The sequence below is a fragment of the Rousettus aegyptiacus genome, unplaced genomic scaffold (genome assembly GCF_014176215.1).
Source record: "Rousettus aegyptiacus isolate mRouAeg1 unplaced genomic scaffold, mRouAeg1.p scaffold_m13_p_10, whole genome shotgun sequence".
NCBI lineage: Eukaryota > Metazoa > Chordata > Mammalia > Chiroptera > Pteropodidae > Rousettus > Rousettus aegyptiacus.
Window position 1 is genome coordinate 80,500,800 of NW_023416285.1, and position 144,179 is coordinate 80,644,978.

Here is a 144,179-nt window from a genome sequence, read left to right on the forward strand (position 1 = left end):
ACACAGAGGGCTTTTGGACAGGCCTTAAATCGTAGGACTCATTCCTTTTAGGATCACAAGAATCTCTTCTATTCAATGGATTAAACTAAGCTCTGAGCTACAGAGTTGCCTTTATTAAAGGAGTTTTGTATCTTCTTCACTGCTCTCTCAGATGCTTTAAGTAAATGAGTAGCACTGACAACTTTTCTATTTCCCCTTGATTTTTTTTTCTAAGCAAATGCTACTATTTTAGGAACATAACGTGACAGATTTAAAGGCATATACTCATGCTTATAAGCCAGTGTTTTAAAGTATGAACATTGGCTTTAGAAATTATGACACCATGTTTTTGCAGTTTGACTTTGTATATTTCATACTAAGTTCTCTTTCTTTTGGGGGAAGGGAGGCTAGAGTTTCCAGAATTGGTCCAGGGACCTATTCTTGCATTAGAAGCATTTAGTGAACTGACTAAAAAATGCAGAGTTTTGAGTTGTACCCCCCAGACTTATTTAACGAGACTGTTGAGGGATGGGATTCGGGTATCTGCATTTTTTACGAGCTGTTCGGTATACTAACCCTTGAGAACCATTGCTGGAGACCATCATATGTGTGTGTACTCCCATGGAATTCCAGAAAAATGTTGTCCTACTGCAGGAAGAATACCTCACCTAACCTAGTTAATTCAAGAGTTAAGCCCCTTTCTCCATAGAGAACAAGTCAATTCTTTTTTTCGCTATATTTGTTATAATAATATTTGCTTTGTTTGCTAAATTTGTTTATACTAAATTTTACTTAGATTACAAAAGCTTTATTTATTCACTTACATGTGATTTTTAATTGTTCTGTGCTGCTCTAATGAGTTCTGTGAGCTTAGACCCCAACAAGCCTAGGAACTCAGACACATAGTCACCAGCACAGAAATACTCATTTCTATGCTTGCTACATTCAATACTAACTCATATCTTATTTTCTTTTAAAAAGGAAGGAAAAAAAAAAAGAAGGAAGAAAAGATCTTTTGAAGAGGCAAGAGGGAAATGAGACAGCTTTACTATGCTTCTTTCCTGTGCAGGCTGTTGTCCCATCTCAGAGCCATCTGTCACTGGCTCCTTTGCCCACCCCTCTGGAAATACTGCTGCAGCCAAGCTATAGTGCCACTGTCCTCTTGTGGGCAGAAATGCCTGCTAGGGGCTGCAAGAGGAAACCAGCCTCTAGTTGGATGGGAACCAGAAGCCTCTGAGAACGTATGATCTCATTCCTTGGGATGGAGCCCACATTTTCTCACCGGGTCAAACCACTTCTGCTTGGTCTGTGGCAACCCAGCTGGATTAGAAAAAGAAAAGCCTGCCTGAGGGGCCTCATAGCCAAAGTCCTAAAGGCATTAAAAATTACGCTTATTCCTGTCTGTTCCAGTGTTCTAAAAAATGAGCACTCCATGCAGGTCCCTATGACATGAAAATAGGCCTTTAAATTGACCTTTCTAGAGAAATGTTTGGATCTCCCTAAAACTTCGGCAAACTCTGCAGAACATTCAACAATTCCTTAGTTGGGTATTTCCTTTAAAATATCCTGTTTCTTATCAATTTCAGATATTTTTCCAAGAACCCCAGGGAGATTTGCAGTGGAATAATTCAGTTCACATGGTAAAAATGAAACCACCACCACACAGCTTATGATGCAATAAATAAAGTGTAATAAAAGGGCCACTAAAGAAAACCCGAAAATTTGGTATCTTAAGAAGAAAAACCACAGCAATGTGGCTTTGACCCGCTTACTTTGGTACCTGAGTTTCTCCACGCAGAGACCCAGGGTTTCTGTTACTAACTAGAGTTCTAGTCAGTTGCATAAAAAAACCCAGCCAACAACTGACTCTAGTTCCCCTGCATTGAAGTCATTAAGTTTTATCACTCTACATATGCTATTTTTTTTTCTATAAATTCGCACTATTTTCTCCATTTAAATATTGGAATAATAATCATCTTTACTAAGCATCCTGGTTTCATAAATAAGGAAACTAAAGCTCAGAGGGCTGAAGTAGTTTTTCAAGATCACACAGCTAGCTAAAGACAGAAATTTTTTTTAAAAAATTAAAAGATAAAAAGGCATCTGGATTTTAGGTCACACTTTAAATCCCATGTTCTTTCTTTCACCCCAGACTTTCAGGGAAAAAAGATACAAATACTATGTAATTGATTATATTGGATTACAGTTTATTAATGGGAACTATACTGAGCAACATTTCTAATATTAACCTTCTCTAAAAGGAGCTGCATGTTACAGGAATGACAGATGAGATTTGTGGGTCGAAAAGCTAGCCTCTGGCCATTGTTCTGTTTATGTGATAGTAAGGTGACTCTGGCTGTTTTCCCGTTGACCACATTTTCATCATTTATAAAGGGAAAGTGTCAAATTAAATCACTTCTAAGATCTTTGCTTACTTCGAGAATCAACCCATGTTAACTAAGTAACAAAATCGAAGCATGGATTTGAGTGACAAACAGCTACTGCTACACAGTGACTTTGTCCTATACCAGGTTGCTGCAATCTGCATCATCTTTATGTGATGAGCACATTCTCAGAAAGGTCCTCTCTGACCTAAGGAAGGTCCAGCCCATAACATCTCTCACATTCCTTTACCTTTTTCACCTTGTTCATTTCCTTCATGACATGTGTCACAAGTTGTGTTCCTATATGTATTTGCTTGTCCATTGTCTCTCTCCCCATGCTGCAGGTTCCCTGAAAGTCATTGAGCTTGTCCCCTACAGTTTTCCAGCACTTAGAACTGTGACTGGCATATAATACATACTCAAATATCTGTTGAATGAACAAATGAGTGAGAAAATTGCCTTTAAACTGCTATCATGGATATTCTTTGCTTCTCACTTATAAAGTTAATTTTAGAAGCAGTTACTAGAGATAAAGGCAACAAAATCTTAATTTCCATGCATTACAAAAAAAATCAGAATGATGTGCACTAAAATGTTGGCAGTAGTTTTCTCTGATCTGAGTGTTAAGACTGGGGGTAAATTTCATTATCTATTTTCCAGAATGTCTTTATTGAACATGAATTGTTTTGCAATCAGACTTACATTTTTAAAAAGTACAGAGTCTTGATGTGCTCTCTAACTTGTTCTTCTGCGGTTAAAGCTATAACCCGTGCATTCGAGATGGGGGGCTTATGGGAACCTTGCAGTGCATCTAGAGTTCCTCATCTTTAATTAACTGGAGATAAGATACACCTCTTTAATCCAGCTCCCCCCGCCCCCCGCCCGGAGGTCTGGGCCCCAGACCATGCTCGTGAATCTAGGATCTAACACGTACAGCCTGCAGGGCTGACTAGGCTGCAGTTCACTTAGGTAGAACCACCCACGGTAGCAGGTTTTGAGCAAGCAGGGAGGTGTAGACTCTGAGAACAGGGCTGCAGGTGGAAGTGGGGGGCAGGAGGCTGGTCAATGGCTTCACAGACAGTAAATAGCAGCAGATGGACAATTTGGCTTGAGTCCCTGGAGCCTATTGACTCCAATCAGTGTCTCTTGAATGAGAGACTTAGCACCTGATAAGTCCAAGAATATAATCCAGTGGTTACATCATTTTGAAAGCAACAAATGAGGGTTAGGATTTCGGCTCTGTATATTATCTAAGTGATCTAAGACAAATTACTTGTCTCTAAATTTCAGATTCCTCAAAAGTAAAATAGAGCTCATTTTAGCAACTTTCAGGGTTATTGTGTTAGTTATAATAACTAACAAGAAAATGGAAGTATTGTTTTTCAAAAGTATTTTATTGTAGCGTAAACACATGTAATAATCGATTTCCCTTTTCTCCTAACGTCAAAGGTTAACAGCTTTTGATATTATGAAAAGTAAAATAAAAATAAAATAGCTTTAATTTTTCCCCTTCTAAAAGTAAAAAACCAAAGGCTCTATAAGTGATTCGTCCAAGGTCACATGAACAGAAAGTATCAAAGCAGAGGTTTGAATCTCAAAAGTGCTGTTAATTTGTACAGTATTTCCCAGAAACATTCCCCTCAAGCTTTCTGATATTCAGGTTTTGGGGGCCCCAGGCCTGTCAATGGAATGAGAATTCTCCAGGTGATTCCTATGGGGCAAACAGGAAACACTAACCCTACACCCAGCTAGCATCGGCTTGGGTGGTCAGATACTCAGTGACAGTGCCCCCCGCCACCCCCAGCCTGGCTCTCAGGAGGGGCTGCTGACAACTTCCCCCTCTCCATGGCTCTGCTGTTAGAATAGGGCTGAAGCTACAGGAAGGCCTCAACTCACAGAGGTGGAAGACCATGGTCACTCTTCGTCCGCAGAGATTTTCCTACTTGGGTAGAAATAAGAGATACAGAGATGTATTATTGAGTACTAAAAAAGGTAGGGTAGACAGCAAACAGAAAATAAATAACCTGAAATGTGTCACAAGTACTTGAAAACATAAATTTTACCTGTATGCAGTAGTGTGCTAATAAATATTTAGCAGCTAGCTCTCTGAAAATTCTGTGCTAACTTGTGGCATTTGCTGATTTCTGTGGTGTAAATAGTCCCATCATGGCCCACATTGGGCTACCAATGGAGGGCCCCAAATGCAGAGTTGGGAAGCATAGGAGCATGTTATAGTAGTATTTCCAACATCCAGATATAAAAAACACAAGTAACCCCAAGAGCTTGAGAAACGATAAAATGTGATAAAATAATCAGAAAGTGGTAAGTAGTTAGCATTTATTACCTTTATCTTTAGTATGTATTTTATTTACTTATAATTTTATATCATTTCATTTTTAACAATGCAAATGTTTAACAAACGGCTCTCACAGATCCTGAATGTTGAACACTGGCTCTGTGAGCAGGTAACGATGCCCCAGCCTATGGGTGTCTGGACAGACGACTTCTGTTGTGGGGAGAGCATTGGCCTGAACAGCCCACCTGTGCTACATGAGTAGGAAAAAATGCCCACCCACCCTTGGCATTCTTAAGAACATCTTAGGAACAGGCCTTAAGCCCCAGCAGTGCCTCCACACACCCATCATCCCACCCAGTGTCAGGGCGAGAGGAAGCAGGAGGTCGCTCTGGGTGTCTGCAGACCCCAAGAGGAATTAAACTTGTTTACTTTAAGGATAAGCAAAATTAGTGGTCCATTTCTGAGGCTTCCTGGGCTCAGCCCTCCCTATATCTTTACCCCTGGGAGATAGCTAAAATTCCTTCGGAGCCTCTCTTCTCTTGAGTTAGAAATAAAATATTAAAACTATAAAGACCATAATACACTTGAGGTCCATTAATGTTATTGAAAATGGCAAGATTTCATTTTTTATGGTTGAGTAATATTCCTTTGTATATATGTACCACAGCTTCTTTATCCAATTGTCTATTGATGGGCACTTAAGTTGCTTTCATGTTTTGGCTATTATAAATAACACTGCAGTGAACATAGGGGTGTGTATATCTTTTCAAATTAGTGTTTCAGTTTTCTCCGGGTAAATACCTGGGACCTAGAGTGTGTTATGCTAAATGAAATAAGTCAGACAGAGAAAGAGAAAAACCATATGATTTCACTTATAGGTGAAATATAAAGAACAAAATAAATAAACAAACAAAACAGGAACAGACTCATGGAGACAGAGAACAAACTGGTGATTGCCAGATAGGAAGGGAATTGGGGAGCTAGGTGAAAAAGGTGATAAGATTAAGAAGTAAAAATTGGTAGTTACAAAATAGTCATGGGGGTGTGAAGTATAGCATAGGGAACATAGTCAATAACGTAATAACTATGTATGGTGCCAGGTGGGTACTAGACTAATTGGGGGGACCGCTTCGTAAATTATATCAGTGTCTAACCACTATGCCGTACACCTGAAACTAATATAAAATAATATTAAATGTCAACTTTAATTGAAAAATAAAAATTTTAAAATATATGTGCAAAGACTAGATTGAGGGATATCTGAAATTTATTCATGTTCTGAAGAAGCGGGGCAGAGGCTAGAGCCTGACAAGGAAAGTCAGCCTCCTCCCTGGCTGGGCTGGGATGGGAAAGTTATCCAAGGCGTTTCACAAGTGGCCTATGGTCAGTCCTGTTTTCCTCCAACTGGGCACAGAAGTGCACAGGAAGTTGTTAATTTGGGTTTGGGGTCAGACAGACCTGGATTAGAATCCAGTGTTCTTGGACACATTACAGTAGTTCCTCCCAGGGGAGAAACATTCCAAGATCCCCAGTGGATGCCTGAAACTGTGGATAGTACTGAACCCTAGACATATGATGTGTTTTCCTATACTTGCATACCTGTGATAAAGCGCGATTTAGAAATTTGGCACAATAAGAGATTAACAACAATAACTAATAATAAAATAGTTATAACAATTTACTGCAACAAAAGTTATGTGGACATGGTCTCTCTCAAAACATCATATTGTATGGTACCACCCTTCTTATGATGATGATGCGAGATGATACAACACCTACGTGATGAGATGGAGTGAGGCGTAGATGTAGGCAAGTGAAATACTATTAGACTACTATAAGGGTTCCTTGAACACAAGCACAGCAGTACCGCAACAGTCGATCTGACAGCGGAGAGGCTACTAAGTGACTAACAGGTGGGGATACTGGACAAAGGGAGGATTCAGGTCCTGGCAAAGATGGAGCGGAACGGAGGAGAGATTTTACATAGCTACTGAGAACGGTGTGCAATTTAAAACATGGATTTTTTATTTCTAGAATTTTCCATTTAATATTTTTGGACCACAATTGACTGTGGGTAACTGAAACCATGGGTAACGGAAACCTCAGAAAGCAAAAACCCACGGGCAGGGGCCGGAGGGGGGCTTACCCTTTTTAAACTTGAGCAAATCCCACATGCAAATGTAGAGGTGAGTGCCCACCTCAGGACTGTTGCAAGATGATCCAGCTCAAGGATTTAGCAGAGTGCCTGGGGTGGTAGTAGTAAGTGCTCAATACAATAGCTATTATTGTTATTCTTAATACAGTCAGCATGTATATTGATGATGCGTTATTATGAAATCCATCAACTGAAGCATCTTGATACTAAGAAGTTATGATGAACATGAATCCATGGCTTTAATAAAGAGAGGAAAGAGATCTCCATCCACACAAAAAAGTGTGCATCTGTTGGCAATTGTGTTTTGTTCTGTAATGTAACTGCAAGGGCAGAAAACAAAACGCTTAAAACAAATCACACGAAGATCAGCATGCCATACCTTTTTTAGGCCGTTGGGAAAAAAAAAAAATCTGGCCAATTTCTTCATGTGTTGTACGTGAAGAATACTATTTCAAAGGAGGTTAGTAAATCATTGCTCCTGGAAGGTAGGCTATTCTAGCATTTTTTTCTCTATGTATTTACATTTGTAGTTACCAAGTGGGGAAGAGACATTTACTTTTTAAAACCAAACCCCTCTCCCACTCAAATGATATGTTGCCAACACTTCCCTCAGATCATGGGCAGAGCCTTTTCTATGTATGCAGCATTTATAAGTGGTGCGGAGTGTTGGAGCAGGGACCACCGGCGGGGGAGGGGGGCGAGGGGACGAGGGGGGGCAGGTTTATAACGAGTGACAGGAGATACCTAAGGTAGCACATGGATCCCTTCATCCACCTGGGACTGCTCCAGGACCAGGACCCTTGGGCCCTAGGCAGTTTAAGGGATTGTCATTGCTCACTCTCTCCCACCTCCCCCCACACACATTTTCAAATGCGAAAAATGAAAGCTCTTGCATAGGCCTGAGCACAGAGCCTTGCACAGTTCCTGAGCCATGTGGTCATTTCGGAAGTCCAAAATTAAGAAATGCTGTACCAGGAGTTTCCATTTGAGAGGTGGAAGAGAGAAGCACAGAGCAGTGGTTTCTGTTTTTAAAGTGTGGTTCAGGGACCTCAAATTTGGGGAAGCATAGCACAGAGCAATTAATAAAAACATACTACGTATCATATAGAATAGTGCAGCTGAGACACTTTGAGAGACCTAAGTTGTAGCTTTCTGCACATGAGAAAAAAAGTTTTCTGATTCACAAACAGGCCCAACTTACACGCAGCCTGCAGAGATGAACAAAGGCCACAGCTGAAAGTATTAAGGAACTTCCCTTCCCCTCCCACAGCTACTAGGGGATTTCTTTCCCTTCCCCATGTGAGAACTCCATCTCTGCCCTGGCCTCATTTCCCTCATTCAGTTGCTGTTCCCACTTTGCACAGTGATCGCAAAAGTTGTTGAGTGCAGTAATGTCCTTGTCTGCACTCCTGCTCAAAGGGGTGAAGGCTGAGGCAGCTGAGAGCACTGCCTTGCACACTGATGTGCCACTGGTGCATCATAGATGCTCATTCTTTTATTCCTTAAGGCAGCCAGGTAGGGCTGAAGGCTACAGGGCCTGTTGCCTCTGCAATCTCATCTGGGACGCCAAGGGCGCTGCTGGGGCAGAGCAGAATTTAATGATGAACCATGTGGTCTGCACAGGTCTAAGAGCCTCCACCTCGAGATGCTGAGTGGGGTGAGCATGTGCATCGGCCAGCAGCTGAAGGGAACCCAGGCGCGTCTGGAGGAAGGGCTTTCTGTTTCAGGTGCCAGAGGAGCACGGCCAAAGCCCAGGGAACGGTCAGCGGTGGTGCGGCATGAAGTGGGGCTGGTATTTCCCCAGCTGGAGGAGGCAGCCCTGAGTCTCCTCTTCTACTGGGCATTTCATCTTTGGACTGACTTACTGTCTTTTTAGAGATGTCCAAGCTAACTGCTCAAAACAGACTAAATCTCTGTCATTTTGAAAGATTTAATATGAAAAAGATCAATTATAATTATAATCTCATATACCATAAAAAAGCCAAAGAAAAAGAAGAGCTACTGGATTTTTAAAATGCAATTTCAACTGTTTAAAAAATTTAAAGATCATAATAATGACCTTTATTTTCCACCTGTCTATACAGTTTTTCATCTGAAAGTTATTGGAAGTTCGAAGAGATTGTTATTCAAATATTTGAATTGATAAATATGTGTAGTAGTTGGGACAATAAAACCATATGGAAAAAAGTTATGCTTATGAAATCAGTCTCAAGTTCCTCTTAAAAATATCTTATTTGAAGCTTTATTCAAATTCAGTATTTCATTACCTTCGTCAAATATTTTACATTTTACTGTTATTGATTAATAAAACATATTTTTCACCAAGCCACATATAGCTATCCCCCAATTTATTCCAGTTTATCCCAGTATCCTCTAAAAACATTGTATTTTACAAATAAGAAAAAGACTAGAAAGCGTGTCCTATGTTATATTAGTATAGAGCACCATTTGGTGTCCCATTGGCCAATGCACTACCCATCATTAATTATTTTCTTTCCATGGGTAAATGAGTTCTGATTTCCAAACTATAGATTACAAACCCATTCATTATTTTCCTAGCCTGTGACTGGACAAAGCCTCTTTAAACTGTATCTGTTTGCAACTCATTTTTAAAGTGCATTTTGTTGGCTGCAAACAGCTTCGAAAGAGAGCTGTTTTGTGATGTACTTTACAATGACTTCTTGATAACTCCACTATACCTGTGCGCACTCTATCTAGCTCAGGTGACTTCTCATTGGCCAATTTAACACTCACTTTGTTAGCAATTCCTAAAAGGGCAGGGCTGCTTTTGTAAGCAAGCCCATGTAACACAGTCCTGGCCAAGAAAAATGCAAGGAGTCTGCAAACTTTTTCTTCTTAGCTGTTCTCTCGCTTCAGTTTCTTCCAGGTCAACCAGATCCAGTTAGAGTTTAAAAATGTTTTGAGTAACATCTCCTCTTAATTCACTCTGCCAGTTCAAATCTGCTAATGCATAAGTCTTTACCAGCCAGCGAGAACCCTTCTGGAGCAACCGTTTGAGCAGCCCACTAACATGCAGCTATGTTTGGGAGACCTCTATGTAGGAAGTTAGGGTAATATTTTGTTCCCAGAAGATTAGGTGTGGTTTTAATGAGCTCATTCAAAGGGGTGGGGGTGGGAGTAGTTCCGTGTTTCTATTTTTAAAATGTTTACAGAGATCATCCTTTGTTGCTCAGACACCAGAGATGGAGAGATGGCTCTCACGGTAGGTACTATTAGAGGTAACAAACTGGCCAAACTGGTTTCCAGGGAAAAAGCTAAAGGAGTTTAAACTCCATATTCAGCTGAGACTGGGCTAATCTGCTCTTGCACCAGGGCCAAATTCCACAGAGCCAGTCAGTGTCCAGGCCTGCTGGGCATCTCCTCCCGCCCTGGGGCTCGCTGCCCCTGCCCAGTCAGAGCTGAGGGTTGGTTCAAGAAGCACTGCCTTCCTCCAAAACTAGAAAGACCCATTCCCCAGGAAGGGCTTCTCCAGGCACCTGGAACCTGTTCACCGCCTGGGACCACCTGGAGGGTGCAAGGGGATGGTACACATTGTGTCATTCATGTCACAGCACTCTAGTATGTAAAATAATTGAGTGTGTGTGTGTGGGGGGGGGGGCCGATTTAGTACCCATTCAGTCCTTGTCCTTTTATTAGCTAACTGGGTTCACTTTTACTGAAGAGCTTAGGTGACTGTCAATCACTCATCCTCATCCGTGCCTAAAGGAAGCATAAGGAATCCATGGGAGTTAAAGACCTATAAGAAGAGCCTTGCTTCTCACCTCTGCTAGCTAGCTCGGGTCAGAATAACACTTCACTTTCCACGGGAGAAATGTGGAGAGCCCTAGAGCCGTTGCGATGCAGTTTTGAAGAGCTTGGGTTCTGGAAAGGGCAGGGTGTAGGATCAGAGTGGTGGGGAGTTGGAATCTGGGCTCTGCCTGGCACGCCCAGCGACCGAGTGGGAAAGAGAGAACGTCTGCCTAACATTATCCCTCCTCCTCTGGGCAGTCTTGCAAAATGTCTGATGCACAGTAGGTGCTTGATACTAAGGCAGTACTGAGCATAGAGGTTGAAGGGAAGAGGAGCCTGCATCTTAGTAGGTACTGGGAAAATCCTGCCAAGTGGATTTCGGGGAGAGAGGCACTATTTCCGGCTTCACCTGGAGTAGAGGCTTTCCACTCAAGAAGGAAGAACACGATAAACGAACTTTGATCTTTTCAAGCAGGACAGAGAAACTCCGCAGCTGGGGTTAGGCGATCAGTTGACACACTTCAAAATGGGACAATGTCACAAAATAACCAGGTCAAATAAAGAACAAAACCAGGTTTTGCTGGCGGAGTATACCATCGCTCCCGCCCTTCAGGTGATCGTTCCCCAGGTTCCCGCCCAGCCTGTGGCAGCCTCTCCCAAACCTTTAACCTGTGTGCGTGCTTGCAGACCACAGGTAGTGGCACTCAGTGTGTGTTGACCTAAACCGGAATCTGGACCCGATTCCGGAAAGCCAGCCCCTCATTGCGCGTCCTGCAGAGCGCAGGAAAGGGCCTGGGCGGCTCAGCCGGGCCTGGGACACGGGAGCAGCACCTAGGGCAGAAGCTCAATAGGAAATACGATCTTCCTCCGGTACAGGGAAAGGGGTGCGTTGGCTCTGATCACCTCTCCAACTCCGCCATTGGGGCGCCCTCTACCACCAGGTCTTCCAGTCCCCAGGTCCAAGGGAAAACTCATGGGTGACCCGGGACCTCAACTACTGTCCAGGGCCCGCAGGTGGCGTGGCAACCCGACTTCGGAGCTCTGTCCGCGCCCCTCCCGGAGCCGCGCTCGCTCCTCCCTCATCTCGCCTTCGACTCCGCCCGAGCGCCCTGAGGGCAAACGGGGGGAGGACGGAATTTCCCAGTGCGGGGGCTCCGGCTTCCCCGCAATTCTTTCTGTTTACGGAGAGAAAGGGGAAATGGAAAAGGCGGGGAGGCGACGGCTGGCGTCCGCTGCGCCGCCCCTGGGCTGGCTCAGACGCTGTGAGTCAGGGGCCGACGAAGGTGGCCTGGGCTCGCTCGTCCGCTCCAGTCCGGAAGAAGCGCCACGCTCTGGGACCAGTCGCCCTGGCTCCAGCCTCTACCACCTCCGGACCTCGGGGCCCAGGCGCGCCCGGCTCGGGAAGGCGGGCCACTCGTTGCGCACCGGACCGTCGGAGCACTGAAGCTGGAGCGCTTGGCCTGCAGGGGCGCGCGGAGGGCGCAGGTAACCCAGAGTTTGGTGGCTCAGGGGTGTCTTTCTGGTCTCAGCCCTCCTGGTTGCTCCAACATTTTCCACCTTAAAAGAGAGGGTGCCCCGGGCAAGGGGCAGATTCCAAGACTCGGGAAGGTCGGGGCGTGCCAGGGGTCCGCGCAGCTGCGATTCGGTCCTTCGCACGGGTCCTGGCTGCAGCCCGCGCTGCTGGAAAGCACCTTGCGCAAGGCACTCACGCGGTGTGGACTCGCGACTCCGCCCCCTTCCTCCTCCTTCCCGGATCCCTAACGTACGCGCAGTGCCGGGCTGGCCAGTGCTGGGGGAAGCGGGGTCCCGGCTCACCGCGCTGTCCGTCGCGTACGCCGCCGAGACGGCCGCATTCCCTCTGCCGAGACCCGGTGAGTGCGCCTCGTGGACTGTGGGCCCCCGCTGCCGCCCGCCCAAATGATGGGCGCTTTTATAATTTACAAACCCTTTAAAAACTTTCTTGGCCCTGAGGAACAGGAGAGAAGGAATGGGGGATGAGGGGTGGCGGAGCGGAGAGCCTTTTGAATAGCTGAAGCTTAATTTCATGCTTATAAACCCGGACGCTGGTCTGTGACTTAAGGGTGATTACCGCAGAACACGAATGCTGGGCTTTTGACCTAAGCATGTTAGAAGGGAAAAAAAGTTATTTCACAGATGTTTCCCGGTGGTCACGCGATATCAAGACTCTGAAATTATTCTAGTTCTAGGCAGAGTATAATGGTTAGAAGGCAGCACTGCATGCACAAAGCTTATCCCAAAAGTATACAGAGAAGGCCACGAGCTGTCTTTCAGTGAAACATCGCAATGTCTATTTCACTTTTGGAAAGACATATTTTGGTCCAGAATAAATGATTATTCCTGATAAGAACAGGGAAAGAAACAATAATACAGCTGCATTAAATATCTGTGGTCTGAGTCTCTTGTATTTGCGAAGTAGAATATAATCTGATTCCAGCAGACACCCCCGACTCTCACTGAGTGTGTGCGGTACTTCCGGCAGATGGCCCTTAAGGACCTTGTTTTACAAGGAAAATTGGATGGTCTTAGCATCTAGAGGTTTTGGAGCAGCGTGCTTCTCTACAACTGGACTGCATCATTCTGGGGCTTTTCGAAAACAATACAATGTAATAAGAGATGTTCCTTGAGGGGCAATGTACTTACTATTCTGGCAGACAAGTCATTTAAGTGGGAGGTAACACAGGTATGATCATCCTTTGTTTGGCAGAAACTGATTCCTGTAATCTTGGCCATTTTCATTCACACTTACCAGGAAACTCTCAAGTTTCATTTATGTATGAGGTGGAACTAGCTGAGAGTATGGCATTAATGTTTAGGGATAGTATTTCCTTTTGGTTTTATTTTGGTTTCTGAAATGATTTGAAGCAAATAATTTTGACTGTTTTTGCTCATCTCTCCATTTCTAAAACACGAGCAGAGTCATCTACTTTGTTAAGTAGGAATTTTATGATGATTTTTACTGTAACCATGTGAGGGAGGGTCTTTTTTGCTGAAGTAGGATACCTTCACGATCCACACTTTTTCTTCGTGTGCACCAATGGTGAATAACTCAGAAATCATTAGCATATTGTCTGCTTAATTTACCCTTGAAAGTGCTGAGGCTCTTTGTAGGAGTGTTTTGTGGGTGGACTGGTCATCACGGTTGCTTGGGGAGCACTGCCTTGCTTGAGGGTGTTACCTGCTTGCAGGTGTTACCTGCTCTTTGTCTCAGTCATAAGCATCTCCACCTCCCCTCCTCCCCTCCTGCCCCGCCCCACCACAGAGCTGAGTGGGTATTTAACCTCTTACTTAGGTTTTACAGATAAACACCTGAGACCTTCTGCACCTGTCTTTCCTCTGTAGATCAGCTGACTGACTAGTAAACTGTGTGGGCTTTTCCCTCTCTTGAGTCACGTTACTACTGGGAACTATTTTCTCTCAAGTCAGCTATTTGATAAGTAAATCCAACAACCTTGGAACTTTCCAGCCAGTGGAGCCCTAAATCAGGCTATTTTTGTTTTAACTTCTGTTTTTCAGTAAATTCTGTAAGTAGAAACTGCAATGAAATGGCTCAATGAAAGCCATCAGTGTACCTCCTTTACCCCCGAGGAATCCCTTTTAAAACTCAGTAGACTCCAAGAGCCTGAATCTCAGTCTCTCTTAAAAGTGCACAAGATCTCTCAGAGGGAGCTGCCTTCCCTAACTGGTGATAACAGCCAGCAAAGCATTTCATAGGTTTCAGCCTTTTTTTCTTTGTTTCTTGTTTTAGATACAGTCTTTAAAGCCCTACTGTGAAGAAGCGGAGGGAATAGATAGCCACATCCCATTTGCAGATAAGGAGGCCTAATGCAGTATCTGCAAAGCCAGGCATCTGACTCAGTCTTTGTCTCTTATGCACGTACTACAAATGACACAGCTTATTTACCATGCACCAGACATTGCATTGAGCACCTTCATATACATGACCTCCTTTAATCCTCACAACCGTCCTATGAGGTAGGTGCTGTTATGATTCCATTTAACGATGGGGGAAGTTGAGGTGCAGAGAGGCTAAGGTACTTGTCCAATGTCATGCAGACAATAAAAGGGGTCAAGATTTGATCCCAAGCAGTGCGAGTTTAGATAGAATATCAGACTGCAGGATGCCAGTTGGCTTTTCTAAGACACAGTTTATACATCAGTAAATAAATGTCAAGTAAGTTAATGATGACATTAAATCGTGTGGTTCTTTTCTCAAATGAAATTCACTCAGAAGCCAGTGGCTATGTGATGAGTTGCTGGTGGAACATTTTCTGGAACCTCCTGCTGGATCTCCAGGTTGATCAAAGCCTATGGCTTTTAGCACAGAGTGTTGAATAGGTTAAAGGTTTGTGCTTTTAAGGACCTGACACATCTTTCAAAGAGAATCTGTGCTTTCAGGAGCACAATCGTTTAAATAGACATACATGCCTCCAAATGCCCTTATGTCTCAAATGTTTTTTTTACCTTTAATTCTTTGCAATAGAGTTGTTCTAAAACCCTAAGCATCATATTTTACCACTGGTTTGCTTTCTTTTTCTCATTTACAAGTCTTCAGGCATAACACTTGATTTATATACAAGAACTGGTTAATATAGCAAGTTGATCTTGTTTATGATAAATTTGGCTTTCTTGGCCTCTTTGTAAGACCACAGCTTCTAGAGGGTTTTTGACCTAGATGTTAAATTAACCTTCTTGGAACCTTGAGATGTATGCTTTGTATTATATATATATATAAAATTCTGGTCTTAAGAGAGGGCAGCTGATTCACAGGTTAAATGAATCTTCCCCATTCTCATACTCATCACTGCCAAGAGGAGGATTTACGACTTCTCCCTTGTCTAAATGAGCTATTTAACTCATTTACATCAGAATTATCCCTGAAACTTAATCAGTTTGCTTAAATTCAAATCTAGTTTACATGCTTCTGGCTTCAGAGCCTGAATTTTAGTTGCCAAGTTAGCTTATGAAGTTGGTAAAGTAGTTCTTTTGTTTTAAAGTCACCCATGCCACAGAGACTCATGCAAAGATGATTGACCCCTTGAGGTAGCAGCAAAATTGGAAGCTGTTAAGGACCAAAAGCTGCTCTTATTTGTGTTTACGTTTAGTGAAAGTTTGTTTTCAATGGCTATGGCTGATGCCACCAACTCAGGGAGTGAGTAAGGAGTAAGCTGTCTGGATCTCAGGTTTCCCCTCTGCAAAGTGACCGGGATGGACTAAAGGTTATCTAAGGTCTCTTTCTTCATTGTCTGTCAACGCGAATTCACACACACTATAGACACATAGCTCTTATGTTGTAAACAAAGACATTTAGAAGCTCAGTTGCGAATTCACACACACTATAGACATATAGCTCTTATGTTGTAAACAAAGACATTTAGAAGCTCAGTCGTTTTATGCCATTCCTTTCTAATACAAATATAGTAGACATGGTATTTGTGTTTTCTTTTGCAGACTCTCTAGAAAGCACAACAGTAATGGAGTACATGAGCACTGGAAGTGACAATAAAGAAGAAATCGATTTATTAATTAAACATTTGAACATGTCTGATGTAATAGACATTATGGAAAACCTTTATGTAAGTGAAGAGCCAGTGGTTTACGAACCCAGTCTAATGACCATGTGTCAGGACAGTAATCAAAACGAGGAGCATTCGGAGTCTCTGCTGCTCAGTGGCCAAGAAGATCCTCGGTTGTCAACAGTCAGATACGGGACCGTGGAGGATTTGCTTGCTTTTGCAAACCATATATCCAATACCGCAAAGCATTTTTATGGACACCGACGACAAGAATCTGGAATTTTATTAAATATGGTATGTTTTTTTCCTGATCAGTTCAGTGCTGTGTGTTCAACTTTACCCCTGCAGCTTCATTTAATGCAGAGTGGCATTTGAACTTGGTTTAGACAGGCTGCCAGGTATAATTTTTTTAAACGTAGTATTTGTAAGAATCACCTCCATGTTAAAGATGTAAATAGAGTCTTCATTCAAAGTTAGATTCAAAGAATTTTTGTAGTACTGTGAATAGAGAATGACTAAGAATATTTTAATTTAACGATTCATTAAAAAAACTAATTCATCAATTAGACAGAAAAGTAAGGCTTAATGACAGTACTTCATCTGAGAAAGGAAGACTTTGTCTTTAATATTTTTGAAGGCTGAATTCTTTGTTTCTTTCTTGTCACGTCTGGAAATGTCACAATATCAATACCAGCTAAATTCAGTTTTTGCAGAAATGTAGTCTGTAGACAGTAAATAGCTATCTTCAGATTCACTCTCTTTAATTGGCAAAGTATGAATGACAAATGATATATTTGCTTAGTCATCCCAAGTATGCAAATAATCCACAGTATTGTGACAATACTTTGTTGCCACAATAGTAGATCAGGTGATGTGTGTGGGTGTGCTTGGGATTCTCAGTCTCTTAGTATGTCAAAGGTGAATGTAGGTGCTGGCTAAAGACCTAATTTTTTTTTTAAAAAAGAACAATTTATAAAGGAGTAGGTGGTAACTTGCAAAACATGCTTATCGATGAAAGTGACTCCTTTTGTGCATCTAATTGGCAAAATGGCTCATGTGGGGAGAAGGTCAGTGCTGAACAGCAAGAAGTCTAGACATACTACTTAATTATTTTGTTTTTTTGCATACCACATTCATTCAGCAATTTAGGTCAGCTATGTAGTGAATTGTTTTGGTAGAAGCCAGTTGTGTTCAGCTATAGCTCAGTTTGGGGCTGGATTGCATTTTGCATGGTTGCATGACTTGATTTGGTCTCGATGTACAAATCTGTATTTAATAGTTGACAAAGTACTTTACCTTAAGACTATTCTGCTTATACATGAGAAGTAATCATTTGAACTAAAAATGATACCTGATTTCCTTAGCTAAAAATACAGCCAAAGACTCTGGTTCGAAACAATGTATGTGTCTGTAATGACAAACATAATTGTTAATTTCTCTCTCCTTTTTTTTTTTTAACATATTTGTTAAAATGGGCATTTTAAAGAAAAACATGCAGAATAAACGAATTACTCTTGCTTACAAATATGTAGACTTATGTATTTTTCCCCTGGTCCATCAGACAGATGAGAGATGGGAATGTACAGAAGGGAATTCAGGAAAATTATAAGGAGTGCAAAGAAAAACTTTCTGAAGGTTTTGAAGTTAAAAAAAAAAAAAGAAAGAAAAGCTAATGCAGAGAAGGAGAGAAACTAAGACATTAAACGGAAGTGAAAATTTTATATCAGCAAAGAGTAAAAGTAAAATGTCATCAGTTCCTGCCATGGAGCCTGCGCTCTATAAATGAGCAAATGCACAGTTAAGAGAAAATTTAAGACTAGGACATATCATAAGGTAGGGATTTTGAAAACTTCAAAAAAATTTTTTATTTTATAAATGATCAAGAATATAAAACATAAGGTAAGACTTAAAAACAGAACAGAATAAAAGGAGAACCCTAAAACCCACAGGAATGTAGAGAGTGCCTCGGCAGCGACTGATGGCTGATTTTCCTGTCACTGACTTTAAGGATCAGATACATCCCTGTGACTGCTAGTAACCTATTCCAGCTCTGTGTTCTGTGAATAATGGCATAATAATCATGCCTTTTTATCCCTGATCACAGCTAGTCTGAGACAGTGTGATACAGGAGGCAAGGTTTGCTTTTACCTCCCTTTCATCCTCACAGCATGGTCTCCATGGAACCATCCTGCAGTCAAGACCTTCCTCTTCCCATGGTCCTCATCCTAGTGCCCTATCGAAACTTTTTTCTCCTGGGCTTTATTTGCTGCTTTCTGTCTCTCTGCATTATAAAACAATGTCTAGTTATCTACCAAATAGATTGGTTCCATGATAAAATCTATCTGTAAAATGTATGTCCGTATATGGACCAAATGCTTTCATTCAAGTATTCAAGTATTCATCTGTTCATTTGATGAACATAGATACATAGCTTGAACATCCACAGTGTATCAGGTGATTTTCCAGGTGCTGGAGAATTTTTCTGCCTAGTGAATGCAAGAGGCAAGTAAACAGGCAATTACAATGCAGTGTGGTAATTCTCAATACAACTAAGCTGTGGTCACTGTGGTAACAGTCACATAGGGTAGCTTTCGCAGCCATGAGGGTGGTAGTGGGTCAGGAAATGATCAGAAAGGCTTCCACTGGGGGTTGGTGCCTAAGTGATTGAGTTAGAGTCAGCCAGATGAAGTGGGTGGGGAGCAGAGGGTGTTTCGGATGAAGCGAGTGGCATATGCAAAGGCCTAGAGGCATAGAGACATGGCGTATCCTAGGCAACCAACCACCACACACCTATGGAGTTAATTAATTAATTAATTACAAAAATGTCCTGAAGCACGGGCTTGTTAAATAGTGGTCTACATGTGCGTGCAAGCGTATGCTATAGTAATGTTTCATGAAGATTCCACCAAAGTGGGGCAGGACCAGTGGAAGAAACAAGGAGACTAAGGTAGGAGTTGCTTTGTGTAAGAGTCCCAGCAGTTGTTTATAATCTAGACCAGTTCATAACCTGATCTGGGGATGGATAACCTTAATTGAGTTCAAACACTCAACTTTTTGGTGATTACATGAGGAGCTGAAGAGCCAGAGGGCTCCGTCACAGATGTGGGCATGAGATGCCGAATGTTGTTTCTCAGGGATTATTCATGGAGTCCCAGCCTCTCAGGGTTGAAAAATCCTTAAAGATACCGAGTTAAGCCCTCTGGTGCTTGAATCACGCTATTCAACATCTCCAATAATTGGTGGAGCATTTTGGTCTATGCCTGAAAATCTCCTGTGATGAAGAATTCATCACATGGTGGGGCATTTAATTTCATATTTGGCCACTTCTGATTGTAAGACAGTCCTCCTTTATATAAAACTAAAAACCATTTCCAACTCTTCTTAGTCCTATTTCTACTCTTTTGCCATCGAAAGGTGTACACAGTGAGTCGTGGTGAAGGCTGCAGGCCCGTGTCTTAAAATGCCTGGGTGTGTATCTCAGCTCTGAAATGGATTAGCTGTGTGACTTTGTGCTAGTTATCACACCCCCTGTAAGCCTCAGTATACTTATCTGGAAAATGGGTAACATGATAGTGCTCCATAGGGTTGTTGTTTAGAGCAAATAATGAATGCATGTGACCTGTTTACACATAGTGAGTGTCGAAAGAATCAAGCCATTTCAGTAGTTGTTGTTTTGTATAATTGTTACTCTCCTTCCTTATGACAGTCCTGCCAAGGTTTTTAAAATTGCATGTTCCCCACATCTTCTCTTTCCAAAACACTTTTATGTCTGCTACTTCTCATGTATTGTAGTGTTGACTTTTGTCCTCTCTGGGTGGCGCCTTCTGAACTCAAGCCTGCCTTATAGCCAGACTGTAAACTTGGTGGTCTGTCTGTTGTGTGGCCAGCAGAGTAAGACAGGGCCAGCTTTGCCTCTCATCTAGGTAATAGTCTCTTTTAATGTAGCTCAAGGTCACACATCCATTTTATAGCAGCCACATCACGCAGGTCCCTGACGGAATTTATTTTTACTAAAATACATAAGGATTTTACTGAAGTGCTGTTCCGAGGCCCAATATTGTTCAGTATCTATGACAGTGATGTGGATGAGGAAATCGAAAGCATGCTTATAATGTCTGCACTTGAAGATGGCCTTGATAAGTGGAAGAACCGGCAGAGATAAGCAGCACGGAGATCCGCGAGATTATTTGGTAGGGCCCCAAGGAAGAAGCAGCAGCAGCAGAGCAGAAAAACATCTCAAACCCAATCAGGGATAGTCTGGGGTGAGGAGGAGAACATGGAGCTGCGTGAACTGCAGTCTGGCCCGCGGTTGCATATACACTGCATGCTCAGGGCCTGTCATGGAAGGTAGCCGTGGAGAACTTGTGGGGTATTCCAAGGGGGATCCCCTGAATGTGGGAAGTTGAAAAAGGGGGATGAAGGCACTTGCAGGATTTTATCCAAAGAGGAGCAGGCTAAGGTATGCTCGGTGACATGTAAATGTAGTCTTTTAATAACTGGGTTTTGACCGTGGCTCACTTTAATTATAGCCTTCTGGAAGTTAAAAGGCTCTTATCCAGAGAATAGGGGTGGTGGCTTTGGGGTTAGACACCCAGGAGTTTGAATCCTGACTCTGTCACAAACTAATGAGTTGCTTAACTTCTCAAAGCCAATTTCCACATCTGTAAAATGGAGATAAAAATAGCACTTACCGCGTGGGATTGTTGTGAGACTTTGATAAAATAATGCATTAAAAAGTACTGAGCACAGTGCCTGGCCCATAATTAGCATTCAGTATATGGCTGCTATTTTCATTTTTGGTCCCTTTAGATAAAATAAGAGGACACTGGGTCAAACTGCATTGTAACAAATTTTGGTTAAACAAAAGTAAAACTTCCACCAAGGTGTGAGCGAGCTAAACATGGAAGTGGATAACTGAGAGGCTGTGGTGAACTTGGGTCTGTAAATACTTAATAACAAGAAAGAGGCAATATTTAGGAATAGTTGAATGCAGTGAGCATGGTTCCGACTCCATGTGGAAAGGGACAAAGTTCATCACATTCTTAGCATGCTGTAAAAAGAGCCATCCAGTAACTTGAGGTGACATACTTCTTGAAAGGAGGTCACATTTCAAACTAGGCAAGCCTGTGGTCTGGACTTACTCATTTTCCCTCTAGAGCTTTGTCTGCACAGGATCCCACTCAGAGGGAGCGCTCAGTAAATAATTTTTAAATGTAGTGACTTCACATTTCCAAGTATTAGAGTCGTTCTCTATTTCGTTCCCTGACTAACAGCACATCTGTTTGCGGGGTGTGTAGCTAAGATTAGCAGTAATGGAGACTGAATGAATAATGCTTACGGTTACCAGAACCTTTCCCGGTTATCAGAACCTTTCCCATCGCAGCCGCCTGCGAGGGGCCCCCTTTGTCTGCAGATGAATCGGGTGTCCATTCTTTTCCCATGTGGTCCACAGTCCCCTTCTGCTTGGTCTGTGCTTGAAATAACTTGATGTCTCTTCAATAGTTTCATAATTCCCGAATTCATAATCTGAAGTCATATTATTACTAATTACATTTAGAAAAAACTTGCATTTTTGAGACTCTTTATCCCTTGAAATAGCACTTTAAACATTTTTTTTTGGGGGGGGGCATATGCACCAAGTCATATCTCCTGTGGATTGCCATATTAATTTGTTTAAATTTTAATCGTTTTCTTTTTTTAATGTTTTATTCTTTAAAAATGGAAGTAGAACTTACATACAGTAAAATACATAGATCTTAAATGTGCAGTTTGATGAGTTTTACAAATGCACACACCCTTGTAACTCACATTGCTATCAAGATACATCTCTCAAGTTTTGAGTCCACTGGTTTTGAAATCTCTTGTTCTGATTGCTTGCTCATAAACCCTTGGAGGTCAGGGGTCATCTACCTCTTGTTTATAAATGTCTGCCCAGCACCAGACACAGTGCCCAGCGCATATGCACTCAATAAATATTAAATGAGTAAGTAGATGAGAAATAATTCTGCCCTTACTTTATTTAGGTAGCACTGTCAACTCATAGCTCTGGCATAACACATTGTTTGCCAGAATCCCTCATGATCATCAGTTTATTTCCACACTCTCCCTGTATGTATCATGCGTGAGTAATAGCTATGTGGACTAACAGGTTAGCACATTTCAATTGGAAACGAGTCAACTTGCAGGCACAGTTTATACTTATGCAATCTTTATTTTCAGCCTCTTGATCACAGTAGTCATGCTCCCTTAGATAAATCATTTTTAAAGTTCTATTTGGCAATTAATGACTCCGGAGTAGATGGAAATCTGATCAGGTCTGACCAGGGACGGATGTGTTTCTGTTACATGCTTTCCCTGCCTTGCTGTAACTCTAAATATAGTCTCTACACACTGTTAGGATTACACAGAGTGCCACTAATTTCAAACACTGAGTGTAGGAACGCAATCTAAAGTAACCAGTTTTGAAAGGGTGGGTCCTAGAAAAGGATTTTGCTGGAATTCTAACACTCCCAAATTTTTATTGTTTTAGGTAATCACTCCCCAAAACGGACGCTATCAAATAGACTCTGATGTTCTCCTCATCCCGTGGAAGCTTACTTACAGGAATATTGGCTCCGATTTCATTCCTCGGGGGGCCTTTGGAAAAGTGTACTTAGCACAAGATATAAAGACTAAGAAAAGAATGGCATGTAAACTGGTATGTACTTTGTAACCAGACAACATTCACTGCGTGTTTGCCATCATGTTGTGCATTTGTTTATTTACATTACTCAAAGCATATTAGCCTTCCACTGGATCTTGTCTAAAGGTGCTCTGTCCAAAAGCGTCTGTGTTTTATGGATTTGCTTGCTACCTGGGGCCCTTCAGCTCCTGAATCTCCTTAAATTCATAGTTTATTTTAATCTAGTTTGCCTTGATAAAAAAGAAGGAAAAAGGTTCCGGCTTGGATATCATCCCTCTTATGGGGGATGGGGGAGGGGGTGCTGGTTCTGCACCTTTAATCCCACCCACTGGGAAGGAGGCCAGGCAGAGAAGCAGAAGCTGGGAAAGCTGCAAGTCTTCCCAGGACTGCACATTAAAAGACTGGATTTGAATAGATCCATGATTGAGAAGACCCCATCTCTTCTTATTAAAGTCATTGTCAAGGTGCCCCCACTCTAGGAAACTGTTTGGTATTATCTACCTAAGCTGAACATGGATGTGCCCGGTGACCCAGCAATTCCACTCCTGTAGGTGCATACCCAGCAGGTGTGTGCACATGGTCACCAAAAGCTGCGTACTAGAATATTCATAGCAGCACTGTTTGTAATAGTCCCAAACTGGAAAGTTTCCAGATGCTGAAATGTGATATATTGACACATAGAATACTGAACAGCCAAGAAAATAAATGGTTTACAATGATAGTAGTTCAGATGAATCTCATAATCATTAAGTTGAGCCAAAACAGCCAGATACAAAATAAAATCTATAGTAAGAGATTCTACTTGTATAAATGCTCCAAACAGGTTTAAGGCAGCGTGACTGGAAGGTGCCTTTAGGCGGTTTCTGGGTCCTGGTGGAGTTCTGTTTCTTGATCTAGATGGTGGTTATGTGGGTGTGTGCAGCTGATAATTCATTGAGTTTGATGCTTAACCAGTTTTATACGTTTATGTCTGTCCTACTTTAAAGATTTTTTTTAAGTACAGTAAAATAAACTCACTTTTGATTTAACAAAAATAAAAAATAATTGCTGAATATTACCTCAATCTCTGTTATAATTAAAGATCAACAACATATTGGCTTGTTTGTTCTTTTATGAAGATTTGCCAGAGTCTCTGATATTAAAAGGAAAAAAATGTGTCTAATCAGCCACTTGAAGCTTGCATTTAGAGGCGACATGTTCAAGTTTTTAAAAAAAATTCTGTTGACATTTTATAAAGATCTTAGAACCAAAATGTCCTATGTTTCTGTTTCCTCAAAAAAGACATGGGAAGAAAGCTTTGTGGGTTTGTTTTTCTTGTCGTATTTTATTTTCAAGCTATATTTTTTTCTTTAAAATAAAATGATTAACAACCCCCAACAGATTCAAAAGAGTATAGGCTGAAGAACGAGATCCCTTTACTTGAATGAACTACTGTTAATAGGTTCCTTTGCATCCCTCCAGAAAACCTCTATGGGCATATGCATATATTGTTTAAAATTCTTTTCCAAGTGGAAACATAATACATGTACTTCTGCATCTCGCTTTTTTTTTGAATCGAACACTGTATTTTAGAGACATTCCATATCCATCTGCACCAAAAGATTTACTTTCTTTATTAATGACTTGGTTTTCCATAGAATGGATGGCTGGTGCTTATTTAAAATGCGTTCTTAGAGCATGGGCTATGAGTCCAAAAATGTTATATTATTTCATGACAAGAAATATTGAAAATGTAACCTAATATCTAGATGCCATAGAAATTACATGTATAATAGATAAGAAATTATCTCTTTTAATCCAATCACAAATAATTCTTTGGTTGAATTTCTATACTCTAAATGAAAATAATAATTTCTACATTACTTTTTTTCTTTTATTTTCTTATATTGAATTGTTTACTGAAGCTGACATAATATTAAGGCAGATCTGATGTCGACATTATTTTAACTCGGCAGTACAATTTCATACAGACCAGACTATCCCTGAGAACATTTATTTGCCTTATGTTTGTGATTTGACCTAAATTGCAGTCATCTCTTGATATCTGACTGGAATTGGTTCCAGGAACCCCTGAAGATACCCACATCCTCGATGCGCAAGTCCTTCAGTTGGTCCCTGTATCTGGTTGCAGAACCTGCAGATATGGAGGGCTGACTGTAAATGTTTTCTTCATTATCCTGGGATTGTTTTTAATCTTACTGGTATTTTTTTGTTCTAGATCCCAGTAGACCAGTTTAAGCCATCCGATGTGGAAATCCAGGCTTGCTTCCGGCATGAGAACATCGCTGAGTTATATGGCGCGGTCCTGTGGGGTGAAACTGTCCATCTCTTTATGGAAGCAGGCGAGGGAGGATCTGTTCTGGAGAAACTGGAGAGCTGTGGACCAATGAGAGAATTTGAAATTATTTGGGTGACAAAGCATGTTCTTAAGGGACTTGATTTTCTACACTCAAAGAAAGTGATTCACCATGATATTAAACGTAAGTTATCTTTGGATATGTACCTTTTGGGCTTAAAGATCTTGTTTAGGAAGGAGGCAGATGGGCTCTTCCACTCGGTCTGAAGGTCCTCAGTGGCATGGAGCTTAGCTCCCTTGGAGCACTTTATACCTTCCTCCACCATGCTCCTGATACACCTTTTAAAATCAGGTGGAGTCACTAGAGCTCTCAAACTCATAAGGAAGGGTGATTGTCCAATTGTGGAGAAGATTAGAGCTATGCATCTATTAAGTACTGCCTATGCCCTTTTAAATAAGACTTTTAAAATGCTAATTTACTTAAACTAATTTACACATACATACAGCCACATATTTCTGAGAAGTATAGCTTTTAAATTGTGAATATCAATTTGGACTAGTTCATTCAACAAGCCTTCACTGACTGCTTTCTAGGAGTAAGAGACAATAAGGAAATATGCAAGAGAGACTCATTATGAACCCTTAATATCTAATGATAAATTGGATTAGCAAATACTTAATGATAAAGTGGACTAGCAAAACCTTACAAAAAACATGGAGATTTTTGTTTGTTTGTTTTAGAAAGTGGCTTGATAATACTATGCTTATAACTTAGAATTTGAAACCCAAGCTTTTGAGCATTATTATATTTTTTCTAGCTTTATTGAGCTATAATTGACATATAGCATCATATAAGTGTAAGATGTACAATATAATGCTTTGACATATGTATATATAACAAAATGATTACCACAATAAGGTTAGTTAACACATCTATCACCCCTCACATAGTTATGATTTTTTTAGTGGTATGGACTTTTAAAATCTACTCTTTTGGCAACTTTTCAATGTATGATATAACCGTTAACTATAGTCACCATGCTGTGTGTTACAGTCTCAGGATTTATTCACCTCACAGCTGAAGTTTTTACTCTTTGACCACTTCCTCCCCACCCCCACTGGCTCTGGTGACCTGCCAGTCTATACTTTTTTCTGTGAGTTTGTTTTTTTAAACTTCACATGTAAGTGAGATCATGCTGTGTTCGTCTTTCTCTGTAAGACTTATTTCACTTAGCATAATGCCCTCAAGGTCCATCTGAGTTGGCAGAATTTTCTTTTTTATACTGAATAATATTCCATTGTACACACACACATTCACATATACGTATATCACATTTTCTTTATCCATCAATGGGTTCTTAGGTTATTTCCATATCTTGGCTATTTTATCTTAAGTATCATTAGCAGCTATAATCATTTATATCCACATTGGTTGAGTTCTTAACAAATCCTAAGTGATTTTCACCTAAACCCCCACCCAGATTCATCTTCCTCTTTTAAATATATTTTACCTATCTCAGTAGGGAAAGCATTCCAATCTATTCTGATTTGGGATTCATTGTTTGAGATAATGTTTTCATTTTATTTATAGGTATATAGATAATTTTATACTGAAAATTTTCTTCTCTTTGTAGCTAGCAACATTGTTTTCATGTCCACAAAAGCCGTTTTGGTGGATTTTGGCCTAAGTGTCCAAATGACTGAAGATATCTATTTTCCTAAGGACCTCCGTGGAACAGAGGTAATCCTATTCCTACATGAATGGTCAATATCTTATTAACAGTAAAAATAAAAAATGTTGTAGCATTGCTGCAAAAAGGGTGAAGAAGGGAAGAAAAGCTGTCGCATTAAGTTATCATCACTGGAATGTGTGCAGCAAGCACTGGCTCTGTGCCAAGAGCTCATTTTAGTGCCTTAAATGAATTATTTTATTTAATCCTCACAACAACCCTATTATTGGTAAAGACCGTTATTATAGGCAAATACTATTATGATTCCCATTTTACGATAAGGAAATAAGCTCAAAGAGATTAAAATAAAGTGCCCAAAGCTGGCTATAATTTGGGACTTGAATCCAGTTTTTCTGAGTCTAAGGTCTAGACACTGTGTAATATATAGCTATATGTAAACATGTATTTATTTATGTATTTATGTATAAATACATGTTTATGTATAAATTCTTAGTATAACTAAATATTAATGTTTTGGTTTAATTACAGACATAATTTTCATGGTCAATAATATTTATTCAGTACTGACAACATTTTAGGCCTATCTTTAATCCTAGAGATCTTATAATAAACCTTAAGTTTGTTATAACATAAATAAATCTTGCTGAAGATATAAACTATAATATTTATAATATTTAACTCATTTGTGAAGCAAAAAAAAAGCAAAACCAAAACAAAACTTTTGTGAAACTAAATGTAATTCAGAGACATGCAATCATGGGTTTCAAAGAATATATTTAATTTAATAGTCACGTTATTAGGCTAACTAGTTTATTCATGTCATGAATATATTGAGCATCTGCTATGTGGCAGGCTGTTGTGGGTACCAGGGACGGAAGACAAGACCAACAAGGATCATGCCCTCAGTGGTACTTCAGCAGTCCTCATTCTTTGGGAAGAGACCTGTGTTAAATTCACCTGAATTATTAAAATACCAACAGTTTAGTTCATAGTTGGTTATGATGGACAACGGGATTTGATGCAACTGGGAAAATAAATGGGTGTAGAAGCTACCTCCCATGGTGGGTGCTTAACTATCAGCCTCCCAGCCCTATGCCTATGTCTCTACTGGAAGTGCCCTTAGAAAATGGAGAGAGGACAGTTGGCCACAAGATTTCCACATCAGTCTTGGTGTTCAACCAAATAACAGCCCTTACACTTGCTAGTAGATGTGTTCCACTGAACTCAATTGCAGTGCCAAAAACAAATATCTTCATTTCAAACCAAGATTCTGTAAGCCTTCTCTTAATTTTTTCAAAGCAAAGACTCTCCTGGGCAGCAGAATAAATCCTTGCTTTTGCTGAGATTATTGAAGTTATTCTGGGAAATACTTGAGAGAGGATTCTTGATAGTCATCTTCGAGCAGAATAATATTCAGAAGAGAATGCTTTAGTCCTCGGATCTTAAGAATACTTTACCAAAGCATAAAATCTAATAAGACTTAATGCTTATGACATGTGTTTTTTGGAAAATGTTCAACATATTTTGGCCTTAGTCAGATATGTGACACTCAACCCTTTTTCCTGGAGCCAGTTTGAGAAACAGACTATTTATGGTATTAAAGATGGAAAATACCTTTTTCTTCCTGGCAGTGTGATAAAATTGAACATTTTGCAATGGGTAGAGAAAGACATGCCATTTCTGGGATTCTCTAGCAGAAAAAGAATGTATGCTTGAGTAATGGATAGTAACCAAGAGTTTATTCCTGAATGGTATTTTGATTGAGTTATTTTGCCAAATGTAAATTGCTTTTTATGAAGTGCTACACTGGCTTTGGTGTTTATAGTTATAAACTCTCTTTTAATAGATACACAGGGTTAATCTGACATATAGTCGATCTATTGTTTTTGACTTACATTGTATGATGAATGTAAATAGCTAATCAGAATCACTTATAGCATGGTCCTTTTTTAAAACGTTTTAATTTTAGTTTGTTTGGTCTTTGTACAAGTTAACATGTAATCATCGTGTGTGCACGCACGCGCGTGCGCGCGCACACACACACACACACACAGTTTCTTTCTCGTTCTAATAAATGTGTTGAGAGGTGAGAGTCTTGACTCCTGACATGACACCTGGGTTCCCTTGCTCCAGGGCCATGCCCGAGGGCGTGCACCTCTCAGAGAGCCTGCTGAGGTCCCACCGGGCCTGTTTCATGCCTGCTGCCAGCCAGCCTGCAGAGTCCTCGAACACCACACCCTGCTTCCCTGGCTCTCATAGAGCTTGAGGAAGCAGGAGCTCTGAGCCATGCAGCTCTGGGCGATTTGCCTGAGGAGCAGCAGCAGGTCATCCGGGACAGGATGCTGTTGTCCCAAAGTGTGCAGTCACATAGAGCCTGCAGAGCAGTAAACACTTTGCCTAATCCTTGTACTGGGGAAGGAGGTGGGCACCCTCTACTGACAGTTAATCCCGCCCATTGCATTAATTTTGTAACTCTGTGATGCTATTTAGTAAGAAAGTCCTTCAGGATTTATCTTGGCTTCAAGGGAAGTGTGAGAATAAGGAGCATGGTTTAGCCCATTTGCAGAGAGACAGAGACAAATAGCCCGGAAATGTGTTGTAGGAAGAAGTTGAGTGGCATGTGGATGGGGAAACTGGGTAATTTCCCCAGTTTTTGTAAGCCAGTTCTTATTTACTCTGAAATGTATTCTGGGAACACTTACCTCCTTCTCCATATTCAAATAACAGGCAATGTTGAAAATTTTAAGCGAAATATTGCTAGTTAGGATATTAACTACCATATGTGTGGACCGGCCATAAATACAGATCACTGGATACCAGCATTTTCTTTTTTGCTCTTTCTTTTTTAAATTTAGAAACAAACTTTAGAGAAACTGTTTCTAAAACTGGCCCTACTTTTCCAGCATTGACTCATGAAACCAAATAGAACTTAACACAATGTTAACATGGCCTTGAATATTTTGTCACTGGGCTACATGGGAGGTAGAAATAAGAAGCAGTTCATAGAAATGCTTCATTTACACCATTGCACTTTTTAATCTTCTCATCCAAGTAATGGGTATTAATACCCACTTCTGCCGCCTTTTATTACTGCAGATAATTAGAGATTTGGCAATTTAATAACAAACATGAGGTGAAGAAGTATATTTGTAGTGTCCATTTAAATATGGAAGGAACTGGTGTATCAGAAGAAACATTAAATACCGAGTAGTGCTTTGCAGAACTTCGGGTGGGAGTCCTGCTGGAGTCTTGGATGCGGGCCCTTTCCTGCTAGGCCACGTATTCATTCGGTAGAAAAAGTGATCTTTGTCAGGCTGCAGGGACACCTGGGGCCAGAGCTGCCAGGCTCCCTGAGGCTGTCTGTGTTAGTCTCCTTTGCTAAAGGGGATACAGCAATGACATGATCTTCTGAAGAGATGAAGTATGCAATAAATATGGGACTGGCGGATGAGCCAGCTTCCAGAACAGGATTAGGGAAATGGAAACCCAGACAATGGCAGGGCGTCAAACTGATGTTTCCTGTTTCTTTTTCAGATTTACATGAGCCCAGAGGTGATCCTGTGCAGAGGCCATTCAACCAAAGCAGATATCTACAGCCTGGGGGCCACGCTCATCCACATGCAGACAGGCACCCCGCCCTGGGTGAAGCGCTACCCTCGCTCAGCCTACCCTTCCTACCTGTACATAGTAAGTGGGGGTCAGCCAAGCCTGTGGGGAGAGGGGACTACCTGCTCAGGAAAACCACTCTCCTTCCGATACCGCTCACACCTGAGTTGGACGATGGTGAACTAGTGACCCATGAGAGGCAGCTGAAAGTTCTTCCCACCTGGAGAAAGCTCCATTCTTGCAAAGAAGGTGTTGCTTTTTCAAAGGGAATTTACTTAAATACGCATTGGGCATAAATTATATGCTATTCCATTAGACGCATAATAATAAAATACCACTTAGTAGCATCAAAGTAGCATAACTCTTTGAGCCAAGGAAGTTGTATATTTCTTTGAACATTTTAAAGAAAAGATATTGGGTTATAGATCCCCATGCCAGCCTGGTGTATAGTGAAAAATGCCACTCCTATTTTACTGCTGAGCGATTTAGAAGCAGATACTTCCCCATTATAGCACAGTGACCCATGGGCCATTGTTCACATATAAAGCTGTCACCATTTCTTCAAACCTAGCATGTACCTTTGCACTGAACCAAAACATTGGTTTAACTCAGTGTCCTTAGGAAACTAAAGGGAAGCTTGATTCAGGGTCTGATTGTATGAACTGTATTTGCTGCAGGCACAGGGTGGGAAGCGATTGACTTTGCAGGTCTCCTTACTGGAATACTTTTCCTGTTGAGGGGATATTTTTATCTCACTGTTGCTAAGAGAGCTGGTTTGTTGCTAGATCCACAAACAGGCACCTCCATTGGAAGATATCGCTGACGACTGCAGTCCCGGCATGAGAGAGGTGATAGAGGCTGCTTTGGAGAGGAACCCCAATCACCGCCCCAGGGCAGCAGACCTACTAAAGCACGAGGCCCTGAACCCCCCCAGAGAGGACCAACCACGCTGTCAGAGTCTGGACTCTGCCCTCTTTGAGCGGAAGAGGCTGCTGAGTAGGAAGGAGTTGGAACTTCCTGAGAACATTGCAGGTATGGACACCTGCCGCGTGCACTGCAGCTGGCTGCTGGCTTCTCTTCTTTTTCTGTCTTCATCACACCTCTGATGGAGTTCACAGAAGCACTCGAGGAAAAAACATGAAGTGACTTCTCGAGTGCCATAAATTGAGAAATTTCAGCAGGTGTTAGCAAAAGAATTACAAAAGAAAAAAAAAAGTCGTATCTACCAGCAAATCATAATAGGTTTTCAGTGCAAATGTAGGTAAAATGGTCATTGAAAGTTGCCTTGGACTTGCTTTTTTTGCAATGGAGAATATCATTTGCATTTAAAAACAAATCAAGTATGACAGTTTTGCTGTTGGTGATAAGTGAGGTTCTGTTTAATTCAGTTATGGTAAGCCACACCAGTCTTTGGTCAAAAACCCCATAGCTCTACTCTGCCCAGATAAAATTTTGAGTTCGAAGGCAATTTGCATTTCCGTTTTTCTCTTCTTAAAATCTCTTTGCCAGCTGTGAATCTTTCCCATTTCAGAGAGTCAGTACGTGTTCCAGGAGTATGCATGGAGAGGGGTTTCTATTTTTATAATTAAAATCCGTGGCATTCTTAATCCACTTAGGTCCAAATCTAGATGTCAAGCCCAAAGTGCTTGTTTGCATATTTCTCCGCTTCTTGTCTGACTTTTCCGTTTTTAAATCAAACCATCTGGAATGTCGGAAAATATGCCAGGATTTCTATCCAACTTCTTGCTGTCATGGATTCTCTTTTGAACTCTGTCATGCATGTCATAACTAGCCCATAGTCTCAACTCTATAATTTTAATAAAACCAGAGCTTGCATGCTGTTTCATTAGGCCCAATGTATTATTATTATTATATATATTTTTTGCAGGAAAAATAGGTATTTATTATTGAACCTGTTCTCTGATCATTTATTTTATTTTTTTCAATGTTTCCCTCTTCAGATTCTTCATGCACCGGAAGTACGGAGGAATCTGAGATGCTAAAGAGACAACGTTCTCTCTACATAGACCTTGGCGCCCTGGCCGGCTATTTCAACCTTGTTCGGGGTCCACCAACACTAGAATATGGCTGATCGATGATATCGTTGGCTCTAAATTAAGACTCAGCATGTATCTCCTGGAAGCTGATTCTGCTGACTCCACCCAGGGGCTCCGTCTAGTGAATTGTGCCATTTTTTACCTGGCAGTGTGGGCTTCCGTGACTCACAAATGTAACTTCATATAGCTCCTTTGTGTTTGATTTGTGGAGTTGCCTGGGTACCCACCAGGCCTAAAGGTTCTCATTTCTCAGGTATAGTGATTCAAAGGAAGGAGGTTGAATGTTCTTTGAAGGATCATTGCTGGTGACTTATTTCATTCACTGTGCACTTTGCTCAAAATTTTAAAAATATCAATCATAGGGATAATATATTAGCCTAAAATTACTATTCTTTGTTCTAATTTAAGTATGGGAACTTCATTTAACTCAGAATAGTTGTTTTGTGTATATTGATGTATATTTTATGATAACTCTTTGAGCCTTTGTCAGTAGATTGTAGTATAAATTAAAAGTCATTATATTTTGGTGAATAGAACAACTTGAATATTGTAGCAATAAGCTGGAACTAGTGTCTTAAAAATGGCTAACTGATGAGTTAGGAGCCATGTGACAGCAGGCCACTAGTGACGGGTTCTGTTATGTTCCTATGGAAACATGTTGTACTGTACATGCTATGCTGAAAACATTTAAAACATGATGTTTTGAATGTAGATAAAACTGTGTAAACCACATAATTTCTGTACATCCCAAAGGATGAGAATGTGACCTTTATGAAAAATGGAAACTTTTGTCAATTCTTAATGATCCTACTTTTGTAATTCCTATCACTCTATTTTCTTTTAAAGCGTTTGTATAATAAAATAGCATACTATGTATGTTTTATATCAAATGCCTTCATGAATCTTTCTTCTATACATATTTTTAACATTGTAAGGTATGTGAATATTCCTACTTAAAGTATGTTTTTACATCATAAATGAAACCAACACTTTTATCCAATGTGACTGGTCAAATCAACTAAATAAGTAAATTTAGTACTTTGCCTTAATTATCGTGAAGAGTACGGTTCTCGACCAGGACTGGGGACGGGCTCTAGGGGTTGGGGTGTCGATTGGAGCGGAACATGTATTGTGAGAGGCAAAAGATACCTGAGAGCTTTGTAGATTGAGCGTGCACTCCTAGCACTGCTGTGTCAAGCCATTGTTGTCATCTGGATTGGGTTGCGTCCCTTTGGTACATTGCAGTAGAAAAATCGTTGCGAGCCACTGGTTCAGGCTAAATGTGGTTCTATTTTTTATCTTGTTTTTCTGCATGTATACAGCCTTGGAATCTATGCTTGCATGCTCTGCGGGTATCAGTATTTGGTAAGTTAGTAACTAATTTGCTTTTGTATACGGTAGATTTCAATCACGCCAAATGCTAAAGAAAACTGTCGAATGGGAGTTTGATCTGTCATTCACTGAAAGAATACTATTACACACATTCACATGTGTTACGTAAAACACACCAGCCCTGTAATCCTCACAACAGGCACCAGAAAGATGCAGTTACCTCTGGGGCTTTTTTTCAGAGAGGGGAACGGAAACATGGTAACTTTATGCTCAAGATCACAAAGCAAGAGACAGCAGATATTTGAAACCAGGTTGTTCTGACGCCATTGCTCCTGTTCTTTCTCATACTCTGCTGACGTAAGTGATAGACCATCGTAAATGATAGATCATCTCTGCACAGCACTCCCCCTGGGATTCAGGTCTTTAGATAAGGGTAGAGGGGTTCCTCACTTGCATGGGCCCCTCTGAGGCCCAGTCCCCACTTTCATACCTCTAGCCAGATCCAACAAAACCAGGACCTGGATCAAGATATCCAACTTTTGATGATTTTCATGAAAAGCATAAACAGTCAATATGAATTGAGCTCTAGTTAACAAATTCCACTTGGAGAAAGAACATTCCTTTTAAATAAACTGGAGCTCTCGCAGAGAGAATGGGGGATGTTTATTTTCCAAGCAGTGATCTACGGTGGGGTGGTGGCTGAGAAAGTGGCCAGGGTCAGGGCTGGACCTGTGCACTGAGCACTTGCAGGGCTGTTGACCTGGGAAGCCAAGAGTTGCAGCCTGGAAGGGGTCACCAGATAGAGAACCAGCTAGAGAGAAGCAGTGAGTCCCTGAGTGGGTTCTGAGGAAACCCATTACTTGCCTTCTTCTCAGAAGGTAAGCAGTGGGGCTACCAGGCTTCAGTGTATCTAGGATAGAACAATTGTATCCTGAACCTTCTACCCACCTTGATAATTCCTGCTTTAGGCAACAAGGCTACTGATTGTTTGGTGGCACTGGGCTACATTATGGAAGATGGATGGGACCTTTCCAAATTGGGCCTCAGAGATCATCTTGTCTCAGCCTCTTGTCAGTTAGATGGCTATGGAGAAATGCTTGCTGGAAGTCACAAGGCCAATGCTAGAGTGTCTTCTGATCCCCGAACCCCCTTACGTTTGCCTAGAGATGTGCAAAACAGATAATGAAGACCGCCTACCAGAAATTTGCTAGACCCAGTGGGGATTTGCACCGCCTTGGAGAGATGGTTCCCATCTGGGCATCAGCGGGTGCATCTACACCCCTCGCGCCAAGTTTACACGCTGCCTGCCATGTCACTAAGCACTGCCGCGGGGCCCGAAATCAGTGGGCCTGCTTCCTGTCAGCCCCCTGTGTTCCTCTCTAGTGCATGCCCAGTGTCTGAAGCCAACTGATCTATCGATAGCACGTTTCTGCGATGCAACTCAATTTGAAAGCCAGTGTTTTCTAGAGTAACTGGGGATTTTTTTTTTTTTTTCCGTGGTTTGCAATGTGATTGGGAGTAAGGTTTAGCAAGCCCTGTGGGCAGTGAGGAGGGAAAACACCCAGTGGGAGAGCAGGCTATTTAGGGAAAGGTTGAAACATTTTGGGGACCTACTCTGGGCAAAGAGCTGTGCTGGCCCCTGTAGGGGACACTAGTAAGAGTGAGTCCTAGTCCCTCTTTCTTATCCACTCTCTGCTGAAAGGAAGCACATTCCATTTCGAAATTATTAGAAGGTTATTTGTCCCTGTTTGCTTCTAAAAAGACATTTTCAGCAGAGCATTTACTTGCAGTTTTACCTTTTGCCTGTGAGTTAGATTTTTAAATGTTAATTTAATCTCAAATGCATGAGAAAATGATTACAATAGCATGGTTTGGGCATCCACATCGGGTTTCAAAAGTTTACTTTGGGCCAGAGAGAGGAGAGATACAAAGTAGCTATATACAAAGCACTTTTTGTACTATTCCGTGTGCACCATGGCAGGATTTCTGCCGGCTCTCCCTGGGGGAGGGTGTGAGCGTGCACTCAAGCGCCGACCCCCCCCCCCGCCCCCTCGCTCAGCCCCAGGAGCTGCAGCTACCTCTCAACAGCTGCAGCTTGACTCGTCCCTCCGTAGGAGCTATAATTTCTTCCCATGTCATCTATATTTAATCCAGATATGAGAACTCTCTTTTGTCTTACTGCAAAATCAGAGCGAGCTACACAACTCAGAACTATCACACGTAAAAATGAAACGTGTGCTTTATTTATTTTTAGTAATGGGATAAGTTCCGGGTATTTAACCAATTAAGAGACAACTGATTCATCAGAAATTATAGAGATAAAGGTGATAAAAAAAAATTAAAAATACTGGCTATCTGGCTGCTCAGAGCTGATTTAATGAGGTCCTGCTAATTCTGGTGACCATACAAGGGAAGCCAACCGGAAACAGAAACACCAGAACGAGCTAGAGAGCAAGTCGTCCTCTCGCTCAGCTCTAAGTCTGTGGAAGTGCCTTGAGTTGGTCTGGTAATTGTGTCATACAAATAACACTAAAGATTAGAAAAGATATGGAATCGCTCTACAAATGTTGGCTGTTTTTATTTTCTTTAATTTGTGCTAAATTTTATCTCTCTGAAACTTAATGACTTCAGCTCAAACTCACATGAATGCAGAATTTCAGAAAGTAGAGATCATCTTGTGTTTCATTGGTCTATTATAGTGATTCATTTATAAATTCTAACAGACTTGATTCTTCTGAGCCTGATTAACATTCTTCCAAGGCATCAAGGAGATGAAACAGAAGAAAAATGTGTTCAAGAAAAAAAGCGTTGATGGCACTACCGAAGTCTTGGAGCTTAGGAGTGGAGTTGACTTCTGGTTTATCTTAAAAGCACCTGTATGGGGACTTCGAGCCCCCAGGCACGGATGATAATGCAGGCTACAGGATGACAAGGTTTGGTGCTGACAAGGTCTTCTGCCATCTTTTGGGCTTATGTTAAAAGAAAATGGTGTAACCCCACAGGTACATACCTCCCCCATGCCCCTTTTTACCTAGGTGTTTCCCCTGCTTAGAAATTCAGGCCTTGCCAATGATTTGCTCCCAAATAGGACAGAGGGCTGGGTCGTGACTCACGCTTAGGAGACTTCCTGTACCTGTCATGACTTCCCCATGTGGATTTATTTGGGAGTCCTTGCTGGGCCAGTAAGCAAGAAAGCCTCAATTGTTTCTATCTTAATTAAGTTACATAGGAAAGTAAGAGAAAGAACAAGGTAATTCAGATTTTCTCACCAAAACTTAAGTTCCTTTTTTCATCTGGCCATAAGATAAGAGCAAGCAGAAAGATTTAGCAAGTGCCTTCCTCATTCTCCTCTTCTGCCTCTCATTCCTGAGCACTCCCCAAACCCCCAAATTTCCCAGTTCTGCTCTCCAAAAGCAATTGCTGCTAGCAAAGGTATCCCATGCATATGCAAGCATATGTGATTATATAATACCCTTTTTGTAAAACAACAAAAAAATGCACACGTGGTAGCATAATCTATACAGTTTTACATCTTGTTACTTTGACAGAATATTTCCCAGTGATTAAGGACATGTTTTAATAAGAGCAATCTTATTTAACCTGAGTTTTGCGTCAGTCTTAGACAAAGCCCTTCCCCACCACCATTTCTGCCTGGGCAGGGGACTGGGAACTCTCCTTCTGCTTCTCTTTCCTCCTCTGGAAATTGGGGCGGGGGAGGGGAGTGGAACCAGATGAACTCTCAGTTTGCTTCCAGCCACTGAAATGTTTAAGAGTCACTTTATAGAAAAGGAAATTAAATGACAATGGTCCAAATTTAATTGTGTGCAGAGCAGGGATGGGAACCAAAGCCCGTGGCTCGTAACATCAGGATCTTGCCACCATACCACACTCCTCTTTGCTGCTTAGTGTTTTCTTTTTGGCTGTCCAAGGACTGGGAAGTTCCAGAGTAGAAGCGAGACGTCCTTTTACACTCATGTTAGCTGTGGGGTGTAGGGATTTGATAGGAACTACCCAGCTAGACTGATCAAGTTTCTCTTCCATTGATACTGAGAGGCTGGAGCCTGTCTCCTACTGATGTCATGAGATGTGATCTTTGTGGATGAGACTAGGCACTGCGGTAAAGGATGGAAGGAGAAGAGATTCTCTCCATGGAGGCAAAATCAAGGTGGCATTAAAAGAGAAGAATGGATGGTGTCTGGCACGTTAACAATGACAGAGACCGTTGCTAGGTGCCAACCATGGGCTTAAGAGCCGTGGAGAGCAGCGGGGGGTAGATAATCTTATTCCTATCCCCATGAGCTAACTCTGTGGGCGTTAAACTCCTTTTCACTAAACTGCATTGTAGTTTTGGCATTACTAGTTCTGTTTACGATGAATCGAATCACAGTCAAATGTGAACTCAGCAAAGTGATGCCAAATGTTCTAGAAGTAAATCTCTTCCCAATTAACTTTAACTTTACAGTTGGCAGGTGTGTTGGGGGCGGATGGTGCCAATTTTCGTTGTTAACTCTTTGATGGCTGAGGCTCAGAAAGCAAAGGCCAGGATGGACCAGACCTGTCTTCTGCGGCCAGAGCCTGGACCTGGGCAGGGAAAGGCTGTGCTCGGGATTTACAAAGGCTGTTTACTTAGAAGTGGCCAAAGTGTCACTGAACCAGTGTCACATGAGGTGTCATATTGTCGAGCAATGGAATAACCTCGGAAGAAACAGAGACTAACATTTACTGAGTGACGATGTTGTGACTGACATAGTGGTCACAACAACTAGGGAACTGAGACTGAGAGGTTCAGTAAGTAATGTAAGGGCGCATTCCTGGTGCATGACAGACTATAGATTCGACCCAGGTCCGTCTGACTCCGAAGCTCATGCTCTTCTACTGCTTCCCTATGTCGCTAAAGGGAAGAGAGGAAACTTCCTACCAGAGCTTGTTACTTTAAAAATCCAAATCCTATGACTCCTACCTATGATTTCTGCCTTTAGAAATGAAGTTACTTGAATTATTAAAACGTTTGTCATGGGGACATATCCTCCTCTTTAATAGAAACAGAACTGAATAGAACGTGGTCTTAGTTCATAAAGAGTTTACAGTCTGGTTGTACAATAAGATCAGGACCCATAAAAATAGCGCCCGGGTCATGTAACTGAGGACATACCCGTGTGGCATAGAGTGCCGCACGAGCACACAGAGTGTAGGAAGCTGAAGGACCGGAGCTGGAATGAAAGCTGGAAGGGATCTGCATAGCTTAGGACTTCCTAGGGCACAGAGCAGCAGGCAAAGCTACAGTGCTAATGTTTTATGGGAGGGATACCCTAGGGCAGCGAAAGTGGGGAAAGAGGGAAGAGAGGGAAGAAGGATGTGACACAGGAAAGAATGGGAAACAAACAAAAAGTGACGTGTTCCTGACGTGGCCACAGCCTCAGGAAAAGACTAGCTGCTGAGAGACATCTTCCAAGAGGCCGTACAGAACACAGCGTCCCAGAACAGCCCGCCGAAGGGAGGGAGGGAGAAGGATTCGTTTTCTTTCTCCCTCCTGTCTCCTGCCATATTGGTCAAGGGTGTCGCTGCGTGTTGGCTTGCCTGCACTTCTGGGCTGTGTCTCCAGACACCTTTGGGCGGTTGTGGAGGAAGCCAGTTTAGCATTTTGTCCAGTCCTCCAAGTGAGGAGCGGGATAGAGCCGCTGGGGGCCTCTGGGGCCTGGGCATCACAGTTGCTGTGGCTCCAGGGTGGGGGCGATGGAGGCCATGTCGGAGCTTGCACACTCCTTGGTGGGGACTTGGAGGTGGTCAGTGCTGGCGGATGTGGTGGTGGCAGCTGTGGCAACGGGCAGTGTTTAGGGGTGGTCTCCATGAGTACTCAATCAAGGGCACAGGAGACAGGTGGGATCAAGTGAATCTGGGGAGGTGTGTAAATTGTATCTGATATCGAGTTCCAAGAGAAAAGAGATGGGGCATTCAAGAGAGAGGGTATTCTAGAGTATCCGATTCAAGAGATAGGTAATCTGAGAAAACTGTATTCACAATGGCATTCTTTCCAGAGACAGCAGTAAAGAGGAACCATGAGGGATAATTTGATAGCTCTGAGCTAGTAGCTGCAGAGCCATTACCAACTCCAGGCTGGAGGGATTTAATGGAGAGAGCAATTACTGAGCTGGGAAGGACCACTTCATGTGGCAATGGTCACCTGAAAAGGAGCAATGACCATAAAGAACCAGAGGGTGAGAGCCCTGATCAGAAGGCAGAGAGTAAAAGTCTACTGAGGCAGTTCCTGCAGGTCAGCGCCACGGGCTGAGAGCTTCATGGAGAAGTGAGAAGGGCAGATCTCGAAGGACATTTGGAAGATCTCTGACCTGGGGTCTCAGAGAACTCCTGGTTTCCATCTTTGCCTTGCCAGTTTTTAAAATTATATGGAGCACTGAGGAGGTTGTCCTGACCCAACAGAAGTTGAAGGACTGTGAGAAACTCTGGTAAATGGGTGGGATCCTACTTTGAAGGGCCTTGAAAGCAGACAGGTCAGTTTCCCCTTGGCGTGGCAGGAAAGAGACGCGATTGAAGGTTTTGAGATGAAAGCAGCACTCAGTAAGATTGGCCGAGGCAGAACAATAAATCCTTTTGAGAAAAAAGAGAGATTGGATTTAGGGAGTCTAGAAGGGAAACCATTAAATAAATACAGAAAGGAATGATGCAAGCCTAGATTTGAATATGGTAGAGGGTAGGGTCATAGGATGTGTGTCAAAGGGAAAATTGGTAGAAGTTGCATATTGAGGGTTGTGGGAGTGAAAGGGAGGAACAAGTTAGTGATAAATGTCAGTTTTTAAGTCCGGTGATTGAAGGAATGGTAATAAGTTTGACAGAGAGGGGAAGGCAAGATGGATTGGGTGGTCATCCAGGGCAAGGGCGGGGACCTAAGGGATGACAGGCTTCAGCTGGCACAGGCTGAGATTAGGAAAACCCGCTACTTAATCATCGCCTCTAGTCTTGTCATGCGTGACCACGGTTATTACTCGTCTAGGAAGGGGCAGTGGTGGCGAACCAAGGGTGGGGCAGCGGGCGCGGCCTTCAGGACTGCATGTGGGGCGGGGGCGGGGAGGATAAGGGGATGCGTTGGCTGCAGGGAACTCACAAACTGATAAAATCAACCAAAAGGCAATGTGCTTTTGATTATTACTATGCTCTGGTCAGTGAAAAAAGTTTTCCTCCTTTCTGATAAAAATCTTTCATTGGTCTAAATTCTAAAGAACTGCTGTGGTTACTGTTGACCTTTCATAACATATATAAGCTTAAAGTTAGAACATTTTAATTATCTTTTTTTAATTTACAGATTTTTTAATTATGGTAAAGTATACCACATAAAATATAAAATCTACCATTTCAGCCATTTTCAAGTGCAGAGAGCAGTGGCATTAAGTCCTTTTGCATTGTTCTGCCACCATCAACACAGAACATCCTTCATCCAGCAAAACCGAAACCCTGTACCCGTTAAACATTAACTTTCCATTCCTCCTCGCCCCAGCCTCTGGTGATTATCATCTACTTTCTGTCCCTATGAATTCAATTACTCTAAGTCCCTCACGAAAGTGGAATCATTACTTATTCTTTAATAAGCACTGTATGGTAGCTGATTTGAGGAAGTAATTATAAAGATATCCACACAGAGAACTCAGACACATGTATTTGTTTCAAGAGTTTTGTAAAGTTAAATTTATTAAGATAACATCGACTAATAACATTATATAAATTTCAGATGCACGACATTATCGTTCGACATCCGTGTACTCTACTGTGTGCTCACCATCCAGTCTGTCTCCTACTACCGTGTATTTGCCCCTTTACTCGCTTCTTCCTCTCCCCACCCTCTTTAACCTCTGGTACGCAACACTCTGTTGTCTGTAGTTCTGAGTTTGTTTTTGCTTGTTTTGTTAGTTCGTTTGTTACTTTTTGTTTTATATTCCACACATGGGTGAAATCATGCCCCTTTTTTTGGTCCTTTTTCATTTGACTTATTTCATTTAGCATATTTACAGTAGTCAAGACATGGAAATAGCACAAGTATTTATTGGCAGATAATTGGATAATGTGGTATGTGTACACACACACACACACACACACACACACACACACATACTGGAATACCACTCAGCCATAAAAAAAGATGAATTGTTGCAACAACATGGATGGATCTTGAGAGTATGATGCAAAGGGTATATTTTTAATGGCATGCTGGTGTCTATAGCTCCTATGGTCTTACACATCCCTTATCTTCAAACAGGAGTTCAAAACAAACCGTAATTGGTAACCCAGAGGTTTTAGAGAAGAAACAATTTGAGTTTCTTTAATTCTGTCATTCTATGTGATCACTTGGAGTTCTTATTTGCATTTAAAATTTAAAACAGTAAGATAGAGTGCAGACTGTGAGGTAAAATATTTTTGTTTGGTAAGTGTAAAGTTGGGTTCATACATGAATAATTTAAATTGGAATAATATCTTTAAAATTAATGTTAATTTTTCTATTTTAATTACTAATTGTTGGTGTGAAAATTCTTTAAAAAATGATCAAGAAAATAAAAGTTGAAGGGACAATACGAGTTGCAAATGACTTGAGGAGTAACCTGGTTAAGAGAGAAAATGAGCCTCTCACAATAAAGATGGTCCTTTCTCTACTGTTCAACAGAAAGAAAAGAATGAAACAGGAAGTTGACATTCGACAATGTCATGGTTTCATAAATGTCTACCAAGTCCCAAAAGTACAGAGAACATAAGTAGTTTATTTAAAAAAAATTTAAATTTACTTGTTTTGTTTTTTGTTGGAGACTGCTTGCAGAAGAAATTTTAAAAAATAGAACATCCAGCTTCATATCTGGCTTTAAGACCCAAAGAAATTGAATCTTAAAGTCCTTGTACGTGAGCTAATCGAATCACATTTCTCTGGCTTTAGATAAACAGAAAAATCTGCCAATGGGAGGGAAACGCCTAAAATCCATCAAGTAAAACTAGATTGAGAAAGAAAAAACAGTGAGAAATTTTGTATCATCATTTGGACCTAATTATGTTTTTAGCCGAACAAAATCTTTCTGTGGTTAAAGAACAGATATATCACCAGGAATCAAACAAAATTTGTTGGCATTGGTAGAACACAATTGCAACTTAGTTTGGAAGGAATATTTTTGTAAAAGTTAAACATACTATTCTTTTAGAAGAGAGTTTTATTTCCCCCAAATTCAAAATCACACTTGATCTTCGCCAAAAGGCCAAGAAGTAATGCATCAAATTCAAAATTAATTAATTCATCTTCTGGGATATGATGTCAAATTGAAAATAGTGGCAGACATTTTAAAAAGCTAACTACATTTGCATTCTTTTTATAGTATTCCTGACATGTCTCACGCTCATTAAATATTTGAAGTATCAGATGTATTTATGTTTGAAGATCAGATGTATTTATATTGAAGATGGTCAAGTTAAGATAATTAGTCTGGGCCTTGCTTTCTATTTCTCGGCAGAAATTTTAGAATAATTAGATATGGATGAACCGAATGTAAACAGCTGCCCTGGTCAAAGAAATGGCAACACCCACCTCTGACCACTGTTCACGGCGGAGCCTAGCGGAGGTCTAAGAAGTCAATCAAATCCTTCTTTATGCCTTATGCAAATTATTCTCTGCACCTTTGCTGAATTTACTCTTTTGGATGTTTTTCTTCATGAGTGTCATTTTTGGAGTTATGGACAAATTTTATTCATTCTTAATAAGAGCATCTCATCAATGAAAAATGCTGCAGACTGTAGGTAACCAACCCAAATTCTTTCCCAGAGAAAATGGAGTGCTTGGTATGAAACTATGCATACCACAAAGACCAATTTTAAAAAATTAATACCAACTTTGAAATTGGGAGGCTCAGCTTAGATTTTTATGAAGAAGGACTTTAACTCTGCAATGATAAAATTTGAACAAATGATGTTGACATAGAAAATAGAATTAAATGTTGGAGAAGAATGCATAAAAATGACAAAAGATGCTGGCCTTGCATCGCCAGGAAAAAAACCCAAAGGACGATGTTTGAATGCCTCAATTATTTTCTGCAAGAGCCAGACTTCTGTGCTAAAGGAATAGATCGAATAATGACATTGTTTACTTGCTGATTTTTGTAGAAAAAAAAAATGTTAGAAGTTTTTAGCAAACATAGAAGAAATTTATGGTGAATTTTCTGGAGAAGAGGCTTGGAAGATAACGCAAATTTTTTGAATATGAAAACCTTGAAAGCCGCTGTAATCAATCCCCAAGAAACAAAAGCACTGATAGTTTTGTAATTCCTGAAATTTATTGTGAGATTTATGTGAATCTCTGCTAAACTATATTCTTTTCTTAATTATTTGTACATCTGTTCTCTTATGTGTAAGAATTTTTTGAAAATTAAATTAATAAAAATTGTTCTTCAGTCAACTGTGGATGAATATAAAGTGTATTGCACATGAATATGCAAAGATCAGTCTGGTATTGACAGATTTGCAGGAGTTACAACAGCTAAACAGACTCTAATTTATATTTTTTACTACAACAGAAAAAATACATAATTTTTTCCTTTCAAAAAATACATTACTGCTGTTAAAATATTAATCTTTTATATATATTTTTTGAACTGTAATATTTATTTTAAATTTTTTACTGGCATGATTATATAGGTGAATTTCAATAAAAGAGCATTTTTATTGTCTGGGCTTCTTTCCTGGTTGTAAGTATAATTTATTTCATTTCACGACTATAGCTGAAAATAATTATGTCATATAGAGGGAGACAGTGTTAAAAAACGCTCTGCTCTTGGGGTTGTGTTTGGTGTGCCATGCGACAGAGGCATCTGAGTAAGCTCTGCAAAGAGGTCTTTTTTGGTTAAGGTATTCAGAATATTAAATAACTTCTTATGTCTTGATCAAAATTTGGGACTAGGGCTGGAACTCAGGTCTTGCTTCCTGTTAGCAAGATTCTGGTAGATTAGCGTGTGTATCAGTCTTTACGTCGGCAGCACATATACTAAAATTAGAGTGTGTATCATAAAAGCTCATGTAAACATTTCTTGAACAAATGAGCAAATGAGTAAGTGAAGGACTCTTCTGACAATCCCCTTTTTGCACAAAGGAATGTGTGGAATCTTAATAAGACTTAGAAAGGATTTAAAAATACACTAAAAATGTACCAAGAATGAGATAGTTTATTATTCTAAGGTTTCCAGAGGATTTATAAACTTTGGTGTGGCTTTTAGTATCTTAGTTGTACACAGAAATTATGAGAAATTATGAATCACGAAAACAGGGTGTTTCCTTAATGAATAAAATTTAATTTGAGAGGAAACTAAGTGGTCTAGATGACAAAATAACAAGGGGAGATGCACTAAGTAGAAAATGACACAGTACAGCAGGGATCCCACCTCACCTAAAAAGTTACAGCCAAAGCATTTTGGCTCTTTGACATCCAAACTGGAGAAATGAGGTTTAGTCATCTCTGACACTGGTATGAAGCTTGATAAAACTTTTAATTCAAACTTCAATTGTGAGTCCATCATATCTGACCTAAAATAACCCAACTACTCAAGAAGAGTGTTATTTGCTTCCTTCCTCTATCTACACTCACTTATGGTTACTAAGACCTAAGCTGGGATAACTAAAAAAAAAGTTCTGAAAAAAAGAGGAAGTGTGTGAAAATGGTTAGTTTAAGTTTCCATGTTCAGTCAGTGTGCAAACTGTCAATTTATCACTGTTTTCTCCCCACTAAGACTTTTAACTTAGCTTTTTTCAGAAACACTTGCCATTCAGTTCATAGGGCTTTCTTTTTGACGTGGAATGTGCTTTCTGAGTGTGTCTGCTGTGATATTGAATGCCCCAGTGGAAGTTTGGCAGTGGATGTGGATAGGTAGACATAGCCATGCCCAAGTGGGACCTTGTGTATAGCTCCCCTTCCTAACAGCAAACCAGTTTGGGGCTTGGAGTGGAAGCATAAAATATAAACTAGAATTGGAATAAAGAAGGGATAGGGTTAATTACATAGAAGAGGCTATTTGATTAGCATCCAAAAAGCCTTTTAGTTTGCGTAGAGGAGAGCTAAAGAGAAATATGTTTACTGAAACATTATTTGATTGTGATATATCAGTGATAGCAATACAAATATATATTATGAAGAGTGAATAATTATACAAGGAAGTTGATCTATACTCCATAACTGTACCTAGAGCTGTCTGATCGGTGAATCTGATTATACTCAAAAGGAAGTTTCTGTTGCTCTTATGATAAAATGCAAACTCAGTTACCTAGCTTACATGATCCATCATCTCTGGAATCAACCTTCAAAACTTTGCCTGTCCCCTCCCCCTCTACGCTACACACACGCTGTTCCTTTTGCCTAGCACAGTCCTTGCTTTTTGCCCAGGCGACTCCTCCTAAGTCTTCACATCTTGTCTTGCACCTCACTTCACTAGAAGAGGCCTTCCCTGACCACCTCCTCCGAGACCAGATGGAGGGGCATGGAACTTTGTGCTTTCTGCGCGGTATCATAACTGGCCCATTACTTCATGCGCTACACCGTAACCTCAGTGAGTGTGGGGAACATTGTATCTCAGGACCCGATGCAATCTTTCACACATAAGAACATTCAGTGAAGATCTGATGAGCGAGTTTTAATAGTAAGTGAAAGTGGAAGGATCGACACCAATATGTGAAATCAGATTCCATACATATATTATTTATTTATTTTTGTTTTATATATATATATTTATATATTTAAAATGTACCTTTTAAACAACAGAAAGAGAATACCATACAAGGAAAGGTCAATATTTTAGTTGCCAAGTTTCTACTGCAACCATGTATGGCTTTTACAATAACAAAGAATCGCTTTGTTACTTTAAAGATGCAACAAGAAAAGAGGAAACTGTCTGAATTTGACTGTGCAGCTGAGAATAGTACTCAAGCATAGCGCCTATAGCTGTGATTTGAGTTAAAGAAAAAGAAAGTCTGGGGTAACCTTTGGGTGGAGGGAAGTTACATTTATAAAAACTACCTATATACAGGCCACAGCAGAGGCGGGCCCAGAATGAGAAGGAAATGAAACACAGGCCTGGTAGCACCTGCCCAGAGAGCCGACAGGGGACCAGCTCATGGACGAAAGAGGGCAAAGCCTGTAAGAGAGGTTTTCGGCAAGGACAGGGGTGGGAGAGAGAAGGTGGATCAGTGGTTGCTGAAGAAATGAGAAGGGATGCTGAGGACGTAGCTGCAGACACCGCGGGGAGCAGGCGAGGACAGCCAGGAGCACGTAGTTCCCGCTGGGGTAAAGATGAGCCGGCTCGGTTTGCGTCCATAAAGTAAAAGAAGGAGAGGGGCAGAGGGGATGCTGAGGACGTCAGATGGTGGTGATGGTGGCGGTGTGTGTGTAAATGCGTGCGTGTGTGGGGGGTGTGGGCCGAAGGGTACATAGGTAACAAAGTCCTTGAAAAAGACCCCAAGAGAAATTCAAAGAAGAGTACATGCAGCCTGACAAAAGGCTGCATCAGGTGTTATCTGAAAAACGAAGTTCAAGGTGCCAGGAAGAAAGGTGTCAAAGGTGAAGGAAACTTGGGAGTTCAACTAAGACGGACAAATCAGCGCACGTGGTGAAACTCCACTGAAAGTTGACACGCATGTGACTAATCCATCAAGCGAGGGACACAACCTGGCGGAGGGAGGAACTGGGGAAACAGCGAGGGGGAGGAAATGAGTTGTTTGTTGTGTAGAAGAAACTGGGTGGAGGTGAGTGTCAGGGATGGTTTCTAACTTGTTTGCTGGTAGGCAGGGGCAATTATGTAATGACAGCGTCTAAGGACCTTCCTAAAATAACACCACCTCACCAGTATCTGATAATAACAAATAAAATAAAATAAAACAACAACAAGAAAGGAAGCTCCAGTGAGTTGTGCTGATAGAGTGTTGCTTGCTCGGCAGGAAATAGTGCATTCCCCAGGGGGCAGGCGGATGAAAGGGGGTGCTCTGGATGGGCCCCCTAACTCTGGTGAGCAGTTCTGGAGGTCTGGGCGATCAGTGTCGAGGAACCTCTGAAACTCTCGGCGCAACAAAGCCATCCTTCTGGAAACTACCCATGCCCTTTTGCTCCAGCTCTGGCTGATTCTCTTAGGTGTGGGGGTTCAGATCCAAGCTAGCATCTGCCAGGATTTTGGAGCTGGAGATCCAATGCCACGAAGTTACTTATCTCTGTGTCAAAAGCACAAAGGTGCATCTGACATCCACCAAGCACAGCAGTTAAACAAAATAAGTTCTTCCTTACCTGGTCAGTCATCAACAAAACCTGGCAGAGAATCTGAGCTGGGAATGCAACAGAAACCACCAATGTATGCAGACCACCAGGAAACCTATATCCTGCAGAAGGCTCAATAACCACACAGTTAAGAGATCTCTCTCCCCGTATCCATCAATACTCCAAACAGAGAATAATACGATTAGACCTGCTGAACCCTCTCAGCCTGCTGTGATCTTTCCTGGTTGTCATGTCCCCAGTTCACACAACGAATCAATGGAAATATACCTGTGTTGATGCGCGCGTGCATGTGTGCACGCACACACACACGTGCAAAACTTGGGAGCTCAGAAACCACATTTCCTCACATACAGTAATGCTAGTCATCAAGAAGAGAGACTCAAGCTGATGCCCCCAAATAGGACAAGAGATACAGAGTCTGGGTGGCACTCATATCTCTGGTCCCAGTCTTTCCTCTGCATCCCTGTCCCCAGCACTGTCGAAAATTTTTCTAGGTCCTCCAATCAGGGAATCCCCTTTTTGGCTAAACTAGCTTGAGCTGCGTTTCTTTGTCTTACCAGCAAAACAATACGCTGAGCCTAGTGAAATCATCATGGGTACTTGCCCCAAAGGATCTAGCTGCTGAGTGAGAGGAGTGTGAACCTCACAACAGAAGCAGGCTTGCAAAGGTCTGCGGATTCACCACCCAGGCTCTGGCTCCTGGCTTTGGAAATGCCCTGGGGAATGCTGCCGTGCGTGCGTGCCGTGAGAGCACCAACGGACAGACAATCAGATTAAGCTGGAACATTGGGGCGGGGTGGATGAGGGAGGTAAGAAAGAAACCTGGGGAAGGGAAAGATGAAAAGCAAGGATGCGACTGGTGTTGCTGTCTGAACTGCAGCTTCGGTGACAATGATCATGAACGTGACAGCAGGTTTAACCACCCATTTATGGAACTTATTTTTTGGAGGAGGAATTTGACTGAGTTAGGACACAGTCAGAGATGTGCAATACATGTGACTCAAGAAACCGTGCAGTCGGAAACAGTGCTTCAGATAAAGACATACGCGCATCTCATAACAGAAAATGATATGAAATTTCAGCAGTATAGTAGGTCAGATGTTTGCAAACAACGTGGCGACCATAAAACTCTGTTTGGGACAATCTTCGTTTATACCTATTGTTTTGGCACACTGGTTAACCACACCCTCTTTAACACTCAGAAGTGTCTCAGTTTGAATGATAAATTCTGTGGCAGCTCTAGCCAAATTGCTACTATGTCTCCACTGAAAGGAGGAATGGGTTTCAAAGTCCCAACACAGAAGGGTAATGGTAACTTCTGCTCAGAGGAATATGGGGAAGCTACAGGGAGCCCTAAAGGAAAGGGAAGGAAGTGGCAGCTTTGGGAAGAAAGAGACAAAATGAAACAGCTGTCTAGTGTAGGAAAAATGAAGAAGATATAAGACATAAAAAAAAATGATAAAAAAAAAAATCAGCAGCCAGAAGAAAACTGCTGAGGATGGGATGGGCGGAGCTGCTGGTGAAGTCTGTGAGCTCAGAATCACGAGGACATGTGATCCCGGGCACAGCAGGATGACCTTGGAGAATACTGAAGTGTCACGGATGGAGAGGACTGATTCACAGGGTGGTAGAACCAGCCTGGGCAGAATCCGGACTGAGTAATTTGCCGCGGGCAGTCAGGTAAGCCTGTGTCACTGCCAGGGACCAGAGCTGCGCAGAGCTGATAGCAAACAAGTTCAGAACGAAGGTCAGAGTCAGGAGGGGCCTATGACCCCAGCGAGCACTCAGAGGAAGCTGTTGCTCTGAGATCCTCTGATGGATTCAGGTTTTTTTACCCTGAAAAATTCAAAGTCATTGGCCAACCTTGACTCTGAGACAGATATTGAATTCTAAAAATATGAACGTTTAGGATCAACTCCTTAACTCGGGCAAATAAGGAAAATGAGAGCCAAACGAGTTAAGTGACTTGCAATGGCCACACAACTAGGCAGTAGCAAAACTGAATTCTAGAGCCAGAAATGCAGTAGGCCTGTTATCAGGGCAGCACGCGGGTGTATTGTAAACAACGCACCGGTCTATGAGATGCTACCAAGAAGCCCCTTCTTTTGTAAATTAACCACATACACTAGAACAGGAAAGGGCTTGAGAAAACTTGAGGCCCAAAATCAGTTGAACCCAAGCTTTTCTAGACTTATTTGACTCTGGTGCCCATTTATTTCATGGAACACAAAATTTCTTTTTGAGAAACACATTTAAGAAAGTACTTTGGACACGCGTCCCATCTGGTCCTTGGCTGCTTAGATCAGACAGTTTCCCTGGGGCTGAGGATACTTTCTTGTCTACCAGGAGCCTTTGCCACACGGTCTGAACATGTGGCCACGCCCTCTTGGTTGTTAACAGTCTCAACTACAAGATTCCAGGGTTTTTTTTGAGGGTTTTATTAAGTCCTACAGTCCTTGAGATATGTATTCTTCGTTCACCACTCCACCTTCCCCATTGGCTCTCTACCAAGAGGGCTGACGTGTACGAACCACGTTAATAGGCTCTGGCTTTCCTGTCACCCCCTCCCTGGCTTCTAGTTGTATTCGGGCAAAGGTGACCAATAGGAGATGAGGGAGAGAAGCATGCTGTCAGGCACTTAATTCCTTGGTTCCCTCCCCAAGCCAAGATCTCGAGTGCTCCCACATGGCCCTGTACTCCTAGCTTGCTCTCCTGCCAGGCTCTGGCCATCTCTCTCTCCAGGTCCCTTGGGCCTTGGGGTGGTAATGGAGCACCCACTGTTTCCAGCCTGAGCTATTGCACTGTGCCTTGTGGTTTCTCTACCCTCTTCCACACCTCGGTGAGCAGCCCCTTTATTAAACTCCTCTCTATTGAAATTTGCCATGGTTTCCTGCTGGGGCCTTCCTTGTACAGCCCTCTTCTGTGGAGAATGCTGATTGAGTGCCTGCTGTGTGCCAGGCACAGTGCTAGGCTCAGGGATATGATGGTGAACAAGACAGACCAGATCCCTGCTACCATGAAGTTTAGCGAGGGAGAGAGAAAATGAAGAACTAAGTAAGCTACTAAACCACAGATTGCCCTGAGTATTAGAAAGAAAATAAACAGTGCCGTTACTGAGAATAATGGATCTACCTATCTAGGCAGGGAGGTCAGCGCAGGCCTCTCTGAAGAGGTCTAAAGGATGAGAAGGCGGAAATGGAAGGAGAAATTTTAGAGCAGGAGACATATCAAGTCCCAGGTCTTCCAGTGGGACAGAGCTTGGCGTATTAGCATGTTGTTTTGCTCTGTTTTGTGGTTTTCACCTTGGAAATGCTTTCATGGGGTCTGTATAGCTTGTGATGTCAAGATAGGAAGAAGGGCAAGTGTGCACATGCTGGCACGTGGCCGTCGAGAGAGTAGGTTGTGAGTGAAGGAAGAGTCCACGTGCTTTACCGGCACCACAGCTCCAGCCCACCTCTTCCTCCCTGCCTCCTCCTCCAGTCGCCTGCTCCTGGCCTGTGCCGGTCCTGCTGGTCCTCAGGCACCAGGCCGTCCACGTTGCTCTCAGCCTCGGCGAGCTCTATCCCATCCACACCGCGTCTGCGCACCAGTGCGGGAAGGCCTTGCTGAACATGGCCCTGAACTGCTCGGATGTGAGCTGAAACAGTTCCTGGGTGCCCGTGGTTGCCGACGAAGGGGGCGGTCATTTTTCACCCCTGGGGCAGGATGTCACAGACAGCTGTCTTCACGTTGTTGGCCATCCATTCGACAAAACAGCTGCTGCTCTTGTTGTGGACGATAAGCATCGGCTTGTCCGCCTGCTACATGCAGCCCCTGAACACGGGGGAGGCCATGGTCAGGGAGCTGCGGGGGCGAAGGTCACAAGCCACCATCCCGCTCCTGGCATTGAATGACTCCTGAGTGGTCTTGGGCATCATCAATGCCCGGTGCTGCTGGCTGCCCTGGCTGGCGAGGAACGACAGCGGCCGCTGTGCTGGTCGTGTCAGGAGCAGTTCGCGGTGGGTAGGAGCCAGGTCACACAGGGCTGCCAGCTCCGGGGAGAAGAGCCCTCGGCTCACTCCATCTGCACCCACCTGCCACCACTCACCTCGGAGACCCCTGAATCGGTCCCTCCTGACCCCGACCTGGATTCACCACATGTGAGTCAGGGGCAGATTAAAAGGAAACTTTTCTTCTTTTTTTCTCACAAGCCTGCTCCTCCTCCCATATCTTAGGGAAACTCATCACTGTGAATCCTCCTGCCGAAATTCTGAGAACCATTCCCAACTCGCTCTTCTTCTGCACCTTCCACTTGCCCACCAAGTCCTGTGTGTTCTGCGTCTGAAAAGCGTCACCGCATTCACACATTGCAGCCTTTCTAACTGGCGTCATGTCCACATGGCTCTCCTGCCTCCTTTTCCCACTTGGTTATTCTATTTTTCTAAAAAATAAATATTTCAAAATTTTCAATTATACTTGACAAATAATATTATACTGGTTTCAGGAGTACGACACAGTGATTTGACATTTGTATAACTTATGAAGTGATCACTCCGATAAATCTAGGACCCATCTGACAACATATGTAGTTATTACAATATTATCGACTGTATTCCTTATGCTATACTTTACATACCCAGGAATATTTTGCAACTACCAATTTGTACTTCTTAATCCCTCCTTCTTTCCACCCACCCGCAAGACTCCTCTCATGTGGTAATAATCAAAATGTTCTCTATATCTATGAGTTTGTTTCTGCTTTGTTTATTTTGTTCTTTAGTTTCCACATGTAAGTGAAATCAGATGACATTTGTCTTTCTCTGACTTACTCCACTCAGCACAATACCTTCTAGGTCTATCCATGTTATTACAGATAGCAAGATTTCATTCTTTTTTTATTGCTGAGGAATATTTTTTTATTCCTCTCACTGGAACCCTGGGCTGGGGAGCCTGATGTGGGGCCGAGACCCCTTGTTTCTTTAGGGGAACCTCCACAGCTAAGATATTCCTCCCGATTTTTAACCGCCACACGTAGGTGTGGGACCAGCTCACTCTGCATCTCTGCCCCTCCTACCAGTTTCAACATGGCCTCTTTGGTATGTCCTTAGTTGTACGACTTCTATTCAGCTAGACTTCAGGCAATTCTCAACGATGGTTGTTCTGTAGCTTAGTTGTAATTTTGATGTGGTTGTGAGAGGAGGCAAGCATAGCATTCACCTACCCCACCATCTTGACTGGAAGTCCTGGTGATTCCTGGCATGCTTTGCCAGCATGGTCTTTCTCAGGGTGTCACTCTACTAAAGTGTGATGGCTCTACATCCTTTTAACATGAAATTAATCTTCCTTAACCCTGCACACAGTACACAGTGATCTTACCTCGGCACTTTTTCAGGTCCATTTTCTAATATCCTCCCCTTGTTTGCTATTCAATTCCAGCAATACTTGGGGCGTCCAGCCCATCACATGCTTTCTCTTGCCTCCCACCTTGACAAAGACTACTTTCTCCCCTTAGAGTATTCTCCCCACCTTCAAGCTCTCTTCTCTGCCTGGTTAACCACTGTGAATTTTGGTCCTTTAGGAATTAGCTCAAGTGTCAACTTCCCTAGGAAGCGTCCCAGCCACCTTCCATCTCTTCTCTGCGGCATGTGTTCTATTGCTGTGTGACAAAGATTGGTCAACTTATCTGTCACCCCGAATTGATAAAGAAATGAATATCTCAAAGTTAGGGAGAAAATCAACATTAAGAAGTAGAAATACAGAGAGTAGCACTGAAGCAGAAAGACGAAGTGAAAGCCTAAGAACAAAACAAAAGAAAAGAAAACAGAATACCCCGGTGAAGTGGTAAAAGAAGAAGGAAACTGAAAACAGGAGCATGAAAGCTGGAGGCACAGGCTGCAGGGATGGAGAGCCTGAGACACAGTGTGGGAGTAGAATGAAAGCTGTAGTTCCATTTGAATGAACCAGTTGGTGAGAACGTTTTTGTTTCATGGGATCGCTGAAGACGGTATTTTCATTTCACATGTATAAAAAAAATTTTTAAGAATCTGTTTTTGAAAAAAGTGCCATGTACCACGTATAATCAAGGAGCTCTTACTATACCGTATTATGTAATCAGCTTTGTGCGGTTAGAGCACTTATAAGTAAAATGACCCAGAAATATTTGCAATAAAAAATAACATATAGGGAAGTGAGCTTTATTCTAGTGCATGCTTTATAATGCGGGTACAGTTGAATAATGTGGCTTCGAATTACAGGGGTCCATTTATATGCTGAGATTTTTCAATAAACACCCATATTGTTTTCTATCTGCGGTCAGGAACCTTCAGATGCAGAGGGACAATTTATGCATTGATCTTTTAGATAAGAGTCTAGAGCATCCACGCATTTGGTGTGGGGTAGGGATTTCCTGAAACCAATATCCCATGGATACCCAGAGAGAAATGGTGTTGTTAAGTTTTGGGAAGTCAAAAATTATTTGAGGAGTTTTGACTTAGGGGGAGGCATAGGGCAAGTTGGTGCCTCTACCTTGCCGTGTTGTTGAATGGTCAACTATATATTTTTAACCACTTTGTTTACTGGCTTTCCTAACTTCCACCTCCAAATAAACTATCAGTTGAAATCAGCCAAGGCTATGTAGAGCAGGTGTGGGAACTTATTAATATCTATGGCACTGGTTCCTTCTCAAAGATCAATTTCCTATGAACTTTGTTTGAAATTCTTGTCATTTCAGATGTGAAAACTATACTTCTAAGGCATGTAATTCCACCTGGAAGAATTACTCCAATAGAGACACTGCAGCACTAGGAAAGGGAATATTTGTGTGTGTGCTTGTATAGGTTTTTTTATTCATTCATTCAGTCAGTCAGTCAGTCAATCATTTATTTATTTACTTACTTACTTACTTATCAGAAGGGGAATATTTATGTATTGCACACTTATAAAGTGACAGGTGCCATGGAAGGTGCCCTACACTGTTTTTCTCATTCGGTTTCTTTCCTTTGCCATACCATTTTCAAATCTAGGCCATCTAGGGAAGATGCTTTAATGATTCAGGAAAACACACAGTGATCTCAGATTTTTCCGTGTGGCGGGAGTAAAGTGCATGTCATAGGGATGGGGCCAGTCCCAGGCAAATCTGTGATGTGGGAGGTTTTTCCCCAACTGAGACTCCATCTCCCCCTCCTCCCTGATCTTCGTCTTCACTGGCTTGTCCTGCTTCTTGGCACCACTTAATAGACTTATTTGTAGCAAAGGGCCAGGAAGTGAGTGAGCTATATTCCCCAGGAGTACTTATAATTTGAATAAAAACCCAAGGGCAATACTTGACTAAAGAGAGCAGATGATAGATGGCTAACTTTCAGGCCACTGTAGGGAAGTTTGTTCTGTAAAAAGAATGGAGAAATGGTTATCCTTTCCAAATCCCTCAAAGCACACTGTGTAGGCAATGAGATCTCCACTCATATATGAGGTTGGTGCAGGGTGAAGGAGATGTTGCTGTGCTCTTTTTGAATCTCAGACCTTCACCAGGCCTAATACATGTCAGCTAAAAGAAGCTGCCAGGTGCCTATAGGGCGTCTAGACACTGATAGGCTCCTGTTGGTATCTTGTACTTGGCTGGCTTGGTACCACTGTCCAGAGTACCACAGATTTTCTTTCTCTTTGTCTTCCTCTGTGGTCTAGGTCCTCAAATATTCCTAAAGTATAAAATATTGAACTTGAGTACACTTGGGAATAGTTTTGCTTGCTTAGCCAAAGTACAAGAAAGGGTTCCTGAAACACTTGAGCTCTGAGCCGTCTTGCTGTGCCAAGAAACACAAGCACGTCCATGCACTTGTTGCTCTGACTATCTGATTTGTCTGCATTTTCTAAAAGTTGAAAGTTTATATGTAGACAAGCTTTGGGATTTGCACAAAAGTTTTTTTCAAAGTCTTACTGCTTGAAAAACTGAAATGCCATTTTGAAAGGAAAGGGGAAGAGAGAGAGTGAGAGCAGCCAAACCAGTTGGTCGGTCAGGGCCCATGACTGGCCGGCAGAGAGCACCTCAGGGCATTCCAGAACAGTTTTCTGAGAAATCACTCTAGTATGCAGTCATGTTGGCAGGGCCAGAGAGAAAAATTTCCCCGGACCTGCACTGACCACTGCTCATTTCTTTGCGTGTGCTCCACCTCTTCCTTCCTGCGCCTTCTCTTGCCTTCCTTGCCCATCTAGAAACATTACAGTATTAACACCCAAGTTTTGGAGAAATGACTTATTTTATTCTAAAACGTAGCATTAATTCTAAATGGCTGCATTTAGAATGAGCTATTGAGAACTAATAGCTGTTTAGAACTAAATATAACAGTTTAGCACCATTTTTTAAAGTCTTGTGACTACAAAATCCTGAACAATGCATTGAGAATATAGTATAAGGTGAAAACATCACTTGAATTTCAAAGGAGAAAGAGACCTTAGAAAAGGTTTAGTAGAATTCTGTTAATTCGAAGTTGTAGGGACAATCTTCCAAGAAGGTAAGTAGATAGTCTCAAAGACCCAAAGCTACCAAGAGTCACAACCAACAAGAGCCTAAGTTTTTCTGACTGCAAGCCCCATTCTATTCCTACAACAATGTGGCTCAAAAGACACTGAATGAAATCCTATGATATAGGTTGGAATGAGAGAATGAAGACAGATGAATTCAAAGTACAGATATTTTTGAAAGTAAGATATACGAAGTTTACTGTGGTAAGTAATAGGGAAACCATGAAGCTTTCAACTTGGTGAATTTTTCTTTAAAATTTGACAGAACGTTTCAGTGGAAGCCCATTTAGGCAGAAAATATAAATTCTTATGAGACAAACACTGTTGTCCAGGGGGCTTGCATGTGATGCACACCAATGGAACTTGGACTTGTGGGTGCTTTAAGAGCAGTAGGCCACAGTAGGCCCCTTTGCCTGAGGTATCTCAATGTCCAAATACAGAAATTTTGAAAGAGTGTGCTCTGGTTGTACTTAAATAAAATGATGGGATTAGAAGGCAATATTGTAGAGAACAAAGAATGACAAACTTTGAAAATGAACAAAACTTATACCAGTGTGATCTTAAACTGTCTGAACCTCTAAGACCTTACCTGAAAAGTAAGATTCAGAGGATTTACCCCATGAGTACGAGGACAAGATGAGATGATATGTACAAACTAATTGAACATAGTAAAAGGAACAGGGTATAGGGGCGATAACACAGTTTTTAAGGTAATTTTCCTTAACTTATTCCCCTTGATAGAGGACTAGTCTTGGCTATGTCCTAATCTAGACCACATTAGAGTGGAGGTCATATAGTGGGTGAGGATAGGCTGGTTTTCACAGTAAAAAAAAAAATTAGCCTTTCTATTTCTTTACTTATAAAAGCTATAGTTTTGTTCATAATGTGAAGAGAATAAGGCTTAACAGAGTGGATAAAGGTAGATACTCAATGTTGACCCTTATGCACTTGAAGTCCATTTTGAGTTCATGGAAATACTTTCAACAGATATCGAAGCTTGAGGAAATGTTGGGATCTGAAATAATTCATTTATTAAAGGAAATAAAGAAGGAAGAAGGAGCTAAATAAAGGAGGAAGAGAAAAAGCAAGCTGCAAGGAAGGAGGGAAAGAAGGAAGACAATCTATTTAATTCCCCATGTAAAGTTAAAGAAGAGGTCAAATGGGAAACAAACAAGAGCCAAAGCTCCAGCGGGAGAAATGGGATGATCAGGAAAGCTCTGAAGCTAGACATGGACTTCTAAAGGGGTCTACAGTGTAGCGTTTTTCAGATTATGGGGTTGAAACCAATTAGTGGGTTTTCTTGGTCTGCCAGTGTGGTCATAACAAAATACCATAGACTCGATAGCTTGAACAGCAGAAATTTATTTTCTCAGAGTTGGGGAGGCTGGAAGTTTGAGACCAGGGGCCCAACTTGGTTGGGTTCTGATGAGAGCTCTCTCCCTGGCTTGCAGAGGGCTGACTTCTCACCTTCCAGTTGCCTGGTGACATTCTTTTATCCAGGTGTGTGCACCTGGGGCGAGCGGGGTGGCGTAGGGAGGAGGAGCTCTCCTCTTCTTATAAGGCCACCAGTCCTATCGAATTAGAGCTCCACCCTTATGACCTCGTTTAACCTAAATTACCTTCTAAACACCCTATCTCTAAATAGCCATTGAGGGGTAGGGCTTTAGCATCTGAATTTTGGTTGTGGGGGGACACAATTCAGTCCATTGCAAGGATCATGAAGTCAATTTATTGGTTTGCAAAGAATATTTACCGAAAATTAAATAGGATAAAATAGAACAAAGTGCATCACACACATGGCTACTAAATATGGTTGTACACTGGACACTCTAGAAATGTCGCTTGCATTGTAGTCTATGTGGATGTCACCTTTAGTGTTTTTCATGTACCACCCATAGTGCAGTGGTTAGTGTATCTGATTAGTAATGATAAATATTATTATCATGTGAAATTTTCATTCATATGCATATTCATGAGTGTATATGTATGTGTTGGTGTGTGCTGTCAAACGTGTTTCTTATTAGGAATCAGAGTCAAAAAAGTTTGAAACTTTTGGTATCATGGTGGTCATATGTTATTTTTGGTTGCCCAACGTTGGAACACACTTTCTGGTTTTGGGGAACACTCAATCACATGAATCCTGTTGGGAGTGGAGTCCTGTCTTCCTCTACAGAACCCAAAGTGAGAAAAATATTGTCTTTCTTCTCCCTGGGGTCAAGTATGAGCTCATTAGCAAGGCTGAACCAATCGTATGTTCTCACCTAAAACTCCAAACCTCGAGAGGGTGAAGCAGAGGCTCCGTTCGAGATCAGTCATGGCGGCAGGATGGGGTTGAGTTGCAGAAGGATGACCAGAAGTAGACAGTGGCTGGTATTTGGTAGTGAAGGGCAGTGGCAGCATTCTACTAGCACGACCCCATGATGTGGTCATCTGCCTGGCTTCTTGGTCTGCTACTTGATTTCTGATAATGCAAGCCATTCCATTGGTGTCCAATAAATTGCTTAATTACATACCTGGTTGGAGTCAATTTTTATTGTTAGCCACTTACAATTCTGACCAAAATATATGGATTTTTCTAGAGAGCTGAACTTTAAATGTGATTTGTCTATCCCCTCAGTCTAAATTTTCAAGCAACCAAAATATATGGATGCAAATGAAAAATTAAATAAACAGATGAAAAGAGAAAAATACATATTCCTTTAAGTTATTTATTTTTTTCTGAAGCACTGCTTCACAAGAATTGTTTTGGGACAGAAAAAAAATAAGAGAAGTGAGCATTTCCTTTTATTGCAGCAGGTGACCATATTAACTGTGGCATATGTGGTCAAAACCACTGTTCTGTGATTTTTCTGATGCCCTATTTTGAGTTGCCATTTGTTAGCATTAAACAGTCTTCTTCTGAGGCATTTACTTATTCATTTACTTAGTATACACAGAAATCAAAGCAACACGAGATACCCACGGGCCCTTCCAAAGACCGGAAGAAACTTGCGCACATTTATCTTCAGCGATTATTTTTTTAGCTAAAGTAAAAAATTATAATGCCTTACCATTAGGTTTTCTGATGTTACTTTTTAAAAAGACAGTGTGTAGAGAAAAATATCAATTGATTAAGACCATTTCAACAAAGGGGTGATTATTTTCAGACTTCTCAAGTGGGTATTCCAATTTGGCATGATTTTATTCTGTTACCCTTATAAGAGGACTCATGTTTATATCTTGCATTTTACCTGAGTAGAAAAACAACTCATTTCTGGTACTTAGGAAGTGGTTTTAACAGTTGGAAAGACCTCAGTCACAGAGTGTGATAAGCAGACATGGCAGAACCAGAGATTCTAACAATACCAGGCCCAGGCCTCCTACTGATATGATAGGAGGCACCATCCTCAAGTGACACATGTCAGTAGCTAAGGTTAAGCCATGTGAGAATTTGCATTGGTCTGCTCAAATGAATGATGAAAAGCCAAGGAAATCACACATTCTAGTCTTTTAAATGTGTTGACTGCAACAGTTTTTCACCTATTAAGGCAGACCTCCAAATTCACAGAAGATTAGCTAATTTCTTGTCACAATGGCATTTTGTTGTTGTTGTTCTGAATCATTTGAGCCTCCTTTTGTGTCACGGCCTTTATAACCAACATCATGCTTTTTGGATAACATGCCTGGTGGGAGACTCTTTTTCTTCTGCTTCTACCTTTAGTAGCCCTGGTGCTCAGCAGGGAGCCCTCTGGTCATTTTTGTTTGTTTGTTTGTTTGTTTGTTTTGTTTGCCTAGTCTTGAGGCTCTTCTCTCTATGTGGTTAAACTCCAGTCATGAGAGAGTTCCCTTTGAATATCTTAATTATGAATCAAGGTACAGCCCAGCATATCTTCAGTGCCTTCCAGCACACACTCTGCTGGTTCCCTTCCCACTTCTCTCTCCATTCCTTCTCTGTCTAAACAAGACAAAGAGGCTGCTCCTCCAATCCCCAGCCTTTAAACTGTGGAGTTCTCTAAGTCTGCTCAAGGTTTCTTCAGTCTCAGCTCTCCTCCTAAACCATCTCACCTGCTCCCAGGGATTTTAATTACCATCGGTCTACATGTTAACGACTCTTAAATTTGCATGTCCAGGCAGAACTTTCTGTTAAGTCCATGACCCGTGATTTTAATTGCTTACTTGTCATCTTGAAAGAGATAACTTTCAGACATAAGAACTTCATGTTAAACTAAAACCATAGTCATGTCTTTTATTCCTAAACCTGCTCCTCCTCAGTATATACTTCGTCAGTAGTCCACAGCTCTCCCTGTAGGGCCTATCATCTGAACACCCTCTTTCTTATCCTGCGGCTCTCCTATTCTCTTCCAACATATTCTCAGCACCCTAGACAGTGATTTTAAACACTAATCTGAGAAATCCTCCTCCTGAACACCCTTCAGGTTTTCCCATGGCTCCTAAGTTAAGGTCTCAAGGTAATGTGGCCGACAAGGCTCTACCTGTCCCCATCTGTCTGTCTAGACTCTTTCCTATGCCTTTCTCCTCACTGACCACCACACTCCAGCCACACTTACATTTTACCAGTTGTATTTCATACACAACACAGCTGTTTGTTCTAGCTAACAGGTCTCTCCCCCCATCCCCCACCTTGTCACTCACCTGTCTTCCTTCTCTTTCACTGTTTACTTTCACTCTTTCCTGTTTCTCCATACTTAGCTCCTCTGTAATATATTCTTTCATTTTGCAGTATATATATATATTTTATAATAGTTATAGTTGTGCGTAGTTATTGGAATACTAGGTCTCTTAAGTTGGAGACTCATTTTCAGATCTGGAAAATTTATATGCATAATATCTTTAATGGTGTTCTCCTAGTCATTTTCTCAGTTAGCTTTTTCTGACTCTTAATTGAATCCTATAATTTTCTTTTTTTCCCCCTCTACTTTTTCCTTTTTAATTTCTGGATTATTTTTTCAATTTTAACTTCAAAAACTTTTAACTTCCAGAGACTGAAAAAAGTCTCATTATATTTTAATTTTAAAGTGCATTATTCTAAGAAAGGCCTTCTAAAAAATGTTCTTATTTCATGGATAGAATATTTTCTTTTTTTTTTTCTGAAGAAATTAATGATAGTGTTTTTAGTTTCCTTTTCTTTTTCGTTCACAGTTTTATTCTTTGTTAGTTTGCTTTGGCCTCTGTTTTTCCTATTAAAAATCTTCTAATGTCTATCAATCCTTGGCTGTTCATTCATGTTTAGCAGTCGGTTGATCAAAGCTGATTGACTGTGCTGGGCATGTGGGCGTGGTTTTTAATGGTGAGATACACTTTATCATGATTTGGATATGCTATTTCATTGAAAATTCAATATTTGTATCAATATTTTTATCTTTAGGTCTTCCCTTTTGGAGTGGAATTTAGATTTTTTGGTCTCCTGTCTGGATGATATAATAAGCCTGGCTATCAGCCCTCTGGGAGCCAAGCGTGGAAGATGGTTGGTGTCTCAAGATGGTTGGTGTCTTCACTTAATCCTTCTTTTCTTGGAATCGAAGCATCATCCTTCGATATGCTTGATTTCCCCCAATCCGGAGGCCATCTGTTCTACTATTTCCAGAGAGTAAACCTCCAGTTTTGCCCCAGGACAGAGAGGAACAGTCTTAGGAATAAAGGAGTAAATGTGGAGGTCTACTTAAACAGACTTTTAATCAAATATGAAGTTTTTGGTTCTCTCAGAAGTATCAGATGATGCCATTTTTTCAGCCTGTTGGAGGTCTGCAGTTTATTTCAGGTTCTTTTCTGATTTTCCCCAATACTGGGTTGCATTTCCTTGATTCTGCTAAGTCAATTACCATATATATCTCTGCTTTCCAATCTCCCCGACCACCTTTTTTTTTTTTTTGGTCTTTATGGTTTATGCCTTTCAAAATTCTTTGCTGTCATATTAGTGGTCCTTCAGGAGAATGTGGAGGCTAAAATATATGCTCAGCTCGCCGTGCTTAAACGGAAGTCGGCTGTAAAGTACTCTTGTAGCAAAATGAATTTTTCCCTTGTAATAATAACATAACTATAATTTCTCTGGAATCTAAAAGAAATCCTTACATATTCAAATTATTTTGTTATGTATATAGGTTTTATTTTCAATTAATTTAATTTCATGATAGTAAAGGAGGCATTTAGTATAAGGTTGAAAACCACTGAGTTATAGTATATAGAATATAGTGTATTTATTATCTATGCACTGCCATTAAATGGTTATTCCTCATGCTAAGCATTGCTGGACACATTGATGACTCAGCAAATAGTTATTCATAATAATTTAATATTCGGCCTGGAATCCTTAATGGTTATGAAAAAGTAAAAGTTCCACATTCCTAAGCTTCCTCATATGTTGTCTGTTCTGGTTTTTAAACTACCAGTTCCAACAAAGAGGATAAAACATGGTTTTTCTTGTGTGAAGGGTCTAAGTTAAGGAATGTATCTTCCATTCCAGTGGCTCAGGAAGAAAGGCATTGCGGGAAAGTCTAAAAATCATAATGAACTTTGCTTATGGGTGACATGTCACTACAAGAGTGTATGTGCACACACAGTGTTAGGTTACCTGAATGCATAAAGTGCATAAAACCTAGTACGTAGCAATGCACGCTTTGGTTAAGAGCCAGGTTTGACAATAGGATACATGTGGCTTCAAAACTGACTTAGCTCTCTAAGTGAACTTGGAGCATCAGAATCTCACATGCGAAATGAGGATAACGATGGTGCTAATTCATAAGGCTGCTGAGATACTGCACGTCAAGGGCTCAGCATGACGCCGGCACAGGGAAAGCACCGAAAAATGCTAGCCCTCACAGAAGAGCGGTTAACAGGGACTCTGGGAAGGAGAGCCTGGCTTTCATCCTGGCTATGCCACTCAGAGCTCTGTCACTTGGGAAGTTACATAGCCTCTCTATGCCTTGGTTTTACTCAAATGTAAACTGAGGATTATAATTTTACTGCCTCAGAGTTGTGAGGATTAAATGAGAGTATACACGTAAAATGTTGGGAATATGGCCTGACTGAGAGTAGCTATTTGTATTACACTGGATGCACCCTCACTAGATTATTCACTCATTTCCTTGTTTACGGGTTTAAAAAGATGTTGAAAAATTATTCTTGGTTCCCTCAGAGCAAAGGTGCATCTGATGTATACACTTCTGTTTAGTTGTTGGAGCTCTGCTCTTCAAAACAAACAAAATCTAAACTGTTGCTTAAGGGTGTATTTTAAAAATAAATTTGTGGTCAGCATCATTTAAACTTCAGGATAGAATCTAAACTCCTGATCCTCATTTAAATGCTTGTTGGCCCTTAATATATCCACCAGACAAGAGGTCCCCAGCTGGTCCCCAGCTCAGAAAACTAGAGCACAGCAGTGAGTAAGTGTTCATTAAGCTCAGGGGAGAAGAAATGTCTGGTTAGATCTTTTGGAACAACATAATTAAATTTAGACTAATAGTTTTCTGCAGGGAAAGGGAGTGAGGTTAGAATAGCTTTGACATTCCATTTTAAGAAAATCAGCAGGAAATGACCCTCTAAGGACTGGAAGCAAAGATCAGTGATGCAAACAAGGTCATGTCACCCATAAATGAGGTTCATCATAATTCTTAGACTTTCTCACAATGCCTTCCTTCCTGCTTAGATCCCTCTCTGTTGAACTCAGTCTCTTCCTGAGCAACTGGAATGGAAGATACCCAGCCCTTCACACAGGAGAAAGAAACCATGTTTTATCTGCCTTGTTGGAATTGGTCATTTTACTGTAGCTTAAAAATATCTCCGAGTAAGCAGATTTTTAAAGATTATATCCATGAAAAAGCTAAGCCAAAAACAAAAACAAAAAAATTAGAAATCATGACTTGGCAAAGATACTGAGAAAGCTGATGATATTTAGCTCAATTTTAATAAGTAACCATGATTTTTTTAAAGGACTCTTTTTGGTTAAATCTACATTATAGGAAACCAGTCATTCATTAGAATGTACTAAACCCTAAATTGCCTTAAAATGTTCTTGTTCTCAATGTTTAATTTTTTACAAATATATTTTAAATACCTCATGCAAAAGTAATTCAAGGAAAGATGTCTGAATTAGCATAACTAAACATTTTTTTCATTTTGGTACACTGAAAAAATTAATGCACATATCCTTTTTCAGATTTTTTTTTTATTTTTTACATGCAGAAAGAGTACTTTATTGAGAGAACAACAAATATTTTAGTTGAAAGGCCTCAGAACAAAAGACTCAGAGGGTAGTTTTGTAAGAGTCTCGGGAAGGAGTGAGGATGGCAAGAAACACCATGAGCTGTCTCTCATTCCCCGCATGCAAGCATAATTGCAGAGACTCGGAGAATGAGGACAGTGAAGATTTTCCCTGAGACTACAGGAAATATAATTTCAGAGGCCACATTCTTTTCTGTGGCCTCTTGAGATTCCTTTTCACTTGCATTTTTTTTTCTTCTCTCTTTAGGCTGCTCCTCAGATGGACTTTCTCTGTGTGGCTTTGTGTACTGTCTAAGATTCAAACAAACTCTTTACTCCTGGTGAGTAAGGCGAAGCCGGCGATGAATGGTTTTAGAGTAATCCAGAATTTCCTACAGGAGCTTTCATGTTCTCTGGAGCACATTTTATCTTCTCAGACTTCAGTGGATTGCCACAGCATAAATGGCTGGTACAGTCATCCACAGGATGATTCCTTTAGATGCCACAAATAAATGTAGTGAGTTCAGGAGTTGATACTCTATTTACTCTCATTCAGGAAAAATTGCTCACTGTTGTTTGTAGAGAGGGAGATACATCTCTTACACCTGTCAATGCTTTTGACTTTTTCAAGCACTTTTGCTGACAGGAACACATAGCCTAGATTAGAAGGAGAGTTGTTGCTGAAATAAGAGTTTGAGAGCTCTTACCAGCAAATGTAAGAACTTTTTTCAGAACTTTAGCTTATTCCTTCATAAAGTATATACAATAACTCTTAGAGGCCTATCAGGAAGTTGAAAGGGTTTTGTACATCACAAAAACACTATGTTTAAGTGGTTATGTTGAACATAGCAGGTGCTTGAAAAAACATTGGTTGAGCATATCATGCAAGCCAGCAGCTACCTTCCTCTTTCAGCATTTTTTATTAGAGAGTCACTCACAATATGATCAGGGCTCCAACTTTAAATGGTTTATCTTTTGGCTTGAGCTAGACTGCCTCGGTTTATACCCTAGATCTGTCACTTACTACTCACGTGACCTGGGACAAGTTGCCATCTGTAAGAAGGAAATGGGAACAGATGGGTTACTGATGTTGGCAGCTGACTCGCTCAGCCGTAGCTTATTTAGTTTGGGAAACACAAGTTCAAAACCCCCATTGAATTTACTGATGAAATGATATAATATGTGGGATTTACTACAAAATAACCCAGGGGAGAGGTGGGGGAAGAAGGTAGGGATGGAGCTAAAACATAATTGTCCATAAAGTCTTAACTGGTGAAGCTGAATGATCCATGGCAGTTCACTCTATTATTCTCTCTGTAACCTTTCGAAATGTCCCATAATATAAAGTTCAAACCAACAGACAAAAGATTCTATCAAATGAATTCAAGATATAACAATTTGGAAATTAACTTCTGAAATTCCATTTGGTGTGTTGGTACTTTTCATTTTTCTTTTTCTTTTCTTTTCTTTCTTTTTTTTTTAACAATAGAAAAAGCCCCTCGGTTACTTGAAATAAGTGGGGGAAATATCAGCGCGATGATTCTCAAGAGGAGCTGTTGTTTGACTCACCCCATCACCCTTGCCACAGTGAGGTTTTTTCTAGTGGACAGGGTATTCCCCTGTCCCATGCCGGCCTACGGTGACTCATATATCAAATCAAAGTTTCACATCTAACTGTTATGGGCATTGATTATCAAAGTTGGAACCCAAAGGCCAGGTTGAAATGAGGAGAGGCTATTTAACCCCATTTTTTAAAGGTCAAAACTTTCCTCCAGAAAAGATTCTTTTCCATCTGGAAGCCTCTGGGTGATGTCACCTTAAATATGAACTTAAAAGGGGACATTTCCTAAAAGTACACTCAGCTCTTTTGCGGCATGCATTTTAGGGATGAAATCAACAACTTAAGCCATAAAAGGACCTATTTAAATTAGGGTAAAGGAGTGCCAGATGAGCAGGGAGTTTATCATAACCTTGATTATTTAGACTGGACATTTGACTAGCTGTTTCACGTTGCCTTTGCCTTCACAGGGATTTCGAAGAGGACAAAAACTGCTGCCTTTACCCATTAATCAGATACAAACTGGTCAGATTGTCTCTCCCACAGAGGCTAAAAGCAGATTCAGAAATCTTCCTCGCTAGGTTGTGCTGGGCAGCCACTGACTGTCGATGGCAAGTAAGCTGAAATCTACTTACCTACCCGACTCAATCTTCCTTCTGCTTTTAATATGAACCAGCTAAGGCTCAGGGAGGTCAAACAACTTTCCCCACGTCATATATGTCCTGGCTGGGTTGGCTTTGAGGCTAGCCACCTTCCCTCTGAGCTTAAGGAAGCAATATCTGCTCTACATAGAATTTAAAGATAAAAATCAAGGCAAAGATAAAAATTGAGCTGTTGACAAAAATGAGTCCTGAGACTAAGGGAGCTAACATTTGCACCCATTTTTCATACCTCAACACAACTCTGTGATAGCCATGGTATCTCTGTTTTACGTAGGAGGATGAGATACGAAGATCATTGAGTTGATGAATGGCGGAGCCGCAATTCAAACCACCTTTCTTTACGCTGCTAAGCTGAGTTCTTTCTCTTTCGCTGGAGACTGTGAGTAGATCCTGGACACGGCAGAGGTTTTTCTACAGGAGTGGGGGCGGTGGGAAGACCTGAGACATGGAATCATGTACCATCTCCCTCGTTTTCCCAGCATCCTCTGCAGGTTCTTCTAATATGCTGTCACCTAAGATTGTAATTTTTTTTTCTCTCTCTCTCTACTCCTTAAAAATCTACTCAGGGTTCATCTCAAATGTCACTGACCTCCCTGATCTCCCCAGTTATAATTCATTGCTTTTTTCCTGAGGCAATTTTCTTATACTTTTTGTATTAGAGCTTGTTTTTATAAGTCTGACTTCCCTCACTAGAATGTGAGAAGCTCGAGATAAAGAATTGTGTCTAATATGTTTTATTTTTTATATAAAATTTACAAACTGTTAGATTTGTAGAAAAGAACTGGACGCACGCGTTGTTAATGAAGTCGATGTTATTAAACACGCTGTGTTCTCTTTCCTGATCTCATGTCCTTCTTTCGACCCAGAGCTAACTGCCATTCTGAATTCTACAGTGATCACTTTCTTGCTTCCTGTCTAGCTTTTGCCACATTCGCATGACTACCTAAGTATTTTTTTTTGCTTGACTTTAAACTTTATAAAAACAATGTCATATTGTGCATATTTTTCAGCAACGTGCTCTTAAGTTTTTAAGGATTCATTCATGTGGATGTATGCAGCTGTAGTTCATTCATTTTCATTATTAGTCTGGCAATATGTAGTATTATATTATAAGAAAATCCATGATTTATTTTTATATCCTCCCATCAAGGGACAATGTGGCCTTTTGCTTTTTTGACAGTGCTGCTGTTAACATTCTTTTCACTTCCCTTGATGTACACATGCAAGAGATTCTCTGGTCTCCAGCTGTGCACGTGTGTGCATGTATGTGTATGTGTATCTGGTTTAAGGAATCCTTTCTTACTCTGAGATCATCAGAATATTTTTGTAAAAACTTATTGTTTTGCCTTTGACATTTAGGTTTATAATCTACCTGTAATTGATTTTGTGCATTAGGTATAATGTAGGAATTCATTTTCTCCTTTTTTTCCCCCATAATGCATCATTATTAGCCTTTTTAATTAATAATCCACTGCTTCCACATTCATCTGCAGTGTCACTGGTGGAAGGTGTGGTATTGCTGGACCCTGCTGTGTAGTATCAGTGGGATTGCAAAGACTTCTACCTGTATCACACTGGGCTGAAATATAGGTGGAAATAGATGCATGGATTATACAATATCTCATATGTTTGAAAGGTATATCATAGTAATGAAAGAACTGTAAAACCAAGGAGCTTGGATTGATGCTTTAGAGGAAGAAATTGTCAGGCTCAGGGCTGTTAGTTATCAATTCAAAGAAAAGTTTGGAGCCACAGGGTTTCCTTGGCAACAAGAGAGAATTGGAATTTCTCTTCAAGTTAGAGAGCAGATCAAGCCGAGGTATGGGCTCAGGAACTGATTGGTTAAAGCAACAGAACTTTCCAGAAGATATGAAGGTCAAATTGTCAGCCCTGACAATTATCTCTTGCCAAAGGCAGGGCTCTGGTAAAGAAGGAGTAGAACCTTGAAGCTTGGGATGGAAATATCTGAGTATTTGTGTTTATAAACCATGAATATGCAAATTCCCCTAGAACTTCTGCATCTGGAGTAGTGGCCCACTTTCTTTCACGGGGACGGAACCCCCTCTCCTCCTGAGGACTATGCAGAAGTTTTAAGTGAGTCCAGCACTGCTCAAGATAATGCTTGTCCTCCTTAGCATCTGTCCTTCTCTTCCCTCTAGACCACCAGACTAGTCCCAAGGTTAAGTCCCAGCCTGATTTCACTGGGAGAGTGCCACACATGCTAAGGGAGCAGAAGGACATACATGAAAATAGCTGCCTGCCCTGGCCACTAAGTCCTGGCAGGAGCAGGAAGTCTGTTTCTGGGAGCTCAGGATCAACATGTAAATCCAGATAAGGAAGTGTTTGTTAATATGGAGATACTCTTCTGTTATAAAGGTATAAACACCCTGGCAGTGGCCCAAGGGACAAGGACCAGGCTGCATAGACTTTGCTCAGAAAATGTAATGCTCATGCTCTCTGAAGCAGAGATGCTGAGACTGCCATGGCAGACTGGGAAGGAAGGAATCAGAAAGCCCAGAGAGGTGGGCCTGTGGAAACGGATTTGCTATTTAAGACCAGGAAACCACCAGCTGATATTGTCCCTTGGGAGACCCTGGAGGAGACCTCCTTTACTACGATAATCAGGAAGGTGCTGGTTAGGGGAGCATTGGCATTACTGAGAAGCCCAGGGAAGGTTGTTTTTTGTAGGCCAGTGCTGATGGAAGGAGTTATTGTTTCAGACTTGGTATTGCTAGTAGCCAAGGTATTGCCAAGCAGCAGTATTTAACCCACAGAAACCAGGTGGATGTAATGACCAGAAGGGGCCCCAGAGTTGGAATAGCTGTCATTTATCTGCAGAAGTCTACAGAGGTGGCTAACACAATATATTGGTCCTAGGGCAAGAGAGATGGTCAGTCTTTGAGGGGATTATTCAATATATAAACTCAAGAGACCTCGATAATAGGTGAGCAGAAGGCTGAGATCTAGACCTATTACCACAGTGGAAAGTCGGGGGCCCTTGCTCTGTTTCTACCTCAAATAGCTCTTAGACCTAAGAAGAAAGGATATACTTGGACTACTGAGTGGTGATGAATGGCTTTGCTGATTGCTCAGGGTCTTTGAAAAAGTATGTTTGAAAGATTGGAGATAAGCAGGTCTGGAGAGGAGAGAGATAGATGGATGTGTGGTAGGGGCATCAAGTGTGAGACTCTTTATATCACCTGTTACTGCTCACGAAAGAGCATCTACCACAGAAGAGGCACTAAGAAACCAAGCTGACAGGATGAACTGACCAGTAGATGCCAGCCAGTTCCTGTCTTCAACCCTCCTAGTGCTGCACAGCAGGCTTTCAGAGCAGAGAAGGTGGAGAGATGCAGGCTATGTCTGGTCCAACAGCATGGGCTCCCTCTCGCCAAGGCCGATCCAGCCACCACCGCTGTCGGATGTCTGACCTGACCGCCACAGAGACCAGTGCTGAGCTGCAGACATACCACCATCCTTTGAAGACACCAGAAAGTCACCTGGTGGCAAGTCGATTCCTCCTACCCCTTTAATTCTAGAAAGGACAGTAATTCACCCTGACTGGGACTGACGTTTGGTTTGGGCATGTGGTTGCCTTTCTTGCCATTTTACAGAATATATGATCTATGAATATGGGATTCTGCTTAACATTGCCTATCCTAAGGGAAACATTTTACAGCAAAGTAGGTGTGATGGTGGGCACGTGACCACAGGAACTACATTCTGTGCCATTCAGAGGCTACCAGCCTGAAAGGATGGTGGAATGGCCTCTTAAAGGGGCAGCACAGAGCCAGCTTGAAGTGGGTGCTCTACAGGATGGTCCACTATGCTTCAGGATGCATTACATGTGATGCTGTCCTCAACAGGTAGAATTACTTTTGGCCTAAGAAAAACTGCTTTGCCAGGGATGTCATTAACTCTCAACTCCCCCTCCCCCAACCAGGGTAGCCCATAGCCAATGATCCAGTAAAACAGAAGCATAGAAGCTGGCCCCCTGGCTGTCTGAAGATGGGGCCAATGCTCCTGCAGAACCTCCTATGGGGTCAGGCCGAAAAGCTAAACTCCAGGTAGATCATAATCTCGCTAGTTGCTTTCCCTGCCCCTGCTTCCCGCTTTTCCACCTGCTTTCTCCTGAGAACACTCAGTAAAATAAACACCTGTACCCGGAATTCCTGCCTCAGGCTTTGCTTTTAGGGGAACTTAACCTAAGATACTACTATCTGAGCTGATTACTCAACATTATGACCTTGCTATTGCAAATCATTAAACTGTTCTCAAATTATCCCATTTGAGTGTGCTGCGATACTCAGAAACTCGCTCAGAAGTTTTTTTTTTTTTTTTTTTTTAATGACTTGCTGGTGAATTTTATCAAATGCTTTTCTGAGAGCAAATGTTTTTTTATACAATAAACATAATTTTTTTCCTTTAGTCTATTTTGTGGCGAAATATATTAATAGATTCTGAAGTTAAGCCATTCTTGCATTCCTGAAATCAATTCAGTGGCCATGATGTTTTTAAAAATGTGTCCTTGGATTCATTTTGCACATATTTTGCCTAAAGCTTTTGCATCTGTGTTTATGAATGGTATTTTCTTTCTCATGCTCTCTTTGTGTGGTTTGATGAATCTTGAGGACATTATGTTAAGTGAAATGAGCCAGTCGCAAAAAGACAAATACTGTGTAATTCCACTTAAGCGAGGTACCTGGAATAGTCATATTCATAGAGGCAGAAAGCAGAATGGTGGCCTCCAGGGGCTAGAGGGATGGAGGAATGAGAAATTCTTGTTTAATGGGTAAAGTTTCAGTTTTTCAAGATGAAAAGAGTCCTGGAAATGGACAGTGGTGATGGTCGTACAACAGTGCAGGTGTACTCAATAACGCTGAACTCCACACTGAAAATGGTTAAGACGGTACATTTTGTTATGTGTATTTTACCACAATTAAAAAAGAAACAAATGTGTTCTTAAGAAACTAATTTTTAAGATCTGTGATATGCTGCATTAGCGACCTCAAGTTCTCACTTCTCTCTTTATTCATAACTTTGCCCTATGATCTGATAGTTCCTCTCAAGCAACAGAGCACACATTTCTCGGTCCCTTGTCAAACCCAGCCTAGATTAGCTGAGCCCCAGAGGACCTACAGATGCATGAGTGGTTATATATGATTCTTTTTAAAGCTGCTGCATTTTGGTGTGGTGTGTTTTTCAACAATAGCAAGCTAATTTAAATGTCCACACACTTCAAATATTAGAACTATCTCTATAATGCCTTCGTAATTTTAAAGAATAGTAACACACTAAAACTCATAAAGGAGCATATATGTATAGCCTCAAGTTAAGAAATAAACATTACCAAATATCTTTCACATTCATTTCCCAGAGCCAATTATATCCTGAGTTTGCTAATGACTTCTTTGTCTTTCTTTATAGTTTTGCCAACTTTTTATGTATCCCTAAACGCTAAGCAAATTGCTAACTTTTGCTTATTTTTTTATCTTTATATAAATTAACTTTTATGGTGTGAACTTAGTTTGGCATAAAATTATGTTTTTGAGGTTTAACCATGTGGACTAAGGCATTTTTTTCATCCGCATGTTTTCCTGCCTGCATTGGTAAGTCATCTCTGTTCTTTTGTTGGTTGATCTTGATGATTTAACATGAATCATTTATAATATCCAAAGTTAATTAACAAATTTTATTCTCTATTCTCTTTTAAAATAATAATTTAAAAAGTCTTAGAACATTTTAGCACTCATCTCTGCTCTCAGTTCACATGCTATATCGTTCAGTCATTTTTACATCACATGCTGAATATTACGTTGGTTCACAGAGTCTGTTTCTTTAGATGCCTCCACATGACTCCCCTACACTTTATTCACTCACCAAACCTTCTTATATTTCAGACATCTGTATGATCATATTCTTTTTCTTAAAGTCTATTTTTTATTTTATTTTTTTAACATTTTATTTTTTTATTTTCCCCCTCTCCCCTCCCCTCTCCCTTCTGAGTCTTAAAGTCTATTTTTTAAAAGTTTCCTTTTTGGGGATCTGTTAATGGTAATCATTTTCCGTATTTTCTCCTTCTGAAAATGTCTCAATTCTACTCTTTTTTTTTTTTTTTTTTTTTGAAAAGTAGTTTCACTGGGCAGACAATGCTAGGTTAGTATTCACTCTCTCACTGATATTGAAGATATAAATCTATAATTTCTGGCATCCACTTTTACTGTTGAGAAATAGATATTTATTTTATTTTCATTCCTTTGAAGATAATCTGTCTTTTCTCACTAGCTGCTTTTAAGATCTCTCAGTTTTTGTTATTTTGACGTTTATGATAAAATTTCTACGCGTATATATTTACAAAATTATTCTGCTTGGGATTTGCTATACTTATTGAATATGTTATACCAATTCTGGAAATTCTCAGACTTACTTTTTCCAATATGGCCTCTCTCTTACTGTATTTTTGCTTTCTAACCTCTTATTCAAATGTATGTTGGGCCCTCTCACTCTGCTATGTCTCTTAGCTTTTCTTTAATACTTTCCTTTTTTCATTTTTTGTCCATCTAGAGTAAGTTTTGGATAATTTATTTAAAGCAATCTTTCAGTTCACTAATTCGCTCTTTGTGTCTAATTCAATATTTATCTTCAATTTTTGATTATCATAATTATACTTTTATTTAATTGCAACATTAAAGTGCTTTGGGGAAGTTCTTATTGTTTTTCTTCTTATTCTTGTTCATGGTATCCTGTTTTCTTATATGTTTTATAATTTTTGAATGTGAGCCCATGCTATTTGTCATTCTATTGTGGGAATTATTTAGGGACTGATTGTTTTGAGTGTACTTATTTTCAGAAAGAATTTGCACTTGCTTCTTCCTGGCACTGAAGTCACTGTCGAACCACATCCACTTTAAAACAAAAGTCTCCACTGGCCGCATTAACCCCACTGACATGAGGGCAGTAGTGGCCATGAATGCTCGGAGGATTATAAAAACTTATCCCATAACCAAGAAATAGGCCTATCCTTTGTTCTATGCTTTTGTGAGGTAGATTTTTTTTTTCACACTTCACCTTTTTCCGAGGATCTAGCTTTTTCCTGGATTTCTCTCCCACGCTGTGTGTGTGTGTGTGTGTGTGTGTGTGTGTGTGTGTGTGTGTGTTTGGCATGTGAGGGCTGTTCATTATTTGACTCCTTTGCAATGGTTCCCAAGGTTCCTGTGTCCCTAAACGAGGATGTCCAAACAGAGAGCGAGCCTCCTGGGGTTGGTAGATATTTCTGGGTCAACCACAACGTCATTTTTGGCTTGCTTCCTCGACCTTGTATTTCTACTTTGTTCTTGTTAGAGTTTCCTTAATTTCTCATAAGCTCACTGATTCATTTAAAATATCGAATTTTATATTTTATCTAAAGTCATTAGGTTTTGTAACCAGAGAGTTTCAGGATTTCCAGCCCACCGTATTCCTGGAAGCAGAACTTTTATTCAATTATTATAAAACTGTTCTAGAGTCTCTCGTGGTGTGGTTCACATGGCAGGCACTTACGTGTATGTTGAATGAGTATGTGATTACTGCTTTGCATGGTTGCATGTGAATTCCATTTTTCTTATTAGGCCCTATTTTGCCTTTTTTTTATGTCTGTCCTATCACCTAGCTTGGTGCTACGTACTTTTTAGGGGCTTATTACAATGCTTGTTGAATGGCTCTACAAATACCTTATCTTGTCTCTCTGGTGAAGTTTTCATATGTTAGTCATTCTTACATTAAAAAGTTCCTGCTTGGTCTACTCAAAGTCTCCTTTCAAAATGTTGATCTATTTCCTTCTGTTTTGCCCTTTGTGAGTATGAAGAATAGTTGACCGGCAATTTTCTCGTCTTAAAAACAGTTAATATTTTAGATATCAAAAAAATGACAGTAAAATGGCTCTTTAACCTCTCTCTTTCAGAATTGACCTCATTTCCCTAGCAGTGAAGAAATATATTTCTGCATGAAGCTTGGTGTGGCATAAGTAAGGCTTTCTTCTGACAGTTCTATGTAACTGAATGTATTCCGATAGAAATCAAATACTTAATGAAGAGTGGGACAAGTGGCTTGCCTGCCAGGCATTCTTGTTGAAATTTTCTTTGTGCGTCACTGACTCCTGGGCACGCTGTTTCAGGTAACCTGGGCAAGGAAAGCAGGTCTCCGTGGCTCTGTGGTCAGCCCTTGCGAGAGCGGCATCCACATTCTGTGAAGTCTGAGAAATGGTACAGACTGGAACAACCGTGGCTCACCACTGCAACTTCCTGCCTTCCTGCCCCGTGCAATTCTCCGAGGCCTTACGTAGCTGGGTGTGCCTGGCCCCAGTCCTCCACCCAAGGAAAGTAGGAACTTGGCCAGACAGAGGCTGAGGGAAGGGCCAGATCCTCATGCCCCTCTCCGAGGAGGTTTCACCCTGGCCATTTCTGTTGTGGTCATCGGTCAGTATGCATTTGCTTAGTGCTTGTGGCATTATCTGGGCCCTTGGGAGCTATCAGGTATGCAGAAACTTATGTGAAGATAAAGCGAGCGAGACTCCGCTGGATAAATAAAAGATTATCTGTTGACTTTTTTGCCTGTTTGATCAGATAAACAAACTGAGAATGAATGTGGTCCCTCCTGAGTGCTCAGCTTTGTGCCTAGTTGTGAGAGGAATAGGAAAAAAAAAGGCCCAGACCCTGCCCTATGGAGAACGCCTCTCGATGGATGGATTTCTGAACAGTAATTCATTCCTTGATTCGACAAGTATTTTTTGAGCGCCCCCTGTGTGCCAGGCACTGTTGTAGGCATTTGGAATACAGCAGTGGCCAAAACAAAGATCCCTGCCCAGGAGAAGATTTCTTCTCAGTGTGCACAAATACACTTTTATTCTCAGAATCTTGTTTTTAAATGACCCCAAGGAGTCTGTTACATAAGGAAGCCTGACTGAATTCTTGTAAAATGGTGGCTCTTTCCTAGCCCGATGCAATGAAAGGGGTAGCAAGCCAGCAGTCTCGGGCCCATCACCCCTCTGCATGCTTTTGGAACATTGAGCAACTCACAGAACCAGGGCTGGTTCCTAATTTGCAAGGCCCAGTGCAAAATGAAAACAGGAGGCCTTTTGTTCTAAAAGCAAGAAAAAAGCTTTTTCTTTTTTTTTTTTTGCAGTCCCTCTCTCTATCTGTCATGGTGCTTTTTATTTTCTCTTTAGCACCTCACTCCTTCAGGCACAGACGACATGCAGGATGAGTACAGACTCTCACAGATGCAGTGGGCCCCACCATGGAATTTGGTACATGAAGCATATGCACCCACACCCTCGCCCACGCCCAGGCCTCCACTGGCAATGGAAGGCAACAGTGGCTGTGGGCAGTAGTGAGGTAGGAGAAGGTGGCCAAGAACTTAGAGGCTTGAACAAGGTGGCCATGTTGGTTGCACACCGATGAAGCCAACCTGAGCTATTAACTTGTATACCATATAAGGATAACTCTCTTTTTCTACCTCACCACTGTGTTGTGAGAACCAAATGAGAAATGCAGAAGTCTTTCGAAAAGTATAAAATGTGCTATATACAATATGTAATATATAATATGTAATAATGCATAATACATAATACATAATATATAACATGTAGACAGAAGACACTTCATTACTTAAGTCTTGTTTCTTATACCTGATATCATGTTGCCTTAACGTGAATCAAATGCATGTGTAAGGGGCTCCATGCCCAACCGTAAATATTACATTTCCCAACTTGATGAAAATAGCTTATCTAAGGTGACTCATAATCTCTTCACTAAGGAGCCTTTGGAGGTCACATAGCAGGTAGCCTGTGGGAAAGTTACAAGATCCATGTTGCCCACTAGCCTGTCAATATCCTTGCTGTGTTATAGGAAAATTCCACAAGGAGTTTTAAAATTTTTGCTTGGAAGTTTATTGGTCTTGGGAGGCGGTAGCATGATGTAGTGATTAATTAGACCTAGGTTTGGACCCAGATCTACTACTTCCTAGCTGTGTGATCTTGGAGAAGTTATGTAAATAAGCCTCTATTCGTTTACCATAAAATGAGTGTGATATTAATAGTGCCTTCTTCAAAGTTTTCTTATAGAATGAAATGTCTATGCAGAAGACTTGACACATTACCAGGCATGCAGTAGGTGCTCAGTAAATGTTAGCTATTACTATTTATGCTTGGAGAGTATTTAGGTTCATGCAAGAGACTCGAAATGTAATAGATAGTTTTATGTTTATTTGATGAGTATCATGCTTAGGGCCTGAAGTAAATGAAAGAGACCTAATCTAGTTGGCCACTAGAGACTCATGTCTTAAGATTCGCCTCATGCACTTAAAATTCTCCATTCAAGAAAAGTCTCTGAGGATGAAGAGCAGAAAACAACAGAAACAATACCCAAACATCATATTGTGACCCAACTGAAACCTCGATTATCTTCTATTGTCAGGGAAAGGCGCAGACCTAGCAATGGGAATGTCACAGATTCGAAACAAGGTATGGTGTTACTCTGAACTGACTCTTATTTCCTCTTTTGTTTAGACACACACTTCTGTTCTTAGTCTTTGAAGTCTGCACATGAAAGTGGACCATAGAAATTCGATGACCATGATTTGAGGAGAGCTGCTCCTTGGCCAGGTCACACATACAGGTCGTGTTCCACACACTGGACTCTCACAGGATTCTCATGCATCCGCCACAGGATCAAATGTTGCTGATTATAGAATTACCCTCCAAAAAAAATTCATCACAACAGGTTACCGGCTACTAAGGAAATCTAATGGCATTTCATTAAGAGAAGAGTTAAGAACTCAAGAGCCACTTCTCTGAGTGACTTGACAAATATGGGATGCCATCTAGTGATGAGTTTGTAAAAGTCAAGCTCGCTGTCACACTTTCCAGGTCTCTCTCCCCAAGGCCAACACAACCCTGGGAAGGTTAGAAACACCAGGAGCCACCTGAGCCAAAGCCATACAGAACCTGGAGAACGTCATAGAACCAGAAGCCCCTGGAGAAGTCATGGGGCACCCTTCTCTGTCCTGACCATGTCTTCACCAGTGCAGGCAGATGAGTATCTGTGGTGGCTTTACTTGAAAGTCTTACCTTGTTTTGTGTTTCATATGGTACTCCCAAAATGTTGACACTTGATTGATATATTTCTGTTCTGAGATGGGTTAAGATTGTAATCATTAACTGTGAATATCCTAATTCTCCATCCAAAACTCTTTTTAGGATGTGGATGAGTGGAAAAATACGGTAGAGTCAGAAGCCAAAATCAACTTTTATTCATTTACCTTTAATGCAACAGATGAAGAAAAAGAATTAGCCTTGAAAGCCCAACTCTGCTTCATACAATGGTAAAATTTGCCTTCTCCTTGGTTTTTAAAGTTTGAAAGAAACTTGTTTAGTTTTCACTCAGTTGATTATTCATTTACCTGTTCAACACATGCATATCTATCAATGTTAATGGGTGTGATGGAGAATGAGATAGACATACTGCTTGGTCTCCAGAGTTTTGATGATAGATACATTTATTTTAAGAGTGCGTTGTGATGAGCATTGGAAAAAATGACTAAGAATACCCATGCATGGCCTTGCACAGGGATATGCAGAAATAGCCAAAGCATACTAGATAATCCCAAGAAAGCAAGACCAACAGAAAGCAGCAATAAAAGAGATTTACATTTGTTAAGGAGAATGGGCTAGGGAGCAACCCCAGTGCTCTTGGTCACACAGGAAGTTTGGAACTCATGGGTGAGCAGAGGCAGGTGGTTCCCATAGACAGACTCGCCAGTCCAAGCAAAGTGAATTCTTTCTTCTTGGTCCCATTGGTAAAATTCACTGATTATGAGCACTTATAGAGTGTAATGTTGATGTAAAGGTACACTGAATTTAAGAATATATATTATTTAATAAGCTCTTCAAAATTCTATCCTCCAAAACTTTTGGCTTTTCCATTTTTTAAAATAAAAAATGATTGCTTATTCCACTTACTTGTACCTATGTCTTGAAGCAAAGCAGCATGCTGTCTCTTCTTTGGCTGACCCTTGGCCTATTTAATTTGCCCTTCCCCCACTGAAGCCTATTCCTTATCCCAAACCATCTGTCATTGTGGAATTCATCCTGGCAGATGATGATGTCCCCTGTTTGACAACAGCTAATGAAGCAAACAAATCCTAGCGCACATGAATCGGGAGTATAAAAACTATCACCTGCGTCACTGGTGAATTGTGAGAAAGAGAAAGTAAATGATGGCTTTGGGGACTGGCTCCTCCATGTCAGGACCTGTGTCTGTGCATCTTTGTGACATTGGGCCTCACGGGGGCCTTTTAGGAAGCAGGTGTTCAGTGCGGGTTGTTGAATGAAGGTTATGGAAAGACCATGTGGCCTAATAGAAGGACGTGGGGCTGCAGCGTGGGGCAGCCCGCTTCAACTGTTTCTGGCTGGGTGACCTTCGGCAGGACATTAATCTTTCTGCACCCTGATTGCCTTTTCTATGAAATGAAGATGAAGATAATCTTAAAACAGTGCCAGAGAGATTAGAAATAATAATGTAAGCATCTGAAACATCTGCGATACTCCAGTAGATGGTATTAGTTATCCTGTGAAAGTTGCAGATTTATACTATCTTTTTATTATTATTAGTTAGGAGTAACCAAGAAGATTGACATAATGCATGAGTGCAGATTTTAAACAGGAGAGTTGTGCGGCGGAGCTCTGACCATGTGCTGGCCATGGATCTGGGTATTTGGACCCTCACAACACGCCAAGAAGGGGCTGTTATTTCATGGTAGGACGCGGGACTCGAGACAAGGAGACACCAGATACCGTGAACACGGTCCCTCAGGCAGGAAGTGCAAACCGGGACTGAACCCAGGCAGCCTGGCTACAGGCCCACAGCTCTAAGAATTGAAAGTGAATGTGTTTCCTCCAGGAAAATGGCCATCGAATGTGAGAAAATTTATCGAAAAAATGTGTTGCATGAGAAAGCTCTTCTGTTCAGCTGTTGTTTCTATTGCCATCAGTCTGGGGACCTGTGGGTCTCAAAATTACATTACTAATGAATGGCAAAGGTCTATTGTGTTATTATTATGAAGAATCCTCTTTAAATTTAATGATTCTCCTAAAGGCTCCCGCCCGTTACCATGTGTTTGTTCGAGCTCTTCTACCGCTGTATTTTTGAAAAGCAAATCAACGCATTTGATTGACAAGTACTTGCTATGCAAACGCAAGACGGATAGGCAAGGCTATTAAAAGCTTGCTATAATGACACTGTCTTTACTTTTCTACACAATGAAAGAACACAGGAAACTTTGGAGTTCAGCCCTTCCGTTCTGGCAGCTGCCTCTTCTCAGAAAGTTCCTCTCAACACCACTATCATTGACCTTTCTTTTTTCTAGAAAGGAAAGTCTGCATTTTTCTCAACAGTTTCGAATTTCTGGAAACTTTAACTCCTGGACTTGCCCTTCTTATAATACAAGTTAATAGTGTCATTTGTATTATTAGTTTGTTCTCTCTCAGTCGCAAGCAGTCTGACATTTTACTGCGTAAGGCCAGTTTTCTGCTCTGTTTCACAGACGAGGAAACCAAAGCAGAAAGCAGTTATAAGTACGTCCATGATCTTCCCCTAGGAAGTGGCAGAGCTGGGATTTGCATCCAGCCAACATGACTCCAGAATCCACTCTTACCAACCAGCTCCACATCCTCTAATGAGCACAAACTGTCATCAGCAAACGTGAGCTGATGACCCATGGTGTGACTGACACTGGAGAACAGTGAAGTTGTGATTCCCACCTATCAACAACAGTGACATTTTACTGAACACCCACTACACACCAGGCTCTGTGCCAGGTTCTTATTTACAGCAATCGGATGGAGTAAGTGTTCTTATCCCTACTTTACAGAAGTAATCGAAGCTCAGAGAGGCTAGGTAAGTTGCCCACGGTCTCGTAGCTGGTAATCCCTGACTCCTCATCTCAGGTTTTTCCAACTATGGTGTGCTGCCAATTTACAGGAGATAATAAAGATAGACAAGTTATAGACAGTTTTCTCTTCAACCTTCAAGGGCTGTCGGAATACCAGTTGACTTCTCTCTAAGAGGTCATTTGAAATTCATAGTATTTTGTCTTGAATAGAAACTGTTTTCCACTATTTTCATCTCCTATACTTCTGGTATTGGCAAGGTCTATCTGCATTCTCAAGACCATTTGAAAAGAATATTCAGGACAAACTCTTTTGAAATATTTCACAGCCCACTATGAGTGCCAGGTTTGCACCAATGGACATTCTGATATCCTCCGCTGGCCTTTTTCAACATTGGTAGGCCAAGTAGCAATGTGGAGCGAGTTGCCAGGTCAAGACAAGGAGAAGGGACAGCTTCAGTGGGGGCAATAAAGCAAATATCAACTAAAAATGCTAAATTATCTTTATCATAAAAGCCAAATAGAATAGAATGCTTCGGCCCAATGGAGAGTATGTGATGTTTGAATACAGTCACACAGTCGTTGGGCAACTTTAGGCAGATTATTTAGCCTCTCTGAGCTTCAGTTTCTTCCTCTGTAATGTGTGAGTAATGATGAAACCCAGGCTGTGAGTATTCTATTTATATACCCAAGGGCCTTAGTCTGATGCCCAGCTCCAGGAAGGCACGAGGCAGAACTCCCAATCTTGCCTTCTGCTGGGATTGAATGGGGCCTTAGCAGTTACCACGATTCATACCTGGCTTCCACTAGAACGCACCTCCAATAGAAACGCTCTCTTCTCCAGGCAGCTCCTTCCATTTCAGAGAGGTCTCATTGTTAGAAAACTTATGGAGCTAAAAATCGCCCTTCTGCATTTCGCATTGGTCCCTCCTCCTCCCCTGAGTGCAGTCTAAAATTCTCTTTCACATGCCAGCTTTTTAAACATTTGAACAACTCTTCTGTCCCGCGCTTGTCTTCTTTTCTGTAGAAAAGGAGTCACTTGCATGCTGTTTCAAGCCCTGCATTGCTGCTAATTTTCCTGTGGACACAAAGAGGATCCAGTTCTGGGTGTCTTAGCACCAGTTCAGGCCCAAACCACAAAACAGATACATTTTTCCTTTCCATTCCCACTTTGGTGTGTTCGTAGGATTTGTTTACCATCATGCCTAACCGTGTCCATCATCCTGCGTTTTTCCACAGTCATTTAAATGCTCTTGTCTACTTGTTAATTAGTCTATCTGTGATATCAATCATTGTACCTATTAGCAACTGAGCAAACAGCCCTGGACAGAAAATAATGCTCTGTCAACTCTCCTCAGTCTATATTTCTTGTATCATCTCGTATACCATGACACTGACTTTGAGGTTTAGCCTGATGAGTCAAACAGAACTTCGTTGACTTAAGAAGTCACTGTGCTTGTCTGAAAGGCTGGTGAGTCACTACCTTCTCTCTGGTAAGCTAACATTGATGTTCACTCAGTATCCTTCTGAGGTAGGCCTTGGCCTTTGCCCTAGATTACGGTTAAATGTTGACACTTTCCCTGGCCCTGTCTTTTCACGAACTTTAGATTTCTTCTGTGTCACAGAGGTCAGAACATTCAGAGTTATTAGTCAGCCCTTGCACATTCCCATTGCTTACCCAAATTGCTACAGGAACTTCCCCTTCTAAGTTCTCCAACGCATTTTGAAATTGTGAACTAGAGCCAACACTCAGATAGTTTCAGGTGCAACATCTTTTTCACTGACTCCAAAAAAATCCCAGGAGTTTCATTGGTGACCCCACTGCATGTTTTACTCTTCCAGCTGGAATTCAGAGTGAAACTCTTTGTAGTCCCTGCTGGGAATATGTTTTCTATCTACTGTGGGTGTCTCTCATGGGGAAATACATTACACCATTAAGTCCCTGTTTGAGGGTTGTAAAAGCTTCATGAGCCGATGCTCTTCTCTGAGTTTGTTGCCAGCCCTGCATGGGCAAAAAGCAGGGTGCTCCTAGAATGAGTACCAGAATTTACTGACCCTGGTTAGAGAAAATCTGACCAGCATGGACGTTTTGGAAAACTCACCAATCTCTTCTTTATTTCTTCTGTGAAAAGGAATCCTAACTGCCTCTTCCTGCTTGTCGAAGTAAACCCACCTCCGTGGAATATTTTTCTATTCAGACCTGTGGCTCAGTGTGGTCAGGCCTCTGGGACAGGCAGAGTGCTGGATCCTCTCAAAGAGACCAGGAACCCTCTTGGAAGGTCCACAAATTTTAATAGTTGGGAGCTTGGGAGTGACAGCCAGAATATTGCCAGTTGCATGCCATTCCTTAAGCTTTGACTCAGATTCTCCTGGACCTAGAATAAGACCAAACATCTACCATAAGTGATGAAGCACTTTAATGTGTTTCTTCTTGGGAACCCAACCTGGTGATTTAGGAGTTCACACCATTGTAGGTGTTCAGGTTGTTGGCTAGGATCCCCAGTCTGGAGTGAGGAACTAACCCTCAGAAAGTATTGAAGCATTCCCACTGCTTTCCTGATTTAAAAACAGATGTATCTGTTTGTCTTATTAGAAAAATAATGCATATTTATACTAAAAATTTTTTTGGAAAGTACTGGAAAGCCAAAAGAACAAATATCATCCCAGTTCAGACAAAATTATTGCTGCTAACTTGATAGAGCGCTCTCTCTCTCTCTCTCTTTCTCTCTCTCTCTCTCTCTCTCTCTCTCTCTCTCTCTCTCTCTCTCTCTCTCTCTCTCTCTCTCTCATCTGTCTAGATAGATAGATAGAGATATATACCTATAGATAGATCTAGGTAGATAAAGATATAGATGATTAGAGATAGAAAGAGAGCGAAGTGTCCTATGATAGATGGTTGGATAAAGAAGCTGTGGTATGGAATATTACTCAGCTATAAGAAGAGATGAAATACTGCCATTTGTGACAATGTGGATGGACATAGAGATCATCATGCTAAGCGAAATAAGCCAAACAGAAAAAGTTGAAAATCACATGACATCACTTATTCATGGGATACAAACCTAAAAGCAACAGATGAACAGGACAAACAAACAGAGACTCATGGATATGGACTAGAGACTAGTGGTTATCAGAGGGTAGGGGGGAGGGAGGAGGGGTAAGGAGAAAGGCAGATGGGGTGAAGGGGGTCAAATATGTGGTGACGGAAAGAAATCTATGGGAAGTGAACACACAGCGTAAATATATATATATATGTTAAAATACAGCTGAAACTTATTGGGTTTTGTTAACCAATATCACCATAAAAATAAATAAATTAATTAATTTAAAAAGAGAGATAGATAGAGATAGAGATACCTGTGTGTATGTTTAGCTTTGGAAATGGGATCTCTTAAATGCATCGAGAGGCCCAGGCCACATCAATTTTTTAAGAGCCCTGGCATACTAAGAATTGAAACATGACCTTTAGCACCCAGGTTGTGGCCTATGAATGCTATTTCCTACTAAAAGGCAAAGCAGCTCCTTGGAGGAATGACTGAATCCAGGTCTGGGATAGAAAAATCCACAAGATGATCCTGAGACATCTTGTTGCAGCAAAAGGGAGGAAGCTATCCAAACCACCAAGACTAGACTTAATGTGGTGATCATTTCGCTATATTTGCAAATATGGAATCATTATGTTGTACACTTAATATAATCCTATATGTGAATTATATGCCAATTAAAAAAATAAACACTGAGATCACATCAAAAAGACCCAGGACACAACTGAAAGAGGTTCCCTCTGACCAAATGCCAGGCAATTTGAGTACCAATAAGAATAATGATGGCAATGTATTGAAACACATCAACTATATTCAAATTTATGAGTTCATAGTGATAGTAAAAATAATTTCATTAATTATCTTTGGAGGATGCTAGAGGACTAACTCATTACTTTGCAAATTAGTACATAAAGGAAAAGAATTTAAAAATCTTGTGCCTCTGGTTAACTAAATAGTTGATGAGCAGAAGTTTCTCTTTGTAGAAATATTCTAGAAGGAATGACAGATTTAAAATATCATCATTTTGCAAATCCTTAGAGAATTAATGTATCTAGTCAATAATTGTCAATGGCTGCTAACATCACAAAACAGAGATAACAAGATATTATGTTCCTTTTAACAGAAGGACCTAGGAAGTAGTCTTGCCAAAAAAGTGAATTTGACTTTCCTCAAATCTCAACAGATCTAAGTACCCATTTACAAAAATGCAGAGGACAGAGGAACACATTAAACAGCATTGTGGGCATGCAGGAAGGGAATCATGTTGTGTGTATTGAGAGTTGGTTTCTTTATATTGCAGAGTGGTGCACCTCTGTGTGGACGTACTTCCATTTGTCTATCTGTTCTCCCATTGAAGGACGTTCGGGTTGTTTCCAGTTTTTCATTATTGTGCATAATGTTGCTATCAGCATTTATGTGCAGGGTTTGGTATGAATGTTAAGTTTTCATTTCTCTCGGGTAAATAGGAGTGGGATTGCTGGCCAAGTGGTTTCAATACCTGTTTAATTTTATAGGAAACTGCCATACACTATCATGGGCACACAACAATAATACAGGACATGCCTTAGGATGGTTGTGAGGATTAAATGAGTTAATATAGGCAACATGTTTGAAACAGTGCCTGATACTCAATAAGTGTTAGCTATTATCATTACCATTAGTATCAGTATCATCAGGCCTGCGCCCAGCACTGTGTGAAGGGAGTCCTGGGCTGCCAGTGGTGGTGCCTGAGACGACACTTTGCTTCTGCCAATGGTCAAGAATGGTGCTGGGCTGTGGCACCAGTTACTGCCAGCAACGATGCCAGTAGAGCCACTCAGCCAACATGACCCTCTCTGAGCTGCTCAGACTTCCCCGGTTTTTGCTTCTAAGGAAAGAGAAATAAGGAAGGAAAAGATAATTTCATGGTTTCCAGCTGGACACTAGGAGATGTTGGATTTGAGTATTAAAAGAGGTGTGACTTTAATTTTTAGTTCACATATTAGGCTGCATAGTAATTATAATCCATTCTGTGCATTTTTAAAGTACATATTGAAAGATAGACTTTATTTTTCAGAACAGTCTTAGATTTATAGAAAAGTTAAGAATATAGTACAGAGAGCTCCCAGGTACCCCGTACCTTGGTTCCCTATTATGAACATCTTATATTAATATGGTACATTTGTTACAAATTAATGAGCCGATATTGACACAATATTATTTTTTTACCGAAGTCCGTATTTTAAACAGATTTCCTTAGCTTTTACCTGATATCATTTTTCTGTTCCAACATGCTGTCCAAGACACATTTTATTTATCCTTTATATCTCCTTAGGCTCTTCTTGGCTATGACAGCCTCAGACTCTTTGTTTTTAATGACCTTGAGAATTTTGAGGAATACTAGTCAGGTGCCTTGTAGAATGTACTTCTGCTGGGATTTGTCTGATATTTTTTCTCATGGTGAGACTGAGGCTATGGGTTTTGGGGAGGAAGACCACATAAGTACTATTTTTATCACAACATATCAAGGGCACATGCTAGTAACATAATAGTCATGTTGAGTTCGCTTTGATCACTTGGCTGAAGGAGTTTTACCAGGTTTCTCCACTGTAAGGTAGCCCCTCAACACACACCTCTGTACTGTCATCTTTGGAAGGAAGCCACTATAAATTCTACTGGCATCTTGAGCATTTGCAGAACACTCAGAAATAAATTACAAGGTAATTGATATAGATCGATTCATGGTCACACATTTCTCCTCTTCTTCTATGTCTGCCCTGTGCAATGTGACTTTTCTACTCCTTCCATCAAGAAATGAAACATGTTTGCTCTCTCCTTGAAATAGAGACATGACCATATGACTTTCTTTGGCTAATGGGGCATTAGCATGCATGATACAGGTAGAGACTCAACACGCACTTGCATGACGGAGTTTGGTCTCTTCTGCTGCCTGAGCCCTCCATATAAAGAAGTTTGGCCATGTTCCTTCAGAACGAGAGAACATATGAAGATTAAGTCATCTTGGATCACTCTCTTAAGCCATCCATCAGATGATGGGGACCTCATGAATGACCCCAAGGGGAGAAAAGCGAAAGTCCTGCCTAGCTGAGTCTAGCCCAAGTTTCCCAACCAGAGAATCATGACCCATGCCTCCCTAAGTTCTGGGGTGTTTTTTTTTATACAGCAATAGATAACTGATAAAACTGATCAGCCATCTCACTGTTGAGAAGGTCACGACTGATGCCAACGTGGAAAAAGTTAGTGATAGAATCCGAATTCCTGACCCTCATCCACTCAGAATCTCAAAGATTCAACACAGCAGCTTCTGATATTCTGTTTGAAAACATCATGAATTTATTTTTCTATAAAACTGAACGAAAATAATTTCTTTTAGTCACTCCAGTTTTCTTTCTGGTATTTCCTGTCTTTCCATTTTGTCTTTCTCTTTTAGGTTTCTCTTACAGCAACTTCTACTTTTCAGATGTTTTAACTCTGCAGAAATTCCTCTCTACTTGGGGTAACACCAAATGTTGAAATTTCCTTCGCTTTGTGAAAGTCTTGTAGTTCTTCCATATGTAGCTTGATTACTTCCTTTTTTTTCAGTTTATCGAAGATATCCTTTAATTAGGAAAGAAGAACGGTCTTTTGATTTCTCAATATTTTCCTTGATTTTTCATAAGATTTAAATATATAATATTTATATTACGATAATTGTCTGAAACTATAAATATTGTTCACATAAATCTCTGTATAGAGCCCCATTTTTCATATGACAGGAATTGGAATGTGAAACAAAACAAATAAAACAAAACAAAACACACCAGAATTGCATCATAGGGAAAATTGTTAGCTATAAACCACTTGCTGATCAATTATCCTTTAAATTTCATCATTAGAGGGTATCTCTCACTGAAGACTCTATCAGATTTCTATCTGAAAAATCTTATGTTTTTTAGACAAAACTTTAAGAGCATTATGGCTCTTCTGTGACATTCATGCATTTAATCACTCTCTATTTATTGAGTGTTTTCTTTATACTTGGCTCTGAACACTAAGGTACACAAAGTGAATACATGACTCTGCCTTCAAGAGGGAAAGCATGGTGATAGGAAGATGATGTTAATTCAACATGCTAAGTGACACAATGGACATGCATGGGCGTTATGGGAACTTATTAGCCTGTGAGTGTGTTTGAGGGAGGGCATGAACAAAGAAAGGTCTGAAAGAGGAGATATTGCAGTTAAGGAGTAAATTACAAGTAGGAGTTAGTCATGAGAAGCATGTGGGACCTGAATGGGGTGTCAGGGATGGGACACAGGAGCTGAGGCACGGAGATCAGAAGCAGATGTGCACGGGGAGCGTGCAGTGTGAGACAGGGCTTGGTGGAAAGAGAAGGTGGACAGAGAGCACCTGGCCAGTGGCCAGAGGTTCTGGAGTACCATGATGAGGAGCAGGCTTCATCCTCTAAAGCATCGTGAGCCGCTGGAAGACTTCAAGTAAGGGAGCAACGCAGAAGGTGAATTCGAGAGGGCAAGGGGACCATTGGGAAACTGTTGTCCTTGTATACCTGACAGAGAACGAGGAAACAGAGTCATGCCAGCTTTTTCTGGTTGTTTGTTGTTGTTACTTAGGCAAAGAATTTTTATCAACCTTTGTTTCCAACTTTATTCCTGGGCTTCTTTAGCTTAATTATCTGCAAAAAATGAATTATGCAACAGTGAAAACTGAACAGAGCGGCAGCAGACAAGGGGCAGGAATGAAAAGGAGATAAACTAGGAAATGTTTAGAAAGCCAGGCTGGCAGAACTTACAATGAGTTGGGTGTGGGAGGTAAGGGAGAAAGGGTTAAGGGAGAAAATCTTTTGAGAGTCTGGCTTGGAGTTAAGGAGTAGGTAAGCGTAAGCAGTGGAGGAGACAGCTACAGCCATCTGCAGAACCCTCTTAGCTCTACAGTGGAACCAATAGACATTGGCTGGGTTTGCTGGACAGATGACTAGTTCAATTCATCTAAATGGAATTTGCCTTCTTTGTTTCTTCCAGTTAATTCATTGAGCCAGGGGAGGATTGTGGCTGGAGGACGAGGAAGAGAATCAGCCTTGCTTGGTATGGCTGAAATGTGACTCACTTAACTGCAAATGTATTGATTTAGAGTAAGTGATAGAAAAGCATTCCAGAGTAAATTTCTTAGAAGCTGTTATCACAGTGTGAGGAGAACCGAGCCTCACTTCCTGAGCAGCCTGGCCAAGGCAGGCTTTTGTCTCTGTCTGCGAGGTTTAGACACCTCTCACGCTCTCCTCAGACTGGTCATTGGCTCAAGGGAAGAGGGATGCATAGTTGGCTTAAGGATTTTGCTTCACAGGTTGTTGCATCTTTTGCACAGGCAATTCTTTATGTAAATACTGGTCAGGAAAGAGGTCTCCTCCACACCCCCACCCTCCCACCCTTGCCCCCAAGAGAAGCTGCTTTAATTAAACAAAGGGCAGGAAGTTCCTTCCTGAATAGTTCAAACCCTCTTGATTATACAAGCAATGTACTGATTATAAACTGCTCCTTGGCCAATTCAGCTACATTTACCAGAATCCTTGTTAAATAACATTTTCCCAAAAATGATATGAGACAAAAAAAAAATCAAACAACGGAGTATACAAGTAGTTAACAGATAGAGACAAACAAAATAAACCTAAAACTTTCTGCGCTTCTTCACTTTTAGATAAAAATGAATACAGCTTTCCCTATAAAATAAAATTTTTAGGTAAAAAGTCAACCTCGTTGACATCCTTATACATATGTTAACTTTTCATATTCGATGCAATGTTTTTAAAAAAGCAAAATGTTTTAAATAAATCTTCCTGTTATAGAACATTTAAACAATAGAGACAAGAAAAGGAAAAAAAAAACACACGAAGCTCTCACAATTTCACCATCTGAGATGACCCGTGTGAAAGGGGCCTTTCAGTCTTCTGTCCTTCCATCCGGGCGGGAAGAACACTATTTGTCTGGAAGGTACATACTGATGCTGTGGTCACAGGAGGTCACAAGGGGTAACCTCGAATAAAAAATCCAGGTGACTGAAGTCTCCTCTAAGGAGAGACATGTGCATGGCAGTGGGGTCATGCTGAGCCTTGCGTTGTGGTGAACAGAATATGCAGTTCCAGGATCAGAGCTGAGGCCAAGATGAATCCGTCCATGTGGGAGAGGGGAGAGGGTTTTGAGGATCAAGGGAGGTGGATACGATGTGAGGGATAGGAAGGTTTAAAGAACAAACAAACAAACAAACAAAAACAGCCCATACTCTTGGGCTGCAACCTTGAGAAGGACTTCTTCACTTGAAGGATGTACGACGTACACTGTGTACTCTGAGAGTCTTTTAAAAATGTCAGGAAATTCTACATCGCTTGCTAATGCTTTTGAGTCAGTAGATCATTTCCCAGTCGATAAAGGGGTCCTTGCCACCTGACTATTCATTATCCGAGTCCCCACAGTTACTACTTTGTTGAGAGGAGTCCAAGATGACTAGTTCAGAAACATTCACTAATAATGCACTGACCATGTATTAAATCAGTTGGTGCTAAATCATCTCTTCCCACTTTTTACTCTAAAAGTATATTTTGTGTTTTATGTAGGTTTTTTCTCTCTCTTAATCTAAAATTAAGAAGCAAATTGGTCCCCACCCATCGTTTTGTTGGTCACCCTTCCCATGTCATCTGGAGTAGTAAACATCCCAGCAGCAGAGCCCAAATAGTATGCATATTACTGCAACTTGGATTTCAAGTCTTGCAAAAGAGGTGGGATTTCATGAAAGTGTTGAAAGGGATGTTGGAGAACTTTTCTAAACTTCTGCAAAGTCATTAGCAAATGAAGATCTGGCAGCATCAGAAGGGTCAAGGACAGGAGAAAAACTCAGCAGGGATGGCGTCATAGGCTGTGACATTCCTACCAAAGGACCAGGGGAGGCCCGGGCGGGGAAGAGATGAAGGGCCCGGATTGAGCAAAACAAGACCCATTGGGAGGATTCATAATGAAACTCGACAATGCAGCGCAAGACATCATAGATCTATTCAGGATTCATTTCGTTCATTTTAAGAATTGGTGTGTGGATACAATTTAAATCTCTATCGTATTAAACGTTAGATAAACTTGTCTTTTCCTTGTTAGTTTGGGGCAGGAATTTTGGTCTGTTTTGTTCACTGTGTCTCAGTGCCTAGAACACTACCTCAAAGTGTAATTAAAGCTGGTATTCTGACTCCCCTAAGAGCCAGGCTTCCGGGCCTTTTGCTGCCTGTGTCCATTAAAGAGAGGGCTGACCTCCAAGCAGCCATCCCTGCTTCCGGTCTCTTCAGGTTCGTGGTCAGGGCAGAAATATCTGCATTTCCCCTTCCTACCAGAAGGTGGCAGTCTTTGCACTGCGCTGGAGCCGGCAGGGCTTAAAGTTTCCTTTGAAGCTGCAGCCCCAGTGACTTAGCCTGATAGCCCTTGTTGCTTTGGAGAGAATTCTGTCAAATCTAGTAGTCTTGAACGATCTGTCAAAAACGCAATGAAAAGCCTTTGGTCTTTTTTTTTTTCCCTACCGAAGTCAGGACAAATTGGTTGTAATGCTTAAACATAGAATATGATACTTGGTTAAGTATTCTGCATTGAAATTACCTGCAAGAAATTCTTAGAGGATATTTTCATTTATCTGGTTATTTTTTCATTGTAATTAATTAACTATATCGCCTCCCCCACATTCCCAAACACCTCTATGTCAATTGTTTACTGAGTTAAAAGTAATAACTTTTTCTCAGGTGCCAGACACTTTTGAAAAATTGGAATTGCCTTTTGGAATGGTAATTTTTCAATCCCTAGTTAAGAAAAAGCACAAAAGTAAGAATACAGTTCATGTGACTTTTAACAGGAGTAAATATTCTAACACTGGGCATATTTAATAATCATGCAAAAAGCATTAAAGATTAAATAGCAGAACCTATACTAGATTCTGGAAAATCAAAATGAATAAAATGATGTCATTGCTTTCAAGGAACTTAATATCTAGTGAGAGTCAAGGACATTTGCACAACAAATTATGATACCAAACGAAATAAAATAAATGATAAATAATAAAATGACAGTGCCAGTAGAACATTCACCAAAGTAGACCATATCCTGGGTCATAAAAACTCTTCACTGAAATTGAAAGAATAAACATGGATCTATTACAATGAACTGATGACTATAGAAGAAACCAACCCATTGTTTATCTCAAAAGATATTATATCGTTTAAGAACCTTGGTGTGAATACAGTGGCGAAACTAAAACAAGAAAAATTACGACCTACAAGAAAATACTTAAGAATCAAATGGCTAAAGCGTATGTGTTTTGCGAGTTATTTGATGTCCTTAAAGTCCATCAATAGTAGATTATGCTTTTGCATAATATGTATGTGGATTTAATAAAGTTTTATTAACAAATATTTATAAAAATAAAATGAAATTAAAGAGCGAGTGATACCGTGAAGTTACAAAGCAGGAGGAAGTAATTTTGATCAGGGAGATTAGAGACTTCATGGAAGAGGCAGTTTTTAAAGCTATGCCTTGAAAGATGAGCAGGACTTTGTCAGACTGGGAAGGAGAAAGAAGTATAAGCCAAGCCAAGACATAGCATAACCAGAGACACAGAAGTGTGATTGTGTCAGGATCCTGTGTGGTAGGATTGTGGGGCTCTGGGTTAATGTGGAGGGTGTGGGTCTGGTAATGTCCAAGTCTATTTCATAGGCTCAGACGAAGCACGTGACCTGCCTAGGGGCAGGAGCTTAATAATTGCATACTGAGGGAAGGCAGGCAGAGAAGAAGAGAGAAGAAGGAACAAAGGAAGAAAGGAAGGAAAAACAGAAGCCCCGCTTGGGCCAGCCTGGCAACTAGATGCCCCATGTGAATTACAGGAACCAAGAACTAAGGAAGCGGGACAGCAGTAGCCCTTTTCCTACCTTGCCCATTCTTCTAATTTTTATTAGAGAAATGTTTTTAAAGTAAGAAAATAGTATCCCTTCATCCCCTACCTCTTGACCATCTGATTTTAAAAAAGCGTTTATTTAAACAAAACAAAGCAATACAACCTCTTGAAAATAACTATGGCCATAATCCTCCCGCCTGAACAATGTAAAAGTGTTTGGATTTTCCCATGTGTCACCCTCTTTATTTGTATTACATGTCTTGTTGAATTTTTACATAGTTGTTATATTGTTGGTGTCATTTTATATTTTTAAAAAATTATGATACCATACTCTTTGTTGAATTATAGCTTCGGTAAGATGTAATTCCACCTTAAATGGTTGCAAATGTGTGGAAAGCGGGTTGCAAGTTGGCAAGGCTCTTGCACGCTGTGAGGCCAACCAAAGGTTGCATCACCTCCACGAATCCTCCTAAGAACGGGAAAGTAGAAAGCGATCGGAGAACAATGCAGTGTTGATGGATGTGTAGCAGGATGTGTAATTTGGGTGAGGGTAATCTCATTTTAGCCAGCAAATATATGCCCTTGTGTAAAAGCAACTTGCAAAAATAAAATTGCTCTCTACTCCATCACCAGTGGACGGTGGTCCCCCTGATCTGAGCTTTCTGTCTTCTTTCTTTTCTCAGTCTCCCACTGTTCCCCCTCAGGTTTATTTTCCAGAGCTGTGCTGGACATGGCAGGATTTGCCACTTGCTGGACGCGGCACAAATGCACATTTCGAATGGTTTTTAGTATATTCACGAAGTTGTGCAACTATCGCCACAATCAATTTTAGAGTATTTTTATCACCCCAGAAGAAACCCTGTCGTCATAAGCAGTCACCCCTGTTTTCCTCCCTGTTCCCCCATGTCTCAGCTATGACTAATCCACTTTCCATCTCTACAGATTTGCCTGTTCTGAACATTTCATACAAATGGGCACGTACAATATGTGGGTTTTTGCATCTGGCTTTTTTTCATTTAGCGTATTTATTTCAAACCTCATTCATGTTACAGAATATGTCAGTACTTCATTTTTTTATTGTCGAATAATATTCCGTCTGTATAGACATACCACACTTTATCATCCATTCATTAGGTTGATGGACATTTGGATTGTTTGCACTTTTTGGCTGTTATGAGAAATGCCATTCTTAATGTTCATGTACAAATTTTTATATGAATATGTGTTTTCATTTCTCTTAGGTATATACCTAGCGGTAGAATTGCTGGGTCATGCTGTAATTTTATGTTTAATCTTTTGAGGAGTTGCTGGACTGTTTTCCAAAGCAGCTGATTCATTTTCATTCCTACCAGCGGTGTAGGAGGAGTCCATTTTCTCCACATCCTTGCCAACCAATGTTTTTATTTGTGTTTTTGATTCTAGTCATCCCAGTGGTATGAAGTGGTACCTCATTGTGGTTTTGACTTGCATTTTCCTGATGGCTAATAATGTTGAACATCATTTCATGTGCTTATTGTTTATCTTCTTTGGAAAAATGTCATTAGGGATTTTGTCTACTTTTTAATTTGGGTTATTTATCTTTTTTTTTTTTTTTAAAATGTGTTTTTATGTATTCTAGATGCAACTCCATTAGCAGATTTGCAAATATTCTCTCCCATTCTCGGGGTCATTCTGTAACTTTTATGATAGTGTGCTTTGAAGCAAAAAGGTTTTAATTTTGATGAAGTCTAATTTATCTATTTTTTCTTTGCTTGCACTTTTGGTGTCATATCTTAGAAATCATTGTCTAACTCAAGTTCGTGAAGATTGTTATGTTTTCTTCTAGCAGTCTTACAGTTTACGCTCTGACATCTACATCCATGATTCATTTTGTATATGGCATGAGAAAGCAGTCTGATTTCATTCCTTTGCTTGTGGATTATCAGTTGTCCCAGCACTATTTGTTAAAAACAAAACAAAACAAAACCTCCTCCCCCAACCCCATTGAATTGTCTTGGCATCTTGGTCAAAAATAAGTTGACTAGAAATGTAGGAGTTTACTCCTGGACCTTCAATTCTATTCTCTTGGTCGCTACGTCTGTCCTTACTCCAGTATCTCAATATCTTGATTACTGTAACTTTGCAGTATATGTTGAAATCAAGAAGCGCGAGTCCTCCAAATTTGCTCTTCTTTTTCAAGATTGGTAATTTTGAGTTTCTTTAATTTCCGAATGAATTTTACAATCTTCTCATCAATTCTGCAAAAAAAAAAAAAAAAAAAAAGCAGAAGGGGATTTTATTAAGTCAATAGATAAAATTGGGCAATATTACCATATTGTCAATATTAAGTCTTCCAATTCATGAATACGAGATGTCTTTCCATTTATTTAGGCTATCTTTAATTTCTTTCAACGATATTTTATAGTTTTCTTTTGTTAGATTTATTCTTGCATATTGTATTTTTTGCGATGCTATTGTCGGTAGGAATTGTTTTTTTGGCTGACTTTACTTTTAAGAGTAGTTTCGGATTCTCTCATAGATATGCGCGAGGGTAGTTACTTGGCAAGGAAGGTGGGGATGACTCATCGGGAGTTACCGTTGCTGCCACTATGGATTGAAACAGTCTCAGAGCACACGCCCTGCTGATGGTGTCCGGTCTCATCCTCTGTGTTATGCAAAGGTCATCAGCATCCTCATCATCACTGCAGGTGGCGCTTTTCCCATGTCTGCTACATGCAGGCAACCCTGTCATTCTCTCCATGTCTCCCTCAGGCCTCACAACCCTGTGAAGTAGGTAGTACTAACATTCCCATTTTTTATGTGAGTTAACCGAGTCTTTGAGAATTAAATAACTGCTCAAAGTCTCTCCGTAGTAAGTACTGAAGTCAAAAGTTAAATGCAGGTGTATGTGGCCAGGGTCCATGCACTAACGCCTTCTACTTGCTCTTTCATCGTTACATTTATGAGGGACTGAAGGGCTGTAGTTTGTTGAGATAATAGTTTTATAAAGATGTCAACATCGAAAATTTTCACTCCACCTAAAAAAAAAAAATGGCTTTGAAGAAATCATAGCACTGCAATAAAATATTTTACCATCGAATATACAGCTCTGGACCAGCAGATGAAATCACTGGTTATCTAGTCAGGTTTAGGGAGACAGGTCTATGGGCCAGGTCTGTGCCAATGACCCACTTTGGCCTCTTGAGCTGGCCTTTCTGTTCACAGGCCCTACACATGTTTGTACATCCCACCTTTGAGTCTTTACATTCCTCATGCTCTCTCCCTGCACAGATGTGGAAATGTGACTCTTTGGGACTCCTAAACTTCCTTCTTTATTTTAAGATGTGTACATAACAAGACTTTGCAGAATAGCACTGGCATTTAGTAATGTTTCAAAAATGGAACCCTTAAAGACTTAATATTATAAACGTTACTGTGAATCCCAGAAGAAAGACACAAAAGCCATAATGGTAGAGGTGTCCTCCATGGAATATGAATGAAAAAGCATAAGAGAACCACCCAGTTTGGTTTCAAAGGAAGGAAGTCACCTCCATGTTTTTATTTCAATGTGCGGAGTGAGGAGAGACCTTTCACACTGACGCATGTCGTTACAGAGACAATGGTGTGTTACTACTGCCTTTCGTTGGCCTAGATTTGAGCTTGAGTTGATGAGGAAACCAGCTTGTGTTCTGAGGCTAGTTCCACAGATTTACTTTCTCAGAAATAGGAAAAATTTACTGATTTCCAAGAGCTAGCTTAGACCTGGGCACTGTGGGAGGATGCAAAGATACATCAGACATGGACCTGATGTTCTTATCATATTCTTAAGGAATTTTGATCCATCTAGGAAGACACATGTGTGTATAAAATACCAGTTCAAGTACTCAGATGTCGCTATGCTCAGATTTCAGGGGAGGATGCTACTGTGACATGAAGGGAATAGAGACTTCTTCATGGATAAGAAAGGGCACTGCATGGTGAGGCTGGAGGCTATGCTGGGTGCCTCTGGGCCTGGATTCTAGCACCGTTTGTGCTGGGCAAATCACTTAAACCTTCCAGGCCTCAATTTCTTAGTCTACAAAAGGAGGTCTTTTCCTCACCTTCAACCATCTCTATAAAGGAGGATTTGTTTAAAAGTAGCTGCTGTTTATTGAGCATTCCCTGGACACAGTACATATATTAATCAATACAATAACCAAATTATGTAGTCCCAGTTATTATTCCCATTTTATGGAGGAAAAAATTGGGGCCCCAGGAGACTCAGAGATTCACTCTTATATGTCCAGTCCCAGATCTGATCAAATCTAAAGCTTCAAACCACCGTGTTTCAAAACCTCTAGAGCAAAGTGAAGTATTTAGGTAACAAAAGACAGGATGGGACATAGTAAGGACAAGCTACGAGATGGCCTTTGGTGTGCTCAGAGACGGTGAGTAGACCTCGCTGGCTCGAATGAGGGTCTGCACGGTGATCTGTGTCAGCACGCTTCTAGCTCACCTTCCAACACCTCGTAGGAAACCGACATATCCTCCCCACACCCTAAACCAGAAATATCATGAACTCTGTTTCCTACACAGACAGAGCATCTTTAAAAGACTGCCTCCTCTTGGAGACATTGCACAAATTATTTTTAAAAAGAACACTCATAAAAAATCAACTCCCTCAATCTTTAGAACTATAGCATATGATCTCCCCAAAGTTTAGAAACATCTTTTAGTCAGATGCAACTAAAGGTAGACATTGCTCAACCTCTGCCATGAGACGCTGGCTTTATGAGGAACTTCTGATCTGTCAGAGAGAATCCCTCCCAATTCTCTAAGGAAGACTGCATTCATTGGAATATGACCAGGCTGTAAGAAGGCACGGAGGTGCTGAGACTTGAATTCGGTGTTGGAATTGAGCCCAGAAAGGTACTGCGGAGCCTTCTCCATTCTCTGAACTCGCCAGCGTGAGATCCACAGTTTACGGGACATAACGGCCTCTGCCCTGTGGTTAGAGTAATTGATGTGTTTATCCTAGCCTCACTACAAGACGGTCATTTCTAAAAAGGAAAAAAAAAAAGTCTATTTTTATCACAGCAATATAGACATGCAATTAAAAAGTCAAATAGTATTAAAAGATTGTTTACCCTGGATTTATTTTCTGTGAATTCCTTCTTGATTTATACATTTTAGACATCATGCATCGTTTTATTTCTTATTATGACAGCCGGCAAAGGAAAATGTTCTTGAGCGAAATGGAGGGAGGGAGGCAGTTTCTCTACTAAAATTGAGTTTGTTTCCTCAGCTTTTCTAGGTGGAAATCCATCTCTTCACTGTTTTACTCTTTCACATTTTGCAAGCGTTTTTGTTTGTTTGTTTGTTTGTTTTTAAGACTCTGTTAATGCAATTTACCTCCAGATTAAGGTGCCTATGAAATGAGATTCAAAAGAAAGGTTAAAATTTGTTCTTATCCTTTAGTATCGTGGAGTCACCTGGCATTTTTCAAAGAATGTGAACGGTGCCTGTAGGTATGGGTGACAATCCAGTGTCAAGTCCTGGGTCCCTTGTGTGACCTTGGCCAAGCGATTTAGCCTCCAGGTTTAGTTTGCTTATATGTAAAATAGGAGATGATAATACCTCGTATTACAGAATTGCTGTGAAAAATGCCATCAAGTGAGATAATATTTGGGAAAGTACTTTGGAAATAACAGAATTGCCGAAATGCCAAGTAATTTTAGTTCTTACCACCTTGTTTCAACTTCCTTGAGCAGAGATGTTCAGCCAGCTGGCGTGCCAAGGAAAAGTGTGTTCTGTTTAATTTGGTTTTCTGATATTGTTAGTTTAGTTAAAAGTCCTTGTCGATGCCTTCCTTCTTAGAGGTTTTTCTAAGCTGCGTGTGGCCTCTTGCTTGATTTATCACAGTTCACCATGCTGAGCAAACTTTCTGTTGAGTTCAGATGGTATCTGCCAGGTTTCTCTCCTATAAAGTTACTAATTTTCCTTTATAATTAAGCCATAATTTGGAGATACTTTGAGTCCATGTAAATAACCTGTTCCCATCAACCTTTACCCACTAGCTGTAGCATTTACCATTAATTTTTTTCTGATTCCTTCATTTCTTCTAAGTTTATTGGTCAACACTTTACTGTAAGGAAGATCTTTTCCTTTATTATTAATATGAACTCATGGATACTTAATATATGTCATGGCTTATAATCCATTACTATGATTATTTACTTTGATGTTCAGTTGTCCCCACTTTGACCACTGGGAGTGTTTTAAAGATGCTCAAGGTTGTTTTAATCAGACATGATAACACAAGCAGATTTTTGAAATGAACGTCATGAAGGAAAGACGTTTTTTACGCTCCCAGATCCCTAGAAACGAGAGGCACATAGGGCCACATGGAGAAGCAGCTGGGTCAATCAGGAGGTGGAGAAATGAGGAAAACATGTGGGGGCCATTAGTGTGGTTTCGTGGATGAAAAAATGGGTGAGAAGGGTAAGCAGTCGGCATTGGCTAGTTTGAATAATTCAGTCAGGCTCTGGGCCATAAGGCTGTTACTACTTGTCCTATACCTGGCCCTGGGGTGATTACGGCATTGGAACAGAGTCCTTCCGTGTGAGAGCAGATAGAGGAAGTGGTTGGGGCATGGGCTCTGGGATGCTTGGTTTGCGTAAGAACTGACGAATCACTGACTATCCCTAGGAATTAGCTAACCCTGCGAGGGGCCATCCCGTCCCTCTGGGGGCAGCAAGGCCCCAGATGTCGAAGCACCAAATACAGAAACTAGAAAATGTGGTTATTACATAGAGCTCCAAGACAGCTTCAGCACCCTTTTTCTATATCCCCATCATTCTTTGAGTTTCTTTACTTTCTGGCGCAAGAAGTTTGCCCATTTTGTTTTAATCTAATGATTCATTTTGTCTGGCATATGAGCTTGGAATTGTTTTAACTTTCAAAAATCCATAATGAGTCAAATAACCCTACACATCTTGGGCTTCTTAGGGCTTTCTGAATACTGGACACTGCAGGCTGGGAATAAAAGAGCTTGTCTCCTCTGGGGATAGTGAGTCTCCAGCAGAATCGGGGAGCACAAGGATCTGGGAGGGATGACGGGGCCGTTGAGTCTGTATCGTCTTGTCCCTTCTTGATGGGGTCTCCCTCACCCTCTCATCTTGCAGGGCATCTCAGTGAACAAAGTGGTCCTACCCAGCTGGGACTAAACCTATTCTTCTCTTGGGAGTTTCAGTAAAGTCTTATTTATACCCAGAAATATAAAAGACCCCCCTGACGGAACTCTGTTAGAAATATCCAGCACATTGGCAAATTAGGCTGGGTCAGCAGGGAGCCCTCCATGCTGGAAAACAATGCTGAGATCTTAAGCCAAAGGGACAGCAACTGAGGGAGACCAAAAATCACCCCCGATCACACGAGGAAAGCTTTCCTCCTTGGCACTCTAAGTGTGGTGCCCACATCAGCGCCATTCCTGGTGGAATGCAGACTCTCAGACCCTCCCCAGACCTGCTGAATCATAATCCACATTTTGACCTGTGCCCAGGTGATTCCTAGGTGTGTTAAAGTTTAAGAAATTCTTCTCCAAAGACCAACCTACGACGTAGTGCTACAGATGTCCATGGGGCACGAGTGTGGCTTGGGTGTGTACAATGTGCTGGCATTTTGTTTCCTTGAACCAAGTTAAATTAAATGAAACCAAATTATACTAAACTAAATTAAATCTGTTCACTAAGGCACATGGCATTAGGCTTGTTTATAATCCCTGTGGGAGTGAAATGTATCCTTTCCTGAACTTGCCTCAATGCTCTGTGAATACCAGTGATTCTGGAAAATGTAACTGTTTATGTATCTGATGTACTTGAGGTTTAATCATCAGGTTGAAATGTTGGTACAGAGGTGACTTTAGATTTCCGAGCATTTTTAGGGTTGAGACGCGGAGCAGGGCCGTGAATGAGAGGGGGAGCAGCAGAACTTCCTGTGACCTTGGAGTGGAGGTCTCCCGCAGACTCTCTAATTTGCCTCACCAGTCTGCTTACATGACATCATCCTGTTCTTTTTATCTCAGAACCTGCTTTTGTTAGTACACTTGGGGTGAAGAATATTTACCTGCCATGTTTCCAAGCCTTAGAGGCTTGATCGGGCACCTTCTTCTATTACATTATTGATACCTCCACTCAAAGAGGCCCCAGCAGAGTCCCTGCCAAGACACTGGGAACTGCCTCAGACCGGCTCCGCAAGTGCTGACTGGCCAGTGTACATATCACACTTGCCTGGGCCCTCAGAGCCGGCAACGAGTTGACCCCCTGTCCCAGGATAAGCATTGGAGGTTCACTGCTTGGACCCTCTGCCTTTCATGAGGTGTGGGTTGCCGGGAAGGAAGCCAAACTATGGGGTGTGTGTGGATTGTGAACGATGTGGTAATGTAAAAGACCTGAACTGCATAAACTGTTAAGAAAACTTACTCCTGCAAGTTAGACCTGGAAACATTGCATCATTTATACCCAGGATGCCCATGGGCAATGAGTATCTCAAAGCAAGTGATGTTTATGAATTCTGCAAGATGGCTGGGAATCCAGGAAGGAGTGGGGTGCATTGGTGTGAAGTGTGTGTGTGTATGTGTGTGTGTGTGTCAGGGAGAGGGGAGATTGTTCCAGTATCAGTAATAGGGAGAAATTCAGAATAAAAACTTGTAGAATGAAGAGGAACTTAGAAATCCGGTCCTCGAATTTTATGAATGAGGAAACTGAAGCCCCTGGATTTTAAACAAAAAGTCCACAGGGACACAGGGACAATATACCGGAAGACCAAGTCTTTTTGCTCAAGAGCTCCTGAGTCCCAGTCAAGTGGCCTCTTTGCTCTTAGCTGTCTCTCTGCCTGTTCCACTTTTGTTCTGGTAGAAAAAAGTTTGATAAGAGGGCTTTTTGACAAAAGAAAAAGAGCTATTTTAAGCGACATTATTATTTTATTATTTTTCAAACACTACCTAGATAACCGTCTTGCTCTAAAGATGTCCTTGACTCTGTTTTATTTTATATTTCTTAGTAAAATAGACTATGGTTTCAGATATCATTTGATGAACATTTAATTGTGGATTTATTTCTATTTTAACTTAGTGTTTGGTACCTACATACATTCTTCTTTTGATGGTGTTTAGTATTCAAATATTGAGGAAACTTGGGTAGGAGACTTCACTCTTCTAACAAGTGATGACTTAAACTCATAATCACAATTTAATCCAATCATATGATCAGACTTCTCGTATCCTTGACATAGTATCAGTGATTACATAAAGGCTGTGTTTGAATTCTACAAAGATGTGAACAGATACGAGAGGAATTTGAGTCAAAAGCGAAAGACCCTCTCTGAGTAAAATGATATACTGAAGGACCAGCTTTTTGTTCTCCAGTGAATTAATGAAGAAATATGAAAAATAGGAAAGACTACATGGTCGTGCGGGAAATTAACGAAAAGTTCCATCTGCCTATTAGAAACTCAATTTGCTTTCTTAAGAGACAACAGTTTCCTTGGGAAAATAGGGTGAAGAAATTTTATTAAGATGCTTTAAGCTAAAGGAACAAGGACTGAGGTGAAAACAGGACATTTATTCATTTGGCGAATATGCGTGAGCACTTAGCATGAGCCAGGCACGGCTCTGTTTAGTGAACGAAAGAGACAAATATCTCTTTCCTCGTAGAACTTGCATTCTAGCAGGAGAGAGGCATGTGACAGGGTGTCCAGAGCAGGCGTCATTGGACAAAGATCTGAAGCAGTCAAGGCCATGAGCCTGGGACTAACTGAGGGGTGAATGTTCCAGCAGGAGCAGAGGTCCTCATGCAGGAGCAAGGGGCAGGCATCCGGGGTGGGCAGAGAAGAGCAGGCGGAGGAAGAGGACTGGGGTGGAGAGAGAGCAGGGACTGAACCCGCAGGGAGAGAGGCAGCCCGCCACCTGTAGTCTGCATCGCACTGCAGGGCAGTAACTTGAAATAACCAACATTTGAACCTCCAGAGTACTGAACCTTCAACTGATATTTCTTGGTACCCAAGAAAACCCAAGTATGACTAAGCCTGCTGTGAAGATTGTGGAGGAATAAAGGTGGGTCATGCAATGGTCTAGATATTTATTCTCCCCAAATTTAGTGTTGAAATTCTAACCCCCAAGGTGATGGTATCTGAAGATGGGGCCTCGGGGAGGTGATTAGGACCTGAGACTAGAACCCTTGTGAACAGGATTAGCGCTCTTACATGAGACCCCCCAGAGAGGTTTCTACCCTCTTCCTACATGGACCACAGTGGGAAGATGCTGACTGTGAACCAGGAAGAGTGTCCTGGTCAGACATGGAATCTGCCGGCACCTTGATCTTGGACTTCTCCAACTCTAGAACTGTGAGAAATAAATTTTAATTGTCTAAGCCATCAGTTTATGGTACTTTTGTTACGGCAGCCCAAACAGACTATGACAAATTGCCACAATAAAGTCACATTCCGCAGGCCCGTGGTGGTGGCAGCTGAGGCTGAGGTCCCTTCATTGTGCCTAAAGAGGAGGGAGACATCTGCGAAATCAAATTATTGTGGCTCTTTTTCCAGAGTCTTATGACAAATTATGGCATCGGGGCAAGACATTGCGGGTCCTCACCAGGCAGCTCACCACTTGGGAAGCCTGGTAACTGGTTAACGTCTGGAACCTCCTTATCATTCATCTTAGCCGCGATCTCTTTTACTAATGGGGTTACACAGCCCAGCTATGATTTGTGGAGTGAGAAAGGCCCTCGGTCTCCCATAACTAATTAAATTCACCAGCTTTGCAAAAACATCTTCAGATGTTTTTGAAGGGAGATTCCATGTCTCTCACCAACTCCAACATTTGGATTTGCCCCGCGCTCCAGCGGGGGGGTCCCCCGCCTCCCCATCTGTGGCATCCGCTTCCACCCTGCTCATCTCCAAAGATGCCGTCCTCTCTGTGGCCGGGACACAGCTGATTCTGCAAGTGCGTGGTTTCTTCCTGCCACCTAAGAAAAAAGAAACAGGGTCCTGGGTGTAGTTTATATCGCATCCATTTGGTTTCTTCTCTGTGACGGGCTTTCCACGAAACCTCTGCTTGTTTTTCTTTCAATTTCCCTGTCCGCTGGCGGTACTGCTGCTGTTATGACTAAGACCCATTAACGTGGGAGACTGCACGTCCCAACGGGTCTGCAAAACACAGAACAAAACAGGAATTCCTTTCGTTTCCCTTCCATTCTTCCACTTTTAGCTCTTCGTGTTCCCTTGGCTCTGGTGGCCCCTTTGAAGCTACGTGGGAAACTTAGAGATTTCATCTAGATTTATTCAAAAATGAGAACTTCTGGGTGGATTGCCATACTCTGGCTAGTTTCCGAAACTCTTTATAAATCCCAACATACTCCTTCCTTCCTGGCGAGCTGTGACTGGCCGGCTCCGACTAGAGCAAGGGAGTCCCTCATCTGAGTTATTGGGAACGCAGGTGCCAGAGGGAGTGCTTCGAGGAAGAATCTAAAAGCAGAAGGATGCCCAGAGAGTTACCAAAATGCAAGGTCCAGGAGCAGTTATACAGGTGGGGTGTGGACTCAGGTCCAGGGAAATGCAAAATTCAGCAGGTCAGAGATGGTCGTTGCAAACAGCACCTGCAGTTCAAACTTGTTTTAATGGCCCAGTCGTGTGACTTGGCAGGTTTGCCGCTCTGAAGTTTTGGCCGTGTGTGTGTGAGCTGAGGCATCTTGTCTCCTCAGTCACATCTGGTCATGGCAACTGGAGTATTTGGGCTTGAGTTCTGGCTGAAGAATATCATCCCTGCAACACTGACCAGTGGGGTTCGACCTGGTGTGTTTAACTGGTGATTTGAGGGGATCCGAGGCAGGAATTATGCAGCCGGCAGCACGGGGAGAATTGAGTCCAGTGCTTAGATCCGGGTCCTCAGTGGTGGTGGGGGTGGGGGATGATTTTGTCCCCAGGCATCTGGGAATGTCTGGAGGTCGTTGCTACTGGAATCAGGTGGGTAGAGGCCAGAGATACACCTTGCAATGCACAGGACAGTCCCCACAACAATTATCCCCACCCAGAAGGTTGAGACATCTGCTTAGATTCTAGGAAATGCAATGTCTTAAGTTAGCCACCAGGAGAGGGCTCAGTCCTTCTGGACTAGTTCAAGGTCAAGGGGGCCCTAACTGTTGATAGCAGAGGTGAGTAGGGAAAGACTCACTCTTCCTCCTGTGTTTGTCCTTGGCACTCACATTACCATCATACTCACAACACTTCTGGCACCAGGTGCATTTTCCCCCCACATCATGCAATTCTGTGACATCAGTTGGGTGCCCTACAATTTAACTCAATTCTGACACTATCTACCTAGAGGTAGTATGAAACCCCATAGGTTGAGGGCCCAAGCTCACAGGACTGCTCCCCCCAGGGCTTGAGAGGCCAGGTGCAAGTCCAGTTGTCACCTGTGCTTCTGACTTACCAGTTGTATACCAGAGGTCCCCATGACCTCATCCTTGGGTTAGATCAATTTGTTAGAGTGGCACAAAGAACTTAGGAAAACAGCTTACTTAACTGTTTATGGGTTTATTATAATAGAACATAGACAAACATTCAGATGGAAGAGGAGAGAGGGCAAGGTGTGTGGGAAGCAGGATGGAGCTTTCTCCCCCTCTCTGGGTGCCCCCACTTTCCCAGCCCCTCCATGTGTTCTTTGAACTCCACGCTTTTGGGATTTGCATGGAGGCTTCATCACCGAGACGTGATAGGTCACTAACTCCATTTTTAGCCCCTCTCCTCTCTCCAGGGAGTGTGGGTGGGGCGGAAAGTTCCAAGTTTCTAATCACAGCTGGATCTCTCTGGCCACCAGTCTCCATCCAGGAGCCCACTCAGAGTCACCTCATTACAACGAAAGACCTTCCTATCCTCCAGGAAATTCCGAGGAATCTAGGAGCCCTGTGTCAGGAACTGAGGTCCAAGACCAAAGATTAGAACAAAGGATGTTCCTGGTGTTCTTCTCACTTAGGAAACTGCAAGGGTTAAGGAGCATTGTACAAGTGACTGGAGGCGAAGACCAACATAGATATTTTCTATTTCACAAGGAGGTAAATACAACATTTTTCAAGTATCTTGCACAAGCCTTACACTTTTAGTTCACAAAGCACTTGGCTTAGAGAAAACCTGGAATTAAAAGATTTTTACCTATTGTCAAACTCTGAGTTCTGCCTTCAAGAGATCAAGATTTGCTGATAACTTGTTATGTATGTCCCAAATGTTGTATGATTTAATATAAGTATGTCCCCAAAGTTGCAGGGTTATCTTCTAAGTGTGATGGCTCTTAGGGGAGGGGACAAGTCTCCAGGTGGGATGGAACTCTGCCCTTGGCCTTCCCAGTTTCTGAGACAGGACTGGCTCTCTCGGAGCCTGCAGCCAGAGCTAAAGGAAGTTTAGGTGCATGGGGAACACTAGGGGATTTCCCTAGGGCCCGATGGGAAAGCCAGTCCCATCCGGACCTCACTCAAAGCTGCTTGCTGCTACAAACTCAGTCCTGATGCCAAAGGGTGCACTGAGAGGGCCCCCCTCAGCCTCTGGGGCCCTCCCTGTGATGGACTGATCTGCAGATGTATGTGTAGAGGAGGAGGCCCCAGAGAAACCCTGTAGGCCATTGGCTGGGAACACTCAGCTTTGACAGCTGCAGGTCAGACCCAATGCCTCTGTCTGACAGTATATATCATATTTTTTAACTCCCCTTTTTCCATCCTGAAATGAACGAATGATATAACCTCCTTCACACGAGATTTTCTTTTAAATCTACATTATGCTGAACAGCTACAACATGGGCTGACACAAGTATGTTGTGTTGTGACTCACATACTTCCGTCACAGACTTAGTGACATTAACGTGGTTGATGTGATTTTACAAAACTGTCAACAACTCTTGGCAAAATTACAACACAACACAAAAAGCAATCTTCCCTTTTTTGACAACAAAATGTACTATAAAATTCAGTATATTTCTAACCAAGTGAGAAATGCTTGCATTTATATGTGACATTGAATTATGTTCTGAGCTGAGATGATTAATGGGTTTTTCAGCTACGTGAATATTCAGCTGTATATTTAAAAATCATATGGGCCAGGGGATGATTTTTCGTTTTGTGGGGCTGAAGTGAGCTATGTAGAATGTTTAGTATCCAAAACCACTAAATTTCAGTAGTGCTTCCCCAATCATTATGATTCCCCACCCGAAGGGGAAAAGAGAAGAAACCAAGTATTTATTGATTAGCTGCAGGGGCCAAACAGCATGCATAATTTACATACATCTTTATTCAGTCTTTGCAACACCTCTAACTGGTACATAATCTAATATTCATTTTACAAATGGAGAAAGTGAGGCTCTGAGAGGTTAGGTAGCTTGCTTAATTAAAATCACATAGCCAGTTAAGTGGAGGAGCCTGAATTTAAATCCAGATCTGCTTCACTCTGCAGTCAGAAATGTAAAACAATGCGCTAGTGGAGAAGAGAAAGAGGAAAGGGTAACTGGTTAAATCATCTCTGGAAACCTGATGACAAGAAAGGGGGGCAAGTTTTTCTTTCCTTCCTTCCTTCCTTCCTTCCTTCCTTCCTTCCTTCCTTCCTTCCTTCCTTCCTTCGTGCATGTGTGTGCTTGTGTGTGTGTTTGTTTTTGGCTTAGCTTTGAAGCTACTCTGCCTGGAGGTATGAAATAGACTAAGATGATTTCTTAAAGTTCATTCCAACTCTATAAGTTTACATTTTTGTGAAAGATCTGTAATGTTTTTAAAAAGAATTTTCAACAGTAAACACTTTAGACTGTCAAACACATTTTTTTTCCCCCTGAACTGCATATTAATAAGGTTTTAAGTGGGCAAAATGCCAGGAAGAAATTCATCCATATAAACTGGAAGTTTGTCATTTGAATACTCAGCTCTATATTTGCTAGTTTCCATGACTGCAACTGGGCTGCTGGCTTGCCTCAGTTTTGGCTGACCTTGGAAATGAGGTCGTTTCGGGGAATATTTGGTTCCAAGGGCGATTTGGCCTCAGCGTCTGTTGCCAAGTCCTGCACTTGCGGCTCTCTGGGGACGTGGACGCGGGCAGTCCAGCCTGCGTGTTGCCGGACTCCAGGCCCGTGCTCTGGGAACAGCCCTCTGCAGCTCAGCATCCCACACTTATCCTAGCAGATCTGCGGCCTCATTGAAGGATCTATGATGCACAGTTCCCTCCACTGCAGTCAGCACAGTCCGCCCAACACTGTGAACCCCTACTCTGTGTCTGGCCCCAGACTCAACGCACCAACTCTGACCCCAGGAGCCTCGGACTCAGGGGAGGAGACGGACCCAGACCGGCTCTCCCATGAATGAGTGGATCTGGCATATATCACTGATCTGATTTCAGATAATTGTCTCAAACTACTAGGCAGAACGGAACAATCAAAACTGAGACTGCGTTAAAATCTATCAAAAAATATAATTCAAATTGCAAAAACTGAATCTGCATACCTCTGTTCAGGAGCATATTCAGGAAATTTTAGAACTTAGAGGGATTTTAGGAGTCACCTAGAACAAGAGCATTTGTTGCATAAAGTGAGGCATAAATATTGGCGTTGTTATTGTGAGCCGTCACAGACGAATCCCAAGTAAGTTATAAATTTGGTTTTAGAATTCTAAGTAGCTGAGAATGAGATTTCTCTTAAGGAGTTGGTTATGTATTATATACAAGAACTCTCTTTCTTAGTGTTTTTTTCCTCCAAATTTTATCTATTTACTCTTATATGCTGTATTTTTAAAAATATTTGTTTTTGCAGCTTTTATTTTATTATTTTATTTTTATTTTTTAACTATTTTTTTATGATGGCATTGGTTAACGAATCCATAAGTTTCAGCTGTACACGTTAACAGTAAGGCATACACATATTAACACTGCGTGTTCACCTCTCATGGTTAGATTTCTTTCTGTCACCACATATTTGGTCCCCTTACCCGCTCTACCTCCTTTAATTTGTTTCTACTCCTCCCCTATTAAACTCAATGTTCTTTCCTTTACTGCCATCTAGAGGTAAACATGGTAATTACATATATTAGGCTTCTTAGGCAGAGAGGCAGGAGAAAAAGAAGCGGCGGGGGGGGGGGGGGGGGGGGGGGGGGGGGGGGGGGGCAGAAGTAACCAATTCCTTCCCTGCTGTACTTTGCAAGGAATGCTCAGACGTGTCTGTGTGCTCACAAATATTTTTCTGAGGTTGAAACATCTAAGTGGTCCTTCTACACTCTCCTTCTTCTCCCCTTACTTTCAGAGAGGAAAACAGCTGGCCGATTTAGATGTCCCATCTGTCTGAAGCCCCTACCCAGTAACCTTATTCATTAACTAAACTAAAATAAAGCTACTCAGCTTCTGGGGAAGCAGCCTGGTCTTGGCGGCATCCATGCTGTGGTATTTCAGGCGGCTTCAGCTTCAGCCGGAGGGTGGTGTCTCTATAGAATCTTAGACACTTAAAGCTGAAGAGGACTTTAGAGATTGTCTCACAGGGATTCTAACCTAGAAACTGCTTTCCTGTGGCCTCATTTCAATGACTTTGTAGCTGATCTTTGCCCTAAGTCCCAGGATAAATAATTAGTCAATGAGTTGGATTTCCTCAGTTCAAAGTTTTCTCCTATACATTTTTTTCTTGGATCATTGTACTTCCTACCTACCCCTCTCTATCTGAATAGGCGACAAATGACTCTAAAGTGAGACTCTGGGGACAGTTGAGCTGGGGTCAACAGCTGCTCTTTCTCTTCCTCCAACAAGCCCATGTCTAACAGGACATACACAGTCGAGTAAGTCTAATAAGACTATAGAATTGAGGCCTATATATTCTCTTTTTGTTGGAAGAAATCCTTTTCATTTCTCATGGTAAAATTAAATGTATCAGAAGCCCACGACATTCTGGAAAGTTCAGACTGTTATGCAGAGTGACATGTACAAGTTCTGTCCATCATCTGGACAGTGTGACACTCTGTTAGTCCAAACCCTTATTTCACAGGTGAAGCAGCTATGGCCCAAAGGGGCGAAGCGAACACTCTCCTTTGGCTGAGAAATGCTACGTCTAGAAGCCACTTGTTACAATGTGTAGGTGCAGCTGCCACCCCCATGCGCTTTGTCCCCACTTTAGCAGGAAGTTGCCTATCGGGTTAAAAGGTTGTCCCCTGAAGGAGACCTGCTTGGGAAGGCAGGTGTAGGGGACGCGAGGGATCCAGATGGTCCCGGGTCTCAGTCCTGGGGATGATGGCGGAGCCGCCACACGTGGAGGGGTGGTCTCTGAGAGGTGAGACAGGAGCCGTCTTCTGCCTTAACAGTCGCTAACAACTTCCGAGCTCCACACTGCTAGACCCAAATGGCCAGTGCTCAGTGTCCAACCTGCTGACCTTTGAGCATTGGCCCAGGCGGCCACGTTGTTGGCTCCGCCCCCTCCGTGACCTGTCCTTACTGGGCTTCCAGACACCACTCTCCCTTGATTTGGCTCCCTCATGGGTCTTGCCTCGTTCCGTCTGGGTCTCCTGCTGCCCCTCACTCTCAGGGAGTCACGGCGGCTTTGCCTTCTTCCCTCGCTTAGCCTCAGTTTCTTTTCTTTCTACGCCTTCTACACACAACTCCCAAATGTCTGTCTCCAGCCCAGACCTCCCTCCCAAACTGCACACGTGTATAACCAATTCTTTACTCGAGATCTTCACTTGAATGTCTAAGAGACATCTGACTTGAGGTGTCCAAATTTTCCCCATATCTGCTCCACCGGCAACTTTCCCCCATTCCAGCGACCAGCAACTCCATCTGTCCAGTGTCTTAAGTGAAAAATTCTCAAGTCCTCTTTATTCTCACACCTGACATCTAATGCACCAGAAAATCCTGTCGGCTCCGCCTTCAAACTGTGCTCAGAATCAGGCCACCCTTTACCCCGTTGCTGCCCCCAGGCCCACGCCAGCCTCATCACTGCCTGGGTCACACCACTACCTCGCACCTGGTCTCCTGCCCCGCCTCTTGTCTCTTCAAAGGTTTCTCTTCTGACGTGCAGCCAGCATGACCCTTTAAGAACGCCTCAGACTGTTCCCTCTGTGCCTGGAGCAGGGCTGTGGCTGCCCTTTGCATTTAGTATAGAAGCCAAAATCTTACCCTAGTGCCTTAATCCAGATTCCAGAGGCGCAGACACTAAAGTGAGATTAAACGAGCAGGGTTTTTATTAGAGGATCTGCGTGGAAAAAGAAATCGAGCAGGAGCAGAGGCTGGGAGAACTATCAGACTGAGGTCAAGTCAGACCCCAGGTGAAGGAGAGACGAGAGGGAAGTTAGGTGGGAAGGGGCCGGGCTGTGGTGTGGTCTCAGGGAGGCTGGGCGTGTCCTCTGCAATCCCTGCGGAAAAGTCCGCATCTCCCGGAAGAGTGCCTGCTTCATGGCCCTGTGCTCCGTCATTGGCTGGCAGCTGCCTCGGGAAGCATGGTCTTGGCTTCATATCACAGCAGCTTGGCCTTGGGCAGTGACGCGCCCTGGAGCGGGAGGTTGTGAGGCTGTCACGGAGGGCTTGCAAGGCCCTGCGTGATCTTGGGCTCTCTTCACCTCTTAGACTTTCACTCCTAGGTGTTTACCCCTCCGTCTACTCAGGCCCTGGCCTTCTCTTCTCTCCCACACACAGGAGGTGTGACCTCGCCCTTGGGCCCAGCACTGCTATTTCCTCTGCTTAGGTTGCTTTACTCCAGGTGCTTACTTGGCTTGCCTTCCCCCACCCCTGCCTTTAAATCTCAATTCTACCTTGTCAGAGAGGTCTACCTGACTCCATATTTAATATTGTCAATCCGCATCTCCCACGCCTGCATCCCTAATGCCAATTAACTTTCACTTTATTTTCTTATCTCTATTATAGCTCTTCCTGCCTTTTAATATGTATAATCTGCTTATCTATTTTGTCTATTTTAATGGTCTGTGTCTGTCTCCCCCCTGCAATTTTAGCTGCCTGAGCACAAGGACCTCAGTTTTGTTTATTAAGACAATCCAAGTAACTAGAACAGTGCCTGGCACATGGAAGACACTAAATATCTGTCAAATAAATGAATATTGTATTCATTTGATCCTTTGTGTGTGTGGATTTTTTTTTCTTCAGCAGTTTTCAGTCTCACGTTTTAAATGGAGGACGCTTTCTACCGATGGAATAATAACAACTTATTTACTGAGCCTCTACTAGCTGCCACTCATTTCCCGCGGGTAATTCGCTCCTGTCCACCGCAGGGAGGTAGTGTGGGAGGCGGCCTCCACTAGCGCCCCGCGGTCACCGCCTCTGGCGCTCACACGTTTGTCGTCCTCCCCTACATCCTCTCAGGGTTGGTCTGTGTGGCCAGCAGAATACAGCAGAAGAGATAGCATGTCATTTCCAAGGCCCTGCTCTAAAGTCATGTGGCTGCTGCCTCGTCAATTTCCCGGTCCTGAAGACATTCCAACAGCGGGCGCACGAGGCAAGGAGCTGAGGCCTCCTGCCCACGGGTCTTGGGTCTTGGAGGCGGAGCTTCCAGCCCCTGGGATCCCTCGCTGGTTCAAGCTGACAGGTGCCTCCTCCTGAACCAGAACTGCTGGCTAAGCTGCTTACAGACGCCGGACCCTTCGTACATGTGTCATGTTATAAATGTCTGTGGTTTTAGGCTGCTGCATTTTGAATAATTTGCTAGGCAGCAACAGATAACATATATAGTAGGTATTATTACTATTAATATTTACTCAGTTTTAGAGATGATGCACACGAAGCTCATGGAAACCGACTTGCCTAAGGTCATGATTTCAAACCCCAGAGCTGCGGGAGTCCTCTGCTTGGCCCCACAAATCACTTTGAGTCTGCATTTTATGAAAGTTCAAGGTGACAGGTCATGGTTGAGGAGGAAAAGCTTGTGTTGCTAATTTAATCGGGAAGATAAGGCATATCTACAAAAACCAGAGGGCCGGTCACTGTGTAACAGAACCCTCCCCCCACCCCCGCCCCCCACACACATGCACAAAACAGTTATAAAAAAAAACAACAACAACTACACACTTGGTTTGATCTAAATCCACATCCTTTGGATCAGAATGTCCAGCCACACATCCCTTTAAAATGACGTTGAGCAAAAAGAATTCAAAAGCTACCTGCCCCAGTGAGCCCATACCTCTACCCATGTGTAATAAGGCCAATATCGCATTTATTTCAACTCGGATGGAATTTTTCTCCAGGTTTGTTGCTGTGTTTGCTTGTAGTAACCAAGGATTTAAAATCAGTGATGCAAGCTTCCCTGTTGCTCCTCTCGTTTTTCAAAATGTGTGTATATGGCAAAGCAATTAAATCATTTTGTTTCGATTTTTGATTTTACTTTTCCGCCCCCAAACATGTTTGTAACATTAGTTCAGTCGAGTTAAAAGGAAACCTCACCTGAATCACCTTTTTAATAAAATCATCACCAACATCCTTCTGTTGTGCTTTATCTGTAAGGTGGGTGTCAAGGTAACGTTGAGTCAGCGTGAGCTGGAGCGCAATTTCCCTCCCACCTCCCCAGCCATCTGGGCTCAGCTGGAGGCCACTGTGCCGTGGCAACTTCCATTTCGGTGACATTATTTCTAATAAACGACGGGCTGAGGGTTTATGGGGTGTTTCTGGCCCCGGCCCAGCCTAAGCAGCAGGCGCTGGGGGCAGGGCTCCTTCCTGTCGCCTCTACCCATGGTTTCTGCTCCACCATGAAAGATCACAAGAGTATTTGATGTCGGTTCTTGGAACAGCAACCGGTTAATTAAAATCACTGAGCGTTTTAACGAATCGAAGGCAAGTGGCAGAGATACAGGAGGGGCAGGGGAGTGGAGGAGACAGAAATACAGCAAGGAATCGTCTTTTTCTTCTAGCCAAAAGCCCCCGACACTCGCACCAGCCGGTGTCTCACCATGAGGGACTAATCGTGGAAACAAAATGACCGGTTTGATTTCGGCTCTTTCTCTTTCCCTGCCACAAGGCGGCCCAGTAGAGAAGGGGCAACAGGAAAGCAGGAGTTGTGAATCATCTTCGAACTAGGCAATTATCATTACTAACCAAGAAACTTTAATACTGTCCCCAAATGGATGCCCTAATGATGTTTCAGATGGAGGAACATAGTCACCAAATGTCATCTTTTTGAAAGATTCTTGTTTCGGAGCTGTGGCCTCTATAAGGGACTGACACCCCCCTCCCCATCCCTAACCCCTCATGCTATCAGGTCTGGAATGATTCAGGAAGACCTAATAGCAGCTGCTTGTTGGGTCACGGAGGGTAAGGGGGTTCGCTTTCTGCTTGTCCATGTCACTCAACTCAAAGTTGTTTATTAAGCGCCTGTGGGATTCGCAGCAACCGATCTTCTAGATGCAGGCATGGCGGGCGGAGGGGGCTACTGGAAGTGTCTCTACAAGTATTCGGGATATCTTTGCACCAAGGCAATGAAGCTACCACTTCCCTTCCATGGCTTTAGGGGCACAGGCTTATGACATTCATGAATAAGAAAATGATGACTTTCTGTCGAGTGCTGTGCACCTTGTGAGGATCATAGTCAAATATTTCTTATTAGAATGGGCCTATTAAACAGGGCTTGGGCCTTCAGGGAAGTAATCGAACATGTTTCCTGCCATTTGTAAAATGTACATATGGACCATTTAATTTTATTTATGTGTGAATATCTCCACGTGTGCAGATTATTGTAATTGTCCAGAAAGGTCAATGATAAGTGATTTACAAGTCCAGGTAAAAAGTGCCAGGACCACCTGACCCGGTGTTCCAAAATGGAATTATTGGCAGTCTTCATCTGAAGGCTCGACTGCAGCATCACAGATGGAAGGTGAAGCTGGGGAGCCACCAATTTCCGTGCAGAAGGGAGACACACGGCATTTGTACAATCACCTGCATGCTGGTGAATGACTGTTTTGAATGGGCTGCCTTGCATTTTGAAACGCATTCATTTGGTGATACAAGATTGGAAGGTTGGCTTCCATTTCAAAGAAAGTTATTTAAACACACTTAGCCTGTATAGTTCTTCCCTTTACAGTTCTGATAGCTGAAAAGCTAAAATTGAATTTTTTTAGCACTAAGTGACACCTTATATATAGTTCATCCTTTTACTCTGCATACTTTTGTGGATGAGAAGTCTGAGGATGACAGGGGCCAGGAAGCATACAGCTTGTCAGAGACAGAGGGAACAGGGTGCGGGGAGGCGATCGATCTTTCTTGTGTTTATCATGTTCTGTCCCTCGCTACTGGCTCCTTCTCCATATCTATAAATACACTCTGTAAGAAGCAGCCTGTGTGGGGCTGTCTCAATTAACCCATCTCTCCTTCGGTCCCCAAGCAACTGTCCAGGGGCTTCTTTCTGTTCCATATCCAGTGAGCATTTTTCCGTCTTCTTGGAGGCACTCTTGCTTTGTCCCTTTATGCGTTTGGCTTCCTCGACACTACCCTGTCCTGCTTTTGACCACAAGCCCCCAAACTTTCTTTCTGAACTCTGAGTGTTCCTCTTCCTGCTGGCATGCCTGCATGCCACCGCATTCTGTTCCCGCTCATGGCTCTCCTCACCTTTCCTCAGTCCTGGGTCATGTGTTCCGTGATAGTGATTGGCAACGAACCAGGTGTGATGTCTCCCCAGTAGAATCTACATTCTGCATGTCACTCCTGTGCTTCAGTCTGAATACCCAACTGCTTGCTAGACGACTCCCCCCGGAAGCACCACAGAAATCGCAAATCAAGGTGTGCAAAGTGGAACTCACAAACAAGGCCGGCACTGTGCCTCATTCATCTTTATGTCGCCAGCACCTGGCACATAGTAGGCTCTCGGTAACTTGTTGGCTAAGTGAGACTCTTACTCAGAAGGCAGGTGGGGCCGAAATGTGTGAGAATTCAAGAGTAAGTAAAAGTTCCAGAGTGATGCAGGGGATGTAGCGTTGAACAGAAACTGCTTCCTAATGTACTTGAAAAAATACTAAGCCTCCCAAGAGGAATGCTTCATTGTTAGGCATTGTTTCCTAGCACCACCTAGTGGAGTCAGCCAGAGTGCCTTTGACTTTTAATTAAAAATCACAACTCGGTTAAAAAATTTGCACTCTAACAGTACCTATCCAGCATTATATGTAAATTGCCACACTTAAATCTCCCCCACAAGGTAGGTGTCATACTCCTCATTTTACAGGTTAGCAAACGAACCCTTAGAAAATTAAGGAACTTGCCTAAGTTTACACAACTATGTCTCTAATACTGGCCTTCGCCACCCAGCTATAGACTTTTGTACTTTTTGTTTGTTTGCTGTATTTAGCTGTTATTAGTTTAGCTTATCCGTCTAAAAAACATGAGCAGTCAGTTCGTGGGACTCCTGAACTATGTAAGAGACATTCTAGTAGTGAAAATTAGTTCTACCAGCACTAATAACAACAAAAACAGAACCCATGGCTACATACAGGCACTGCTCTGATATTTCCTGTATTTTATCTCATTTAATTCCTATAATAACCTAAGAGGAGATATTCTTATTATCCCTGTCTTACTTTCCCAAGGACACCAGCTAGTAGCAGTGGAGCCCGAAGTCAACCAGGTAGTCTGGCTCCAGAGTGAGGCTCTTAACTCTTATCAGAACAAATAACATTAAGAAGATGTTAAAAGGATCAAATGTGCCTTAACACAGGTTCTCTAGTTTGATGTCCATGAAAATAGAGCCTTGCATTGTTTGGTCCGCATCCAATCCACCCTCCTTAGTGCCTGGCATGGGATCTTTCCAATGGTAGAGTTTCAGACACCATTTATTGAATGAACGATTGGTATTAAGTGATATTGGATGATGATAGCTAATGTGTCCATCGTCACTCCTAAATAGCTTACTTTCTCTTTTTTAAAACTTTCTGGAGACAGAAGGCCTTAATCCAAAGAAATTACTCAAGATATTGATGGGCTGGGAGAAAGTGTTTTTCAGTCCATGGGGAGATCCTCACACCTGACAGTAGTGACCAACTTTGAAAATCTATATCGAATAAGGGCACAGTGCCACATCCTACTTAGCTGCTGCCTCAGCCACCGACCTTTGTTTTGGGGGCCTATGGGCCAAGTCCTTATGTTGAGTTATTTGGTACATGACCGAATGACCCTGATTTGGCACCCATGATATTTATACTATAAGGTTTGGGCTTCGTGCAAGTAGCTCGAGCTTTTCCTGGGAGCACGTGGCTATAAGCTAGGGACCTCTGGGTGATTCTTTTCTGCAATGCTCAGATTTGCTTTGATGTTCTAGATATCAAGCGAGGCAGTTTCAGACAGCATGTCCACTTTTTCAAAACTCTGTGTGGAAGAAAAACCTAAGAGAGAAAAAGAGTATCTTTGCTGGAAATTTTCCTTTATACACAGGCAGTTGTACAAGGTCTTAAATGAAGAGGACCCTTCTAGATGTCTGCTTGACACGTGGCATATGAAGCAAAACTTTGAGTATAAGTTTGAACTTCTGGAACTGAAAAATTTTAAAAAGCATGTGCTTCAAATGATCAATGCTTCCATTCACGTATTAGCTAAACTAGCAGTAAATCATGATCTTTTCCGTTCTTTCTTCACTTAATAATGTTTATACTATATGTCTTTTGTATTTATTCCTATTAGTCATCCCTAGCTCCCAACCCTGAGACGTAATTTCCACGGAGCCATTTTTATACATAATTTAAATTTGTCTACTCTGATTAATTCACATTTTCTAAATGGAATCATTTTGCCTTCTTACATCCATCTCACCCCCTGACAGTAGTCACATTCCACAGTTTCCAAATGACGACATCATACCCGAATCGACGAATTGCGCACCCCTGGCTCCCTGAGGTACGTGTCTGGGGTACGTGTCCCTGCAGAGCTTTTAATTGGGAAGCACACCTGGGTACACGCAAAAACGTTTTCAGATTTTACTTGCCTAACTAGGTGAAGATCTGTGTGTTTTGTCATTGTTGGTTGTTTTTGTAGTTATCTTTAAAAAGCCAAGAATGATTAGTGAAGATGGAAATACAGAGAAGAAAATGAGTTTAAGTTTCGAGGGGGGAGGTAGTTTTTCAATAGTAAACATTTTGTATTATAAGGGTTAATAAGAGAAGAATATTGTAATGAACTGAATTGTGTGTCTTCCCCTCCCCCCACCAAGTTCCTACGTTAAAACTTTAAACCCCAATATGACTGTATTTGGAGATGGGGGCTTTGAGAGGTAATAAGAGGTTTTACAAGAAGAGAAAGAGGGAGAGAGTGCTCTGGCTCTCCACCTCGTGAGGACCCGGAGGGAAGGTGACTCTGCAGGCCAGGAAGAAGCTCTTGCCAGAAATGGAGTCGTCTGGCACCTTGATCTTGGCGTTCCAGCTTCCAGAACTGGGAGAAGTGAACGTCTGTTGTTTTAGCCACCCAGCCCATGGTATCTGTTCTAGCGGCCCAAGCCGGCTAATGCAAATGTGATGAAGAAGAGGGTTATCGATCGCTTTTTTCCAGTGATTTTAAACATGAGATAAATGTGACAATTTTTTTTTCTTTGTGCGCTCATAGTAAGGCAAGACATCTTGCATTTCTACTGAGCCTTAGTTTGGTTCAACAGGAATCATTCGTCGAATCCATGCTAATGGCAAATTGTACTCTATCAGTAAGACTAGTCATATTAAAAGCAGGGAATGATTAAGCAACACAAGGTCAGAACTGCTTTTTCTCACCCCCGAGTCTCTAACACTGAGACTAATGCATAGAAGCATAGTAGATATCCAAACACTATTTGCTGAGGGAGTGGGTGCAATAATGGAATGAGAGCTGGGGCAAGTGAAGGGCGGGACCTGGGCTCCCCTGTTTTTGGATCATGATCTGTCTCTTGCATGGAATCTGGTAATGAATTTATTTCGCCTCTATTTCCTACTCAAAATGTGCGTCAAAATGCCAACATTGCCAGGTTGTTGCGCAGGTTCAAGACAATGAGTGGGAAGCGCTTCGCACCAGCCCAGGGGCACACCAGACTCTGAGCGTGGCGCGGCTTTCGTTTCCAGGAAGGGAGGGTTGACGTGGGCAGAAAAACTTTCACGGAAGGCGCAGGACCCGATCATGACTCTTAGAGAAATAAAGACAGAGAGATGGAAATTTGTCTTTCATATACCATTAAGGGAAAGAGGTAACATGTACATATAATACGATACGATGTGATTCGATACAATACAAACCAATGTGTATATAGTGTGATCTCAATAATAGTTTGTTAAAAGCCCTACCACTATACACATACATACACCAACGTTTCTGATTGCCCTGACATGCAGTGATTTACCTCTGGCTAAAGGAGAGATAAGATTGAAATATGTGACCGAAGATCTTCAGTTCTATTTCCTGTAAGGTGTGGTTTGTGTCTTTATAAAAATCAGCATGCCTCGCCTTTGTAGAACAATATAAAAGAGCAGCTTACAACAGGAAGCAGTGGCATTCAACTAGCTGGACATGGAGAGGGGATCCCAAGGCAGAGGCATAAACCGCTACCACCCCATTCGTTATTTCACAGTAGCAAGAGTGCTCTTGAACACATGAATCAGAAAGGTTTCCCTGATTCTCATGCCTCCTTCCTTCCCCCTGACACCAATTCAAGGGAATTTCCCAAACTCCCCTTTTCTGGACTTGTAGTTTAAGTAAGTATAAATCTTGCATCTTGAGATGTCTCACTGGATTTTGACGCTCGCCTAAAACACTCATCTACAAAACAGACAAGTGTGAAGTTGCTCGAATATGTGGTTTTCTTCTCCGCCTGCTTCCCCCATTCTCCTTTTGGCCATTTAATCCCTGGGGTGGGAAGAAAAGAGCGCGATGTCCTTGATCACGAGCATCGCAGGCAGGACAGAAACCGTGACATCCTCCGTGCTCTTGAAGACTTTTTTTTTGCAATTTTCCAAACATCGATTCTTCTTTCAGAAACCCAGAGACTGCCTTGCGTGACTCTGTCACTTTTTATCTCCAGATCTCAGAAGCATTAACTCATTCACCCTTAAAGCTTTCAGGAAACTTGGGTAGAGCCACAGAGCAATTAACCCCTGCCACAGAGTGAACGGGCATCAAGAGAGGATGGAACCCGTATCTTCCGGCGCCTGGCGAAAACTCCTCTGCTCCCCCTCCTTGCTTGCTGCTTCTACGCTGCCTGAGCCTGATGCTTTTCTGTCCTTTAATGTGTTTGTTTCCTTTTACGTTTCCAGGCTGTGTGTTCCATGAGCACATTCTCCGGTAAGCACTGGTCATCATCAGAAATAATAACACGTAACATCATGTGGAAGCGAGCCGGGTGCCAATCAGAGCTGCCCTCTGGCAGGGGGAGGACAGCAGAGCTGACTGAGTCTTGTCATTTTGAAGCAAGAATGTGATGTGAACAGTATACTATTTTGGGAATATATACATCTCTGGGGACCCAGGGGGTGTCCAGAGGGTAGAAGGGCTTACTTTATTGGAATGTCAATGCGTTTTATTTTTATCACACTTGGCGTGTCTCTGACCTAATTTGCTCCACAAAGTGTAGAGCTGTCATGATTTACGTGGCCAGCGGGCTCCTGATCGTGGGGTTGCAGCACCCACACCACTGGCCTGCATCCCACCTCGCCCCCAGACCTGAGCGTGTTAGGTCTGGCATCCAAGCCGCAAACATTCGGATGACGTGGAAAGCAAATGTTTTTGCTCTTTCAGAAGAGGTGTAAATTCTCAGTCTGATCTGGTTCCCCCGGGAAATGTTCATCTGGAGGCATTTTCTGGTAGCTCCTTCCCCATGATTGTGCTGGTTAGTTTCATGGGGAGCAGTTGCATATTGACTTGTCACAATCTACAACACAACTTCTGAAAAATGAAATGATGGGTGTCAGGGACTATTCAGGGAATGAGAGAATTCGAACTTGGCAGGCCTATGGAGAGAGAGTGGCTCTCATTTTCCAGCATTCTCTCCATGCCTCTATCTGCCAGACCTTTCTTACTTCCAAACGGCCTCCTCCAGGGCAAGCTGTGTGTCAAATATCTGTGCCCGACATGATTTTAAAGGGCTGCCTAGCTTGTCCCTCAAGTCTCCCTGTCTACACTGTCTTCCTCCCCCAGGGCAAGTCTACACTGAGCCACTATCATGAAGCATTTGTTCTATGAAAGCACTTGGCACTTGCAATCTCTGTTAATCCTCAAGGCCACCCCATCAGGTATGCCATCATTTCCAGCATGAGAGATGGGGAAATTGAGGCTCACAGAGGTGAAATACCTTGACCAAGACCAAATGGCTGAAAAAAGGCCAAGTTGTTTGGTTGCTCAGCTCTGTCTGGCTCCAAAGGGTGTGCTCTCAACTCTAAGCTTGAATGTCCCACAGAAATGATGTGGGCATCCATCCTTTGTTTGTCGAGTCACTTGTGAGAGGAAAAGCAATCCTGTTCATAAAACACAACGTCAGGAACAAGGGCACTGGGCCTCCAAGTCCTGGCTCTCCACCAACATGCTCGGTGAGGTGGGTCTGAGAATCATAACAATATTTTTATTACAGCTAATGGTAATTGGGTGCTTACCATGTCCCAGGCACTACTGAAGCACTTCGCAGGCATTACTGCATTCATTTACACAGTAGCCTTAGAGGTAAATATTGGTACCAGCCTTATTTTACAGATCATGAAACAAGCACGTACAGGGTCAAACTCTTTCCCGAGGCAAAGGGCAGCATGCAGCAGGAGGTCACAATCAATCTCCATTTTTTCTCATCTCTCAATGGAGGAGGTAGCACTAGATAACTTCTCAAACGTCTTTCAGCTCTTTCTAATATACTGACTTGTCTTTTGTTTTGTTATATTAAACTGTTTTTTCCTCTTTTAAATTAACAATATGTCTCTTCATAACATTTATGTTGAAAGACATTTTGTTGCAAGATCACCAAGGACAGGACATCTCACTAGCCTGACTCATTGTCTGGAATATGGTAGAGACAGATAATATCAACTTGTTATTAGAAATGGACAGTGGTAGATATTGTGGATGAAAAAGGGGTTCTGTGGAAAGTAACCTCACCAGATGCTCTGATCATAAATTCCTAGCTGGGCAGTTCATGGTGAGTATTCACACCCCAGACACATAACTTCTCTAGTGAAAGGTTTATCTTTGCCTTAAACCAGCCCTGTCCTTTGGTTCTAGGTTAACACACCTTTGAAATAAGCTATTATCACCCTCAAGAGAGCATGAAATCCCATCCAGTTCCCGTTTTGCTTTCTTCCACCTTCATGCGATCTCCCTTCTGTTCCCTCCTTAATTCCAAATGCATAAAAGAAACTCCGCACACTGCCATTCTCTGAAGCATTTTTTCTCAGTCTGATGAAAACTTGTTTCCAGTCGTGTCCTCTGTTTGTCTCCAGTACAATTTTATAAAAACCGTTCAATAGGTGTGGATATCCTTATAGTGACAATATGAACAGCAAGGATAATATAAATGGCCAGGAGTTTCAAGTTCATCTCTGGGATTTATTTATTTACTTATTAATATTAAAACTACTAATAAATATTAAAAATTGAAAGGATCGAAATTGCTTCTTTTTTTTTTGTTTGTTTTTACTTTCTGGCATCTGGGAGAAGAAGACAAACACAAAGTAAAACGGCAAAAAACGATAGATGGGGAGAGACTATAAAACAGGTACAAGGGGTGTGACTTGAAGGAAAGGCTCTGATGCTCTCAGTTACATCTCTAAATTCTTTTTTCTTTTTCACATTTTATTCCTTCGGGGGCGGGGGGGGGCGGGTTGGGTATGAAGAAAGATGAAAAAGAGATAGCAAATGAAAGAGAAGGATGTACCAATGTGCCAACTTGAGTTGAGATCGTCAAGACTGGAGCCATCAGGAAAGTGGGCAGAGATGTGTGGTGTGTGCAGCGTCCTCAGACTTACGGCTTTTTGTGGGCGTAAGAAACATCCAAACCTGTAGAGAATTTTTATGCGTTTATTTGAGCCAAACTGACCACAGGGAGCAAGATCTCTAATGCTCCAAGCATAACAGTGTTGCAGCTTCTTTCATGCATTTGAGATTAAGGAGGGGATGTAAGGCGATTAGATGCAGGTGGGAGAGAGAGCAAGGCAGAGATTAGATTACAGGATAGTTAACAAGATCATGTGCTCTCTTGGGGGTTAACACCCCTTCTCTGGGATTACTTCTGGCATTTCAAAGGTGTGTTAACCTAGATGCACAAAAACAATGGACAGACCTGGCTTAAAACCTTTCACTACAGAAGTCAGTGCCTGGGGCGTGACTACCCACCACGACTTGCCTGGTTAAGAGTTAATGATCAGATCTCCCCATGTGGTTACTTTCCACAGAACCCCCTTATCTTTAAGGTGGTGTCACCTCTGGGCGGCTGATGTAGCCTTTGTCTTCAGTTCCTATTGCTCTTTCTCGTGCAGCTGTATTTGGTGAAAATTTCAAAGTGCCGAACTCCTCTAGTTTATTATTTGTTTAATGTGTTCCCATTCTTTCTACTCTATGTCTGTAAACACTTGACCTGTTGAAAGGGGGGGGGAGGAAAAAAAAAAGAGAGTAAGGTTTTATATTCTGTACACACATAGGTAAAATCGCCTTAATAAGCAAGTTTTCATCCACAGACAACAACCTAGCTCATGTGTGTCAAGCCAGTTTTCAATGGTGTACACTGATTTGTTATTGTGCTTTACCTTTTGGTCTGAAATGTGCACCTCTTGATCTTTCTGGATTTTTTTTTTTTAAATCCGGATTACACTGTGCTGAGAACTATTTAAATTAAGGATGTATTATTTTATAGATTTTCAGAATCTCCAGATTTCCTTTGTAGAATCATTGTTTGAAGATTTCCTTGGAATATTTTACCAAATTTCTGATTTCCGAGTGACTGTTTTTAACAGGAGCTCGAGGAGAAAAGCAGAAAATAGTGAGTATATCTCCCAATTATAAAGGTTTGCATTGTTTGACATCAGAGCAGCGACGTCAAACAGGATCATGGCACCTGCTTACTCACCCCTGGGGCAGCCGCTGAGCAAGGACAGGAGTCGCCTATTATTCGTGTCAGTGGACTTTGATGGAAAGAGATAGGCAAGTCTCTGGAGTTGAGTGTCGTTATGTCTCAAAGGGTTTGGAGAACATTGATCAAGGAAGTGTTGCAGGGTACTCGGACAGAGAGGTGGGACACCGAGGCTCTCAGCAGGAAGTAGTGTGTATTGGTGGTGGCACCGGCTCGGGGGATTCACATCCAAAGGCTGAGCCTGGAAAGCAGCGGGACTTTCCCTTTTATACATATCTTATACTTCCTCACAGTAAAGTGTATTTTGATTGGTTGTTGGGCCCTGAGGGGAGTGACCGACCAGGGCCGGTGGTCTGTGCCTCGGCAGCTGTGACACTGAAAAGTCCCTTGCCTATTACGGGAAGGGAAGTGAACAGCCTTCAACCATTATAGGAAACGGTTAGCTCCACCTCCGCCACCACAGGATTTCCCTGATTGATGAAAATGAACTCAGTTATGCTCATCTGTGCCTGCTAGAAGGTCATGCAGTGTATTATGTAGCATGCAGTGTATCATATAGTGCATAATAAAGCTAAAAAGGAAAAAGAACTGAAAGGATTTTAAATAAAAATTAAATAATTTTGGATTCGACAGTTATTGAGTTGATCTCGCAAATTTCACTGGAGTTGGAAATCTGAGTTCATCATTCACCTATTAAAAATGGCAGATATTAATCATAGTAAGGCCTCCACGCCAGCTTGACCAATTTTTCCCCCTTAAGTTCCAGCTCCCATATTTGCCATCTGGTTGACCTGGGGCTAGAATTAAATGCTAGTCAAGCCAGAGAGTGGTCAATACAATAAAAACAGCTCTAGCATGGCTTCCCCATGGAACTAGTGCCCCACAGATATTCCTTTCATTGATGTGTCCAGGACACAGTAGCTTGTTAGTGAAAAAAGAATGTCATATATCCTGTGAATATCTGAATTACAATGGACTTCGAGCCCCTGCCGAGGGCTTTAAGAGCTTCTAATTCTTTTTGAAGGTTGTTCAGGATGTTGTTTTGTGTGTGTTGTAAAATGAGTCACTCATCTTATCTCTGCCTTCTGTTAATGCTGCCTCTGCAGCCTCTGGCCCATGGAAGATGGGTGGGCCACCCCACACACTGACATTCAATTGCATCCACCATTATAACCAACCCATGCTGGTCCTCCAGGTGGTGGTGGTGAGGAAGCTACTCCTTTCACTCAAAAAGAGACAGGTAACTTCTTAATTCCATGTAACACTGATAGTTAAGGGCATGACTTTTGATAGCATTTTAGTGAAGATTTGGGGACAACATAAGAGAAATACAACCAAGGGAGGTTAGAACAGCTACTACAACCTCTGCTTTTGGTATCCATGTCTTTGTGTGGCCCCTTCCTGCCTGGCTCCTGGCCTGACTCTGCGGGGGCAGCGACCAGCCTATGCCCACCACTGAGAGAGCCCTGAGCATGTGTAACGGATGCTACTCAGACCGGTCTCTAGGAATAAGCATCCATTCCCCTGGCCGCTGGAAGTCGGCACTCTGTAGTGTCAAGTGAGTTCTTCTCCAGCCCTTGTTTCAGAGCAGTGGTTCTCAAACTTTGCTATACGTCGGAATTACCTGGAGGCTGTTCAGCCACAGATTACCGGGCCCCACTTCAGAGTTCCAGATTCAGAAGGTCTGGGGTGGGACCCATGAATTTACATTTCTAACAAGTTTCCAAGGGGCTGATGCTGCTAGTGCAAGGACCACAGACGAACCTGGACTGAAGAGAACTACCTCGTTCAAGGTCCCGCCCTTCCCTGGGATAGTTCACGTCTGATGTCCGGTTAGAGCAGGGATATAAGGCTCACTCTCCTCTCTTCAATTTGGAACAATTTTGAAAGACATGCTCGGTCCAGGGCACATCACGAGATCAGTAGAGGGCTTTGTTACAATGACTGCAAGAACACTTCTCCCTCTGCTCAATTCTGCTTCTTTTACACCCTTACGGATGGTCATCCGAGAGCCCTTTGCAATAAACTGCCTGCATGCCAACCTCCATTGCAGAGTGGCTTGGTGTGTGGGGTAGGGAGCTGCCACAGTATATCTGCACCTTGAGAGCCAGGACAAATTTTCTTCCTCACCTTCAATTTAAAACCCTCCTCCCAAATCCTAACTCCTGTGCCAGGATTGGCTTCTCAGAGTGACTGACAGTGGGATTGTCCTTTCTCTGGCCTTCAAAAGGCAATTTCTAAAGACCATAGAACACCAACAGGATTTCCTTCTAAGATATTAAGTCTTAAATAGCACAGAGAAAAGTGCATCAGCAGGTCAACCCAAGAAACCTTTGCAGGGGAGGAGAGGTAGGAAGGCTTTTCCTGCACTCAACTAATTTGCATGTATCCTGGCAACAACTAATTGAAACTCTACAAAAACAAGCAGCACTATAATTTGATACAAAGCAGTACAAGTTCTTCCTTCACTACCAAATCATGAAATTCTTTAAGGTTATTAAAACTAAGGGCAATCTTGGGCACATCAGAATGAAGATGTTTTATCTACCCTAGATAGGAGGTCCTCGCTTTTTGCTAATCTGAAAGTACACATGTGTGGATAAGAAATTATGAATATCTTTTGGATTTAACTTATCAAGCCTAAAAAAAAAAAAAGAAAATCTTGGGTCCAGTCTCAAAAAGAGCACCCAGTTACACTGTGTTTACAGTGGAGATGTTGATTAATCATCTCATTACAGAAAATTCTTCTGTAAGGACTTCATTGAAAAACTTCTTCTTACAACTTATTATTATAAATAACTGTGAGCCCTGGGAGCAACTGCTCTGTTCTTATCTCAAATACACTTTTCCATATTTAATCACTTCTGGAGGCAGCATCAGAAACAGTTTCAGGGATGAAGTTGGTTTTGGGAAGAAGAGGTAGGACTAGGGATCCCTAGGGCTAATTTGGCTTCCAAGCAAAATGGACATATGCTGGGCAGCCTCGCTCTCAGCCACACTGACCCAGGGGGCAGTGGGGAAAGGACTGGCAGTTGGAGAATTCCGATCCTTCCAGTTCCCTCAGGCATAAGTGAAGGGCCTATAGGGTGGAGAGAATGCACCCCGGGAGCAGATGGGCATTTCCAATCCTGAGGACACTTTGGAGCAGGTCATTGTGGATTAATGCGAAGGTCACACATAGAACCCAATGGCCCTGGAGGAGATTCTTTAGGACAGCATGGCTTCCAAGCCTCACATCCTGTTCTAAGAAGAATGGGATTTTTGCCCTCTTAATATCTGCTTTGCTTTACCACTGATGATCCAGATGGCCTCGTTTATAACCTCACACTCTGGCACACTGGCCTTGCTGAGCACCCTGAGCACTGGATAGTGATGGGGCACACATCGCTCTAATTTCCACTCATCTTAAATTGGGAAGGTTGTGGACTTTGAGAGTATGTCCCACCCGCATTCCCCACTATTCAAGGGAGAGCTCTCTGAGAGGACAGTGGCTCCAACAGACATCTCTCCTTTCCCTAATAGGCTCCTGAGTGGACCTGCTAGAGGGAGAGTTGGTTACAACTGAGCTGGGGAGCACCTGTATAGTCCCAGGTCAAGGTCAACCTGATGCATGGACAGTTACTGATATGTACTATTTAAAGGCCAGTGGGAAAACCCATGCCTCAAATTTTCTCACTCCAACAAACTAGTATCTCTCTCTCTCTCTCTCTCTCTCTCTCTCTCTCTCACACACACACACACACACACACACACACATGTTTTTCACTTTAAAGGCACAGAATCAGTACATCATAATGATTAGGGATGAAGGTTCGAATTCAGAATGCCTGTGTTCGATTTTTACTTTATCACTAGACTTTTTATTTGGAGCAAGTCATGTAACCTCTCTGTGGCCCAGTGTCCTCATCTGAATATGGGATTAGTAATTATATCTATGTTTGACAGAGACGATGCTATGTGCCCACCACAGCCCATTTCTTATTTCCTCTTTCAAAGCACACAGAAAACTTCATCCCGTAGCCCACTTAGAGTCAGGCGGGGCCACGTGACTAGTTCTGGACCAGGAGGTAGAGTATAAGTGACATATGTCACTTTAGGCTGACATTCTCTCTGCTCCTCTATTCCCTGGCTGCAGACACTAAAGAGATACTGACATCATAAGAGCATCTTGGGTCACTGAACCACCACATGGAGAAGAGTCACTCCAATGAGTTGCCTGGATGTGCAGCAGGTTATATTTGAAAGAAGAAATAAGTCTTATTATATTTAGCCACTGAAATTTGGAGGTTACTTGTTACTGCAGCAGAGAACTAGTCTGTACTGAGTAATATGCTACTTTGTAGTGTTATTATGAAGAGTAAAGGGAGTTCTATGTATAACACTTAGACTAGTAATTGCATATAGTGAGCATCCAGAAAGTGCCAGTTACTGCTTGTTACAAAGAACCATATTGTCCCATCTTCTCTGGAAGCTTTCTAAGGCTACCCCAGACTGACCTAGTCATGCAGTCTCCTTTTTCTGCTTTTTCGGCATGGTGCCTTGACTTCTTTTTAGAATGTGCTTTACTGTGATTATGCGTTTAGGTGTTGGGCTTTCCCACTGGGTTGTGAGTTGATGAAAGATAAAAACCATGTACTACTATTTATGTAACTCCAAGTCTGGCGAGAAGTCTGGCATAGTGTAAGCTAAAGAAAATTTTTGCCTAACGGATAAACAAAAACCTCCTCCCATGAAAGAGTCATAAACATCTTAATAGGAATGAGTCTACCTGTCCTACTGTCTTATTCCCTTCTCATTCTTCCCTTTACACACTCTTGAGTGCCTTTTATGTGTCAAAAACTAAGATTTGGAACAGAAGTAGCTGAAGAAGACACAATGCTTGCCTTTCAGAAGCTCCCAGTCTTGTGGGGAAGACAGACAAGCTGGTGGACAATTAGAATACGGTGTGGTCCAAAGCAGGCAGGGTGCCCTGGGAGCAGGTGGGGAAGGGCGTGGGATATCCATGCAGAAAGAGCTGAGATCGCCAAGCAGGGCTTGCCGATGAGATGAGACCAAGAGGAGGCCAGAGGGGTGAAGGACAGGTAGCTTGCCAAGAGAAGTAGGGTCTGCTATTCCAGCCAAGGGGAACAGCATGTGCAAAGGCACGAGGCAAAAGCAAAGAGTGCTTGTGAGATTGCAAATGTTTGGAAATAGTCGTAACTCTGGTGTAACTGTGAGAAAGGCAATGAATAAAGCTGGATTGTTGCTCATCAGTGGCTTCCGTTGTCATGGAAAGCAGTTTGGCTTTCATCCCACAGTTGAAGATTCTCAACAGGTGAGGTACCTTCTTGGCTCTACAGGTGAGAAAGTTCCTTTGTTAACAGAGTGGAGGAGACTAGTTATGAGGCATCACAAGCATTCAAGGGAGAATAAAGACGGAGGTGTATGAATGAGAAGAGAAATATTGACTTTGAGATATTGAGGAAATGAAATTCACAGATGATGGAGGGGACAAAAAGAGAGGTGGGATCTTAGATGAATTTCCTGATTCTCACTTCAACAGTTAGGTAGTCATGGTACCACGATGATGGAAATACAGAGGTCCCGTGGAGGTAGGGTGTGTGGCCTGTGTGTGTGTGTGTGTGTGTGTGTGTGTGTGTGTGTGGCGGTGTGTGTGTGTGTGTTAATATTAAGAGTTCAGTTTTAGGGTTATAACAAAAAGTCCAGAGGACTATGAATATAAAGGGAACTGGTTCTCGGAGACCTGTACTATGCAGCGAAGGGCAGGGAGAAGCCCCAAAGGTGAGCAGCAAGGTTTGCCTTGAGTTGGTCGTGTTCTCACGGGTATTCCTTACAATACGCAGTTCTGTTCATTTTATAAACTGGTACCTTTCTGGGAACAGCTTCCCTACATCTCCTTAAAGAAGTTCCAATGTATAAATATATATTTTAGAGAACTTGTTTGCTGAATGATTTTAAAGTGAAGATCAGTTATTATTTTCTTCTTAATCCAAAACAAGGAAGAAGAAAATGAAATCATGTTTGTTATTTTTTCCAGCCAATGTCTTTTAATACACTTGTGAGAACTGCCTACTGTGGAGAAAATATTTTCTTTTCCAGACAAGGACAATCTGAAAGTATCTAGGTCTAGGCTCAGAATACTCTCCCTGACCTGAGATTTTTATTTTAGCTCTTAAGAGGAATATTATAAATATTAGAGTTAACATTCAGCTTCCATAAATAAAAGAACCTTAGCATAAATTTTTATGTGAGGGAATAACCACCCCATTTATTTGTTTCTAAGCCTGGATTTTATTATGGAGTTTTAATACCGCTGTATGCTTTTTATTCTGAGTGAAAGGGGATATGTCAAATTCAGAACACACGGCAGCATATGGACTCTTTTTACTCCTGAGTGATTATTGTCTGATGACACAAATTTGATGTATCCTTCCCTCAACTTCAAACCGTAGTAACCTGCCACGTCTCACTCGTATTTCTTAACTTAAGCACATCTAACTCTTACAACCCTTTTTCCTCTTGTGATTGATTTGAGCCTCAAGTTAATTGCTCAGCTCAGCGTTTGATATGGTTTGTTTCTCTTTCCTCTTTTCCCTCTGCCCCATTTACTAATCAGCTCATGTCTTAGAGCTTTTTAGTCAAGTTTCCCAAAAATGACTTTGAAAAATTATATCCCTGCTGGCCCACTTTTAGGTTAACATCTAAAATTTTTCATCGTAAATGTAAGTATGTAAATCTCCAGTCTATTATAAATATGGACACTGAAAAATAAACTCATTATAGTTCTCTTTAAATATATCTAGTAGACTCTGAGTATTAGAGCTATCCGATAGCTATTAACATTCATTAAAAATATATGAACGAGTTCTTTAGGAGTTGGAAATTTTATTTGAAATTATATTTTTATCCCATTTTTCCCCTCAAGTAGCATCCTCACATACGTTTTTTGCTAGAAAGTTTCTTGTGAATAACTCTGTCTTATTCTCTAAAACAAATGATTATACTAAAAAAAAGTTTTAAAATACTTTTATTCTTTTCTTCTTCAATAGCTATCAATACGGTTAGTATGTAGTCTGTAAAATAACAAATATATTACATATTTTTATAACTAATTATTAAACTTAAAAGTAAAAATTTATTAGAACCGTGTCTCTTAATAAGGCAGATGAGAAGGGAATGGGTTTGAGAACTTGATTAACAAGGAGTTTCACCTAACCCTGTATTTCAAATGATCCTGTGTTTGAAGCACACACTTTTACCCTTGAGCAATGCACATTGAGTAAGATTTGGAAAAAAGGCAAGTGTTACCTTAGTAAAATGAGAGAAGAATGATTGTGAAAGGAGGGAGAAAAAAGGCGAACCAGGAGCCCACAGGCCTTCTCTTGGGTGGTTTTAGAAGTACCTGGGTAAGCTGAGAATCTGGAACTGAATTCCTTGTAACTGTGCTTATATACCCTAGGGCTGCACAAATCCAGGTCAGAGATTTTTGCCCTAAGGAGCTGTCATACCACGGCCACTAGGTGGCGTCTCTTTTGCTTCTATTATTCCAGGAAAACCTCTTCTGTGAAAAGTGACTTTCAAACAGATCAGAAGTACTAAACATTCATGATTGGTGGGCAAGGGATGTTTTCTTTCCCAAAAACTTATTTATGAATGAATTTTCTATTGAAGTACCATATATGCACAATGACTCTCTATGACCGTTATTGAATGAACATGGATTTTGCATATGTTACCACAGCTGAACTCTGGATTCAGCACTGAGGCAGGCTCTGGTTTGGTCCATGACTCAGGAACAAATAACAAACCATTTGCATTTGCTATCGGAGTGCTAAAAAGTTGGGATGTATTATCCAAAATGCAGCTTTTCTAGACTAAAAGTCATGTCAAAGTTGTATAGACTGAAAAAGCGAATCTCACTAGCTTTCTTGCTTTTTTCTCTTTCAGTAGAAAAAGCGTTTGTCCAGCAGTTATCTCTACTCTTCAAGTTCACTCGCTCACTACCAGAAATTAACTGAACTTGATTTTAAAGGTCAATTGGTCCATCATCTATGTATTTGCATGAAAGGCTCTTTTCTTTCTTTCTTTTTTTTTTTTTCCTGGTAGAATCAAAGAGCTGGAAAGGATTCAGAGACAGTTGGGGTGGGGGAACCGGAGAGGGAGACAGAGATGATAGTGGCTAAAACTGACTTTAGGAACGTGGGTGTTTTCAACTAATGTACACATTTTGGCTGCTGCCGTATTATGGTTCGTCCCACTGGGGAAAATTATCTTGAGGTGGAGATGTGTAGTTTGGCACAACTGATTTGTTATAAGTCTGAAATTAAATGTACCCGATGTGCTTAGTTCCATACTGGAATCCCCAAAATTGTTGAAATAGGAATGCCAAGTTGCTTGTAGGATTATGCAAAGATTCAGGGTCATAATTAGATTTTGGCCTCTTCTAGTCTTCTTTGGACTGTGTTGGACTGGGACTATTAAAGTTTCTATTACTTTTGTTTTTTGATCTTTACAATGTGAGTAATAGTTTCTCCAGGGGCTTGATAGGATTCCTGCCGCTTTGCTCATAGCCACATCTCAGAGCAGGAGTGGAGGTTTCTTTTGTTTGTCTGCACAAACTTTCCACAGAATGGAGTGCAAATCTAGTGGAAAATGTCTACCTTGGGAGCTGGAAGCTGAAACTCTCAGTTCTGTCTCCAGCAAGCTAGCTTACCTTGGGCAAGTCGCTTCATTTGTGATCCTCAACATTTTCATCTTTAAAATGAGGGGACCAGGTCTTAAGTGATTGTTAAGGTCCCATTTACTTTAGAGACTCATTGGGGAAGGAACTGACAAAATATTTGGTTTGTTTTCAAAGGTGAACTCATGCTTTTTGAAATGTTAATATTCAGATACACATGCCCTTGATATTAAAAAATGCTGCTAACATGCTCTTGTGTGTCTCTGGAAGAAGAGTATGTTAGTGATTTGTGATGGGCAATTGACATCTCAACACTTGGCTTGCTAGAGTTGCCACAGCAAAGCGCTTAACTAGGTGGCTTAAACAACAGAAGTTTATTGTCTCACAGCTCTGGAGGCTGGAAGTCTGAGGTCAAGTCTGAGGGGCTGTTCCATCCCTCTCTCTTAGATATTGGTAGTTTGCTGGCAATCTTTGGTGTTCATTGGCTTGTAGAAGCATCACACCCAATGGTGTTCTCCATGTGTGTGTGTGTGTATGTGTGTACGTGTGTTCAAATTTTCCCTTTTTATAAGGACATCAATCATATTAAATTAGTGGCCCATCCTACTCCAGTACAACTTCATCTTAGCTAATATATCTGCAATAAATACAAAACAAATGCAATAAATACAATAAGTACAAATAAATACTTACAAATAAGGCCACACTGTGAAGTACTGGGAGGTAGGACTTTAACATGAATTTGGGGAGACACAATGCAGTCCATAATAGCCCCCCATTCTGAGTCATGTGATTGAATCTTGAGCCATCCCGCTCCCTCCCTTCCAGGACATGAATCACCCCTTTGTCCAGCATCTCCACTCTGTATACATTCTCCATCTGTCAGTAACTAGCCTAATTTGTTAACAGATGATAAGCTGTCACGATTATGGCAGTGCTTGTGTTTAAGTAACCCCAATTTTATATACTAATGCCTTCTTTACCTTGTTTCATCTCATCATGTAAGCATTTTATCATCTCATATTATCACAAGAAGAGTGAGTACAGTACAGTAAGAAATTTAGAGAGACCACATTCACATAATTTTTATTATAGGATAGTCGTAGTTGTTCTATTTTATCATAGTTATTGTTGTTAATCTCACTGTGCCTAATTTATAAATTAAACTTTGTCATAGGTATGTTTGTAGCACAGGCAAAAACATAGTACGTATCAAGTTCATTACTATCTGCGGTTTCGGGCATCCATTGGGGGTTTGGAATGTATCCTCTGTGGATACGGGGGGATTATGTTACTCAGACACAGAACAGTGCTAAAAACCTGAGGTTCCAGATATGACAAAATGTTTAAGTTACTTGGACAATTTCGAGAACGAGTTTTGATGGGCTTCCAAGGTTGGCTTGAGTGTTGCTTTCATCCCTCGATCCCTCCATGATTCAATCTGCAAACAGGAGTCAGAGTTTGCAGTCTTCCCTTCCCCTTTCCCCAACCAGCCACTCTGGAAAAAAAAAAGCAGCTCAAATAATCAGCTTATCAGCTCACCCACTTACACAGCACCAAACCTACCTCAAACCAACAACCTCTGCCTCAGTCTCAAATAATTACCTTCAATTTTAAAACTGAACATGCCTCTGTAAATGTGTTTAACTATCAAAAACTAAAAATGACATCCCGTGTACCTAGATTCAATGAGGACACTATCTGCTCTTAATGAGCTTACAGTCTAATTGAGGAGACCAGAGCTATACCTTTTTAAAAAAAATTAACGATGTAATGCAGTATAATAGACTCTTAACTAAAAATCTTGCCAGATTCCCTAGCTCAAGAATAAACCTTAGCATGTTCTTTCTGACATGAAATTTCTGTTTCCAGTTACCACATCTGAGCAGCAGCCTCACTTGGCTTTCTTTTAAGTATCATGTTTTTCCTGTTACACTTTCTTAGTGCATTAGTAGTGAAAACCTCACGCCACTCGCTCGCGCATGCACACCTAACCATGCCCTCCAGAGCTGGTATGTAGTAGAGTTCTTCAACTCTTGCATTATTATAAAAAATATATCGATGGGCGATTTTAAGCACATTTTTACCTTGAATTTGATGTCATGACTCTGCAGACTTGATACGTATGATTTTACTACAGGGGTATCTACAAGAACTGCTATTTATTTGTTAGTTTTCATTGAAGTAAAATACGTATACAAAAAGTGCACACATTGTAAACTCAGTGAACATTCACAAGTTGAACACATCCATGAAAACAGAACCTAGAAGAAATAGAATACCCCTTTATGGTCCCTTCCAGTCACTACTCCTAAAAGAGAAATCATTACCCTGCTTTTTTAAATACTCTATATAAATTGTATCATAATGTATACATATACTCTTTACATCTTGCTTCATCTGCTCAACAGTATGGCTGTGAGATTCAACCATATTGATTATGAATAGTCGTACATAGTTCTTTCTCATTGTTGTATAGTATTCCATTGTGTGAATATAACACAAGGTATTCATCCATTGTTGGGTATTTGGGTAGTTTTAAGTTTTTAGCTTCGATGAATAATGTTGCTATCAAAATTTGGGCACATGTCTTTTGGTGAACATACACACACATTTCTGTTGGAATTGTCCATCAAAAGGTGTGCATGTGTTAGCCTTAGCAGATGATGACAAATAGTTTTCCTAAGTGGTTGCACTAATTAACACTCTCATCAGCAGGGTGGGGGTATTCCAGTTGCTCCACATTCTTGCCAATATTAAGCCATTTTTACTTAAAGTTTAGCTATTTGAGTGGTGTGTAGTAGCATCTCATTGAGGTTTCAATTTGTATCTTCTTGGTGACTAATAAAGCTGGTCATCTTTTTATGTGTTTATTAGCCATTGAATATTCTCATTCTCATTTGGACTGACTTTAAAAAAAATTAATTTGGAGCATTTCATTTATCTTGGATCCTTTGTCAGATATACGTGCTGTTAGTATCTTCTCCCGTGTTTGGGCTGACTTTTCCACAGTCTTGACGGTGTCTTTGATAAACGGAAGTTGTTTTAATATAAGCTAATTTACTATTTTTTCTTTTATGGATAGCGTTTTCTTTTGCTTTTTGTTTTTGACAAAGATGTCTTAGTTAACTTCAAGTTCATAAAGATATTATCTTATTTTCTTATATTTTACTCTTTTATTATTTTACCTTTAAATATATAATCCATCTGGAATTCATTTTTTGTGTATGGTACAAAGTCAAGATTCTCCTCTCACCCAAAGACTGTCCAATTGATCCAACACCATTTATTTAAAAGATAATATTTTTCCAGCGAAATGGCAGTATCACCTATGTCACAAGCCAGGGAATCATATCAGGAGCTGGTGTGTATCTGGATTCCAAATTGGTCAGTTGGTCAGTTTGTCTTTCCCTGTGCCCACACCACATTTCACAGCTACTATCATTTTAAAAATAGTGTTTGTTGTCTGGTGGTGCAAGTGTCCAGCTTGTTTTTGTTTTTTAACTTGTGGGGTTTCTTTTGTTCTTTCTTAACAGAGAAACAATTTTTGGACTTCGTGGGGCCTACTGAGTACATATTGTTATCATGTGACATCTAAAACAGTGACATTGGATTGAATGTGAATGCTGGGCAGGCAGCTAGGCTCATTTTAGTAACCAGTCAAGGCTTTTCTTTCTAGAGTTCTCACGTATGGTCGCTGGATTTATGCTTTGTCAGAATCAGTACCTTTGAGACTGCTTGTGAAGAGTACATGTAGACATTACGTCTGTGGGTGCTGGGCTTGTATATGTCAGAGAAACAGACTGGTGGGATCACCGCCAGCTGGCTCTACTGTGGTGTAAACCTTACTCTAAAGCAGATTGCCATAGGCCAAGCGGCGATTCCACACGCATTCTTACCTTCTTGTGATTGACTATGCATGGAACGTGTAAACACCCTGAAAGGGCAGAAAAGGAAAGACAGTTTCTGCCCAAGTCCGACACAGCAACCAGTGTGGCCAGTGTCCAAGGTTGGGGGGAGGTGAAGGCCACTGGTAAAGACATCCAGGTACAGATGGACCAGGCCTGGGCTCACGCTCCACTCTTCTATGGACAGGTGTCCATCTGTGAATGTCTTGTGGTGAGTTTCCCAGCCTTCATTTTATGTAAGTCGATTCCTCAAATATAAATAATCCTTGGTTGGAAAGAAGTCACTTAGCAGGGCCTACAAGTGGAGCACTGGAACACACATCGGCACAGAGCTGATCTAAGGACTGGCAATGACCTATTAATGGGCATTTGTCACATTTCTGGCTTCTCAAGTATCGCATGCTGACATTGGACTTCCTAGGCTGAATAAGGCTAGACGTTTTCCTTACACCTTATACCATTTACCTATAAGGCGATATATTTTTTTCCCGGGGGTTAATTAAATTACTTTCTCTTCACACTGGAGTAAAATCCAAAAAAGTTTCCTTATAATTATATTTTGGCTTATTGCTTGATTGCTGACTTCCATTAGAATGCAAGTTCTACGAAAGCAAGGACCTTATTTCACTTGATAACTGTTATAAAATGAAAGAGGGAAAGAAGAATGGAAGGAAGGAAGGAAGGAAGGAAGGAAGGAAGGAAGGAAGGAAGGAAGGAAGCCTATGTTAGACTAATGAGCTGATAAGGATGAAGCATTGCTATAAGACAGAACCATGGAACAAAGAATTGAAGAATGATATTGAAGGTATTATGAAAAATTTTCTGTAACTACAGAACCAAAGGATCTAGTCTCGGGTAAGAGCCTACAATGAAATGACAAAATATAAGCAAAATTTTTGTTAAAATAAGACCCAGAGTGGTTTACTTCTTTATACTGTTGCAACAATCTCATGATAGAAGCATGGATGGGACTATTTGGAGAAGTTGGATAGAGTATATTTTTAATTTGTTTTAACCTATCCATTAATGCTTATTCTGACAATTGTCTCCAAAATTACTCAGAACTCTTCTATAGCACAGCATTTCTGACTGAAAATAGGAAATTGCTTTTGTCAATCTAAGAAGCAGAGTGTTAAATTAGGAATCAAACTTGATATCAATAAGATTATTGAACTTCTGGAAAAAACTCATATTTTAAACTATTTTCCCCAAAATAAACAATAAAAAAATTCCCCTTAGTATTTTAGCTACTAGAACGAAAGTAAATTATTAAAAAAAAATCTTTTGTCATATGGTTCAGCTTCCCATTTAGAAACAAATATCTATGAAGTTAAATTACCTGTGAGAAAAGAATTCTTTTTTAAAAAAAGAAAAGCAAAATGGCTTTTCAGAGGCCAAAACTTGAATATCTATACCTGTATCTATATATCTGTATCTATATCTATATCTATATCTATCTATATTATCTACTCCTATATCTATCTATGTCATCTATATATATATCATCTGTATCTATCTATACCTATGCCTATATCTATATATCTATGTCTATATCATCTTTATCTCTATTTGTTTGGGAGAATTCTCCTGGCCAGTATTCCCAGTACCAACAGTAGAGATTTCAGGGAGTGTCCTTAGCACAGCAGCCTCAACTATCCTATTGAATTCTTTTTTTTTTTTTTTAACTGGTGATGAGAGGCTGCCAGTAAACATGGCCCCAAGTTCCTACCTCTAAGAAAGTGGATCTCCACCCATCCTAAACTAAGTTGATAGTTTGTTTTTAAAACGACTGTTGAGGCAATGCAGGAACAATCTAGAATCCTACCTGCTTTGTCTAGTGGGTCTTTTTCCCAGAAATCCTGCCTGAACATTTATCCTAATTCAGATAGCTTTCTGTGGACATATGGAGGAGCCACATCTTCCTTTTAACGATCTTCTAAGATAAATCTACTCCATATTTTTTCCTGTAGTACCTGCTAATTCAGAAACACTTTCCATGTTCCAACTGTGTTCCAGATGTGAGTGAGGCACTGGGAACACGAAATGCTGAAGACATGGCCTTTGCCCCCTAGTGACCTCACCTCGGGAGGAATAGATGAGTAAACACTCATGTGGCAAGGGACAGGGAAGCGGCACGGGGAGATCTGGCAGTGGGATTTTCACTCTTACCTTCCTATTTTTCCAACAAAAATTGGCTGTCCTTTGCATCATTCCCAGTTTTCCCACATCCCTTAGTTTCATTTTTTTTCCTGTTTTATTTCACCCCTTAGGAAGGAGAGGGGTGTGATTTATCCACAAGCTGCAATGATGTGATCATTTCCTTCTGTAATAAAAAAAACTTTCCTTCTGCAATAAAGAAGGCTTTCGAACTTCCCTACCTCATGGGGCTGTCTGAGGAGCAAATGAGATAATTTGGAGGAGGGTACTTTCTGAAGCGAGTACAGACCTATTATGTTCAAAATCAATCCCAGGTTTCCAGCGTGAACCACTGTCTAGGCAAGTTTATTACTGCCTAGCAGGAGCCTTTAGAAAATCCCATCAAAGAGGTGGACATTTGCCTTCTGGGAATGTGGTTGTGAAGGCCAGGTGAGGTCAAAGGCCTTGGGGAGATGTCCTCCTTAATTCATTTCCTTTTGTCTTCTTTTGTTTTGGAAACAAGTTCTTTCTAGCTTTAAGGGGCTCTTCATAGTGGCCCTGGATGAAGATTCTGGTGCCTTTGCACACAGCTACTTTCTATAACATCCATAATGGATCGCTGTTGAACCTCTCTCTTTTAGCATCAGGACCCACTTTGTAATTCTTGCCACCACATTCCCAATTTGTGGTGCTCTGCTCTCATGCCAGCGTTGCCTCTAAGGCATGAGCTGGCACTGTGTGCTGCCAGGACGCTAACAAAGGCCGCATAGTTGGTCCGCTCAGGCCAAGTGCAGGTCCCGAATGACGTTGTTGAGGCCTGGTTCTATTAATTAGGATGTTCACCCCAATTGAATTTTGCCTGCATCAGTTTCTTCAAAAATGATTATTAAGTGTAATGGCTGCTATACTACCTGCTCAAGGTGTTACAAAAGCTTAATGCTAACCTTATAGAGTCTACTTCTGAGCAGATGCGAAGCATTTTATATTCATTTAGTTTTATACATAAACTGGTCTCAGTGTAGCTAAACTTTCTGGGCACTTCGTTTTGCCAGAAATAGGATCTTCCCCTCTTGGATCCTGGGATCTTCTGAAATTTGTAGTTAATCCACAGCTTGACATAATAAGAGGCAATTTAACTATTTTATAGCTACACTCAGAAAGCACTGTGCCATTTGCATTATTAATTCACATGAACATTTTTTTTTTAGCTGACAGATTAAAGTTTATTTTCAGCATTGAAAGCAAACCTCAACCCCAAATTACTCATTACCTCTGCTTGGTGGGCTTGTAAGTCTCCTTATAACCAAAGGAAGCTTATCTTCACTTTCATTCGGTGAGAAGGAACATGGAATAAGCTCCAGAAATGCAGCTTGAGGTCTGCATTTCTGGAACTTGAAAGTACCTTCCTGCTTGTTTTTTTTTTTTTTTTTTTTTTTTTTTTAAACAAATTAAGTGATGTATTTCTGCTTGGGCACAGGGCTCGAGCACCCTAGACTTGGTGGAATGGTTAACACCTGGTCCTGTTCAGCTATAAAAGTTGATTACGGAAGAACAGACTTTGATTTCTCTTGGTGACTTTTGGCCAGAGGTGCCAGCATTTTTAAATTTTTTTTTTTTATTTTTTACCATGTGGACCTCTTTAAAAAGTAAAAATAAAAATCTACATACATCCCACATCATAAAGTTGTATTCTTAATAGCTTTTGGTGGAAAATTCATGTGTAAAATGGATTCTAAGACCCCCAGTCATGATTCTCTTGGTAATTTGGTTAGGAAATATGGGATAGGTAACGAGGAAGCCAAGGGTCCAGTGGTTTAACGAACTCTGGGTTGGTCACCAGAAAGGATTTCAAAGGAAGTCTGATCTGACTCCTTCCTATCCTGAAGGATACACACCCTCCAATGAGCAGTTGAACTTGGGCTTAAATTGGGCTTCTTTCCCTGCCTGAAATTTCCCTTTAAAAGCCCCTGGGTCCTGCAGCCTGTGGGTGGCATTGTCTTAGGATGTACAAGATCTGCATGTAAATGATTCATATCCGGAGTGGGTGGCCCCTTAAGGCTTTTTGCAGAAAACTTGTGATTGTTTTAAAGTTTCATAAAGGAGCGCAAAGAACTCTCCAGAGGCTTAACGGCAGCTTACTCTTTCAGACCTCCGCCAGCCAAGCGCACGTTGCCCAAGGTGAAGTTGAGGTTAGGTCGCTCCTGCGCTCTTCTATGCAGCAGGAAGAAATGATCGGTTTTTCAAATGTCGACCTCCATGAGGCCTATGTGGTCACTGGAGCCAGAGCTACCGAGGGGAGTACGAGCCACATCCAGCAAGGGTGAGCTTGGAGGCGAGGGGAACATGGCAAGCGCCGTCATCCCGCTCCTTCCGCGGATTACTCACATCTGGACCCTTGGACGCGCTCTCTCCTTCCGCTGGTGGTGTTCACAAAAGGTCACCGAGATTTCTTTCTGCGGTCAGGCCCACCTACGTGGGACCTGGAGGCAAACTCGCCCTGGGGGCACCCCGGAGAGTGGGTGAGTGGGAAGTGTATTTGGGAACGGGCTCCACGGCTGCGTCAATTCTCAGAGGGCCAGGGAGGTCAGCAAATAGATGCTGTTCCAGACAGGAAGGCCGGAACTTCTCCTGGGAAAAGAGCCTGATCATCCAGGTCTGAGGGTGTGGCTGGCCAAGCTGAACAAAGCCTCCATCCAGGGTTGGAAGGAGCAAACCCTGCAACGTGCTGGGCGGTGTGTGCAGCCCCAAGCATCCCTCATTATGTAAAACCAGGCTTTGCCATCACTAACCCCAGCTTCCTGTTTTGAAGCGGCAACATAATGGACCCTCTGTAGTTCGTTTGTTTGGCTAAGGAATATAATTCTGCTGTGTGGCTCCCAGAGTGGAAAGATAAAATTCGGACTGTCAGGAACTGTCAGGTTTTTCTTAGGCCACAGGAAGTGGGACTGAAAAAAACACACGTGTTTCAAGTTAGGTTTAAGTCTAATTGTAAGTAAATGATCAGAAAAACTACAAGCAAATGTGAACCTGGGAAGGCAGGAACCTTCTCTGCTTTGTCAGGTAAGAGAGGGACCTCCCAAGAGCGGCGCCTTGGCTAACTCTGTACTTAGCAAATTTCTTTGAGGCATCAATACTCCTGAAAGTCAGCTAGGAGCCAGCTTTTGCTAAGTGGGAAATTGAGTATTTCGGGAGAAGAAACAAATTAGCCTTGGCACTACCCACGCAGTAGAAAAAGACCACAGTCAGGCCAAAGATTTACAGAGAAGAATGGAACCCAGAAAAAGAAAAGCCTTGGAAAAGCCACGCAAATAGTTTGGCCCAAGATAATCAACAACTCACAACATCCCTACCCAGATAGTAGCAACATCATCATATCCCTCTTATGTGCATACTTTCTCTTAATCTTATTCGGGATAAGAATTAGCTTGAAAGGAGACTCAAGGATGTTCGGTGACATCTGCAGTTGGTGTGAGAAGCCGAGGTGCTTAATTAACCACAGCGCCTTTCACGCCGGAAGACAGAGCAGGAGATAGATTACCACTCTGAGTCTTCATCAAGCTTCAATTCTTGTGTATTTGGAAACATGGAGAGTTCAGAGCAAGCAGGCACAAAAGATGCCAACCATCTTTACAAGCATGAGCTGAGTCAAGAGGTGCTGAAGAATATCCCTGGTTCTATGGCATTTCAGATCTCACCGATTTGCTGCCGCTCTTAGTGGGTCTGATAGGAGAAGACTTGTCTTTGGGGGCACATGTAGGGGCGAAACAACAGCCTATGAAGGAATATTCTTCTATCTGGACCACAGGTACACCTGTGGTTTCTCTCCTTTCCCTTTCCTTGCCGAGTTTTTGTTATCAAGACATAATGTTGGATACTACAGAAAAATTAGATCTAGTCTTTCTTCTCCTCCTTACTCTTCCAATTCAAATATAGATACATAGAGTTTCCTCAAAAAATGATACCCCCCACCTTTGGAGTTTCACTCTCATCCCTCAAAGAGTGTCAACAGTTCTAACAGTTTGTCAGTGACGTGACCTCAAAGAGCCCACTTCTCATCCAGCCAGGCCGGCGCTGTGCGAAGCCTGTAGACTCACTTCCTGCCCCTGTAGCTGCCCTCTGCTGTGGTGGAAAGCAAGATATATTGGGAGATCTGACCATGTGTGGAGTCACCAAACTCAGGTCTGGCCCCTGTCCTTGACATTTACTACTTGTGCGATTTGGGGCAAGTCACTTCTCACACAAATAAACTCTCAGAGTTTCGGTTTCCTCATCTGGAACAGGGTTATTTCCCTTTGATAGACAAAATAGGAATTTGGCATTCTAATTACAAATATGAAAAATTGGTGGTAAAATATCACGTGACAAAGGAAAAGAAAAACATCATGGATTTGTTTTTTTCTAAGCAGAAAACTGCCATGCCTTTTGATATTCTCATAAAGATCTGAGAATCATCTTAATTTGGAGGATGTGATACAAATGAAATATTTTTTTAAAAAAATCACAAAATTGTAAAGCCATAGAGATGATTTAGTCAAATTCCCTAATTTTATAGAAATTTGGTTCCTGAGAGATTTTGCATTGTCCAGAGTCACATAACTAGTTAGTAGCAAAACCAGCACTAGAACTCAGTCCTCTTTCTCTCAGTCCAGTGACAGTACTCCTTGGAAGATGTGATTTTTTTGTGTGTGAATTTTAACCTGTAATATAAATAAGAAAATTATTCTGATAATAGTAAAATTTTAATTCCAATTTTAGGAGTCCATGTATTATTGTACTTTGGTGTCCACACTCTTGTCTTCATTCTTGTCTTCTTAGGAGTGTGTGTGTGTGTGTGTGTGTGTGTTCATTCTACAAAAAAAAAAAAATAGTCTAGGAGGACAAGAATCATCCTGAACTATTTTCTTCGCCACCTGCAACCTTCAACTATTAACCTTCAATGTGCACTTTAAATAATTTAAACAAATATATTAACAACTTGCTCTGTGCAGAGCCCTGTGCCAAGCATTGCAAGGGTTACAGTGATAAGCGTGATGCTGCTTTTAAGGAATTACAATTCCTGGCTGGGAATTTGACTTTTAAAAGTAACTTCTCCAAAGAAGATTCTAATTAGTATCATCGCAGAGATAGAAACGAAATGCTTCGAGAGGCTCAAAGAGAGAAAAACATATTTGTGAAGATGGGACTGGGCGTGAAATTAAAAGAGGCTTCACAAAGGAGGATGCCTTTGACATGACCTTCAAGGATGGGTAGGATTTCAATAGTTAGAGGTGAATGTAGAAGGGGGCATGGGTCAGATGACACGGTGTCTCTGTGCATGTTCCTCTTCTGTCTCTTATAAGGACAGTTGTCATTAGATTTAGGGTTTACTCTAATCCAGCATGATCTCATCTCCAGATCCTTACCTTAGTTACATCTGCAAAGACCCTTACTCTAAATAAGGTAATGCCGAGGTTTTGGTTGGACACATCTTTTGGGAGCCACAATTAACGCACTATAAAGTAAGTTACAGTTCCCAGGTGAGCGCCAAGAGTTTACATTGTTGTAGCACTGCGTTGGTGAGTATTCTGAAAATACAAAAATAGTTGTTACAATTCTGAGGTCAGATCTTAAGTTTTAAGCCTTTAAACCCAAGGAG

General features: G+C 41.6%; 1 protein-coding gene and 1 long non-coding RNA gene across 9 annotated transcripts; both read left to right on the forward strand.

Annotated features, from left to right (window-relative positions):
- The first annotated feature begins 11,659 nt into the window (after positions 1-11,659).
- MAP3K8 (mitogen-activated protein kinase kinase kinase 8) lies at positions 11,660-33,488 on the forward strand. 4 transcript variants are annotated; one of them, XM_016161075.2, is made up of 9 exons: positions 11,661-12,049; positions 14,331-14,557; positions 16,034-16,392; positions 22,628-22,795; positions 24,999-25,260; positions 26,711-26,817; positions 30,302-30,454; positions 31,159-31,405; positions 32,335-33,485. In XM_016161075.2, the coding sequence occupies exons 3-9, from the start codon at positions 16,057-16,059 to the stop codon at positions 32,463-32,465; spliced, it is 1,404 nt and encodes a 467-aa protein (XP_016016561.1). In that variant the 5' UTR covers positions 11,661-12,049; positions 14,331-14,557; positions 16,034-16,056; the 3' UTR covers positions 32,466-33,485. The 4 variants fall into 4 exon arrangements, with proteins under 4 accessions (XP_016016578.1, XP_016016561.1, XP_016016588.1 ...); XM_016161082.2 differs by lacking the exon at positions 11,661-12,049 and adding an exon at positions 12,326-12,435; XM_016161092.2 differs by lacking the exon at positions 14,331-14,557 and having other exon boundaries at positions 11,660-12,049; positions 32,335-33,487.
- Positions 33,489-48,962: 15,474 nt separating this feature from the next.
- Positions 48,963-78,726, forward strand: LOC107518955. 5 transcript variants are annotated; one of them, XR_001598993.2, is made up of 8 exons: positions 48,963-49,729; positions 61,911-62,026; positions 65,010-65,082; positions 66,770-66,914; positions 67,236-67,340; positions 70,273-71,028; positions 72,514-72,570; positions 74,901-78,726. It is a non-coding gene; the product is annotated as an uncharacterized LOC107518955 (long non-coding RNA). The 5 variants fall into 5 exon arrangements; XR_001598992.2 differs by having other exon boundaries at positions 48,966-49,729; positions 67,236-71,028; positions 74,901-75,414; positions 77,505-78,726; XR_001598991.2 differs by having other exon boundaries at positions 48,966-49,729; positions 67,236-71,028; positions 74,901-74,963; positions 75,114-78,726.
- Positions 78,727-144,179: the final 65,453 nt, after the last annotated feature.

What these genes read in the sequence shown, in the direction of transcription:
- MAP3K8 (XM_016161092.2), top strand. Translation starts at nt 16,057, where the DNA reads ATGGAGTACATGAGCACTGGAAGTGACAATAAAGAAGAAATCGATTTA. An exon ending in GATTCACCATGATATTAAAC is followed by an intron (nt 25,261 to 26,710) that starts GTAAGTTATCTT and finishes TTCTCTTTGTAG; the next exon opens with CTAGCAACATTGTTTTCATG. An exon ending in AGGACCTCCGTGGAACAGAG is followed by an intron (nt 26,818 to 30,301) that starts GTAATCCTATTC and finishes TTTCTTTTTCAG; the next exon opens with ATTTACATGAGCCCAGAGGT.